This window comes from Mesoplodon bidens (genome assembly GCF_964165515.1).
Source record: "Mesoplodon bidens genome assembly, chromosome: X".
NCBI lineage: Eukaryota > Metazoa > Chordata > Mammalia > Artiodactyla > Ziphiidae > Mesoplodon > Mesoplodon bidens.
Window position 1 is genome coordinate 97925006 of NC_138163.1, and position 144179 is coordinate 98069184.

The window sequence follows — 144179 nt, forward strand, 5'->3', positions numbered from 1 at the left end:
AAGAGATTCACGAGTCACACATCTAAATCTCTGAAGTACTAGCAAACACAGCCACACTCTTGACTTTCTCTCCAGAGCGCACCTTCCTGAGAATGAATCTCTTAACTTAATGTCTTTTGCAATCTCGATAGACTGAGAATTCCCCAAATTATCAAATCCTAGATCCCTTTTGCTTAACCATTTTTCCCTCAATTTACCTCATTCCTTTGACATTTTACTATATTCAGCAAGAATAGATCAGACCACACCTTCAACACTTAGCTTGGAAATCTCCTCAGCTAAATATCCAAGTTCGTTGCTTATAAGCTCTGATTTCCACACAACTGTAGGACACAATTCAGTAAGTTTTCTGCCAGTGTAACAAGGATTGTCTTTCCTTAAGTTTCCAATAACATGTTCCTCATTTGCTTCTGAGCCCTTATCAACAGCACCTTTAATGTTCATATTTCTACGATTTTGCTTATGACAATATATGTATTCTCTAAGATGATGTAGGTTTTCTCTTCCATGTTCCTCACTTCCTTCTGAGATCTCACCAGAATCACCTTCAAAGTTGTTATTTCTACTGACAGTCTTTTCAGTTCAGTCTAGGACATTTCTATCAAGCTTCTCAATATTCTTCTAGCTTCTAGCCATTAGCCGATTCCAAAGCCACTTTCACATTTTTAGGAATTTGTTACAGCAGCATTCTACTTTTAGGTAGCAAAACCAGGTATTAGTTTCTTGTGGCTGCTGTAACAAGTGACCACAAACTTGGTGACATAAAACAATAGAGCTTTATTTTCTCACAGTCTGGAGGTCATAAACCTGAAATCAGCATCACTGGCCTAAATCAAGGGTGTCAGAAGGGCTGTACTCTATCTACAGGTTCTAGGGAGAATCCATTTTTTGCCTTTTTCAGCTTCTGATTGCTTACATCATTCCTTGGCTTCAGGCGGCATTATTCCAATCTTGAAGGCCAGCATCCTCAGATCTCTCTCTATTCCATCTTCACATTGCCTTCTCCTCTGTGTATGTCTTCAGATCTCTCTCCACCTTTCTTCCTTCCTTCCTTCCTTCCCTTCCTTCCTTGCTCCCTCCCTTCCTCCCTCCCTCCCTTCTTTCCTTCCATGTTCAGTTTTTATTTTCTCTAAAAATTGAGCTAAAGGGAACTCTTTAGAAAAAGAAACAATCTGCATGATTGAAAATGGAGGTCCTAACTTACACAGTGTTACATGTCAATTATATCTCAATAAGGCTTGCAGTTTTTTTTAACCTTAAAAAAAGAACTGGAAAAAGAAAATGGGAAGGTCCAGCTTCATACAGTGGCTTCAGGATGCTCAGAGGAAGGAACTAAAGTTGGCCAAGGTTAGCCAAGATTTTCCTGAGTTTTCTAGACTCAAGAGATGCGACTAGTATTCCAAAGAGAAAAGAGATCAGTCAAAAGTTTGAGTCTTACAGTCCCTGGAAATATGTAACCCTGATGCTCCTGTCGCTTCAGCTGAAACTGTTGGCTGGCATTTCTGGTATTGATGAAGAAATTGCCCCCAATTTCCCAGGCTCTTCTGACTTCCCCATGCCCACCTGGGATCTGCCCAGTCCTCCTGCCCCAAGAGAGCACTCTATTCATGAAATTCTTGGAGAAGAATCCTCTGCAGTTGTGAGCATCTCATGCTGTGAGCCAGCTTCACAAGAGCATCGGGTGTGCCAAGGTTTCCGTAAGGGTCAGGAGAATCAGAACAGGGCAGGGTTTGCAACAGCAGTAAACCAGAAGGAAAATCCTTCAGGTTGGTCCTTTTCCTTGGTCCCCTTTCATTATGGCATGGACTTGGCCTGATAAGGCTGTGGCTCTTCCACCAGCTCTACTCCCACTGGATTTCTAGAAGCTCACAGCTGCCGTTCCACAGGCACTCAGCCATTTTGTTACTTCAGGCCCTTGGAGATACCCAGATCTTCTTGTGGTCATTGAAGTAGTTGGCACTCAGGGGTCCAGGCCCTCAGTTATGGCACAGTGCAGTCTGGTCTGTGCCCCCTTCTCCCACACCAATTTGACAAAGAGGGAGAAGAGCTGCCAGAGCAGGCACAGCAGGAATGAGTATTGGACAAGCTCAGAGTGGACCATGCCTGGGTGCACTGCATAGAGGGTGGCCCCCATCCGTTGGAGCCTCTTGGCCAGCTCCCAAGTAAAAAGTATATTGGCCATCTTGCTGTGGCAATATGCAAAGCCCCAGCTGTAGCACTTCTCACTCTCAAGGTCCTGGAAGCGAATCTTGCCAGCATGGTGAGCCACCGATGACAGGTTCACCATCTGTGCAAGAGCAGACTCCTTCAGCTGCTCCAGGAGAGAGCAAGTGAGAAGGAAGTGGCCCAGGCAGTTGATTCCCAGGTGGGTTTCAAAGCTGTTAGCTGTCTTGGAATATGGACACATCATCATTCCTGTATTGTTGATCAGAATATGGAGCTGCTTTTGCACTGCCAGAAGGCTTTCAGCAAAAGCTCAGATGGATTTGGTATTGGATAGTTCCAGTTTCCACACCAGCACCTTGGAGTTCTTTGTATTAGCTCAGATTTCACTAGCAGCAGATTCCCTCTTCAGTACATCTCAGCAGGCAATGCATACTCCTCTGCTAGCGAGCTCTCTGGCCGTCTCCTTACTGATGCCCATGTTGGCTCCGGTGATCACCACTATCTTCCTGGGAAGCTGCACATTTGTTCTCCAAATCCCACCAGCAAAGAACTTCCTAATGGACAGAGCTATCACATACAGGAAAGAAAGGAGGGAGGTGAGTAGTCCTAAGATAACCAGCATCTTTTCAACTTCTTTAGTTGCTGCTGCTTTAGCAAAAGTAGCTTCGACTCCAATCCTGGCTCCAGCCCCTGGTCTGGCTCCAATTCTTGGCTGCTTCTCTCTGCTTCTCCCTCCCACTCCCTTACCTCCTCTCTCTCCTGGACTCTGGGCATCTCTCATGCATCTCTTATGAGGATACACGTAGTTGCATTTAGGACCCACCCAGATAATCCAAGATAATCTCCACATCTCAACAGCCTTAATCATATTTGCAAATAACCATTTTCCAAGTAAGGTAACATTTACAGTGTCCAGGGACTATGACCTAATATCTTTGGGGGCCATTATTCTGCCTACTGCAAGGAGTAAGTCAGATACCTTGTTCTGAAGTTCTGGGGTCACTGGGTTTGGAAAGGAGTGACTGGAGCTCTTTGAGGCCAAATGGGGTGGAAGACAGCGCAGCCTGGTGGGAGGGATGTGGGCTCTGTAGGCAGACAGACCTGAGTTCACTTCCCTGCCCCAACACCTGATGACTGAGTGACCTTGGGCAAGTCACTCAACCTCCCTGACTTTCCATTTCCTCCTCTGTGAAATGAGGTAATAACTGCACCTCCCTCACAGGGCTGTTGTAACTTGTGCCTGTAAAGCACTTAGCATAGGGCTAGGCACATAGTGAGTAATCTACGAACATTAACTGTTGTTATTATTGACTGATGAACATGGTGATAATAATACCATGCATGTATTCTGTGCTAACTCTGTTTTGGGTTCACAAGAAACCCAAACGCTCCCAGGAGCATGTGATATAGATGTCACAGATGTAGATTCAAGAGGCCAGAATTTGCCTAAAGTCAGACAGTCAACAAATAGTAGAGGGAGGAATGAAGACCATGTTTCGCTAATCCTTCACCACAATGCTAGTCTCCACCCCATGAGGAGATTGTAAACCCCAGCAACTGCAGAGAGCACGTGTAAATGATGAATACATCTACAAGCAGGAAAGCCTGTGGCCAGTTGTGTGGGGGGACTTGCTGACTGTCAGGGCTACGGACTATAGTGTGAGAAACCAGGATGGTGGAAGTCTCTGTGCTCAGCACTTTTCCACCAAGGGAACAGGAGAGACTCTCTGTGCTGGTGGTGGTGACAGACCCCTGTGTGAGGGCAAGGCCTGCACCAGGACCCAGGATGCTGTGGACCTTCTGACTCCAGGATGGATGAATGAAAATGCCAGCATTATGTGGCTGTGGGAGTTTCCCATATTGTCTAGAATATTGTTCATTGAGCTGAAGATTCTTTTGCTCTATAGTATATTTCCACTTCTCTTTTAAAAGAGTAAACTTTATATTGAAGTATAACATAAAGATGGAATTTTGCACAAATCATAACTATATCACTTGAGAGAAGCGGGGGAACTCAGAATCTGAGAGTTGGTGTTAAAGATAAATCATTGCTGCCGGGTATGAGATCAGAAAAATATATCTGCCAGTTTTATATCTCAACATCTTAGACTTTCTTGCATGTATTTCTGGCATGACTGATCATACAGATTGCTGCTATCTATGACGTTTTTTAAAAACAGCTTAATTGAGGTATAATTGACATACAGTAAATTGTACATATTAAAAGTACACAATTTGATAAGTTTATATTATATATAAATATATTCACCATAATCAAGTTAGTAAACACATTCATCACTCTCTCATGCCCACTTGCATACACCTAATCAAGCACTGATTTGCTCTCTGTCACTGAAGATTAAGTTGCATTTTATAAGGTTTCGTGTAAATAGAAACATACTCTATGTACCCCTGATTGTCTGGCTTCCTTCACTCAGTATAATTATTTTGAGATTTATCCATGTTGTGTTATATGGACTCCAATTTGTTTATTCAGTCACCTGTTCTTAAAAATATTTATTTATTTATTTATTTGGTTGTGCTGGGTCTTAGTTGCACCAGGCGGGCTCCTTTGTTGCGGTTCGCCGACTCCTTAGTTGTGGCATGCGAACTCTTAGTTGCAGCATGCATGTGGGATCTGGTTCCCTGACCAGGGATCAAACCCAGGCCCCCTGCATTGGGAGCATGGAGTCTTAAACACTGCACCACCAGGGAAGTCCCTCATTCACCTGTTGATGGACATTAAATTGTTTTCAGTTTTTGACTATTAGAAATAAAATTGCCATGCAAATGTTGTACAAGTCTTCATAGGGACATATATTTTCTTTTCTCCTGGGTGAAAACCTAGAAGTGGAATAGCTGTTAAACCCTCCAACTTTGTTTTTATGGTAAGTGTATTGTCAGATTTTAAAGAAACTACCAAACTGTTTTCCAAATTGGTTGTACCATTTTACGTTCCCATCAGCAGTGTATGGGCATTCCAGCTCTTCCACATCTATGCCAACACCTGCTATGGGCAGTCATTTTAATTTTAGCCATTTTAGTAAGTGTGTAGTGGTATGTCTTTATGCTTTAAATTTGTATTCCCCTAATGACAATGGTGCTGATCACCTTTTCATGTAATTGTCATGTGTATATCTTCTGCTCAAATCTTTTGCCCGTTTTTTATTGGGCTATTTTCATATTGATGAGTTTTGTGAGTCTTTTTTATACTTAGATACATGTTTTTGCAAAGACTTTTCCTAGGCTGTGGCTTGTTTTTTGTTTTGTTTTAACTATAACAATTTCTTGAGTACTTTATTTATTTATTTATTTATTTATGGCTGCGTTGGGTCTTCGTTGCTGTGCACAGGCTTTCTCTAGTTGCAGTAAGCAGGGGCTACTCTTCATTGTGGTGTGGGCTTCTCATTGCGGTGGCTTCTCTTGTTGCTGAGCATGGGCTCCAGGCGCTAGGGCTTCAGTAGCCGTGGCCCGCGGGCTCCACAGCGCAGGCTCAGCAGCCGCGGCACATGGGCTTAGCTGCTCCACGGCATGTGGGATACTCCCGGACCAGGGTCCCCTGCATTGGCAGGCGGATTCTTAACCACTGCACCACCAGGGAAGCCCTGTGTCTTGTTTTTTAATGATCTTAACTGTGTCCTTTAAAGACTGGATTTTTCAGTTTTGGTAAAATCTAATTTATCAATTTGTTCTTTTATGAATCGTGTTTTGCTGTCAAAACAAAGAAATATTTGCCTAACAATGTCAAAACTTTTTCCTGTGATTTCTTCTAGAAGTTTTATACTTTTAGGTTGTACATGTAGGTCTATGATCCATTTTGAGTTAATTTTTGAATATATTGCAAGGTATGGATCCAAGTACATTCTTTTGCAATGAATATCCAATTGCTCCAGCACCGTTTGTTGAAAAGACTATCCTTTCTCCACCACAATGCCTTTGTACCTTAAAAAAATCAGTTGTCTATATACATGTGTGGGTTTTTGTCTGGAGTATCTACTGTGCCCTGTGGACTGGTACACTGCTACAACCAATCTGGAAAACAGTTTGGTAGTTTCTTTAAAATCTAACAATGTACTTACCATAAAAACAAAGCTGGAGGGTTTAACAGCTATTCCACTTCTAGGTTTTCACCCAGGAGAAAAGAAAATATATGTCGCTATGAAGACTTGAACGAGATTTGCATGGCAATTTTATTTCACTGCTTCCCAGCAGTGAAACTGATGTGTTAATGGGGTTGTGTAACCTTGGTTCCTACAACAGCAGCCCAAGTCAGCTGGATCACCAAACCCAGTACTCTTGAAGGGATGCAGTGACGCCCAGGCTCAGCATCCCTTCCAGGTGGATGTTGAGATTCACACTGCCTCTGGGTAGCAAAATCCAGATGCTGGTCCTCAAATCCTGAATTATTCACCAGGTGTTCTTTCTCTGTCCCAGAAGTTCCCATGGCCCCATTGGCCCTTGTACCCTCATTCCTTTCAATCTGCAGAACTGCAAAGCAAAGCAGCTTAGGCCATCTGCCAAGAAATCTGGGACACACAACTCTCCCCTTAGGCTTTTGAATCTGCTGGTGTGGCTGGTGTGTCCTGGTACCTGGCTACCTGGAGACAGGGGGTTGGACAAAATCATCTACTGGGGCATAGACAGCCCAGAGAGGAGACACTTTCCGTAGCCCAGGTCCAAGGGTGTCAGACGTGGGTCCCTCACTCCTGCCTTGAGGATACCCCAGCTGCTCCTGGGCAGAGAGGCAGTTTTTCTGCTTCCCTTAGTCCCTCCCAACCCCCTCCCCAGCCCTGTCCGTGGGAGGAAGGCATCAGCCCATATTCTGATCCTTTTCCTTGGGAGTGTTCTCCGTAGGTTTCGCTGGGCATGTGAATTTATTCTGGAGGGGCGATAGTAGGGACTCAGTAGGACAGATGACAGGGCAAGGGCTTCTCCAGAGAGAGGCCAGGGTAGTCCAATCCCTGACTTAGATTCTTATAGATTCCCCTCCAGTTTTGCCTCTGAGTTGAGTGCACGTTCCTTGGGCAGAAGACCCTCCATCCCTGCCTCACCAAGTTGCACACTCTGTCTTTTATCTGCTTATCTCTTTCTGACTCTTTCTCTCTCACAGCCTCTCAGATTCCTCTCTCCCTCCCTCACACTCTCCCTCTTCTTCTGTTTCTCTCTCCTCTTTACCTCTTGTCTAAAGGTGTTTGTGGCACCATCTATAGCCAATGTCCAAACCCTAATACAATCACAAACCAGGGCAGTGACGTTGCCTTTTAGTTGTTGTCATATCTTGGGACCCCAGCAGGACCTGGACACCCTGCTGAGGTCACCAGTGTATCATTTACTTCCAGCCTCGAATGAAACAACTCACTGCAAACCACCCCTGGAGATGTGACATCAACCACCTGGGAGGCAGTGAAGGATGAGGAACTCTCAGCATCATCTTTCCACTTTGGACCAGGCTCCTGAACTGGAAAGGGCCCATCTGCTCAGCCCTGCCCACTCCCCATGCTGCAGGGTTTTGCAATGAAGTTTTTTCTTTCCTGATATCGATAACCTTTCTGCTTTTGCAAAACCAAAAATTTTAAGTTAATTTTGCATAATTAACTAGATTTTATTTACAGGAGAATTTTAATTCATGTTTCTTAGAAAAATAATTTTCTGTAGCCTTTTATTTCCTATGATTGTAGCAAGTACTCTAGAGATAATAACTAAATATTGGCCACACTGGCATACAGGACAAATTTTACCTTTCATTAAACCTAAATTAAATAAAATAGTGAAACTCCTCAGTCCTTAGGCTGAATAAGCCCACAACCAAGAGCTCAGATGTATCCTCTCAACCTTCAACACACCATATCCAGGGAATCCAGTAGGCAGGGATATTTGCAGTCAGGCCTCTAGCGACATTTACTGCAGAAAGGAACTGGAGCATAGACTCACAGGGAACCCCTCTCCCAGGGCCCAACACTTCACTCTGAGCCTGCACATGAGGTAATGAATGAAATTTGTAATCCAAAGGGAGTGGGGTGGGAACGTGGTGGAAAAAAGGGGGAGATGCGGACTAGGACGGAGCAGGAAGCAATATTTCTCTGAGTATACCTTTTTGCAGAGCTTTGAGTCTTAGAACAATAGCCACGTTTCACAGACTCTAGAAAAAAAATAAGGAAAGTAAGAAAGTGGTTGCAAAATAAATAAATTAAAATAAACTAGGATGAGAGAGGAACCCCAAATGGGATGTAAACAGAAATAATGGAACCTAACTGTATTACAGATGAATAATATAGCCACACTGAAGGGCATGGGGGAGAAAATAAATAACCTAAGTAGCTTTGGGAAACAATATTTATTTTGAAGGCTGAAAGCAAAAAGAACTGTACACAAATGTTGTACTTTAGTTAGTAAATTTGTTTTTAAACAGGGGTATGTTTAGGAATTCTGAAACTACCTTATATGAAGATCTGAGCAAACAAATATATTATAGATAACAAGAGTCATGTTTTCCATTGTCAGAGAAGGGCATTTCAGATATGGGAAAGGGATAAGGTTACAATAACCCTGAGGTCTTGGATTGGAATCAGAGATATAAGAATGAATCCAAGGGACAGTCTACAAAACAACCTGCCTATGTTTGACAAAAATGTCAATGTCATAAAAGATGAAGAAAGGCTAGATTTCAAAAAGACTGAAGAAAAAAAAAAGACTGAAAGATGTGACAAGTAAATGCACACACTATCCTGGACTGGATCTGGGAACAGAAAAAAATGTTTTATTTTGCTAGTAAGGGCATTATTGGGACTATTGGCACATTTTGAAAAAGATTTGCAGATTAGATAATAGTGTTGAGTCGATGTTAATTTCCTGGCTTTGTTTTTATACTGTAGTTATACAAAATAATGTCTAGCTTTTTAGGAAAAATACACTAGTATTTAGGGACATTTACTTTCAAATGTTTCAGGAAAAAATGTAATTACTATTCTTGCAACATTTTCTGTAATTCTGAAATCATTTCCAAATAAAAAGTTAAAATAAATGCAGATTATTGGACCTCAACCTTACCTACTGGATCAGAAAATCTGGGTCTAGGGCTGAGGAATATGCATGAAGGGTATTACTCACTGTGTCAAAAAATTCTTGAGAAGAGCTTTGATTTTTTTAAACATCTTTATTGTAGTATAATTGCGTTACAATGGTGTGTTAGCTTCTGCTTTATAACAAAGTGAATCAGCTATACATATACATATATCCCCATATCTCCTCCGTCTTGCGTCTCCCTCCCACCCACCCTATCCCACCCCTCTAGGTGGTCACAAAGCACCGAGCTGATCTCCCTGTGTTATGCGGCTGCTTCCCACTATCTATCTACCTTACGTTTGGTAGTGTATATATGTCCATGCCACTCTCTCACTTTGTCCCAGCTTACCCTTCCCCCTCCCCATATCCTCAAGTCCATTCTCTAGTAGGTCTGTGTCTTTATTCCTGTCTTACCCCTAGGTTCTTCATGACATGTTTTTTTCTTAAATTCCATATATATGTGTTAGCATACGGTATTTGTCTTTCTCTTCAAGAGCCAGATTTTTTTTTTTAAAGTTTATTTATTTATTTTTTTAATTAGTTTCTGCTTTATAACAAAGTGAATCAGTCATACATATACATCTGTTCCCACATCCCTTCCCTCATGCATCTCCCTCCCTCCCACCCTCCCCATCCCACCCCTCCAGGCGGTCACAAAGCACCGAGCTGATCTCCCTGTGCTCTGCGGCTGCTTCCCACTATCTATCTACCTTACGTTTGGTAGTGTATACACGTCCATGCCTCTCTTTCGCCTTGTCACAGCCCACCCTTCCCCCTCCCCATATCCTCAAGTCCATTCTCAAGTAGGTCTGCGTCTTCATTCCCGTTTTGCCCCTAGGTTCTTCATGACATTTTTTTTTAAAATTCCGTATATATGTGTTAGCATACGGTATTTGTCTTTCTCTTTCTGACTAACTTCACTCTGTATGACAGACTCTAGGAAGAGCCAGATTTTTAATCCTTGCTCCCACACTGTCCAGCAGCTGTGTGACCCTGGGCCAGTGCTTCCCCTTCCTTGGACCTCAGTTTCCCGAGCTGTATATTGCAGAGTTTGAATCAAGTGATCTCTAAGGTTCCTTTCAGGTCTGATAGTTGGGGATTCTGGATTATTTATTCTTTTGGAGAATAGAGATGAGAAGTTCAGAAGGGTTTATTCTGGAGGTGCCAAATGAGATTCTAGGATGAGTGGATTGAAATCTTGAGGAAATTTAAAGAGGAGGAATGGCTATGCTAAGGAGCTTGTGGGGCAGCCCCCTGTGCCTTGGAAGGAGAGATGTGCTGGGGTGGGGGGTAGGGGAGTGGGTGGTGTTTGCTCCTGGGATATGGTTTGGCTGAGCTGATTTTGAAAATAAGTCCTGGAGTTAGGTATAAATGGTGAGAAGCTAGTTTCCTTCCTGACCTTCATGTGTTGAGAAGAAGAGGGGGACTCTACCTCAGTCTGAGTTTGAGCAAAAGGCTGTGCAATTAAGGCTGGATTAATGGGGAAGCTGTAGCTTACTAAGGTAACCTCACTGTTTCTGACCTTTGACCTTTTCAGCTTTGTTTTCTGTCCTGAGCTCTCCTCCTATAGTGACAATGTAGTTATATTCTCATTGCTAAGAGGGGTTAGTTTTGTTTGGGGTTACTCCTCTAAGTATATGATAACTGGGGGAGTAACACCCAGTGTCCAGTATGCCCTTGTCTCCCAGTTGAAATGCTTCTCAGGGAGCTTTTGGAAGGCAGAACTGGGCCAAAGCAAGTGAAAGGGGACCCTTGTCTCCCATGCCCTTTGCAGCAGTTGGAGTGATTAAAGAATTACTGCTGACCCATTAAAGGTATGGGTGTGCATGGGGTTGGGTGTGGTCTCCTTTCTAGAACCTACTGGGAAAAAGCACAGGCATAGGAAGGGTTAACCCTAGGCAGGTCTTGCCAGCTGCATTAAGGGTCTGGAAATGGGCAGGAAGAGGTCAGAACAGATAACTGCTTTCCTCCGTGGCTCCGAAGCTCCCCCCCTCCACCACCCTCCATCTTTGCCCATGAAGGGGCTTCCTAGTGTGTGGAAACCTTGCCTCCTTCACAGCTCCCTCCCACGGGTGCAGGTCCTGTCCCTATTCTTTTGTCTCTGTTTATTCTTTTTTCTTTTGCCCTACCCAGGTACGTGGGGAGTTTCTTACCTTTTGGGAGGTCTGAGGTCTTCTGCCAGCGTTCAGTAGGTGTTCTGTAGTAGTTGCTCCACATGTAGATGTATTTCTGATGTATCTGTGGGGAGGAAGGTGATCTCCACATCTTACTCCTCTGCCATCTTGAAGGTCTCCCCCCGAGCTTTGATCTTAACTTCATGAAAATTCTTAATTTCCAGGGGTCCTGTCATACCTAGTTTCCGACATAATTGAGAGAACTCTTAAAGATGTACATAGCTTTGTATTATTCTGCTTGGGCTGTCATAACAAAATACCATAGACTGGGTGGCTCAAACAACAGAAGTTTGTTTTTTCACAATTCTGGAGGCCAGAAAGTCCAAGATCAAGGTTCTGGCAGGATTTGGCTTCTGGTGAGGGCTCTCTTCCTGGCTTTCAGATGGCAATCTCCTCTCTGTGTCCTCACATGGTGTCTCACAGATGTCTCTGGTGACTCTGGTTCTTTTCTAAGGACACCAGTTCTATCAGATCAGGACTCTACCCTCATAACCTTATTTAGTCTTAATCACCTCCTTAAAGGCCCTATGTCCAATACAGTCACATGGGGATTAGGATGTCAACATGTTGGGGGGGGCTCAATTCAGTCCATAGCCACTACTGTATAACACTACTGAAGTCAAGACATGATTGTGGCTTTAGTCAGGACCACACAGAAGATTATGTGTCCCCTGTTGTCCACATTGAATCTGGGTCTTGGGTCAGACTTCTACCATCTATGTCCCTCAGATCTGAACCTTGATCCTGGTCCACTGTTAACTCTTCCTCTCAGGTCTGACTTGCACCTGGTTCTCTGTTCAATTTTCTCTTTACACAGCCTTCTGTTAATACTTCTGCCACTAATGTGCCACTCGTTGGGACATCTAACTTAGGTCTCTGTTAAGTAACTATTTCATCATCAATTCAGTCTGGCGTGAAACCCAAACCCGAGTTCTATTTTTATTTCTTCCTTCATCAATGCCTCTTCTGATCTGTCAGTCAAATCCAAGTTTCTTAACACCATTAGTTCCCCTCTCTGATCTGTATATTAAACCCAGATCACAGTTGTAGATTTTACTACCAATGCCCCTCTTTTCTGACCATGAATCTATCTGTTAAATCTTTAATCATCAGTGACCTTCAGTTTTAATCTCAAACCCAGGGCTCTGTTAAGTATTCCACCATCAGTGTGCCTATGTTTTAGATCTTAAACCTGGGCCTCTGTTAATGTGTCCACCATCAATGCTCCTGTAACCTTGGTCCAGAGTCTCTATTGAGATTTCTATCAATTTCCTTTGTTCTGATCTTGAACCTAGGCCTTTGAAACAATTCTGACATAACAGCTTGAGCCCCTCATTGGTGCCCATCTGGTTTGAATTCAAACCTGATCTACCATCAATTGTCTTCCCCTATTAATACACTGTGTCTGAATCAGATTTTCCACCACCATTGACCCTCTGGTTTGACCTCAAAATTAGGCATTATGGTAGATAGAATAATGGTCTCCCAAATATATCCACGTCCCAATCCTCGAAATCTGTAAATATGTTTTCTTACATGGCAATAGGGACATGGTAGATGTGATTAAGTTAAGAATTTTGGGAGTTCCCTGGTGGTCCAGTGGTTAAGTCTCCTGGATCCCACTGCAGGCAGCACGGTTGGGAAACTGAGATCCCTCATGCTGTGCGGTGTGGCCAAAAAAAAAAAAAATAGAAAAGGAAACTTGAGATGGGAAGATTATTGTGGATTATCCAGATGGGTCTAATGTAATCACAAGGCTCCGCATAAGAGAGAGGGAGAGAGGGAGGAGGGTCAGAGTCAGAGAAGGAGGTGTGATGGTGGAAACAGAAGGTCACAGTCAAAGAGAGAGTTGAAGATGCTACATAGCTTGCTTTGAAGATGGAAGAAGGGGTCATTAGCCAAGGAAGCTGGAAAAAGCAAGGAAATGAATTCTCCCTAGAACCTCCAGAGGGAATACAGCCTTGCCAACACATTGACTTCAGCCCAGTGAAACCCACTTTGGACTTCTGACCTCCAGAACTGTAAAGTAATAAACTTGTGTTGGTTTAAGCCAACACAAGTTTGTGGTCATTTGTTAGAGCAGCAATAGGAAACAAATACAGGCATCTTTGAAATATTCCACCACTGATGCCCATCTGGTCAATACTCAAACTATGTCCTTGTTCACTCTTCCACCATCCATGCCCTCTGTGTGATCTCAAATCCCAGCCACTGTTAGCCATTCCACCATAAGAATTCCTTATCTATGTCCTCCCAACCTGGGTCTCTGTTAACTTTTCCAACCTAAATAAATCTCTGATTTTACCTTGAACTCAGGCAACTGTTATCTATTCCACCATTAATGGGTTCTGATCTAGATGTAGAATCTAGGCTTTTGAGGGTAGATAGTTAACAGTCCCTTGTGTCTGTGTATTGCACCTGGAGGTCTGTTCACTTTTTCACTATCAGGGCAATTTATGCGTGAATCTTTTCTCAAGTCTATTAAGTCTTTCCCTATTGTTGCTCCCCAGGGTCTGTACAACAGGTCTCAGTTAAATCCTCCCCATCTATGCTCCTTTGGTGTGTATGGAAAATCAAACATCTGCTAACTCTTCCATTGTTAGTACCTCTTCTCCTATGTGCATCAACCCCAGCCCTCAGTTAATGCTTGTATCATGAGTGCCCATTACGTGTGACCTTGAAGTCAGGTCTTTGTTAACTCTTCCACCATCATTGCCCCTTTGGTATAGGTTGTGAGTTGTGGGCCACTGTTAATTATACCACTATTAATACTTCTCTGGTCTATTTCAGATTTGGGTCTAAGTTAATATTTCCATTTCCAAAGCCTCTCTGAATGACTTTGGAACTGGGCCACCATTCCACTATCAGGGCCCTCCTAATTTGACCTTGAAAGCAAGATTTTTGTTAAGTTTTCTCCATCCATACACCTTGGCAGAGATCTTGAATCCTAGGACATTCTTAAATACTGCACCATCAGAGATCCTCTATTTTGTAGATATAGAACCTACGCCTTTGTTAACTATTTAATCCCGTTCTGGGCTGACTTCAATCTAGCCCTTTGTTAAGTTTTCTAAAATCAGTGCCCCTTAGGTTTTACCTTGAACCTCTGACTCAACTCTTTGAGCTTTGATATGGGTTGCAAAAGGTCGCTTCTGCCCACTTTAAATGACGCGGGTAGAAAGTCCAGGCTGTGAGTGACAGGAGGGGGCGGGCCCTGACCTGAGGAAGGAGCAATAGGAGGGCAGGAGGGCGGTGACGCTAGGCTCGGAGGAGTGCGCCAGGAGTGTGGTCTGAGCCCCCAAGTGAATACAAACATTATGTCAAGGTACTCTTCACTTTCTCCAGACGCTTTAGAAATGAGGCTTCCACAGAACAGTCTTTCAGGTGGTGCTTCCACTCCCCGCCTCGCCCCCCGGTTCCCACCGAACACCCCAACCAGTCGCATCGCCACGCCTTTGCTCAGGCGGGGCCTCCGCTCAGGGCCTGGAATCTACCCCCCGGGACAGTCGCGGCGCTTCCGAGCTTCACACTGCTTTCGAGTACCCTGCCTCGGAAATACCACGGGGACTCCCCGGGCTCCAAAACGCATATATCTTCTGGCTGGAATGGCAGCCCCCAGAAGCCGTGGGAGGCACTAGCCATTTCCCGGCTGGCAAGTGAGTTGCTGGCGCAGAGCGAGTGACGCCATTTTTGTTACTGGCAGAGCTGGGCTCGGTGGCTGGTTCTGATCGGGCGAAAGATAAGCTAATGCGACATCCAGACCCACCGAGGAGGGCTGGAAGGGGAAGGGATTTTCGAGGGATGTTGAGCCCGTTTGTGCAAGCGGGGAGCCAAGCCTGGCTTGAGAAGGAGCTTTTGGGTCCTGAGAGCAGAGCCAGGGTGAGGGGCCTGGCTGAGTGATGGGAGTCTGTCTGGTCAGTGATGGGGACATGTGGAAGCTCTAATGAGGGGTCCTTTGGACTGAATAATGTGAACAACAGTGATAGGGGAGTCTGGAGGATCAGGTGTGTGGGGTATGTGATGCGTATTTTATGGGGGTGAGTGATGGGGGATCTGTGAGGTGAGCAATGCTGCCTGTAGGGTGAATGATGGATTTCAAGGGGGTGAGTAAAGGGGGTCTATAGAGTGAGTGAAGGGGGTCTGGGGTGAGTGATGGAGGGTCTGTTGGGTGAGTGATGGGGGATTTGTGAAGTGGACAATAGGAGGTCTATAGGATGAGTGACAAGGGCCCATGGAGACAGGAATGGGAATGTGAAGGGTCATGTTGGGATTCTTTGGGGTCCATGATGGGTGGCTCTTTGAGATCAACAATACATCCATGAATAAACAAAAATCCCAGCCCTTGTGGTGTCAACACTCCAATGGAGGATTCAGACATTGAGGTTTTGATTTATAACCCCTGATGACTACCTTTTCATATATGTATTGATCACTTGGAGATCCTGTTTTGTGAGGTGCCTGTTCAGATCTTTTGCTCATTTTTATGCTACATTGTCTGCCTTTTCCTTACTGATTTGTAGGAATTGTTTTCATATATTCAGATACCACTCTTTTATTGGCGATATGTGTTTTGCAACTATCTCCTTAACTTTTGGTTTCTCTTTTCCTTATTGTGGCTTTGAATATTAAGATTTTAAGTTAAACTGTAAAGCACAATGTAAATTTAACATTTTGTTATTCTTGAGTTAAAAACCAAACAATGTTTTCTGTAGTTTAGAAGGAGAATTAATTTTTTAGGGCATCTAGAAGCAGACTGAGGGTTGCATCTCTGAAAACAGTGGTGCCACAACAGCTAGGGAGGAGTTCTCTGCTTTTCATTTTCTCACCACCTCACCCTCTAATCACTGGTTGTGTGATCTCAGACAAGTCACTTTTCCTGTCTAGGCCTCAGTATCCTCTCTAGGAAATGAGGATGATAGCAGGGCCTATCCTGTGAGGCTTGGGATGATAATCAAGTGAGTTAATACCTGATTATTATCCATTCCCCATGGTCTTGTAGCACCGATCATGTATATATTTAATGGATCTTCCATGAACTCTATGTCAGAGCTGCTTCTGTGATACCCAAGAAAATCCAATTAAAGAAATTAAATATCAAGGAATAAGATTGTGTCAGGTAGAGTTGAGCCTTGGAGGGCTGCAAACTATTGTAATGTCTTGGGGGACAGATGTTTGTTTGTTATTAAACAATTGGGAGCATGATCTTGTGGCCTGCCTCTTCTTCACTTCACAGCTATCCTTCCGTGCCATTAACTTTATTTCCATAGTAGTTTATTTCCAAACTTAGTTTATTTCTGTGGACCTTTTCAAACATTGAGAACTGTATAATGAAACCCCATTATGCACATCACCCAGTCTCATCAATCATCAACTCTTGGCCAGTCTTATTTCATCTAGACCAGGAGATGGAAAACTGCAGGCAGTGGGCCAAATCTGGCATGCTTTTATACAGCCATAAGCTTAAGAATGGTTTTCACATTTTTTTAATGGTTGGAAAAAAAGTCAAAAGAAGAATAATATTTTGTGAAACGTGAAAATGATACAAAATTCAAATCATAGTGCTCATAAATGAAATATTATTGGAACACAGTCAAGGAGCGTAATTGTTTTGTGTATTGTCTGTGGCTGCTCTCACCCTGCAATGGCAAAGCTGAGTAGTTGCTACAGGAACCATAGGCTTCACAATTCTAAAATATTTGCTATCTGGCTCTTTACAGAAAAAGTTTGCCAACCCCTAACCTAGACTACCCATTCATTTCTTCCTCCCAGATTGTTTTTTTCTTTGTTTTTAATTGAGGTATAACATAAAATGCACAAATATTAAATGCATTCAATAAATTTTTACATGTCTGTTATTATTTGAAACAAGTCCCAGACATATTGTTTTATCCATAAATACTCCATTATGTATCTGTAAACGATAAGGACTTAAAGGTCCATACCATTATTCAAGGTAAAATAATTAACAATAATATCTTCAGATCATTAGTGGTTAAATTCCTTAATATCAAATATCTAGTCAGGGCTCAAACTTTAATGATTATCTCAAAGGTTTTTTGTCTGTTCAAATTAAGATTCCAGACAAGGTTCATACTTCAAATTTGGTTGCTATGTCTCTTTAGTCTCTTAATCGTCTATAGTGTTACTTTTAATGGTTGCCTGCCTTTCCATCCTTTGGAGGTTCCATAACTTATTCTCTCAGTTCTCAGTGATTGGGCATTCAGGTTATTTTCAATATTATGGTTTTAAAGACAAAGCTGTGATGAAGGTTCCTGCAGTTAAATCTCTGCACACATCCATGATTCTTACCTTAGGACAAAGTTATAGAAATGGAATTGCTGGTCAGATGAGAAACACAAGTTATCAATGAATGAACAAACAACACATTTCACATCCAGCCATTGCAGAGTGGCTAACCCAACTTGGTCTCTGAAGACTCTTCTGTACCCACCCCACCCCCAGTAGCTTTCCAAAGAGGAAAAGAAAATTATTGAGTCTCAGTATGAAGGTTCCTTAAAAAACTACAAATAGAGTCTCAGATAGGTTGTTTGTTTCCCACCTGGTTTTCCCACAGCAAAATGGGAAAGGGCAATTAGTTGAAAATAAGAATTAGAGAAATTTAGAGGGAATAGAAGATCAAAAAGCAGGTAAAGTTTTTGTGAAGAGACACAGATCATCTGACCTTAGTTCAGATAAACTGAGCTGAACATTTTATCTGTGAGCTTCATGGCAGCCACAGTGAAAAGGGCAAACATGATCAGTTAGATGATTTGTGCTCTCCATCAAGAGAAATCAGTTCATCACTCCAGCTCCTCAGCAAGTCAAAATTTCTGGGCCTTTAGCCTAAGAAATTTTATTGTTGAGTTTTCCTAAGGGCCAGTGGTTTTCAGTTCCGTGTGGTGTCATCAGTAGTTGTTCCAAAGAGGCTGTTATTAGTTAAAAATTTCTGGCAGAGCCTTGGAGTGTGAGTGGTTTCCTGGTTTTCCATGGCTCCTTTGCTGTCATCTCAGTTTGTGGGGTCATGCTCTAACTCAAGGCCATCTCCTTTGCTCTTCCATTTTTAGTCTTTTTTTTTACATCTTTATTGGAGTATAATTGCTTAACAATGGTGTGTTAGTTTCTGCTTTATAACAAAATGAATCAGTTATATATATACATCTGTTCCCATATCCCCTCCCTCTTGCGTCTCCCTCCCACCCTCCCTATCCCACCCCTCCAGGCGGTCACAAAGCACCGAGCTGATCCCCCTGTGCTATGCGGCTGCTTCCCACTAGCTATCTACCTTTATTATTTTTTTCTCCTTGAAGGGCAATGCAATGTGGGGCAAAGAATGTAAACAATATAGCAAAGTAAAACAATTAGGAAGTGGAAATATCTCTGTAATCTAACTTCTGCCTTCTTCCCTGGTATAACTAGTATTATGTAATTTGGGGATGATCCTTCCAGACTCTTTTCTTTATACATTTAGCCTCATCCAGGTGTGTAGGTGTGCGTTATAAATATGTGTGAGTGATCTTATTATTTTCATGTATTTTCCTTTACCATACACAAAAAATACACACACGGTATCTTCTGTTCTGCAACTTTCTTTTTTACCTACTGATAAAATATATCCAATAAATGTAGTTTTAGTACATTTTATTACAGAAATTTCAATTTTGAACATCGACAAAAATAGATTTTAGTGAAGCCCTTTGTACTTAACAGCTGCAAATATTATCGACTGGTGGTCAATCTTGCTTTATCTATCATTTATCTCCACACACCCTTATCATCATCATCATCACCATTATCACCATCATCATCACCACCATTATCACCATCATCATCACCTAGCCAGTCCCTTATTGACATTTTATTAATATTAATTAATATTAAAATATATTTTTAAATTAATACTTTATTAATATTTTGTTTAATCATGTCCTTTGATTTTTACTACTATGCTCATGAGACATATTGGCCTGTAATTTTCCTTTCTTGTATTATTCTTGTCATGTTCTGGCATCACAGTTATGCTGGCCTCATATAACAATTTGGGAAGTGTTATCTGGAAGAGTTTGGGAAAATTGGTATTATTTCCTCCTTAAATGTTTGGAAGAATAAGTTATTAGGGTGTGGAATTTTCTTCGTGGGTAGGTTTAAAATTATGAATTCGATTTATTTAAAAGATATAATACCATTCAGGTTATCTGTTTCTTTTTATGTCAGACTTGGTAAGTAGTGATTTTCAAGTAATTTGTCCAGTTTGTCTAAGTTAGGGGTCAGTAAACTTTTTCTGTAGACAACCACATAGAAATATTTTTGGCTCTGTGGGCCATATGGTCTCTGTTGCAATTACTCAAATCTGCTATTGTAGGTTGAAAGCAGCTGTAGATAATATGTAAGTCAATGAGGATGGCTGTGATCCAATAATATTTTATTTATGGACACTTGAAAGTTGAATTTCATATAATTTTCACATACTGCAAAATTTTCTTCTTGTTCACATTTTTTCCCCCAACCATTAAAAGTGTAAAAACCATCCTTAGCTTGTGGGCCAGATTTGGCCTTTGGGCCATACTTTACTGTCCCCAGATCTGCACTGTCAAATTTCTTGTCAAAAAATTGGTCATAGTATCCTTTTATTAGCCTTTTATTGTTTGTAGGATACGAGGCCCTTGTTAATGGACCTTTTTATTGTTTCTAGTTTTTTCTTTGATATATAATAGTGAGAATAATAGTAAAAATATTCACAGCCACTGTTTATTGAATGCTTACTGTGTGCCAGGCACCATTATAATAAATTCTAATGGAATTAACTCATCTAATTTACCCAGAAACACTTTGTGCTAGGTACTATTATTATCCCCATTTTTCAGATGAAGAAACTGAGGCACAGCTAGTACATGTTCTAGCCAGAAATCTAAAGCAGTGAAGTCATAAATAAGGGAACAACCTTATAAATATATCTTTGTGGGACTTCCCTGGTGACACAGTGGTTAAGAATCAGCCTGCCAATGCAGGGGATACGGGTTCGAGCCCTGGTCCAGGAAGACCCCACATGCTGCGGAGCAACTAAGCCCGTGCACCACAACTACTGAGCCTGTGCTCGAGAGCCTGCGAGCCACAACTACTGAAGCCCACACACCTAGAGCCCGTGCTCTGCAACAAGAGAAGCCACCACAATGAGAAGCCTGTGCACCGCAACGAAGAGTAGCCCCCGCTCGCCGCAACCAGAGAAAGCTTGCTCACAGCAATGAAGACCCAACGCAGCCATAAATAAATAAATAAATAAATAAATAAATGTATTAAAAAAGATGTATCTGTATATTTGTCAAGTATTTATATAGGCCAAATTCTTTTAAAAAATTTTTATTTATTTTATGTTTGCCTGCGTTGGGTCTTCAGTAGCTGCTCGTGGGCTTTTCTCTGGTTGTGGTGAGTGGGGCCTACTCTTCGTTGCTGTGTGCGGGCTTCTCATTGCGGTGGCTTCTCTTGTTGTGGAGCACGGGCTCTAGGTGCATGGGCTTCAGTAGTTGCGGCACGTGGGTTCTCGAGCGCAGGCTCAGTAGTTGTGGTGCACGGGCTTAGTTTCTCCACAGCATGTGGGATCTTCCCGGACCAGGGCTCAAACCCATGCCCCCTGCATTGGCAGGCGGATTCTCAACCACTGCGCCACCAGGGAATCCCGTATATGGGCCAAATTCTTAGACATGAGTGTGCTAGGTCAGAGAGCAAGCATGTTTAAAATTTAAAGATTATTTCTCAAATTCTATTTTGATATTGTATAATCAGCTACTACATGTGGCTACAAATCATTTACAAGCAGGACCATTTCCCAATATTTTCCCCACTACCAGATAGCATCAGTGTTTTTCATTCTTGCTGTTTTTATGGTCGAGCATTATATTTTATTTTCATTTGCTTTTCTTTAATGGTTAAACAAGCATCAGCATCTTTTCACATATTTATTTGCCATTTTGTGTTTCTCTGTAAATCTCCCCTTTCCTTCTTTGTCTTTTGCTTATTGCTTTCTAGCAGCTTTTTGTATATGAGTAATATGAATTTTGAAGTACACATTAAACTTTTTTCTTTTGGATAGGTGGTGATTTATCTCTCAACCTTGTTGCCTGTCCTCACTAGAATATAAGATCTTCGAGGGAAGGTATTTTGGCCAGGTTTCTTTCCTGCTGTATCCCCAGTCCTTAGAACAGTGCCTGGTATTCAGCAGGTGCTTAATAACTGCTTGCTGAGTGGATGAATGCTTTTTTTATTTAACAATATCTCTTAGAGATTGTTGCATATCATTGTACGTAGAGCTTACAGGTTGCTTTTTATGGTTCCATATGGTATTTCCTTGTGGGGATTGAAGCATAATTGATTCATCCAGTCCCCCATGAGGCTGTTTACATACTTTTGCTATTATAAACAGTACTATAGTACAGTATCTTCATATGTGCTGTTTTGCTCACATATATGAGTATTTATGTACAATAATTTCTAGAAATGGAATTGCTAGTCAGAGGACATGTACATGTAAAATTTTGATGGATATTGCCAAATTAATTGCTCTTAAAATATATTATACCAGCATATACCCACAATTTGAATGTGCTTGACATCTTCACCAGCTCAGTGACTTATCAAACTCGAATCTTCGATAATATATAAAGGAAATGTGCTGTCTTGTTTTAATTTGCATTTCTCTTCATGTGAATGAAGTTGAACATCATTTTACATGTTTAGAATCCATTTGCATTTCCTTTTCTGTGAATTGATGGTCATGTCCTTTGATTACTATTATTTTTTTAAACATCTTTATTGGAGTGTAATTGCTTTACAATGTTGTGTTAGTTTCTGCTGTATAGCAAAGTGAGTCAGCTGCATGTATACATATATCCCCCATACCCCTCCCTCTTGCATCTCCCTCCCACCCTCCCTATCCCAACCCTCTAGGTGGTCACAAAGCACCGAGCTGATCTCCCTGTGCTATGCAGCTGCTTCCCACTAGCTATCTATTTTACGTTTGGTAGTGTATATATGTCCATGCCACTCTCTCACTTCGTCCCAGCTTACCCTTCCCCCTCCCCGTGTCCTCGAGTCCATTCTCTATGTCTGTGTCTTTATTCCTGTCCTGCCCCTAGGTTCATCAGAACCATTTTTTTTTTAGATTCCATATATATGTGTTAGCATACGGTATTTGTTTTTCTCTTTCTGACTTACTTCACTCTCTATGACAGACTCTAGGTCCATCCACCTCAGTACAAATAGCTCAATTTCGTTTCTTTTTATAGCTGAATAATATTCCATTGTATATATGTGCCACATCTTCTTTATCCATTCATCTGTTGATGGACACTTAGGTTGTTTCCATCTCTGGGCTATTGTAAATAGAGCTGCAATGAACATTTTGGTACATGACTCTTTTAGAATTATGGTTTTCTCAGGGTATATGCCCAGTAGTGGGATTGCTGGGTCATATGGTAGTTCTATTTGTAGCTTTTTCAGGAACCTCCATACTGTTCTCCATAGTGGCTGTACCAATTCACATGCCCACCAGCAGTGCAAGAGTGTTCCCTTTTCTCCACACCCTCTCCAGCATTTATTGTTTCTAGATTTTTTGATGATGGCCATTCTGACCAGTGTGAGATGATACCTCATTGTAGTTTTGATTTGCATTTCTCTAATGATTAGTGATGTTGAGCATCCTTTCATGTGTTTGTTGGCAGTCTGTATATCTTCTTTGGAGAAATGTCTATTTAGGTCTTCTGCCCATTTTTGGATTGGGTTGTTTGTTTTTTGGATATTGAGCTGCATGAGGTGCTCGTATATTTTGGAGATCAATCCTTTGTCAGTTAATTGGTTTGCAAATATTTTCTCCCATTCTGAGGCTTGTCTTGTTTATGGTTTCCTTTGCTGTACAAAACTTTTAAGTTTCATTAGGTCCCATTTGCTTATTTTTGTTTTTATTTCCATTTCTCTAGGAGGTAGGTCAAAAAGGACCTTGCTGTGAGTTATGTCATAGAGTGTTCTGCCTATGTTTTCCTCTAAGAGTTTTATAGTTTCTGGCCTTACATTTAGGTCTTTAATCCATTTTTAGTTTATTTTTGTGTATGGTCTTAGGAAGTGTTCTAATTTCATTCTTTTCCATGTAGCTGTCCAGTTTTCCCAGCACCATTTATTGAAGGGGCTGTCTTTTCTCCATTGTATATTCTTGTCTCCTTTATCAAAGATAAGGTGACCATAGGTGCATGGGTTTATCTCTGGGCTTTCTATCCTGTTCCACTGATCTATATTTCTGTTTTTGTGCCAGTACCATACTGTGTTGATAACTGTAGTTTGTAGTATAGTCTGAAGTCTGGGAGCCTGATTCCTCGAGTTCCGTTTTTCTTTCTCAAGATTGCTTTGGTTATTTGGGGTCTTTTGTGTTTCCATACAAATTGTGAAATTTTTTGTTCTAGTTCTGTGAAAAATGCCATTGGTAGTTTGATAGGGATTGCATTGAATCTGTAGATTGCTTTGGGTAGTATAGTCATTTTCACAATGTTGGTTCTTCCAATCCAAGAACATGGTATATCTCTCCATCTGTTTGTATCACCTTTTTTTTATTTTTTAATTTTTGGCTGTGTTGGGTTTTCGTTATTTCACGTGGGCTTTCTCTAGTTGTGATGAGCGGGGGCTACTCTTCGTCACGGTGCATGGACTTCTCACTGCGGTGGCTTCTCTTGTTGCGGAGCACAGGCTCTAGGTGCGCAGGCTTCAGTAGTTGTGTCACGCAGGCTCAGTAGTTGTGGCTCGTGGGCTCTAGAGCGCAGGCTCAGTAGTTGTGGCACACGGGCTTAGGTGCTCCGCGGCACGTAGGATCTTCCCGGACCAGGGCTCGAACCCGTGTCCCCTGCATTGGCAGGCAGATTCTTAACCACTGTGCCACCAGGGAAGTCCTCTGTGTATCATCTTTAATTTCTTTCATCAGTGTCTTATAGTTTTATGCATACAGGTCTTTTGTCTCTTTAGGTAGGTTTATTCCTAGGTATTTTATTCTTTTTGTTGGAGTGGTAAATGGGAGTGTATCCTTAATTTCTCTTTCAGATTTTTCATTGTTAGTGTATAGGAATGCAAGAGATTTCTGTGCATTAATTTTGTATCTTGCTACTTTACCAAATTCATTGATTAGCTCTAGTAGTTTTCTGGTAGCATCTTTAGGATTCTCTATGTGTAGTATCTTGTCATCTGCAGACAGTGACAATTTTACTTCTTCTTTTCCGATTTGGATTCCTGATTATTTTTTTTTAAGTTACGTTGTTGGTCTTTTTCTTCTTGCTTTGGAGGAGCTCTCTCTCTCTGTTGAGGACATTAACTCTTTTGTCCATCCTATGTGTCACGCATTTATCTTCTTTCCAGTTCGTTGCTTGTCCTTTGAGTTTGTTTATGATATATTTTGCTGTGCAGTACATGAAGTAGTCAAATTTATCAGTTTCCTTCTGTGGCATCTCAGTTTTGCAGCATGCTTTGTTAGAGGAGTCTTCTCTACTCTAAAATTAGCTTTTTTAAAAAACAAATCCATCTCTCCTGTCTTTATTTTATGGCTTCTCTTTTTCTTTGTTTAAAGTTTTGTTAGATCTAAATTTTATTTTTGTGTATAGTATGAAATAGGGAGTCCAACTTTACATTTCTTTCTTTTTTTAAAATAAAGTTATTTATTTTATTTTATTTATTTTTGGCCGTGTTGGGTCTTCGTTGCTGTGTGTGGGGCTTTCTCCAGTTGTGGCGAGTGGGAGCTACTCCTCCTCACGGTGCATGGGCCTCTCATTGCGGTGGCTTCTGTTGTTGCGGAGCATGAGCTCTATGCACGCGGGTTTCAGTAGTTGTGGCACACGGGCTCAGTAGTTGTGGCTTGCAGGCTCTAGAGCGCAGGCTCTGTAGTTGTGTTGCATGGGCTTAGTTGCTCCGTGGCATGTGGGATCTTCCCAGACCAGGGATCAAACGCATGTCCCCTGCATTGGCAGGTGGATTCTTAACCACTGTGCCACCAGGGAAGTCCCTTTTTTAAAAAGTAAATTTATTTATTTTATTTTATTTATTTTTGGCTGCATTGGGTCTTCGTTGCTTCATACATTTCTTTCTCATAATTACCCAGTTTTGAGTAATCTATCTTTTTTGCACTTGTTTGAAGTGCCACCTTTATTATATATTAAATTTCCCACTTTTATTTGCATCCATTTTTAGACTCTCTGCTCTGTTCCACTAACTATTCTTGATAATGGCAGGATTTACATTGTTTTTCTCATTAAGTATGGTACACAAAGTGCAAAGTAGGCATCCTACGGATATTGCTGTGGTAAAAATGATCAGAATGAGCAGATTGTACAGGCATATGCTGTTATAGGAACCAGTGACATTTGAGGATGTGGCTGTGGACTTCACCCAAGAAGAGTGGCAGCATGTGGACCCTGCTCAGAAGACCCTACACAGGGATGTGATGCTGGAAATCTGTAGCCACCTGGTCTCCGTGGGTAAGGGCAAATTCTCTGTCTAACAAAGAATCAGGTCCTCTTCATCTTTCAGAACTGTTAAGACCATGACCTATATGATTTTCTGTTAACAGATGTTTTCCTTTATAGTTCCAGTTTTTTATGTTTATATTTTTGTTATATCTGGAATTAATTTTTGTGAATTAAAGATCCATCTTTGCTGGGAGGTCCCTGAAACTGCTTTTTCTCCTCAAGAGTTTCTGAGCTGCCAAAGCCAAGGCCATTGTAATTTTCCCTTAACAGGGTGTTCAGGTATAAAACCGGACATAATCTCCAAGTTGGAACATGGAGAGGACCCGTGGATCATAAAGAGTGAGTTGTCAAGGTGGATCTACTCAGATACGTGAGAATTGGGGAGATGGCTGACAGGGCATTTTCTTCTTCCCTGATATGAGTGGCCTCCTTTCTTTCTTAAAGTTCATCAGGCCTTCTTCTCTTTTCTTTCTTTTCTTTTTTTTTTTTTTTTGCGGTACGCGGGCCTCTCACTGTTGTGGCCTCTCCCATTGCAGAGCACAGGCTCCGGATGCGCAGGCTCAGCGGCCATGGCTCATGGGCCCAGCTGCTCCGCAGCATGTGGGATCTTCCCGAACAGGGGCACAAACCCGTGTCCCCTGCATCAGCAGGCGGACTCTCAACCACTGAGCCACCAGGGAAGCCCAGGCCTTCTTTTTAACATCCATCTTCCATCAGCCACCTTCTTAGAACTTCTGTTCATTGCTATTTTCTTTTTGGTATCTATTTGATTTTACCTTTTTCTTCTTTTTCAGACATGGAAAAAAGCTCTGACTCTTCCCAGCAGATCATTTCTGGAGAACTTTCATTTCAAAGGGAGATATTGGAAAGAGCCCCAAAGGATAATTCATTGCACTCTGTCTTTAAAGTCTGGCATATTGATGGTCAGATAGATAGATATCAAGGAAACCAAGGCAGAGTTTTGAGGCAGATCACAGTCTTCAGCCATGAAACAATGACCAAGAAGAGAGGCCCTAAATGTAATATATTTAGAAAAATATTTAGTGGATGCGTAGACTTTGATCCTTCAAGTGAAACACTCCATCACTTTGATTCGTGTGAAAAGAGCTTGAAATCTAATTTAGACTCACTGACTTGTAATAGGAGCTATGTAAGAAAGAACCCCACTGAGAGATTTGGATGTGGAAGACCACCTAGCTATAGTTCTTCCTGTTCTGCCCCTGAGAAAATTCACATTGGAATGAAATCCCATGGACATAGTCAATGTGAAAAAGTTCTCAATCATAAGCAAGCCCCTATTCAGTATAAGAAAGTTCAAGCTGGGGAGAAATACAGTGTTTGTAGTGTGTATGAGAAGGGCTTTATTAAGTCACAGCTCATTATACATCAAAGAATTCATACTGGAGAGAAACCGTAGGTATGTGGAGATTGTGGAAATGCCTTCAGTGAGAAATCACACCTCATTGTGCATCAGAGGATTCATACTGGGGAGAAACCCTACGAATGTACTGAGTGTGGGAGGGCCTTCTCCCAGAAGTCACCCTTCATTGTTCATCAGAGAGTCCACACTGGAGAGAAACCTTATGAATGTTTGGAATGTCAAAAAGCCTTTTCCCAGAAGTCACATCTCATTATACATCAGCAAGTTCATGCCAAAGAGAAGCCCTTTGAATGCAGTGAGTGTGGGAAGGCCTTCTGTGAGAAGTCTCACCTTTTTATACACCAGATAACTCATACTGGGGAAAAACCGTACGAATGTACTGAATGTGGGAAGACCTTCCCTCGGAAAACACAGCTTGTCATCCATCAGAGAACGCATACTGGAGAGAAACCCTGTAAGTGTGGTGAATGTGGGAAAACCTTTGGTCAGCAGTCCCACCTCATAGGACATCAAAGAATTCATACAGGAGAGAAACCTTATATGTGTGCTGACTGTGGGAAGGCCTTTTCCCAGAAGTCACACCTCACTGGACACCAAAGGCTTCATACTGGAGAGAAACCTTATATATGTACAGAATGTGGAAAAGCCTTCTCTCAGAAATCACCTCTTATTATACACCAGAGAATTCATACAGGGGAGAAACCGTATGAGTGTAGTGAATGTGGTAAAACGTTTTCTCAGAAATCACCCCTCATTATTCATCAGAGAATTCATACAGGGGAGAAACCGTATGAGTGTAGTGAATGTGGCAAAACGTTTTCTCAGAAATCACCCCTCATTATTCATCAGAGAATTCATACAGGGGAGAAACCCTATGAGTGTACTGAGTGTGGAAGGGCCTTTTCCCTGAAGTCACATCTCATTATACATCACAGAGCTTATACTGGAGAATGAATGTAGTGAATGTGGAAAGGCCTTCTGTGAGAAGTCTCCACTAGTTGTACATCAGAGAATCCATACTAGGGAGAAACCTTCTGAATCTGCTGAGTATGGGATAACCTTTTCCTGGAAATCACAGATGATCACATACCAGAGAATGCACATGGGGGAGAAACACTCCAAATGCAGTGACTGTGGGAAGGTCTTCTGCCAGCATATACACTTCACTGGACATCAGAATCCACATAAGAGAGAAACCTTATATACATACTGATTGTAGGAAGTTTTTTTTTTCCCCAGAAGTCAGACCTCATTGTGCATGGGAAAACTCACATTGAACAGAAATCCTATGGGTATGTTGGACATGAAAAAATGTGGCACCTCCTTAACTGTAGAATAGACTCAAATATTCCTAAGTATATCTGATTATTCCTCCACAGGATGATCTGGCCAGGCCCTCAGAGTGTTTTCAATATTGTAAATAAGAACGGATTTGTTCACCCTCAAATTTCTCAGTCCCCTTAACAGAATAAATGTCGCAAACAGTTAACATTGCTTTGGTGTTATGTGATCCTTAAAGGTTTTGTAGAATTCTCCTATGAATGTATTTCAGCATGATGCATTATTTGAAGGATATCTCTTTGTCATCTTTCTCTATTTCTTCCATCATTTTTTCTCTGTTTAGATTATATATGTATTTATATTGATATGTCTGTTAATATATAGATACAGATATATGTAGTCCTTGTCATTTTCATAAAAATCATCCATTTCCTCAAAGTTCTCAATATATTTGTGAAATTTTGAGTTAAGTGGTCTCTTGTAATTCACTTAGTTTTCTCCATATATGTGGTTATTTCTCTAGTATCATTTCTCATAGAGTGTATTTGTGATTTCTTTTTCTTCAATTAGGTAAGCTAATGTTAATATTTTATTTATTTTATGCCCCTCACCCAAGACTAGTTCTTGCCTTTATATAATTTTCCTGTTTTCTGATTCATTCATTTGTGCTTTTATTTATTTAAAGTCCTTTCACCTGCTTTTCTATTTTTTCTAACTTCTTTAGTTGACTGTGTAAATCAATTAATCTTACCATTTCTGGTTTATTTATAGATGTATTTTGGGCTATGTATTAATCTGAGAATAATTTTAGCTATTTGTGGTCCAATTTGAGAATATTATGTTTTTTGGTAGGTAAATTCTACTGTTTAGCCCAACTTTGTTTGTAGGTATGACAGATCTATTTATTCCTAAGTGTCCCAGCATATTTCCTGTTGTGTATCCTGTTTTCATTGCTTTTATGTCTTTTAATCTTTCATTATGGGACCCTGATGTACTGGGTTGAATTGTACAAGGTGATGTTCCTTTGTACTACTTTGGATGTGTTACTTGTGTCCCAGAGCATAGCAAAGGGAAGGATGCTTCCAAAGGATTTTCAGGAAGCTAGTGTAATCCTGATATCCATAATCTTGATAATCCATAATACTTGGGAGATGGGATTTGAGGCTGAAAAGAAAAGTGATGGTAGGCCTATGGCTATAAATGTTCAGAGGACCTTTTTTTTAACCTTTCCACTTAATGCCAAGATTTTAGATAATTTCCTTTACAGTCTTTTGGGCAGAGGTGGTTTTATTTCTATCTCATTCTTTCAGTGAGAGTGAAGACATTTTGTTCCCAGATTTATGTCAGCAGTCTTTACTCACCTTGGGCAGGACATGTTCTTAAAACCTCAGTGTGAGTAACCTGGGTTTGGCAGATGCACTTGAAGTGAAGAGTAGGCAATAGTGGAGTGTCCATGGTTGCTGAGGTTGCTGTGGCTGAGCTTCTGGGGTCTGGTCTCCTGTGGAGTCAGTAACTTGCAGCAAGCCACAGCAAGAGTGGGGAATATCCTAAAAATGTCCCAGAGTGTGGATAGACATTTCTTCATTTTCAACAAGTCTTTATTGAGCATGTGCTGCATGGCAGGCACTATTTTGAGGATTCTGCAGTGAACAAAGCAGACAAAAACATCTCTGCCTTCATGGAGAGATGGTTAATAAAAAGGCATATATTATATATAAAATATAATACTATTATATAACATATAAATAAATATTTTAATTATAATAAAAATAAAATAGAAAATTTAATGTAATATATGTAACTTTTTTATTATCCATCTCTCCATAAAAGCAGGGACTTTTTTGTCTGCTTTGTTGCTTTACTTTCATCCACAGCACTTAAGCACTTATCAGTGGAGGATAGGAGATAGATAGATGATGGATAGATAGATAGAATATGATATATGTATAAATATATAAAATGTTAAATATAATCCTGTACATATAACATATATATGTGTGTATAACATATATATGTGTGTATATATATATATATATATATATATATATATATATATATATATATAAAACTATAGTCATATAGATATCTTCTCTGTTGATAAATGCTTAAGTGCTGTGGATAAAAGTAAAGCAAGACATACACACACTACTATATATAAAATAGATAACCGGAACTTCCCTGGTGGTGCAGTGGTTAAGAATCCGCCTGCCAATGAGGAGGACACGGGTTCTATCCCTGGTCCGGGAAGATCCCACATGCCGCGGAGCAACTAAGCCTGAGCGCTACAACTACTGAGCCTGCACTCTAGAGCCCGTAAGCCACAACTACTGGAGCCCATGTGCCACAGCTACTGAAGTGTGCATGCCTAAAGCCTGTGCTCCGCAACAAGAGAAGCCACCACAATGAGAATCCCACACACCACAATGAAGAGTAGCCCCTGTTCACCACAACTAGAGGAAGCCCACGCTCAGCAGTGAAGACCCAACGCAGCCAAAAACTAAAAAATAAAAAAATAATTAAAAAAAACCCCAACAAGGACCTACTGTGTAGCACAGGGAACTATACTCAATATCTTGTAGTAACCTATAATGGAAGAGAATGTAAAAAAAAAAAAAGAATATATTCTAATATATTTTTACATTGTAAGTCAACCATATTTCAGTAAAAATTTTAAAAAAAGAAAGTAAAGCAAAGTAAGGAAACAAGGAGTGGCCTGTAGGGTATGGGGTGGGCAGGGAAGGCCTCAATGACAGGGTGCCATTTGAGCAGAGAGATGAAGAAATTGAGGGCATGTGTGAAGGACAGCATGTCAGGCAGAGGGAACAGGAAGTGTAAAGGCCCTGAAGCAGAGGCATACCTTGAAATCACATCTCCAGTGTATTTCAGAAGTACTTCAGGGATTCACCTTAAGTGGTCCCAGATTGTTGTGACCCCAGGTGCCTGAAAGAAGTGAATATAAATCCACTCTGGTGTAAGCCAGCCACCTTTCAACCCACAGATAAAATTCCAGAATATAAGAGCCAACAGTGGAAAAAAGTTATAAAACACATAAGCAAACAAGACACTATTAGCAAGATCCATAAGAAATAACAAACAGAATCTAACCCATAAAACTTCAGATATTATGGGACTTCCCTGGCGGTCCAGTGGTAACAAAAGAAGGTGTTTGCTAGGGCTGCCATAAGAAAGTACCAGGTGGCTTAAACAAAACATTTCTGGAGGCTAGAATCCAAAATCAAGGTGTTGACAAGGTTGGTTCCCTCTGAGGGACTGTTAGGGAAGGATCTGTCCAGGCCTCTTTCCTTGGCTTGTAGATGGCTATCTTCTCCCTGTGTCCTTCACATGATCTTCCCTCTCTGCATGCTTCTGTGTTTAAATTTCCCCTTTTTGTAAGGACACTAGTCATATTGGATTAGAGCTCAACCTAGTGACCCAGTGACCTTATCTTAACTTGATTACTTCTGTAAAGTCCCTATCTCCAAATAATATCACATTCTGGGGTACTGGGGTTAGGACTTCAACATCTGAATTTTGAGGGGAAACAATTCAACCCATAACAGAGGAATGGAACATATAAGTAGAGAGCAAGAGAATCCAAAGTGACTAAGCAGATTTTTAAAAATTGAAGTATATTTGATTTACACTGTTGTGTTAGTTTCAGGTGTACAGCAAAGTGATTCGTATATATATATACAAGTATCAAGAATATATATATATAAAACAAGAATATATACATATATATTCCTGTTTTCCCTTATAGGTTATTACAAAATATTGACACCTTGATTTCAGACTTCTAGCATCCAGAACTGTGAGACAATTTTTTTTGTTGTACCCATTGTTTTTTTTTCTATTCTGTTTAATAGCTTTCTATCCACAAAAACAAGGGCAATATATACCTGTGTATAACACACTGTGCTGCATCAGGCATGCTGCTATTATTTTTTGTCCATTACAACCAGGGACTTGCTTAAGCATTCTATCATCAAGGTTTATAATGACATATAAATCAGTCTGTTGAGAACCGTAGACCACACAGTCTGATGGCCTGGTAGTGAGTAGTTCCCGGAAATTCCTTCTCAAATGATATACTTTATAGTAGACGTATCTTGAAAAAACAAGAAGTAAAAGATACTGGCATGTAGAGTTCCATTTAGACATCAACAATTGGTCCAATTCATCATTATATGGTACGACCAAAATGTAACCCAGAGTGATGCCACTCAGGTGGCAGGCTTCCATTCAAACTTGTCAGGTTCCAAAAGCAGGGGCAGTCTTGGCAAACATATGGCTTCACCTTTTCAAGCATCTGGTATAATTGTGCTAAGAGACCATATCATTCTCTTGCTCTGAGCTTCTCTCAAGGCACCAATGTAATATTGTATTTCCCTCATTGCATAAACCATTTATTCATTCCTTTTCCCTCAGCTACTATTTCTCCTTTTCTCCATTCGTCACTGATTTTAACCCAAGCGTTTCCACTGCTGGAAGGGATATTAAGGTCAGCTGCTGTGCCGGTCCAGATTGCCAACAGCAGTACCAGTCTAGCAATACACCCTCCCTAGTCTATTCCCATTCATACGGGTAGTGTTACATGGGTACAGAACTAGTGAGCTACTTTGACCAATAGGTAATAGAGCTGTATTAACTGTCAGATCCTGCTGTCTTCACCCAGGTATTCATGATGGTTTCTTGGACCCTTTGTGTCCTTTTCTGCTGAAAAAATAGGAATCTACAATGGTGAGTCACACCTCCTAATTTAGTCCAGTGCTCTGGACATTGATTTGTTGTAGCATGGTAGTAAGGAGTTACTTTTCTTTCTGGCTAAGAGATGTTTCTTTGCCCTTCTGTAAGGCCTCTTCTGTTTTTCCTTGGCTCCCCTAAACTGGGGATTGTGCATGGGAGTTTCCTCAACTCCCCAAACCCATGGATTTGGTGTGGATGTTTCGTTAGCTCCCCAGTCCCTAAAGATAGCATGTGGGGGTTCACATGGCTCTTCACCCCAGAAATTGCACATAGGGGTTCCCTTGGTTCTCTGCCCTGGAGACTGCATGAAGGGTTCCCTCAGCTCTCTAATCTCGGTTTAACTATTTGTAAATCCCATGGGTAACTCATTCTGCCAGGGGTCTTCCCTCCTCTTCTTCCCTGCTTACTACATACTTTACCACTACTGCACTTACTTAGCTGAATATCTTTATAAATAGCAAAATTTACCAAATTTTCCAAAGGCAATTTGGAACGTCAGTGACCTCTTTGGGAAACTTGAGGCCTTCCCAAACTGGCTCATCCAGGACTTGCCCCTTCCCATCACTTCCACTCCTTCTTCCTCCTTTTACTACCTTTAGCTCTTCCCTGCAGCTCCCTTAAGTCCTTTGATCTGTCCCCCTTCAACATCCCTGCCCAACTTTTCTCTTCCCACTCCAGCCCCTCAGCTTGAGCTTTAGGCCTCCTGACTCTACTGGGGGACTCTCAGAGGAAACCTCCTGAGGCTGAAAAAGCTAACTGGAAATAGACTGGCTATTTTATCCACTCAGATGTCTCTGGAGACACCCAGATGGCCGCTGGGTATCTCTTTGGTCCCCCTCCCCATATTTATTCCACAGCCTCCATAAGATTACATATCAGGTCAAAGAAGATGGTGGGAAACTCTAAGCCCTCATATGGAACAGATAACCTCAACTTGTTCCATCAGTCAGAATAATCCTGATTAATAATATAAAGTGGGGCAAAGACAAGGACCAAAACTCTGTTATATAAACCAGGGAGTTTTGCATTTCTGTGTTTATGCATGACTCAACTAAAATTTTAGAATAAAAGCTATAAGATCTTTATTTGTATCTGTCTGTATGTTTATGTATGTATGTATGTTATGAATATGTGATATTTTCCAACCTTCAGATGGCGTTACCAAATCGTTCAAGTATCCTGACAACTTTTGACATTTTGCCTTCCCCAAATCTAATCCCAATTGGTATCTTTTATACCCAAAATTGACTTCGGGGTTTCCCCGAGGGCCACTGGAAAATCACAAAGGATTTGTTCTTTCATCTTGTAAAAAGAGGTGCTAAAAATAATTAGGTTTATTTAATATTATATAAATGATTGTATAATTTGCATGGGAAGTGTTGTCAAAAAATACTTAGACTTCCCTAGATTAAAGTTGTTTGAGTAAAATGTTATTCATATAAATATTTCAAAAATTATACAAAGTTCCTAGAGATTTGTCATTGCGCTCACTGTCCATGATATATTTCTATTTGTGTCCTCATGCTGCTTTACCTTATGTTAGGTAGCAATAGTACAATTTTATGAATCATAATTTCAATTATTTAAAAAATATTAACTTGGTCACAATTTTACTTTTCAAAATCCAGTATATTCTAGGCTAACTGGGGATTCCAATTCCAATTGGAAATTTACATCACTCACCTTTAGAGTTTTATTAATAGATAGATATTTAGGACCTTTTCTTCAGCTCCTAAATCTCATGGTTGTAAAATAAACATGTTCTAGATGCAAGAAGGAGGGGATATGGGGATATATATACACACATATAGCTGATTCACTTTGTTATACAGCAGAAACTAACACAACATTGTAAAGCAGTTATACTCCAATAAAGATATTAAATTAAAAAATCAGTTCAAAGAAGAAAAAAAAATTTCTTACTATCATATGTATGTTTTCTCTCTGGCTTAAAACTTTCCCTTGTAAAAGGGCCGCTGCCACTATGGTTGCTAAACTTTTATCAGGACAGGTGTTCCACACATGGAGAATTCCACTGGCTCTTTCAAGAGACTGAGGGGCCCATTTCACCAGTAAAGTCATCCAAGAAATCCAATGAGTTCTTCCTATATCACAAAAATTACACTGTCTATTATTCCCCACTCATCTGGAATGATAGAGCTAATGGACTATTAAAATGAAAGCTTGCTAAACTGATGGAAGAAGTCAATCTCCCATGGCCTAAGGGTTTTACCCTTATCCCTGATTGCCCTCTAGTCCTTTCCTGATGGGTTATACCAGCTGTCCCCATGTAAAATTACTGGCTAGCCCATAGAATTCTCTATTCGGTCTGGTCTCTTGAAGACTCTAACCTGGTCAATTCAGACATTCTAAAATATAGTAAGAAATTTATTCATTATTCCCAAACTTCTCTTCAACAGGTGGAAGCTGCTTTTCCTCCATTTCTCCTATGCAAACCACTATATAACCTAGAAACTGGAGACTTAGTTCTCTCAAGGCAACCAGAAAATTAATCTTGATCCCTATTAAAAGGGCCCTTGCATCATCCTCTTTACATCACTAACACTGCTGCCAAACCCCGGGGGGTCAAACCCTGGACTGGTGTTTCTCAACTGAAAAGATATTGAAATCTACTCTAAATGGAAGTCCATCCCAACTGCAGACTCTAAACTGAGGGTCTCCGAAAGCGGTGAGTAAGATGGAAGATGAGGAAGTCCCTGAGAGCTGGGAGGCGGCAGACAGTGGGGAAATCCAAATCTCCTCCAAAGTGCCCATTGTGATTCAGGACGATAGCCTTCCATGGGGCCTCTCCACAGATCCGCATCCTCAAGAGGCCCACCAGCATTGGTGTGGTCAGCAGCCCCAACTCCACCAGCAGGCCAGCCCTGCCCATCAAGTCCCTAGTGCAGCGTGAGGCAGAGTACGCAGAGGCCTGGAAGTGGATCCTGGGCAGCGCCAGCCCAGAAGAGGAGCAAGAGAAACCCATCCTCGACAGGCCAGCCAGGATCTCCCAACCTGAAGACAGCAGGCAGCCCAACAATGTGATCAGACAGCTGTTGGGTCCTGATGGGTTACAAGGCTTCAAACAGCACAGATAAATGCGGGCAGGAAAGGATGCCACCGCCACTGCCTCCGTCACCACTTCCTGGATCGTCCGCTGTGGGTCGCACTGCTGTGGCAGACAGCTGGACTTGAGCAGAGGGAACAACCTGACTTACTTGCAGTGTGATTCCCTTTGCTCCGCACACTGTGACCTTGAACCCCATGCACTGTGACCTTCCTCCCCCCACTGTGATTGGCATGTCTAGAAGGGCTGTCCCAAGTCAATGGAAAGGGAAAGGGTGGGGTTAGAGGAGGGTTGGGGGGGACCCACCAAGGACTCAGAGAGTCAGACAGTGCCACCTGGCCACTTGGGGTAAAGCCAGTGCCAGCAATAACAGTTTATCATGCTCGTTAATTTGGGATTTTAAAACACAAATGAGAACTCGCATCCACCCACGCTCAAGTGCATGTTTTCATCACTTAAAAGCAAGTTCCATCTGAAAATATCCTTTTTGTTTCTTTGCTTCCTATTTTTGTTTGTTTATACAACATTTGATTTGCAAAAGTAAAAGTGCATGGGAGGGGTTTTAGCAGTTTAATGAATTTTTAATTGAGAAAGAGTAGTTTGGTAGTCTACGTAAAACTGTTTCTGGGCAATTCACTAGAAACATTAACCAATAGGATTTTGGTGAGCTTAACTTCTGTATTCCTACTGCAGCCCAGAAAAGGGGCAGGGCTCTGCAGCCCCCAGGAGAGATGAGCACCCCATGCCTATACCTCCCTCCCCCCAGCTAAGTCCCAGAGCATCTGGGCACTACCTGAAGACTGGGCTAGCTCTATAGGCTCAGAGAGCCTGGGGAGGGTGCCAACCCCTCACCTCTAGTGTATTTTGGGAGATAGGGAAAGTGAACAGACTTCCCCTTCTAAAGCCTCTCAGGAGTGGTTCCCTACCAGCCAGGCTTACTACTTCTAGAAGTGGGCAGGGAGTGAGGCTGCACTTTGGGGCTTTAGGAGTAAGGGCTGCGAGGAACTTCTCTGGTGGTCCAGTGGTTAAGGCTCCGCACTTCCACTGCAGGGGGCACGGGTTGGATCCCTGTTCGGGGAACTAAGATCCCACATGCCACGTGGTGCGGCCAAAAAGTAGAAAGAAAAAAAAAAAGAGTAAGGGCTGCGAGCCTTGCTCAGTGTTTTGCTGTCAGCACAAGGAAAGCCAGGAGAGAATCTTGACTCCAGGACTACGAGCCTTCTGCCGAGTGTGGTCAGAAGGTAGGTAGATCTTCCTGCTCCAGCAAGACTTAGAACTCTCAAGGGTCTGTGGAGTGCCATCCCTGTTGATGGCATCAGCTCCGTAACTCTATCCAGCACATTTCCCTTGTGAAATCACTACCTTGGGAGCAGACCATTCTCAATACATTTGGGAAGAGACAAGCTGTGCATTGCAAAGATTGGTAATGACAGACTGGTTCCCCATCGGCCTAGGCTATCCTCCAGCCCGTCTTCCAGAGCAAGGGCCTGGAATGAAGGCAGTTTCCCCTCTGTCCTTGGAACCTGGAGATTTGCTTTGGTTCTTTGAGGTGGAAGAGACTTAGGGGGCCCTGCCTAGAGCAGCTGTGTGTGTACACTCTGGCCCCTCTCGGGCTTTCTGATCTCTTCCATCGCACTGCACCTTATATCCCTCAGCCAGCCAGATGGCCTCCTCGCTCAGGAGTGGTTGGTGTGACATTTGTGCAAGTCTTGGCCCACTACATCTTCCCCTAGGAGGAAAGTTCAGCTGTCAGTTGAGTCAGCAATTAGTCCACAGGCTTACAACTACACGAAGGCAGGAAATTGTCCGTGAGCAGAGCTGGAACAAAGCTTCAGTCAGTAAGAACCTGCAGGATGTTGAATGGTGCCCACAGGCTGCTCTGAGGGGAAATGACCTCCAGGAGTGGGGACGGAAGAAGGTTGCTGCTGTCTTTACAGTTCCACTGCCAAGACCAAGTTTCTGCATTCTAAGTGGATAGTGTCCATCCCTCATGTAATAGTGGTTCCTGGCCCAAGATGAAACTATCCTTTTCAGTTGGAGAAGGTACAGGCCAGGTGGGAAGGCCAGAAGTGCTGATTGCTCAGCTGTCGGGACCACCTGTTCTTTCTCCCCTTCTCTAGTGAGAGCCAAGGGGAGGCTGGCTGATGGGTGTCTGTGGATCAAGGATGTAGTAGGGACTGATGCTCCCACCTCCCTCTGGCCAAAGATGGGGCTCTGCCTGCTGTGTGCCTGTCACCACCCACCAGCAGTCATATCCTGGCTTCCTAGATGGAGAGGTGGCAGGCAAAATTTTAAAAAGAAAGAAACGAAAACAGGAAACTATGGTGTTGGGGGGAGGTGGGAGGGGAGAGGGGAAGACAGTTTGGATTTTGTGTGTGTGTTTGTGGGTGTTTTTGGTTTTTGTTATTGTTTTTATGCAGTTGTCTGTAACCTTCCTTAAGTGCTTTTTCTTTTTTTTAATTTTCACATTTTATTCAATACATATAACAATGCATATTAAAATATTTAACAATAAGATTTTTAATTTTTTGCTTTTATAAATTGTTTTTCTTTTCTTTAAAAAAAATTTTTTTTAAAAAGTAAGCTGTAGGCTTTGGCTTGCAAAGCACCAGGGGAGTGGGGGGCAGAAACCTGAGGCTGCTGCCCCTTATCTGCCTTCACGGTACTGTCCCCTTCTCCCAGCTCCTCCCTGACTCTGTGAGCCAGCCCTCAGACCTTCCAGCTAACCGCTTCCCATGAGCCACTACTCTGATGTCAGCCTATAACCAAAGGAGCTGGAGGTCTGGACCTGGCGACCAACCCTTCGCCACCCACTCAGTCAGGGTGCCCCCCACCTGCAGGCAGGAGGGAACATGCTATCTGCTACCATCAGCCCCTTCCAGAGCCCACTGCCCCACCCCTCCCTGTCTAGCCCAGCCATATGCAGCTCTGCCCCATCTGGGGATGCTCTGCTCAGAGATGGACTGGCAGGGCCGCCCCAGCCTCCCTGGTAGGCAAAGACTCTGGAAACCTCTGGAGTCCTGTGTTCGGCCATGTGATCCCAGGGGTGCACATGGGCCCCTTGGGTATCTGAACAGAAGGGTATGGGAGGGAGGGCCGCACCCCTGCAGTCCTGCTCTGCTGGTCTCATGGGCAGCTGCCCACCCTACCCCACCCCGCATCGCGGGCTCCTGAGTTGGCAGATTAAGCATTTTATTTTTATTTTTATTTTTTTATTTTTTATTTTTTTTTGCTGTACGTGGGCCTCTCACTGTTGTGTCCTCTCCCGTTGCGGAGCACAGGCTCCGGACGCACAGGCTCAGCGGCCATGGCTCACGGGCCCAGCAGCTCCGCGGCATGCGGGATCCCCCCAGGCCGGGGCACGAACCCGCGTCCCCTGCATTGGCAGGCGGACTCTCAATAAGCATTTTATAAATTGCATTTTAAATACATGTTTTAAACTTGAAAAAAAAATAAACTGAGGATCTCTCGAGAGCTCCCAGAAGCAGATGTTGCCACAAGGTAGACTGCTTTCCTAAGAACTTCAGACCAGGTAAGTAGATGACATCATGAGGTGGTCAGCTTCCACCCAAGATGCCAAACAAGACCCTGTAGGATTCTCTTACATACTTCCTAATCTCACCATTTTTACTGTTCTTCTTGCAGTATCATCCTTTTTCTCTATCCCCTCCAGCATCATCTTTGCTATCCACATAACTCCCCCCATTACAACTGCAGCTTTCCATAATGAGCCTTCATTTGTATTATTTCCTCTTCCCCTTAACCCAAGCTGTTCTCCCCTTTAACAATTCTGCCATCCCTGCAAGGACCCCAGAATCTATAGCGTTCCTTCACTCAACTCATAGTACAGTCTCACAACCTTACTTTAGAATGCTGGTTATGTTCTCCCTCTTCTTCGGAAGCCTCCAGCTTCCCTTAAATTCCTATGCCATCTCATATTTAAGGGCATCCCTTGTGCTATCACTCAGGGTCCCTTTAGCTTTTCCCCCTAGACTTCAAAAGGAATCTCCTTCAACCTCAATACTCTTCAAAAAGGGCCATCTATGCTTAACCAGACTGCCTTCTTTTCTCACCTTAACTACTCTATTACCTCTGATTTAAGTTTTCCAGACACTAGATGAGGCAAGAGGTCTACAAAACATGTTACAACTACAAGCTTAGGCAGAAGCCAAGCCCCAGAAGGAGGCTGTGCTCTTCTTGTCTCATCGGGTTCTTAAGAAGCCTTAGAACAAGAGGCTAAGAGACTGGGAGTAAATCTAAAAAACTTGCTGCAACAAGTCAACTATGGGCAACCTGCATGCCTAGAGCTGCTGCAGTGTGGGCCACTTAGAAGTTCACCCAACCACCTGCATCTTCTATGCTCTGCTACAGAAAATAACCATGACTGTGGATCTTACCACTAACATCTAAAACCACTAACATCATTGCCAGAGAACTACAGGAACTCCAATGAATAGATCTTCATAATTGTCTGGCATTGGACACCAGCCTGGCTTCTCAAGGGGGGCACTTTGTAATGATCAGAAGCCATTGCTGTGCATGTGTTCCCTGAAACCTCTCTGATGGATGTGCCATCACCAAAAACAGCCAGACATTCCAGAAAATTCTTCAGATTTCCATTGTCATCTTCACTCCACTATTTGAATACCCTTCAGGCCCAATGTCTAGGAATCTTCTCTACTTGCTCTCTCTGAACCTCAAATCTTGGTTTTACTCGCTTATTCAACCTTTAATAACTTATTTTATTTTATTCCTGAGTATTTCTCTTGTTAAGTGCTTAATCGCTAAGGCCTTCCAACAGCTGTCAGCCTAACAGCAAAATCAACAGATGATACAGTAGTCAGTTCTTCAGGAACAAGAGGAACGTGAAGGCCAGCACCCCCTTGAAAACTATTTGGACCTAACTCAGCTTCCCAATGATTCTTATTCCATCCCTAATAGTGCTCAAGGACAGATTTTGTCTGACTTAAACAACAAGGGGGGACCGACTAAGTGTTCACAATTACCTGTTGCTTACCCTCTGCTTTGTCTTGACCAAACTTTAGTCAGGCTTCTCCCTTCCTACAGGTTCCTGAACTCTGCTTGCCCCCAAGCCTGAGCAAACACAAAAAAGTGAAATTTGCCTCCCTTCTCAGCTTCTCCTGAGAATTGACTGACAACAGCAGGATACTTTCCTGTCAGACCCCACTGGCCATTTCCCCTTGCTTGTCCAACTTCCCTCGAAAGATTCTGCTTATCTCTGCTTGCCTCCTCCTTACCCTGTGAAAGAAAAGCCTTTTTCTGCTTGATTTTGAGACCCTTGTAGACCTTATGGTCATAGCATTCTCCCTATTGCAACCAGCCTTCCCCCATTACAATAGTCCCTTTTCCTCCCTTCCAATAATCCTTCTGAAAAATAGTTTCTCCTTACTAAGTCCTGATTTGTTTTTCTTTGACAACCAACATGCAACAAGACATGTTAATAAGGGCCCAGGAATAGGTAATCTAGAGCTATGCTGTTATCTAACACCATGGCTGCTAAAGTATGGTGAGATTCAGCCAAGAGTTCCAGTCCTTGGGCAATTTATTTAATTTGTGTGGATAACTCCTAGGACATGACTGGCTGTGTTTCTTTTCATTGTTGTGTGGCGTCCTGCACATACGCTGTTCCTACTGCCCATCCCCTCACCAACTAGTGATCCTAAAGTGATTAGTATCAGGGGAATATTTGGAAAGATTGTGACGTTGGAGAGTTGTGGCTAGTGTGGTTGGTGCAGGGTTCTGCTGCTGAGTAAAAATCTACTGCAATTTTGAGTCAAACCCAGTGTCCAGTGTTGGACAAGGGGAAGCTTATAATAGGGAAAGCCCTTTACCAGGGATTCCCTTACAGGCCCACCAAGGCTCCCATTGTTGCCTATATTCTGTGTTCCTGTGAAGGCAAGTTGTGTGGCTTAGTGCAATTCCAGGTGGTGTTAATAGGAGCTTATAATATTATAGCCAAGTAAATGTGCATGTTATCTACGTCATACTCAGCACCTGAGTCAACTCAATTGGTTATGTGTTCAGCCCATGATTGGCCACATATTTGAGGTTAGTGTTGACCCACAGAATTAGAAGGCACCTGTGAATCACAAGCCACATCTTAGAACCTGGCTTAGTCAGAATGGGTGTTGCTGGTAGCAGTAGAGATGGAAGGAGGAGGAGTGCTAGCCTCAGTGGTGGTGTCTGTGGTCATGTTAGTAGGACTGACCAACCTGAATGGCCAGCAGCGTGCTTCCCGTGGTCCCCATCCTGACCCATGTTGTGTGTCTCCCGCGTTGTGCATGTGGCATGTTGTTTCCAGACCCTGTCAACAGTCGGGTGTAGTTTGCCAGGGGAGGGTGATCCATCAATGGGTGTGTAGTCGACACTGGTGAAGGGAGGAACTTCTCAGGTGTGGAAGGGGCACAGCAACAGAATAGGGGTGAAAGTCAGAGGTCATCTGTGGGCAGCAGTAGGAGTTCTGATTGTCCCTTGGGTATCGTCCAAATGGTGTTACCCTGTCCAGGGGTAATTAGTTCCACCTCCTGAGTATCAGGAGCTGGTCCAAGATTGTTCTATGGTGATTTAGTGGAGTATGTGGGCAGCAGATGAGGACGCCTCTCTCTCCAGATAGTGGTGAGTGGTCTGCTCAGCTTACACTGGATGAGGAGCAGAAGCATGCTCAATGTGGTCCCAGAGTTGGTGGTCCACAGCAGGTCCCTGTTGGGATCAAGGGAGAAGTGGCTGCTAGGCTCCGGAGTTTCTATGAGGGAGAAGGGAAAAAGGTGGAAGTACCAGGTGGATGTTCATTTGCTGTGGGCAGCATGCAAGGCTCCCATGTCCATGAAAACTGGTAATTGGGTTGTGTCCAGTGTGGATGTGTGCACCAGGAGAGGTCACAGCGTCTCTACAGGTGGTCGTTTCATTTGTTGTGAATTTTAATACAGTGCAGTCATGTCTTAGGTCTGCACTTTTGAACTTGATGGACCATCTTCCTCCAGATTCTCTCAGGAGCCCTTGTTTTAAAATACCATTATGCCTTTCTGTGACATCTGCTGCTGTAGGACAACGGAGTAGGTGAAAACTCACACAATGTGATTTTGTAATGCCCGCTGTTGTGTTGCTTTGCAGTGGGAGCCTTGATCTGTTTGTATAACTGGCAGCACTCCCAAGGGCCGTGAGGCTGCGGTGTTAACACTTCAGTAACATTAACAGAGGTTGGGGCCCCACGAGAGCCATCAGTGGAAGGCCTGTGTGGGCACCCACCACTATTAACCATGTGTTAACATATATGTTCCTGCCGCTGCAGGGGGAGGCCCAATGAAATCAATTTGCTGTCTCTGATGTGGCCCTCCTCCTCTGTAAATTGTCCCTCCAGTGAGGTAGGCCCAATGTCTAGACTTCTGGCTTCTGGTACAGCCACTAATGTTTTGTCTCCCTGCTGAGCCGACTCCTCTACTAACAATCCATTTTCATAACCCTGTGATGCCCCAAAGCCCTGACCTCTCATGTGCTCCCTGATAGAAGGGGAGGGTGGCTCCTCCAAAAGGTCTGGAGATCTCCCCCTCCTTCCAGAGCCCTAGCTGCTTTGGTGGTTCAGTTAGCTCATCAGGCTTTGAGTCATAGAGCACTTCCTCTGTGTCTTATTTGGTATGAGCCGAGGTATGGTGCACCCAGATGGGCAGAGTGGGAGCCAGTGTGGCAATTGGCCCCATACCTATTTAGCCCAAATGTCTTGGCTTGTATTTTCCAGCCCTGATTTTGCCAAAGTCCTGACCAAGTAGTTAGCTCATGAACACCAACCAGGAGTCAGTAAAATATGAACCTTGGGAAAATGTTTGTCAAAGGCATACTCTATTGCTAGGACTATTATATGCGGCTCAGCCCATTGGGCACTTTGGTCTGTGCCCCGTATGGATTTGGGGGTGACAGGCTGTGGCTCTCTATTGTCTGGTCCCTTACACCTTGTGCTCAGTCCATCGGTAGGAAGACCGTTGCTTTGCTTGTTTTGAGCGTGCTGACCATCCTCCCTCCAGTCCCCATTGAGCAAGGGGTAGAGGCATTTCTGGGGTTTGGGCGAATTAGCTTCAGTGGCAGGTATGTGGTTACTTCCTCATGGAGTTTGTGACAATCCAGTAGGGCTGGGTTTAGCTCAACCCTGTAGATAGCATTTCCACTTTAATAACAGGGCCTCTGATGCCAATCTGATTTTATGGGGAGTTTTTCTTCCATTATGTAGGGCATACGAGGAATCTCGGTCTGTGGGATAGCTGGCTCTGCCCCAGCAAGGGCCTCAGTTTCCATAAGTGCCCTGTATGCTGCTAGAAATTGCCTCTCCAGTGGCAAATACGTCTGGGCTGAGGCTAGGAGCCCCTTACAGCAAAAGCCCAGGGAGAGGTTTGTCTGTCCATTTGGTCCAAAAGCCCCAGGAAGCAAATTTTGGGGTGGGAGCAGAAACTTCTAAATGTAAGTCCTATCCTTGGGGCACTAGTGGGAGAGCTGAAGTGTTAGCCTCCTTTATTTTATCTAGTGCCTGTTGTAGCTCAGGTCCTCACTCAAAATGGAAGACTTACAGGTGACTTAATACGTAGATAGGATCTAGCAAATAGTAGACGTGAGGAACGTGTTGCCACCGGAATCCAAACTTTTCTACCAAATCTTGGGCCTCCTTGCTGATGTGGGAGGTTGGAGCACTAGGAGCTTTTATTTTATTGGATTGGGAAGAGTTTGCCCTTCTCAGTTCTGAATGTAACCCCCCAATTTAACAGAGTGGTAGAGGCCTTATACCTTATGGAGGGAGGCAGTTTCCCATCCCCTTTCAGTGAGGTGTTCACTCAGGGTTGTGACTGCCTGGCCCTCAGTGCCTTGTCATATCCTGTACTATGGCGTGTTTACCGCCCACACCAATAACAAAATGGTAACTGGTTCCCATTGGTTGGTGCCCACCAATAGAGTAAAAGCCTTGGGTTTGTTCCATGAAGTTAGCTGTTGACTGAGCCGGTCCAGTAATGGGAACAGGGATAGTCTCCAAGGGAACAACCAGGAAAGAAACATCTTTTAGCAAATCTGGGCCAATTTTAATAGTTAAGTGGGTAATTTTCCTTTTAATTAATTGTCCTCTGAAGTCAGTCACCTCCTTTGGGGGGAGGGGGAGTTCCCTTTAAAGCATGAATGCTCCCTGGGATTAGGAAGGTTTGAGCACCTGTGTCCAACAGAGCCAGCCAGTGTGTTTGTGTTCTGGAGCCCAAACTACAGTTAGTGTGATACAAGGGCGATTCTCTTCCAGGCGGGGCCCTACTTCTGTGACTGCTGGATCCCTCTGTGCGGGCTGTCCTGGCCACTGGTGGAGACCAGAGGCAAGTACTAAAGATGAGGCTGCCTCTGAAAGGGAAGCCTGCCGCAGCTCGTAATCTAACCCTAGTAAGTAGTACTGTTGCTGCACTGATTTATCAGAGAACCTCCAATTTGGGACTCTCTTGTCCCTTAACCTGTGATGGTTAAGTTTATGTGTCAACTTGACTGGGTCACAAGTGCCAAGACATTTGGTCAAACATTATTCTGGGCATGTCTGTAAGGTTCTGGATGAGATTAACATTTGAATTGGTGGGCTGAGTAAATCAGATCACCCTCCCCAGTGTTGGCGGGTCTCATCCAATTAGCTGAAGGTCTGAATAGAACAAAAAGGTGACCCTCCCATAAGTAAGAGGGAATTTCTTCCTGCCTGACTCCCTTGAGCTGGTACTTTTTTTCCTGCTTTGGGAATCAAATTGAAACATTGGCTCCTCCTAGACCTCAAGCCAGCAAATCTTTGGACTGGAACTATACCATGGTCTCTCCTAGGGCTCCAGCTTGAGGACTGTAGATCTTGGGACTTGCCAGGATAGCCCTGTGAGCCAATTCCTTATGAAAAAAAAAACCCTCTTTTTATATATACATCCTATTGGTTCTGCTTCACTGCAAAATTCTGACTAATATATAACCTGTCTTGTTTTCTCAGAGTTCACGCTTAAGCAGAGGCCAAGCTGTAAGTTTGTTTGACTTAGGAGGGGGGAGGCTTCACTCTCGATAGTAATTTTGATTTAGGCCAGGTGGCTTAAACACTTGGATCTGAGTTTGTCTTTCAGGGGTTTCTATTAAACCCAAGGGCAGCTGTGACTTTTGAACTGTTTTCGTGTTAACCATCATTGCCCGTAAAGAGGACTTAGCTTTGTCAGGAGCCTCTCTGAGAAACAACGCTGTGGACTCAGGACTCTATTCACCCTCCTCCCACTTGCCCAGTCATCCTGCTGCACACCATCTGTTACCTGATAAGCCCACTCCAGCATCCCTAGCTGATGGAGGAGATCTTTGGCCTCAGCTGGTGTTTTCCATTGACAGTCTGCCCAGGTGATTATGAGGCCTCATGTGGGGTGGGTGGCCCTCCAAGCCATTAAAAAATCCATATCAACAAGGTATATGTGAACTAGGGTCCAAAGCTGCCTCTGGGGGTCCTTCCTCCCTTCCTCACTAATTGTGCAAGATCCCTTACCAGGGGCCCATTTTTCCATCCCATTCTGTGGCTGCCAATTGTTTAATTCCAGACCCTGTTAGGTGGAATTCTCACTCTCTGCCTGATACATTCTATACAGCCAGGCAGCCCCTTTTTCATTTGGTTCCCGGACTCTGTCCTTATGGAGGACTGGGCCTCAGGGAGAAGGGGGATGTGTCGCTTCCCCCAAGTGAGAACCTGCCCTTTTTTTGGACCTTCCCCTCTTGTGGCTTCTGTCTGTTACTTTGTGGGTGGTCCTGGGTGGAGGGTAGGTTCTCCTCACCATGACCATGCTGGCATCGTGCTGCCTGGGCCTCTAGAGGGCACCAGTCCTCTTCTCCAGGGCCCTCCCCTCCATCTGGTCTTCCAACGAGTGTAAGCTCCTGCCTCCTCACCAGGCTGTGGCCTGGTGAGAAGCCACCAAGAGGAAGTTCTGGCTTGCCTCTCTCATTCAACAGGATGGCCCCCTGTTTAGGAGTCCTGGGAGAGGCAGGGAGATAACTTCCTTGTCTTTGTCACTTTAAGTAATGCTTTAGCCGCCTCAGCCCAAGAGTTGGGGTCAAGATAGCCCTCCAGGGAAGGGCTAGAATGATGCCACCCGTGACAGCAGATCCAAGTGCAACAGCGTCAGAGTCAGGCTAGCTGTTTGCAAAGGTGCCTCCCCCAACTGCACTTAGGGGACTAACCTTGGCCTGATGCCTCTGCCTTATAGGCTTGTTTAGCTGCCACAGTGGTCCCCAGTGGCAAGGATGTCCTCTCGTCACAGAGTAACCCTGAATCGCTGGCCATTGTCCGGGAGCTCCTTCCATTATAGCCCATTATGGGCTCAGGGGTATCCACCCCTCAGTTCAGAGGTGTGCACCCCTCCCCCTTTTCTGTTCAGGCCCACAGGTCTTACAGTGTCCACCACCTGCCTAATGGATACCCAGGTGGGCAGGCTGACTTCCTACCGCATGCAGCTGGCCCCCCGCAAAATTAGTTCCAGTGGCATGTGTTCACTCAAATACTGATGCTATCACTTGGCCAGGCTATTGAAGCACAGGAGGATACCCCCCAAAATATAGAGTGTAATACAGTACAGAGCAGTGCCACACCAAACCGAAGCAGTGGCATTCCAAATTTTGAATCCCACCCATTTGAGGCCATCCAGGATTTTTGCTAATTGATTTTCCTGCTGACTGGGTGGCCTCCATATCTATTTCCTAATTATCTCCAGAAGTTCTCCCCTTATTGCCACTTACGGGGTTTGAGGTATTTGGGGATTATCAAGAAAAAAATATGACCACGAGGTGGCAGGAGCACACACGAGTGTTACTGGGCTTGCAGGCTGGGGAAGTGCCTCCCAGCAGGAGCCTGTAGGAGGAGGAGGGCAAAGGAAGTGCTGGGGGCTAAGGGGTTAAGAGAGGGAGCTTTTGTGTCTAGGTGATGTCACTCAGCAGCAAAGTGGGGAGTCTCTGGGTCAGAGAGCCCTGCAGGGCAGCAGCAACATGGGTCTTTTACAGCCCGGGCTTACCTTATCTATTGCCAGCAGATGTAGGGTGAGGTTTCGTTGGGTATGCAAAGCAGGTAGGCTCTAAATGGTGAAAGATCTACTTGTTTGGGCTATTTATAAAATAATTGGATGTGTACACATTTAAGTTGGCATCAGCAGGTTTTGAGCTATTGGGTCTCAGCCTGCAGTGAAGAAATAAACAACCGAAGGACCAATACAGAAAGGCCATCTTTGACCTATCTATATAACAGGTGAAGGCACAACCCATCCCATTAGATCCTTAGGAATTCTGGTGGGATCTTAGTTCCCCGACCAGGGATAGAAACTGTGCTCCCTGCAGTGGAAGCACAGAGCCCTAACCACTGGACTGCCAGGGAATTCCCAGAATTCTGGCATCAAGGTTTAAAGGTAGAGTTACAGTTTCTCATTTAGGGATCATCCCTGCTTCTGGCACCTGCAGTTGTAGCCCTGGTCCCAGGACCACTGCATCAGGTTGGAAAGAAGAAAGTTGAGGTGTTGCACGGAAAGAATTGTGTAGTAATAACAGCATCTTCCTGGCCCTCTCTGCCTCAGACCTCACAGAAAAATGGAGGAATCTATCTAGCAGGGACTCTCCCTTGGCCTGTATCATGTTAAATGTGAGCATACATTCATGGAGGGGTGTAAGCTGGTTCTTCATGCCTTTATCTCCCCCACTTTAGGCATCTACCTGTTCCAATTCTCTATCAAACGAATACTCTGAGCTATATATGCAACATTAGATATTCATTTAAGGCACTATCTCTTTGCTCATTTTTGGACACTATGAGCTGTAAAGTGTGTTCTATGGTTTGAAATAATGTAACTCAGTGGTCCCAATTGCTACAGTAGCTTCTATTCCAGTCCTTTTTCTTTTTTTAATGCATCTTTATTGGAGTATAATTGCTTTACATGGTGTGTTAGTTTCTGCTTTATAACAAAGTGAATCAGCTATACATATACATACATCCCCATATCTCCTCCCTCTTGCGTCTCCCTCCCACCCTCCCTATCCCACCCCTCTAGGTGGTCACAAAGCACCGAGCTGATCTCCCTGTGCTATGCGGCTGCTTCCCACTAGCTATCTATTTTACGTTTGGTAGTGTATATATGTCCATACCAGTCTCTCCCTTCACCCCAGCTTACCCTTCCTCCTCTCCATGTCCTCAAGTCCATTCTCTACGTCTGTGTCTTTATTCCTGGCCTGCCCCTAGGTTCTTCAGAACCTTTTTTTTTTTTTAGATTCCATATATATATGTTAGCATACGGTATTTGTTCTTCTCTTTTTTTTTATTCCAGCTATTAGATAATTTTTTTTACATCTTTATTGGAGTATAATTGCTTTACAATGGTGTGTTAGTTTCTGCTTTATAACAAAGTGAATCAGTTATACATATACGTATGTTCCCATATCTCTTCCCTCTTGTATCTCCCTCCCTCCCACCCTCCCTATCCCACCCCTCTAGGTGGTCACAAAGCACCGAGCTGATCTCCCTGTGCTATGTGGCTGCTTCCCACTAGCTATCCGTTTTATGTTTGGTAGTATATATATGTTCATGCCACTCTCTCACTTTGTCACAGCTTATCCTTCCCCCTCCCCATATCCTCAAGTCCATTCTCTAGTAGGTCTGTGTCTTTATTCCTGTCTTGCCCCTAGGTTCTTCATGACCATTTTTTTCTTAGGTTCCATATATATGTGTTAGCATATGGTATTTGTTTTTCCCTTTCTGACTTACTTCACTCTGTATGACAGACTCTAGGTCCATCCACCTCCCTACAGATAACTCAGTTTCATTTCTTTTTATGGCTGAGTAATATTCCATTGTGTGTATGTGCCACATCTTCTTTATCCATTCATCTGTTGATGGACACTTAAGGTTGCTTCCATGTCCTGGCTATTGTAAATAGAGCTGCAGTGAACATTGTGGTACATGACTCTTTTTGAATTATGGTTTTCTCAGGGTATATGCCCAGTAGTGGGATTGCTGGGTCATATGGTAGTTCTATTTTTAGATTTTTAAGGAACCTCCATACTGTTCTCCATAGTGGCTGTATCAATTCACATTCCCACCAACAGTGCAAGAGGGTTCCCTTTTCTCCACACCCTCTCCAGCATTTATTGTTTGTAGATTTTTTGATGATGAGGCCAGTATTAATTGAACATGGTAAATGGGAACTTACTCACGCGCATTGTTAATTTGAAACCGTATAGAATACCAGGTGGACGAAAAGACATAGACCAGGTTCTAATGAGGTATGAAGTTTTCTGCCTCACTCCCTTAAGGTAGAGCTGCAGGCTATAAAACTTCTTAGCTGCAGCATGGCTATAGGTTTCTCAGTAACAGAGCGTCCTATCCTTCCTGTTGCAGTCATCAGGCCCCTTTGTTTTGGTGCTTCCCTGCACAGGGTCTTAGGGAGCTGTAATCTTTGGTTGATCCTTTTGTTTGCTGTCTAAGTAAGTAATAAACAGTCTGAATCTAGAAGGGGCTCATTGTTGCTTTACAGGCTGAATATGTCAGGCCTTGGCCTGGCCTTGCCTTGTGCTTGACAAGAGGATAGAGAGAATGGGGACAGAAGTAATATTTGTAGAAATATTGAGTATTTTCCAACACTAATGGAAGTCATTAGCCCACAGTTTCAGGAAGCACACCAAACCCTAAGTACTAAACACAAATAAAACTACATCTAAACACATCATACTCAAATTGATGAACCCCAAAGTTATAAAGAAAACCTTAGAAGCTGTCCTTAGAAAAAAGGACAAAGGAAAAACAATAAGATGAATGGCTGGTTTTTTCAAGAGAAATTCTTGTAACCAGAAGAAAATGGAATGATATCATTGAAGTACTGAAAGGAAACAAAACTCTGCCAACTGAGAATTCTATACCCAATTCTATACCAGTAGTCCAAAAAGGCAAGTGAACTAAATACAAATATTTATTACAAAGCTTACTACAAAGCTAAGAGAATTCATCACCAGTAGACCTATACTACTAGAAATACTAAATATTAAAGTTATTTAATCTGATCCCAAATGGAAGCAAGAAACATAGAAAGGAGCGAAGAAGCACAGAAAGGCTGAACATAAAAAAATGAAAAAAAAAAGCAATGCAAACACTAATAGAAAGCTGTTGTAGCTATAATAATAGCAAAGAAAGTAGGCTGTAAGGTAGAAGTAATGCTAAAGATAAAGAGGGAAATTTCATAATGATAAAAGGGTCAGTTCAAGAGAAGATAGAACAATTCTAAAATTTTAATCTACCTGCATTATTAGTTTTTGTTGCTGCTGTAACGAATTACCACAAACTTAGCTGCTTTCATCGGCGCGTAACGGGGCGGGGGGGGGGTGCGTGTGAGGTCATCACGCAGGCGGGCGGGCGGGCGGGGTCAGGCGGTTTGAACAAGACGAAGATGAACCAGAGCCGGGTACAGGCAGTGGACGCGGTCCAGCCGCGGTCCAGCCGAGAGCCGAAGATGGCAGTGAATGTGTACTCAACGTCGGTCACCAGTGATAACCTCAGTCGACATGACATGCTGGCCTGGATCAATGAGTCTCTGCAGTTGAATCTGACAAAGATTGAACAGTTGTGCTCAGGGGCTGCCTACTGTCAGTTTATGGACATGCTGTTCCCTGGCTCCATTGCCTTGAAGAAAGTGAAATTCCAAGCTAAGCTAGAACACGAATACATCCAGAACTTCAAAATACTACAAGCAGGTTTTTAAGAGGATGGGTGTTGACAAAATAATTCCTGTGGACAAATAGTAAAAGGAAAGTTTCAGGACAATTTTGAATTCGTTCAGTGGTTCAAGAAGTTTTTTGATGCAAACTATGTGGGAAAGACTATGACCCTGTAGCTGCCAGACAAGGTCAAGAAACTGCGGTGGCCCCCTCCCTTGTTGCTCCAGCTCTGAACAAACCGAAGAAACCTCTCAGCTCTAGCAGTGCAGCTCCACAGAGGCCCATTGCAACACACAGAACTACTGCAACCCCTAAGGCTGGCCCAGGAGTGGTGCGGAAGAATCCTGGTGTGGGGAACGGGGATGACGAAGCAGCCGAATTGATGCAGCAGGTCAACGTATTGAAACTTACCGTCGAAGACTTGGAAAAAGAGAGAGGTTTCTACTTTGGAAAGCTAAGGAACATTGAATTGATTTGCCAGGAGAACGAGGGGGAAAACAACCCTGTATTGCAGAAGACTGTGGACATTCTCTATGCCACAGATGAAGGCTTTGTGATACCTGATGAAGGGGGCCCGCAGGAGGAACAAGAAGAGTATTAACAGCCTGGACCAGCTGAGCATCATCCGAATTCTTCACTCCAAATCATGTGCTTAACTGTAAAATATTCCCTTTTATTATTCTTAGAGGACTCACTGGTTTCTTTTTATAAGCAAAAAGAACCTCTTCTTAAAGTGCACTTTGCAGAAGTTTCACTCCTTTTCCAATAAGTTTGAGTTAGGAGCTTTTACCTTGTAGCAGAGCAGTATTAACATCTAGTTGGCTCACCCAGGGCACAAAGAGGCTGACCATGGGGCTCACTGTGTGGATGCTGGTAGCACTGATGGCTGGAGAAGGGGGAGACCTCAGTAGAAAAGTGAAAAGACTGGTTTGAATTTTAAGCTAATGTGAAATCTTGACAGAGAACGTTTTAATAAATAAATGCCTTAAGAGTATTTAAAAGATGCTTCCATATTTCAAAATGTAAAATGTAACATGACAGGAGTTTCTGTATGTTTGACATTATGTCTGGGAAAGAAGGGCCAGAACCTGCAACCTTTGGGACCTGTTGTTCCCAGCCCTCACGGGGCTGCCTGATCCTCATAGGCCCAGACCTTGGCCCAAATGGAAAGTTTGAAAAGTTGCTTTGTTAAAGCCATTTAGTGTCCTTGACCAGTTGCATCCCTGATAAGAAGCAAGAGGCATTGTTGCCTGGATGAATAGAGGGTGTGTTTCAGCCCTGAGACGTGTTGAGTGGAAGAGCTTGATTTTCATAGAACATTTCTCTGGTGATTTTTCCAGTTATCCGTGATATTTCTATGTACTGTGTTTTGTTGTTTTTGTTGTTGTTGTTGTTTTGAAATGAGGTGTGTCCAGTTTTTAAATCTAACAACTACTTTTGGGGACTTGCCCGCATCTCTGGGATTTGAATGGGGGTTGTGTCCCATTTTACTGTCTTTTAAGTTTACATTTAACATGTTTCTCTTCTCTGTTCCCCTTGCCCACTGGGGACTCCTCTTTGGCTCCTTAAAGTTTGCTGCTTAGAGTGGAAGTTCAGCAGGCAGGTGATCATGCTGCAAGTTCTTTCTGGACCTCTGGCAAAGGGAGTGATCAGTGAAGGAAGGCCACTGCTACCTTGGAATCTGCAAGGCTGGGTGTTTTCGGTACCTGCTGTCCACAGCCCTCCACTGTTATCGGAATACTTTGCCAGTGCACTAATCTCTTTGGAGATAAAAATGTTAGCGTGTTACTAAATGTTAATTTTCTTTTGCAGAAAATACAGTACCATGTCTGAGTTAATTATTAATATTTAAAATATTTCATTCCTTAACTCCCTCATTTGCTTTGCCCACAGCCTATTCAGTTCCTTTGTTCGGCAGAATTCTGCAGAATGTGTTACCCACTACTGAGATTGTTCTGCCCCGGATGTATTTGCATTGATTTGTTTCTGGTGGTAGCCAGTCCTAAAATGTGTGTAGCAAGCAGGTACTTTATGATAAAATTGTTGTGTAGTGCATGCTCTGTGTGGAATTCAGAGGAAAACCCAGATTCAGTGATTAACAATGCCAAAAAATGCAAGTAACTAGCCATTGTTCAAATAACAGTGGTGCTATTTCTCTTTTGTGGCCTTTTAGACTTTTGTTGCCCTAAAATTCCATTTTATTGGGAACCCATTTTCCACCTGGTCTGTCTTGACAGGGTATTTTTCTACTTTAAACAGTTTCTAAATAAAATTCTGTATTTCAAGAGTGAAAAAAAAAGAAAAAAACTTAGCTGCTTAAAGCAACACCCATTTATTACTTCACAGTTTCCATGGGGCAGAAGTCCAGGCAAAGTGCGGTTCAGCTGGGTTCTCTTCTTAGGGTTTCATAAGGTTGAAATTATGGTGTTGGCAGTGCTGTGTACCTTTCTGGAGGCTCTAGGGAAGAATCTACTTCCAAAGTCATTCAGTTTGTTGTCATAATTCACTTCTTTTTCACATGGTCCCCTCCATCTTTAAGCTGACAATAGCATGGCAACTTCTTTCTGTGCTTTGAATCTCTGACTTTCCCTTCTGCCTTCCTCTTCCACCCGTGCCCCCGGTATCTGCTTTTAAGGGCTCATGTAATTACGCTGGGCCCATATGGGTAATCTGGGATAATCTCTCTAAATTAAGATCAACTGATTAATAATCTTAATTACATCTGTAAAGTCCCTTTTGTCATGTAACAAAACATTCATGTGCACGGCAACTCATCATATTTAGTTTCTGGGGATTAGGACAGGACATCTTTGGGGGTCCATTATTCTGCCTACTACAACACCTAATAACATAGGTTCAAAATATATAAAGTGAAAGCTGATAGAATTACAAGATGAAATAGACAAATCCACAACATAGAGATTTTAACACACCTCTCTCAGTAATAGAATAAACAGAAAAAGAAATCAGACATGTTATAGAAGAGTTGAACATCACAGTTAACCAACTTCATATAATTGGCACAACTTCATATAATTACTACACCCAACAACTGAAGAATTCAGTCTTTTCAGGTGCACAGGGAGCATTTATCCAAATAGAACCCATGCTGGGGACTTCCCTGGTGGCTCAGTGGTTAAGAATCTGCCTGCCATGGGCTTCCCTGGTGGCGCAGTGTTTGAGAGTCCGCCTGCCGATGCAGGGGACACGGGTTCGTGCCCCGGTCCGGGGAGATCCCACATGCCGCGGAGCGGCTGGGCCCATGAGCCATGGCCACTGAGCCTGCGCATCCGGAGCCTCTGCCTGCCAGTGCAGGGGACACAGGTTCGAGCCCTGGTCCGGGAAGATCCCACATGCCACGGAGCAGCTAAGCCCGTGCGCCACAACTACTGAGCCTGTTCTCTAAAGCCCGCGAGCCACAACTACTGAAGCCTGTACACCTACAGCCCATGCTCCGCAACAAGAGAAACCACCGCAATGAGAAGCCTGCGCACCGCAACGAAGAGTAGCCCCCGGTCGCCGCAACCAGAGAAAGCCTGTGTGCAGCAACGAAGACCAAATGCAGCCATAAATAAATAAATAGATAGATAGATAGATAGATAGATAGATAGATAGATAGAAAATAAATTTTAAAAAAGAACCCATGTTGGTCCATAAAGAAAGTCTCAACAAATTTCAAAGGATGAAGTTATACAGTGTATATTCTCTGACCACAATGGAATTAAACTACATGTTTATAACAGATAACTAGAAAATCCTCAGATGTTTGAAAATAAGTCATATACTTGTAAATAACCCATGGATCAAGAACAAATCACAGTAGAAATTAGAAAATATCTTGGACCACATGATACCATCTCACTGATGCAGAAAAACCATTTGACAAAATCCAATATCCTTTCATGATGAAAACACTCAACAAACTAGGAATACAAGGGAACTCCCTCAACCTGATAAAGGGCATTTATAGAAAACCCACAGCTACTGTCATACTCAGTAGTGAGACTGGAAGCATTTCCCTAAGATCAGGAACAAGACAAGGAGGCCCACTTTTGCCACTTTTACTAAACATTGTACTCGAAGGTCTAGCCAGAGCAATTTTCAGTCAAGAAAAAGAAATAAAAGGTACCCAAATTGGAAAGGAAGTAGACCTATTTCTATTCCCAGATGATATGATTATATATATATATATATATATATGTGTGTGTGTGTATGTGTATTCCTAAAGAATTCACAAAAAACTATTAGAGCTCATAACTAAATTCAGCAAAGTGGCAAAATACAAAATCAACATATAATAATCACTTGTATTTCTATACCGTGGCAATGAACAATCTGAAAAGAAAATTAAGAAAAATAATTCTATTTATAATAGGATCATGTGGAGAAATAGGAGGATGTGGAGAAATTGGACACCTACAATGCTGATGTGGAAAGTAAAATAGTGCAGCCACAGCGGAAAACAGTTTGGTTGTTCCTCAAAACGTTAAACATAGAAATACCATATGATCCAGCGATTCAACCCCTAGGTATATGCCCAATAAAACTGAAAACAGGAGTTCAAACAAAAATTTGTAAACAAATGTTCATAGCAGCACTATTCACAACAGCTAAAAGGTGAAAACAACCCAAATAACTGTCAACTGATGAGTAGATAAACCAAATGTGGTATAGCTCTACAATTTATCCATGAAAAGGAATGAACACTGATACCATGCCATCACATGGATGAATCTTGAAGACATTATGCTAAGTGAAGTAAGCCAGAAACAAAAGGCCACATAATGTATGATTCTATTTATATGAAATATCCAGAATAGGCAAATCCATAGAGACAGAAAGTAGATTAGTGGTAACCATGGGCTGGGGGTAGAGGGGAATGGGAAATGAGTGCTTAATGGATATGGTCTTTTCTTTTGGGGTGATGAAGATGGTCTGGAACTAGATAGTGGTAATGGTTGCACAGCATTGTGAATGTACTAAATGACACTGAATTGTATACTTTAAAATGATTAAAATAGTAAATTTCATGTTATGTGTATTTTACCACAATAAAAAAGGTGTTAACTCTCTCTCCCTTTCTCAAACACTGTGGTGTGTGTGTGATTGATTCTGTTCCTTGCCATGTCTTTCTTCTCACAGACTTTCAGGATCAAGTGATTCCTGGCCAAGAAACAGAAGCAGAATAGTCCCATTCCTCAATGGATTCAGATTAAACTGGTAATAAAATCAGGTACAACTTCAAGAGGAGACAGTGGAGAAGAACCAAGCTGGGTTCCTGGCACACATGAGATGGCACACATATTTATGCTATATCAAGGTCACTAGCATCTTATCATATCAAGCTGAGAACATCGCTGCTATCTGGCCATTTGGACATGTTTTATTAGAAAAGTGACTTCTCTTTGTTTCTATATTCTCTTTGGTTCAGTAATAAATATGTGAGAACTTTTGTTTGAAAAAAAAGGTATTAATATGAAATACAGTGTGTGTGAATGGTGGCCATGAAGCAGAGTGAATGGAAGTGAATAAACAATGGGACTGAATGGAGGAAATCTGGGGCACAGTGGGAGGGAGTAGATTTGAATGATTGGTAGAGGAAGGAGGAATGGGAGCCATGAGAGGCAGGGTGAGCTGGAATGGAGGTGACTGACAGTGTTGCACTTTATATCTGAGGGAGGCCTGTGCTTCTGGAAAGCAGTGATAGTGAAGAAATCCCCCTACCCTTTTGTGTTCCAGGAAAGGGAACTACAAAGGTCTCTGTATTAGTCGGTTCAGGCTGCCATAACAAAATACCATAGACTGGGTGGCTTAAACAACAGAAATTTATTTCTCACAGTTCTGGAGGCTGAGAAGTCCAAGATCAAGGGGTGGCTGATTTGCTTCCTGGGGAGAGCTCTCTTCCTGGCTTACAGAGAGCCACCTTCTCACTATGTCCTCACACAGCCTCTTCTTTATGTAGTTTTCTTATAAGGGCGCAAATCCCATTCAACCTGAGCCCCACCCCGGTGAACCATCATGATGGTTCATGCTGCCATCAAACCCTAATTACCTCCCAAAGGCCCATTCCAAATAATATCACATTGGGGGTTAGGGCTTTAACATATGAATTTTAGGAGGGACACAATTCAGTTCATAGCAGTCCCCAATGCTTCTGCATATTCCAAGATAAGACCTGTCCTCATCCTTCCTCATGACTCAACTATGACTCCTTTTTTACCTGCCTCTATAAAGCCCCAGGTCCCCTTCCTTGCCTTTATCCCTATTGCAATAATCTCCTTTAGTATCACATGCATTTTGCCTTTCACATGCCTAAGTGGTAGAGTATGATTAATATGGTGGAGTGTTTAAGGTTCAGAACCTGAGCACTGGTTTGTCCCCTGTTTGTTCCTCTAGGCCTCACAGAGGCCCAGAGCCCCTCCCCTGATACCAGAGCTCTGACCCTGGTATCTTGGTCACCCCTCATCTTTCTGGGGTAGATTCCCAGGAGGAGGATGTAAAGTGGGCCTGGTGGGTCACCATCAGGTCTGGATTCTCACCTAGTCTCCGATTAGGACCCCACCTTGCCCAAATTCCCCCTGGGCTTCTGTCTCTAACTCTCTCTGCACTTATGTTTACTGGTACCACTTTCTTCACATGTCTCTTTCCCTGAGTACAGAATTGTACCCTGCCCCCCCACCTGCCCCAGTGGTATCTCTCACAGAGGAGTGTACCAACCCGGGCCTTCACCTCTCCTAGCCCAATAGTGTCTATCATAAGGACTGCTTTCCTCCATCTCCCTAATGTTATCTTCTGGAGAGGACTACCACCCCATACTTTCTCCCCATCACCCCAGTGGTACCGATCTCTAGAGGAATGTATCATTCCCGGCTTTGCCTCTCTTCTTCCCAGTAATAGTTCCCAGGGAGACCTGTATTATTCCTGGCCTCCCTCCCGCGTTTCTGCAGTGGTATTTCGCCATGGGGGTCTGTGGTCCTCAGCTGTACATTTGTACATACGAGTTCTCATCAACCCCCAAAAACTTGAGTATAACTCGCCCATCACTAGCCTTTAGGGCTCCACTCTTATCGCAAGTTTTCAAATTCTTCCCAAAATCCCATCTCTTCTAAACTTTAAGAGGCACATTTCTCTGCTGTACAGAGTGGTAACATTTGTAAAGATGTCTGCTCCCTTGACGGTTTATTGGTGCGACCATTTTTCTGGCCAGCCACATACGGTCAAGGCCGTTACAGAACACTACTAGCAACAATGCTATGGGCTACTAGCATCAGTGACATTAGGAAGAGCAACTGTGCATGAGCAGGAAGAGTGACAGACTGTACCGATGGTGGGGGTCAAGGACCAAGAAAGTAGTTGTTGGAGGAAGTTGTGACTGATTTTGGAAACACCAGGCGGACCTCGCCAGAATAAGAATTCGGTTCTTAACATCAGAGCAGGGGATGAAGGAGGATAGAGGGTTCACTCAGAATGGAAGTGAGACAGGGCTGGTGGTCTGTGGGCAGAGTGAAACGGGTGAGTGTGGGCTTTGTAAAGATGTGAATTTACTGGGTGATTACTTGGAGGGGTGCTCTGAGATGACTAATAAGAGTCTCCAGGGGTACATGACGAGAGGTCCGTAAGCTGAGTGATGGGGTCTATGGAGTCAGTGACTGGGGTTGTGGTGTGTGTGACGGGGGGCTGTGGGATGAGTGATAGGGTCTGTAAGGTAATTGATGGGTGTGTGTTGGGGGTGTGTGCGATGGTGCATTTGTGGAGTCTGTGATGGGGGAATCTGTAGGGTGAATGATGGGGATATTTGGAGTGATGGGTGGGTTCTGTAGGGTGTGTGATGGGGGTGGGTCTCTGGAGTCAGTATTGGGTGAGAGTGAGTGTTGGGAGGTTTATGAGGTCTGTGATAGGGTGGTGCTGTTGAATGATGGGGATCTGTGGGAAAAACAAATGTTCTTTCCCATTTTTCTTGGCTACAGCACGGCCATTTTACCAGCTGGCATTTATGGATTTCTAGCCTGATGATTTGGTGAACTTTCGATATGGGTTTTCCATGCCATCCCCGACTCTTCTCTTTTCTTCTCCCCCCCTCTCAATAGATCTGCCTTTTTAGGCCACTGCCCCTGCTCCACCAGTCAAACATAACTAAATTCCAGGTAAGTTGTTATTTGCTCCTCTTCCTGCGACCTAGGTTAGGACACTTAGAAGCAAGGAAGCAGCAGTAGTTAAGAGTACAGACTCTGGAGCCAAAATGTCCTTAATAGCTTTGTGAGCTTAGGCAAGTCTCTAACCTCTCTGTGCCTTAGTTTCCCCATCTGTAAAATGGGGATGATGATGGTAATAATAATACCTACACCTTTATCATTGTTGTGAAGATCAATTGCATTAATATTAAGTGTTTAGAATAATGCCTGGCACACACATAATGAGCCTTATATCTTTAGTATATTATTATTTATACCATAAAATGTATCTGTATAAACACATAAAAAGTTAGGACTAGGGAAGTAGAGCAAAACTAAAGCAAAATTGAAATGTGTATATGTAGATCATAGGATCCTTCATAATTATGTTGAGCTACAGTTATTTTTCTGAGCTTTCTGGAAGCCATGACATAAAGGGAAGGAAACACAATCATTTGCTTTATTTATCTCACCCATATAGAGAAAGTGAGCCACTTCTCAGAAGCAAATATTTCCTGATGTTGATGTTTCAAGACATTTCTCTGATGGGTTAGCCATGTCCTCATCAGCGATCCTGTGATAAATACAGGGATAGTATTGCTCTGTGTGTGACTTAACATGTGTCTTCATGTCAGCCAAAGGTGTCCTGCTGAGGCAGAACTAAAGGGATGCAACTCTTCAGGAAACAAAAGCCATGACAGCACAAGGGGCTCTCTTATGTTCTGGCTCAATTCAGGGAGAAAACTGTGATGATCAGGAAGAATCAGTAAGCCCCATGCCTTTCAGATTATTTTCCAATACATTTTTTTCTCATCTGGGACTTCAGCACAGCCTGAGCAGCCCATAGGTCTGTGCTTCTCCTTTTCAAGCTCGGAATTCATGATGCCCCTGACTATACTCAGTTCTTTCCCTTCTGCCCTTTCAAAAAAATCTTTATTATTTTGTCACTTTTTCCCCTCTCATATATATCTCATGATATAGAAGTGGCACCATAACTTCAAATTCTTTTAGGAATGTACAACCTGAAAGGAGAAAATATCTCATGATCTCACTCATCCCAAATAACCAATTCTATGGAATATTTGATTAATTTCCATCTACAACTACCTCTCTCTCTCTCCCTTGTTCTTTATGTTTACATACATATATAGTTAACATACGTCTTCCTTTTGCTAAATTTTGCTCATGATATACAAACTGTCTTGCAACTCCCTGTTTTTACTTTATGTAATAATATGGATAATGGTAGTAATAGTAATTATAATGATAATACAGATGATGATGAGGATGATAATATTAGTGGCAGTAACAGGGGCTAACATGTAAAGAGTCTACATTGCACCAGGCACTGTACTAAGCACTTTATATGCATGACCATCTTAATCCTCACAATCACCCTAAGAAGTGAATACCATTATTAGTCACATCTTACAGATGAGGAAACTGAGTCCCAGAGTGGATAAGCAAATGGCAGTGGGGTTGCAAAAAAAAAAAAAATTGAATGCGTAGTCATTTCCTCACTCTGCTCCACACTACCCACGTTCACTCCACTCTACTGCTCATTCACCTCCCTGCCATCCCCCTTTGTCTCTCCTTGCCCCCATTCATTCCCAATTTGTCCTTCATTCACCATTATTCACCCCCCCCCCGCCCTCACTGGTCCCACATGTCTCTGTTTAGTGACACATCTGCCAAGACAGAAAAGTCTGATGTATTGTTCGGGATTCAGTTTGGCTGCACATACCAATACCACCCTAAATACCAATAGCTTCAAGAGGATGGAAGGAGATTCCTCTCTTGGAGGCAGGGCTAGAGTGGCAGCTCCAAGCTCACCAGAGAGTTGGCTGCTCCTATGCTGTAGCTCTGCCAAACTCACCTGCTACCTCATGGTCCAAAATGATTGCTCACAATTGGCAACACTTCCACAGTTTTGAGAAAATGTATCTTAAGGGCAGTTGTAATGACTCACCAGCGAGGTGGGGGTGGTCTTTGGGTTGGAGTGTCACATCGTGCAGATTCTGTGGTGGGACCAGCTACTTGTCAGCTTTCCACACCCCTTCACCTAGCTACCTGCTGCTTAGGCCACTGAATGAGTTTGTACCTGTAGGGACTGATGGTAGAGGATGCCCAGGACAGAGAGTGGGCATCCTAGTTCCACAGCAGAAAATCTGGTTTCACATAGCTTGTGGATATGCACTGTGAACCCTGGGACAGTTTCTGCAGGGCTGTATCACTGGCTCAGAATATTTTTGGAGCTAGAAATCACTGTACCCCAACACCCACCAACCCTATAGGATTTCCCCCTCCACACAGGGGTGTGTGTATATATATATGTGTGTACAAGGTGGTGGAGAAGTTATATTTACAGGATGGAAGAGGCCAGACTGACAGGGGCCCTAAAGGTCCAGCCCCTCCTATTTTCCACCTCCTAATGCATTAAGAGAGTTGACAAGTTTTGTACCCAGGAGGTACAGATCCTTAAGAGAGCAAGAGACCTGAGTTACTTCCCTGCTTTCTCTCTTTGCTTTGTCTGCTAGGAAGCTCCGTCTATATTCCTGGCCCCCCCCCAAAAAAAATTCCTTGCCTAGTTTTAATGGTTCTGGAATGAGGACCCTCCGTTATTTTCTGGAAGTTCTGTGGGATACTGAATAAACAAAAGAAGAGTATTATTGGGTAGAAGTTAAAGATCCAACCTTGGGAAATTGTGTGACTTTGGGCAAGTTACTTAGTCTCTCTGGGACTCAGTTTCCTCACCTAACAAGATGGGTGGGACCACAGGATTGTTCACAGAAAGTGGGGACTATCTGAGGCAGGTCATGTCATGTGCTTCACACAGTGCCTGGCACACAGGAGATACTGAGCTAGGTCTGAGCCTCCATTATCACTTGCTGGGCCTGTTGGCAGGAGCCTCCTTATTGTTCCTGTTTTCGCCCTTGCCCTCTGCAATCTGTCATCCACAAAGCAGCCTGCAGGTCATCTTTTTATTTTTTTCTTCTTATTAAAAAAAGTTTTATACATACACACGTCTAATTTTATTTTAATCATCATCATCACTTACACAGCACTTGCTGTGTTCCAGGCATTGTTCTAAGCCATTTACAATTATCAGCTCATTTGTCACCACAGCCCTAACGAGGTAGGTGCTGTCATTATCCCCCATTTTATAGATGAGGAAATTTAGCACAGAGGAGTTGAGCCCTGACCTAGATTACACAGCTGGTAGGTGGGAGTTTGCAACCAGGCTGTCTCCATCACGTTTGTTTGTTTGGTTGGTTCTGTTTTCTCTCCTGCAGTATTCCCAATATCTAGAACACTACCTGGCATACGGGAGGTGCTTAAGCAAATTCCTGCGGAGCTCATGTCCTAGCGGTTCAAGACAGGCAATAAACAAGAGTCTAATATATGTGTATTTTTAAAGTTAATATATAATGCTAGATTGCTTCAGACTGGTGTTTTAAAAATCTGATCCTCCTTAATGGCATCCCATTATGTCAGAATGAGACATGAGCTCTGTCCCTGGCAGAGGAGGCCCTACAGCATCTGGCATCCACTCACTTCTCCCTTGCCCACGCCTTCTATATTCCCAACACACTGACACCGTTTCTGTTCCTCCAACGTGCCAAACCAGGTCCTACTTCGGGGCCTTTGTAACAGCCGCACCCTCCACCACAAAGCTCTTTGCTTCAAATATTTGTGTGGCCAGCGCCTTTTGATCAGCGTAACTGTCACCCCCGACAAAAGGAGATCGTCCCTGCCCATCCTGAGACAACAACATTGTCAGCCACTACTTAACACATCCCCTTCATCCCGGTGTGTGTGTGTACTAGGTGGCCATTTATTTATTCTTCAGCTTCTTGTTTGTCTGCACACCGTCCTTCAAACGCTAGACTGTAAACTCCCAGCCTTAGCCACTGGATGGAGCCAGTGACCTCTCCCTACCTCCTAGCCTTTGTGCATGCTGAGCAATTCTACCACGCATCCCGACTTCCTATTCAATTACACCTGCAAACCCGATACTGCCCTCCAGGTTCGAGACATGAAGCTCCTGCCTGCTAGCATTCTCCTTAATTGGGCCCTTCCCCTCCCTCCATAAGGAAACCGATCTTTGGAGTCTTAGGAATGACGGCCTCCGCAAATCAAAGTAAGCACCTGTTCTACACTGCCGCCCTCGAAGGGAAGAGACGCAGTGGGCGCGGCCACCGTTTCAGAGCAGTGACGTCACCGTAGCGGCCATCTCCACTCTGCGCATGCGCTGCAGCCCCGTCGCATTCGCGTCCGGCAGGCGGGAGGGGTCCCCATGTTGACTATTGGTGTACGCGGGCTCAAAGCCCCCACTGAGCGTGCGCACAGCTGGCCTCTACAGCCCTCTGGGCTGCGGAGCCGGAGTTGGTCCCAAAGCGGAAGTGCTTCTCGGGGCCAGTTCTCGTAGCGGTCTTCTCTGCAGCGAGCACAAAATCTGTGTCGAGAGAGAGGTTGAGGGGGCGAGTAGTAGGGGTGATGGGCTGAGTGATGGGGAGTTCTGGGGGACGAATGAAGCGGGTTTTGGGGGTCACTGATGTGGGAGGTTGTGGGGTGGACCGAGAGGTCAGCGAATGAGGGTTTGTGGGCTTAATGGTAGACAAAGTTATGGGGCTAGTCGGGGTTGAATGGGGCATATTAAACGTTGACTTTTACACATTTTCCAGCACAGTGACCTGCGCTAAGGGTTCATACGCACCCCTCAAGCTCCTCCTTAGGCGCCCCCGCCTCTCCCTCTGTTCCTCTCCCCTTGCCCAAGCCCCGAGGTAGGGGCCTTGTGTGAATGCTCCAGCTGAAGTGAATCTGCACCCGAAGGCTTCCTTCTGGCTCCTGGGCAAGACGTCCCCAGTGAGGTGAGGAGAAGCAAGAAGAGGCACCAGAGAGAACTCACCTGATTAGGGGCCTCGCGCAGAGCCTGGGGCTTGGGAGGCGTGGGCAGGGTCTGGTGTTGTGGGGTCTGGCGGGGGTGGGGTAGGTGGTCGGGCTTAAAACGCCTGGGAATAATAGTGTTAAAGTTCAGTGGGGATCTTTTGGCATTTAACACATAAGTAACACATTTGCATTATAGATTGATTAGAAAATAGAGAAGAAAATAAAAAAGAACTAATTTCAGCCCCCTCTGTTTAAATGTTCATTCTTTAGACACTTTTTAGTGTGTATAAGGGATATGCATTTTTAAACATTTAACGTATGGTTTTAAAATGGGTTCCTGAAGTTTGATAACCTGCCTTTTTTTTCATTTAGAAGTTACTGCGATTCAGCTTAAAGATTTATTCTGTAACATTTAAAAAACTTGTAATTTAGATATATGTACAGAAAATACACAGATAATAAGTGTACAGTACCATACAACATTATTTTCAGTAGCTACATAGAATTTAATCCCTTGTATTTCCTTATTAATCCCATATCATGGGTCATAGAGGATCATTTAAGTTTGGCATTGTTCAAGTCAATGCTGAGATGAAGGTACTTAAAGAGAAATTATGCTATATTATTTCATTAAGGAAAATACCTAGAAATACAATTTCTGAGTCAGTACACAAGTATATATAGAAGAAAACCTTTTGTGTTAGATGTTCACATGAGGAAAAGACTCAAGAATACACAAGTGGTTGTTAAAACCACATGGTCGCCCAAACTTCCACAGAGCAGCTTCATGTGAGGGGATTTCTAGGCCGATAATTCTGGGCACTGGAAGCCTGATGGGGTCTCTCATATGCTCTCCACTTCTCCACTCTTTTAGCTCAGGCTTCACACATCTCTGTCTTTTCCCAAGAAGAGCAGGAAATGGCCAAAGCCCAGGTAAGGATATTGTGTGTTCCTTCTTTTATTTTACCATGAATGTGATGAGCGATGTAGGAATCTCAGACATAAAAGAGAAAATTATTTATAAATAAGCATTAGAATCAGGGAAAATGAGACAGCAAGGCCAGGTTAGAATGTAGACAAATGACTTAGGGCAACTGGCAGTTACACAGTACAGTATTAGTTGAGTTGCAAATTTCTCTTTGAGCCTCTGGCAGCCAGAGGTAATCTGGCTCACTTTACTCATCAAGGAGGGAACACATCAAGACCTCAGGGAAGTAAAGTTTTCCTGCAATTGCCTTTCAAGGCATTTCTTTGCTGAATCTTCGTGTGGATGGTGGAATTGTCTTCAATCACAGCCTAAAGATAAATGCAGTCTCTGGTTTCCTGCAGATATTCCTTATAGCATTCTTCAGTGAGCTGGAGACATAATATCTACATGTAATTTGGGAATGAAATATCTTAGGGAATTTGTTTGTCTTCCAAATGATTTTGCTGAAGTAATTTTCTCAGTTGGACTTTTGATTCTCATTTGGCCAGAGACAAAGTCCTGTAGGCATCCACAGCCCACCATCTTTTTTCTTTCACTTAAATTTTTTTATTTTTCAAATTAGTGTACTGTAAAATTGATTTTGTTGTCCAGGTCGATAAATGTTAACACCTATGTAGATTGTTATAACTAATCTATGGGCTAGAGAATACTTTCATCCCGCCAAAATACTGCCTCATGCAACCCCTTTTAGTCATATCCTCCCCTCCCTGTAACCTCAGGCAACCACAGACCTGTTCTGTGTCACTAGAGTTTTATCTCTTCAGGAGTGTCATATAAATGGTATCATACAGTATATAACTTTCCTTTTTTCAAATTAAACTTTCTTTTGCAACAATTGATTGACATGCAGTTGTAAAAATAATACAAAGAGATCTCATGTATCCTTTACCCAGTTTGCATCAATGGTAGCATCTTGCAAAATTATAGCACAATGTCACAACCAGGATATTCACATTGATATGGTTAAGACACAGTTCCATCACCACAAGGATCCCTTATGTTACCCTTTTATAGCCACATCCATCCCTTTCCCCCCTCACCCTATGCCTAGACTTCTAGCAATTACTGATCTGTTCTCCATTTCTAGAATTTTGTCATTTCAAGAATGTGATATAAATCAAATCACATAGTCTGTAACCTTTTGAGATTGGATTTTTTTTCACTCAGTATGATTCCCTGGAGATTCAGCTAAGTTGTGTGTGTCCATAGTTCTTTCCTATGTAGTGCTGAGTGGCATTCCATGATGTAGATATACCACAGCTTATTTATCCATTCTCCTTTTGAAAGACATTTGAATTATTTTCAATTTTTGGCAGTTGTGAGTAGAGCTACTTTAAACATTCATATACAGGTTTTTGTGTGAACATATGTTTTCATTTCTCTAGAGTAAATATTGGATTGCTGGGTCATGTGGTAAGTGTATGGCTTAACTTTTCAGGAATCTGCCAAATTGTTTTCTAGGATGGTTGAATTATTTTTCATTTCCACCAGTAATGTTTAAGAATTCCCATTGCTTCACATTTTTGCCAGCACTTTGTATTGTCAGTACAGTTGACACTTGAATAATGCTGGGGTTAGGGGCACTGACTCCCCCAGTGGTTGAAAATCCACCTACAGTCAGCCCTCTGTATGTGTGTTTCCAACTAACTTGCAGATCATGTAGTACTGTAGTATGCATTTATTGAAAAAAATCCACGTATAAGTGGACCCATGCAGCTCAAACCCATGTTGTTCAAGGGTCAACTGTTTTTAATTTTACTCATTCTAGTGTGTAGTGTTATCTCATAATGGCTTTAATTTGCATTGCCCTAATGACCAATGATGTTGAATATCTTTATATATGCTTATTTACTTTTTACATATCGTCTTTGGTTAAGTGTCCAATCAGGTCTTCTGCCCATTTTTAAATTGGATTGTTTGTTTTATCATTACTGAGTTTTAAAAAAATTAATTTATTTATTTATTTTTGGCTGTGTTGGGTCTTCGTTGCCGTGGGCGGGCTTTCTCTAGTTGTGGCGAGCAGGGGGCTACTCTTCGTTGCGGTGTGCGGGCTTCTCATTGCAGTGGTTCTCTTGTTGCAGAGCACAGGCCCTAGGTGCACGGGCTTCAGTAGTTGTGGCACATGGGCTCAGTAGTTGTGTCTCGAGGGCTGTAGAGCGCAGGCTCAGTAGTTGTGGCGCACGGGCTTAGTTGCTCTGTGGCATGTGGGATCTTCCCGGACCAGGGCTCAAACCCGTGTCCCCTGCATTGGCAGGCAGATTCTTAACCTCTGCACCACCAGGGAAGCCCAATCACTACTGAGTTTTGAGAGTCCTTTATATATTCTGTGTACAAGTCCTGTGTCAGATCCATGGTTTGTAAATATTTTCTCCAAGTGTGTAGCTTGTCTTTTCATTTAATAGTGTCGTTCACAGAGCAAGAATTTTTAACTTTGAAAATGTCCAGTTTATAAACCATTTCCCTTATGGGTTGTGCATTTGGTGTCAGGTCTAAGAACTCTTTGCCTAACACTAGGTGAAATGGAAAAACTCTAGTCTTCTACCTCCTATGTAGAGAAAAACCCAGTTCTTTCGTACTGTGTCACTCCTGTGAATCTTCCTTTATTCTCACACAGAACGCTTCACTTCTTTTTTTTTTTTTTTTAAGAACAGGAATCTTCTTTTATAGTTTTTTTTGTTTGTTTTTAAATTTATTTATTTATTTTTGGCTGTGTTGGGTCTTTGTTTCTGTGCAAGGGCTTTCTCTAGTTGCAGCAAGTGAGGGCCACTCTTCATCGCGGTGCGCGGGCCTCTCACTATTGCGGCCTCTCTTGTTGTGGAGCACAGGCTCCAGACGCGCAGGCTCAGTAATTGTGGCTCACAGGCCTAGTTGCTCTGCGGCATGTGGGATCTTCCCAAACCAGGGTTTGAACCCATGTCCCCTCCATTGGCAGGCAGATTCTCAACCACTGCGCCACCAGGGAAGCCCAACGCTTCACTTCTGATACTTCTGGTCACCAAATGTGTAGAGCTTTCCCCCCAGAACAAGCAATTCTCTGTGACACCAGCTGGGTGTTCTACAACTTAATTCTGACACTATCTACTTGGAGGTTGTGTCAGATCCCACAGGTTAAGGGTTCAGTTCCACAAGACTGCCCCCACCTCCCAACTTAAGATGCCAGTCAAAAGCCCAGTGCTTATCACCTGTGCTTCTGACCAACCAGCTATTGATTGGAACTTCCAACGACCCCCTCTTTGAGTTCGACTAATTTGCTAGAGTGTCTCACAGAACTCAGGGAAACACGTTTCCCAGTTTATTAAGGGATATGATAAAGGATACAGATGATCATGCAGATGGAAGAGATGTGTAAGGGCAAAGTATATGGGAAGAGGCGTGGAGCTTCCATACCCTCTCTAGTTCCAGGTGTGTCACTCTCCTAGCACCTCCATGTGTCTACCAATTCAGAAGCTCTCTGAACCCAGTCCTTTTGGGTTTTTATGGAGGCTTCATTACATAGGCATGATTGATTAACTCATTGGCGTTGTTGTTATTTATTTATTTATTTGGCAATTGGCTTTTGATTCAACTTCCGGCCCCTCTCCCCTTCCCCGAGGTTGGGCGGTGGGACTAAAAGTTCCAACCTTCTAATCACGTGGTTGGTTCTCCTGTCAGCCAGCTCCCCCTCCTTAAGTGGGGGTCCCAAAGTCATCTCATTAACATAACAAAAGACACCTTTATTGCTTTCCTCACTTAAGAAAATCCAAGGGTTTCAGGAGCTCTTTCTGCCAGAAATTGGGAGCTAAGACCAAAAATATATTTCTTATTATAAATCACAATATCACCCTAGGTCATGAAGATTTTCTCCTATTCTATAAGTTTTACAGTTTTAGGTTTACATTTAGACCTAAGATCCATTTTGCATTAATTTTTATGTAAGGTGTAAGGATTAGGTCGTGGTTCATAATTTTGCAAATGGATTTCTATTTGTTCTAACCCCATTTGTTGAAAGGACCATCTTTTCTCCATTGAATTGATTTTATGGTTTGTCAAAAATCAGTTGGCCATATTTGTGGGGTCTATTTCTCCACTCTCTTCTGTTCTATTGATCTGTATATCTAACCCTCTGCCAGTACCACACCGTCTTCATTACTGAAGCTTTATGGTAAGTCTTGAAATCAGGTAGTATGACTTCTCCAACTTTATTCTGCTTTTTCAAAATTTTTTGGCTCTTCTTTTTCCTTTGCCTTTGTCATTATATATCAATTTTAGAATAATTTAATTTTGTTTGGCTGCGTTGGGTCTCCATTGCACGGGCTTTCTCTAGTTGTGGTGAGCAGGGGCTACTCTGTTGTGGTGCGTGGGCTTCTCATTGCGGTGCCTTCTCTTGTTGCAGAGCACAGGCTCTAGGCGTGTAGGCTTCAGTAGTTGCAGCACGTGGGCTCAGTAGCTGCGGTGCACGGGCTCTAGGGTGTGCGGGCTTCAGTAGTTGTGACACACGGGCTCAGTAGTTGTGGCACACAGGCTTAGTTGCTCCGTGGCATGTGGGATCTTCCTGGACCAGGGCTTGAACCCGTGTGCAGGTGGATTCTTAACTTCTGCGCCATCAGGGAAGTCCCCTTGCTAGGATTTTTTTTTTTTTTTTTTTTTTTTTTTTTTTTTGCAGTACGCGGGCCTCTCACTTGTGGCCTCTCCCGTTGCAGAGCACAGGCTCTGGACGCGCAGGCTCAATAGCCATGGCTCACGGGCCCAGCCGCTCCGCGACATGTGGGATCTTCCCAGACCGGGGCACGAACGCGCATCTCCTGCATCGGCAGGCAGACTCCCAACCACTGCGCCACCAGGGAAGCCCCCCCTTGCTAGGATTTTGATAGGAATTGAGTTAAACCTATAGATCAATTTGGGGAGAATTGACATCTTTATCATGTTGTGTCTTCCAGTCCATGAACACAGTATGTCTCTCCATTTATTTCAATCTTTTATTGATTTCATCATCATTTTGTAATTTTCAACATACAGAGCGTATACATTGTGTATTAGTCTGCTCAGGCTGCCATAAAACGCCACAGACTGAGTAGCTTAAACAATAGAAATTTATTTTCTCACAGTTCTGGAGGCTGGAAGTCCCAGATCAGGGTTGGTTTCTGGTGAGAACTTTCTTCCTTGTAGACGGCTGCCTTCTCACTGTCCTCACACAGTCTTTCCTTTGTGCATCTGCAGAGTGAGAGGGAGCTCTGGTGTTTCTTCCTATTTTTAGAAGGACACCAGTCCTCTTGGATTAGGCCCCACTCTTATGGCTTCATTTAACCTTAATTACCTTCTTAAAGGCCCCATCTCCAAATCCAGTCACATTGGGGGTTTGGGCATCAACTTAAGAATTTTAGGGGGGGACACAGTTCACTCCATAACAACATGGCATGTTTCATTTTTAAGCCATTGTAAATGGTTTTGTTTTAAAATTTCAGTTGCGAGTATTCGTTGCCATTATATAGAAATATGATTGATTTTTGTTTGTTGACCTTTGCTATGGTCTAGATGTTTGTGTGCCCCCAAAATTCACATGTTGGTATCCTAATGCCCAAGGTAAGTGATGGTGTTAGCAGGTGGGGCTTCCTCTTCTTATTTATTTATCTATATCAGTAATACAGAATTTTTATGGATTTTAATTTTTTTCAGTGGATTATAATCCATTACTGTCACTGTTTATTTTGCTGCTCACTTGTCCCTGAGTTATCCAGTGGGAGTCCCTTTAAGCTGGCTTTTGTGTCCTTTTGTCACATACCGATAATTTTCTGAGCACTTCCTTAGTTTTGACATAATAAGGTGTTCCAGGCTCCATCTTTTACTTTCCCTACCCCAGGCCTAGAATCAGCCATTTCTTTTTTTTTTTTTTTTTTTGCGGTATGCAGGCCTCTCACTGTTGTGGCCTCTCCCGTTGCAGAGCACAGGCTCCGGACGCACAGGCTCAGCGGCCATGGCTCACGGGCCCAGCCGCTCCGCGGCATGTGGGATCTTCCCGAACCGGGGCACGAACCCGTGTCCCCTGCATCGGCAGGTGGATTCTCAACCACTGTGCCACCAGGGAAGCCCAGAATCAGCCACTTCTTCAAGGAGCACTGTTTCCTGTTAGTAAATAATTATTTATAGAAATCAAAATCTGGGTGCTGGGTGTGCTCATTGCTTCTGGGCGTCATTACTTCTAGGCCCTTTCAGTGAACTCTGTGTGTGTGTCTCTATTTATATGTCTGTGTATGTATGTGTGTGTCTGTATATATACACACACATACCTTGAATTCATACAATATCCCAGGAATCTTCTTAGACCTCTCTCATTCCATATTTGCATCTGCCTTCACCAACAGTGAGAGCACTGGATCCTAGCATCAATATATTGACTCATTTGCTCAGTCTTACAATATACAGAAAGTAGAATCAGAATTCCTGCACCACATCTGTGAAAAATCAACCTATTGAGTACAGTACATGATTTGTTTGCATGCCTTTTATACTGACGATATGTAATCAAAGTACTCTGTTTAGAAGTTACTTGAATTAATTTTTCCTTTTGGTTTTTTTTCTTTTCCTATCTAGTGTGCTTATGTTATTTATTTGGTATACAGTTAGGTTCATTTTTTTCTGTTTGTATTCCATTTTAGATTTTCTTTCTTTCCATTTTTGTTGATTTAATTTTATTCTTTTTTTTTTTTTTTTTTTTTTTTCTTTTTGTGGTATGCGGGCCTCTCACTGTTGTGGCCTCTCCCGTTGCGGAGCACAGGCTCCGGACGCGCAGGCCCAGCGGCCACGGCTCACGGGCCCAGCCGCTCCGCGGCATATGGGATCCTCCCAGACCGGGGCACGAACCCGTATCCCCTGCATCGGCAGGCGGACTCTCAACCACTGCGCCACCAGGGAGGCCCTAATTTTATTCTTTATATGTAAAATGTTAATATGATTTGAAGAGACAAAACTATACAAAAATACATACACATAGTTGTCACCTCTCCCCTGTACCTTCTACCCCATTCTCACTCTACCTTGGAGATAACCAATCTTGTTAGCTTCTGATTTATGTTTATAGTGTTTCTTTTTAAAAGAAACAGATAAAGGTATATTTTAAAAATTTCCCCTTCCTTATTACTCAAAAAGGTAGTATACTTTATTTATAGAGTCTTTTGCACTTTGCTTTTATCCCTTAACAATATAACCTAGAAATTGCTCCATGTATGTTTATAAATATTGTCCTCATTCGTTTTATTTTAATTGAGATATAATTGACATATGACATTATATTAGCTTCAGGTGTACAACACAATGATTTGATATTTGTGTATATTGCAAAATGATCACCACAGTAAGTCTAGTTAACATCCATCATCACAGTTACACGTTTTTTTCTTATGATGAGAACTTTTAAGATTTATTCTGTTAGCAACTTTTATATATACAATACAGTATTATTAACTATAGTCACCATGCTGTGCATTACATCCCCAGGACTTATTTATTTTATAACTGGAAGTTTGTACCTTTTGACCCCCTTTAGCTATTTTGTCTACCCCCCCTCCCCACCACCTGGCTCTGGCAACCACCAATCTGTTCTTGTATTTATGAGGGTTCTTTTGTTTGTTTGTTTAGATTCCACATATAACTGAGATCATATGGTGTTTATCTTTCTCTGACTTACTTCACTTAGCATAATGCTCTAAAGGTCCATCCATGTTGTCACAAATGTAAAGATTTACTTCTTTTTATGACTGAATAATATTCCATTATGTGTGTGTGTGTGTGTGTGTGTGTGTGTGTGTTTGTATGTATCACATTTTCTTTTGTTTTTTTTTGGCGGTACGCGGGCCTCTCACTGTTGTGGCCTCTCCCGTTGCGGAGCACAGGCTCCGGACACGCAGGCTCAGCGGCCATGGCTCACGGGCCCAGCTGCTCCATGGCATGTGGGATCTTCCCGGACCGGGGCACGAACCCGTGTCCCCTGCATCGGCAGTTGGACTCTCAACCACTGCCCCATCAGGGAAGCCCTATTTTTAATTTTTTGAAGAACCTCTATACTGTTTTCCCTAATGGCTGCACCAATTTACATTCTCACTAACAGTGCACAAGGATTCCCTTTTCTCCACATCCTTGCTGACACGTGCTATTGCTTGTCTCTTTGATGATGGCCATTCTGACAGGTGTGAGATGATAGCTCATTGTAGTTTTGATTTGAATTTCTCTGATGATTAGTGCATCTTTTAATGTGCCTGTTGGCCATCTGTATGTATTCTTTGGAAAAATGTCTATTCAGGTCCTCTGCTTTTTGTTTGTTTGTTTGTTTTTGCGGTATGCGGGCCTCTCACTGTTGTTGTGGCCTCTCCCGTTGCAGAGCACAGGCTCTGGATGTGCAGGCTCAGCGGCCATGGCTCACGGGCCCAGCTGCTCCGCGGCATGTGGGATCTTCCCGAACCGGGGCACAAACCCGTGTCCCCTGCATCGGCAGGAGGACTCTCAACCACTGCGCCACCAGGGAAGCCCCCTCTGCTTATTTTTTAATTGGGTTGTTTGTTTTTTTGACACTGAGTTGTGTGAGTTCTTTATATATTTTGGACATTAACCCCTTTTCAGTTATATGATTTGCAAATGTTTTCTCCCATCTGATAGGTTGCCTTTTCATTTTGTTGATGGATTCCTTTGCTGTACTGAAGCTCTTTATTTCTTATGTAGTCCTATTTGTTGAGTTTTGCTTTTGTTGCCTTGCTTTTGGTGTCAAATCCAAAAAAATCATTACCGAGACCAGTGTCAAGGAGCTTACTACCTATGTTTTATTCTAGGAATTTTATGGTTTGGGGTCTTATGTTCAAGTCTTTAATCCATTTTGAGTTAATTTTTGCACGTAGTATAAGATAGTGTTCCAGTTTCATTCTTTTGCATGTGGCTGTCCAGTTTTCCCAACACAGTTTATTTTAGAATTTATTGAAGAGGCTGTCTTTTCCCCATTGTATAGTCTTGGCTCCTTTGTCATAAATTAATTGACCACGTATGCATGGGATTATTTCTGGGCCTTCTATTCTGTTCCCTTGATCTATGTTCTGTTTTTATGCAAGTACCATACTATTTTGATTACTATAGCTTTATAATATAGTTTGAAATTAGGGTGTGTGATGCCACCAGCTTTGTTGTCCTTTCTCAAGATTGCTTTGTCTATTCAGGGTCTTTTGTGATTTCATACGAACTTTGGATTGTTCTGTTTATGTGACTCGTTCATTTTTATAGCTGTATAGTATTCTATTAGTGGATGTACCAGTTTGTTCAACCATTCTCCTATGTACATGTGAATTTTGGTTGTTTCAGTATTTTGCAATTAAGAATAATGCTGAAATGAAATATATTGTGCATATGTTGTTTCCTTTTTGTGCAAGTATATGTTCTATGTAAATTCCTACAAGTGGCATTGGTGGGTCAAAGGGTAAACACAATTTATTAGATATTGTTAACTTCCCTTCCATAAGGGTTGTACTTTTTAACATTCCCACCAACAATGTGTGATAGTACCTGTTTCTCTATGGCTGTACCAACAGAGTATATTGACTGGCTTTTAAGTTTTTCCAATCTGCTAGGTAAGAAATGGTATCTCTGTATAGTTTTAATTAGCATTACTATTATTATGAGTAAAGTTGAATGTAATTTCATATATTTAAGAGCCATTTACGGGAGTTCCCTGGCAATCCAGTGGTTAGGACTCAGCGCTTTCACTGCCATGGCCCCAGGTTCAGTTCCTATTTGGGGAACTAAGATCCTGCAAGCTTGCAGTGCAGCCAATAAATAAATAAAATATGTATAAGAGCCATTTTTATATCTCTTGTTAATTGTCTTATGTTTTTTGTCTAATTTTCTATCACATATTTGTTCTTCTTTTCCCTTTGATTTTTAAGAGTTCTTTATATATTAAGGATATTAATCTTTATCTGTGATATATGTTACAGCAATCTTTATTTGTGATATATGTTGCAACAGATTTCCCCGCCTGGTTTGTCATTTGTCTTTGGACTTATGTCTTTGGACTTGCCAAGATGTTTTTATATTTTTGTGGTTGTATTTATTAATCTTCTATTACATCTGAATTTTTATTCATAGTTAGAAAGTCTTTCCCTCCATTCAGGTTATATGGACATTCACCCATGCTTTCTTCTAGTACTTTGTTTGGTTTCCGTTTTTTACATTTAGCTCCCTGATCCCTTTGGTGTTTGTACTTGTGTATGTAATGAGGTATGGATCCAATTTAGCCTTTCCCAAATTGCTCTCCAGTTGACCCAGCACCATTTATTAAAAAGTGAGTCTTTCACCCTGTGCTTTAAGAGAATGCCTGTATCAGAGTATGTTCTGGTATCTGGTAGGGCTACTCCCTTCCTCACAGTTTTTCTTTTCCAGACTTTTTCTAGCTATTGTTGCACATGTATTTATTGATTTATTTATTTATTTATTTATTTATTTATTTATTTATTTGCGGTACGCAGGCCTCTCACTGTTGTGGCCTCTCCCGTTGCGGAGCACAGGCTCCGGATGCGCAGGCTCAGAGGCCATGGCTCACGGGCCCAGCCGCTCTGTGGCATGTGGGATCCTCCCGGACTGGGGCACGAACCCGTGTCCCCTGCATCAGCAGGCGGACTCTCAACCATTGCGCCACCAGGGTAGCCCGCACATTTATTTTATTTATTTATTTTTTTTCCGGTACGCGGGCCTCTCACTGTTGTGGCCTCTCCCGTTGCGGAGCACAGGCTCCGGATGCACAGGCTCAGCGGCCATGGCTCATGGGCCCAGCCGCTCTGCGGCATATGGGATCTTCCCTGACCGGGGCACGAACCCGTGTCCCCTGCATCGGCAGGCAGACTCTCAACCACTGCACCACCAGGGAGGCCCACATTTATTTTTTGATATGATCTTTAGTACTACTTTGTTTAGTACTATTAAAAAGCTTGTTTTTTAAATTGGGATCACATTAAATTTATAAATTAACTTAGGGATAACTACATGTTTGTGACTTTCTATCATTCTATCTCTGAAGAGTTGGACAACTCTGAAGTTAGAGGGAACTGTCCCAATAAGAGACCACCCTCACTTCTGACACCAATTACAAGTTTGGGGGTCCTCAAGGTCACCCTTAGGTTTGACAGTTCACTGGAGGGACTCACAGAACTCACTGAAAGCTGTTATACTCATGGTTATGGCTTTTTACAGGGAAAGGATACAGATTGGAACCTGCCAAGGGAAGAAGTATATAGGGCAGAGCCCCAGAAAGTGCCAAACATGGAGCTTCCATTTTTCTCTCCCCATGGAGTCAGGGTGCATGACTCTGTGTGGTTGGCATTGATGTGTGATAGCACACATGGAGTTCTGTCAACCAGGGAAGCTCTTGTGAGCCTCGGTGTTCAGAGTTTTTTTTTTTTTTGTAAATATTTACTTATTTATTTATTTTGGCTGCACCGGGTCTTAGTTGTGGTACTCGGGATCTTCACTGCCGCATGCAGGATCTTTTAGTTGCAGCCTGCAGGATCTTTAGTTGTGGCATGTGGGATCTAGTTCCCAGACTAGGGATTGAACCTGGGTCCCCTGCATTTGGAGCGTGGAGTCTTAGCCATTGGACGACCAGGGAAGTCCCCCAGAGTTTTTTTTTTGTGTGTGGTATGCGGGCCTCTCACCGTTGCGGCCTCTCCTGTCGCGGAGCACAGGCTCCGGACATGCAGGCCCAGCGGCCACGGCTCACGGGCCCAGCCGCTCCATGGCACATGGGATCCTCCCAGACTGGGGCACGAACCCATATCTCCTGCATCGGCAGGCGGACTCCCAACCACTGTGCCACCAGGGAGGCCCCCAGAGTTTTTAATTAGGGCTTCATTTTATAGGCATGATTGTCCATGTGGCTGCTGTCTGTCTCCAGCCCCTCTGGGAGTGACCCAAAGCCTCCACCCTAAATCATGTGGTCGATCTTTCTGGTGTGACCAGCCTCCACCTAAAATTGCATCGTTATGCTATTCATGGTGATTCAAGGCCCCTATGTAAAGCATACTTCCTTCCTTCCTTCCTTCCTTCCTCCCTCCCTCCCTTTGTTCCTATCTGGTTATTTTAAGGAAATTACCATTTATTCTAATCTTTACTGTTTTTTTTTTAAATTGGGATTGGGTGTTGAATTCTGTTTCAATATTTTTGTATCAGCATTTCTTATATTAATTATATTAATCATGTAAGTTTTCTCTTTAGGTCTGTTTAATGGTGATTTATGTTAATCTTCTAATATTGAACTATCATTGTATGCCTGGAATAAATTTTAATTGGTCATGATGTATTATTGTCTTAATGTGGATCTATTCTTTTTGCTTATACAGTTGACCCTTGGACAACATGGGTTTGAACTGTTCGGGTCCACTTATATGTGGGTGTTTTTCAATAGTAAATACTGCAGTACTACACAGTCCATGTTTGGTGAATCCACAGATGTGGAAAACCACTGATATGGAGAGCTGACTATAAGTTATACGTAGATTAACCCCCGTGTTGTTCAAGGGTTAACTATTTTATTTAGGATTTTTTGCACTGTTGTTCATAAGTGAGATTAGTCTGCATTTTCCTATTTTGTACAACCTTAAATGAGTTTATGTGTCAAATTTATTCTCAGTTCTTGTACAAATTTGGGAGCTTTTCATTTTTCTATGCTCAGGAAGAATTAGAGCAGTTAGAGTCTTCTAAGGTCTCGTGAGCATGAGTCTTATCCTGGGCATATGTGTGGCTTTCTACATTCCCCTGTACCTTGGTGCTTTTGAATGTCCTAATTTCCCAAAGAATCCCCCCCAGTATTTCCTCTCAGGCCTTAGGCAGTCTGTTGTCTGTCTGGACTGTAATCTTTTGCCCCAGGCATCTCTGGGTTGTTAGTTTGCCTTGCAGCCTTTAAGAGCAATGCCTACTGCTTTCTGGCCTGAGTTCAGAGTTAGGTGAAACAGAGAGGAGCACCTTGCCTCAGTCTTTCTGGTAGCCCCAGACAGGTTAGAACAGACACACACTAATTTGTGAATAAGGTCTGCTCTGCTTCCTTTAGAATTAGGGGTTGGGGGTCCCACATGGGGAACATTGGCTGCTGCTGCTTCAAGACTGCTGTCCCTTAGGAGAGGGGCAAGTAAAGATGCCATGGTGTTTTCCTGATGTCTTTTTTTTTTTTTTTTGCGGTACGCGGGCCTCTCATTGCTGTGGCCTCTCCCGTTGCGGAGCACAGGCTCCGGATGCGCAGCCTCAGTGGCCATGGCTCACGTGCCCAGCCGCTCCGCGGCATGTGGGATCCTCCCGGACCGGGGCACGAACCTGTGTCCCCTACATCAGCAGGTGGACTCTCAACCACTGCGCCACCAGGGAAGCCCTCCTGATGTCTTTTAAGTTACCTTTTCCTTGATTCCATGTGGTTACTGCAAACCTTTGTTTTCCAGAGTTTTGACAAAGTTGGTTCTGACATTTTTCTGCTTGTTTTTTAATTTTTATTTTGGGGTGGTAGTGGGAGAGAAGCTAAGGGCTGGGAGCTGCCTACTCTGTCATTTTGCTAATGCCATTGTGGGGTGAATATTTTCTCATTTTCTATTGTTCTCAAAGAAGCTTTGAATGGATGCATACTGTTTTCATCTATTTAAGGACAGTGTTGGAGGTTGTGGTGACTTGCACGATTCTTGGCTCAAGAGCCCCCTCTTTTGTTAGTGAGGCAAACTGCAGTTCCCTTAATGGAGACTTTCTTTTGGCACTGTGGAGGGGCCACTTGTGTGTGTTCTGACTTGTTTTAGTTTGTTTAGGTCATTTTTTGTCTCACATGACCTTCAATTTCCCCCTCTAGCTTTTCCCCTTTACAACCCAATCTCCACATGGTTCTTCCTCATTCCTTTTTATCATCTGCTCCCTTGGAGGCGATGCTTTTTTGTGACTGCCACCTTGGGTCCCATATACCTTTCTTATTGCTGGTGCTGTGATTGATCTAGCCCATTTTTCAGTGCTTTTATACTTATGGTAGATTTTCTAAGCTTTGATTTCAGCTCATTCTTAGGTTCTCTGCTCCCCTCTCTAGTCTCTTGACTGTTTTCTTCATACCCTTCTCACACTCCAGAAAGGTTTGTGGCAGTAATTTGAAAGCCAGCTGAGCTGGAATTTGGTATTTGTTTTTCAATTATAGGTAATTAGAAATGTGTATAGTACTCTCTATTTTCTATTATAAGTTATACTGAAGGTATAGGCTATGTGTAGTTTTATTCGTTCTTCATATTGATCTGTACAGTTTTTTGGAGGATATGTGAAGAGATTTGGATTTAATTACTTCACCTTTAACAGGTGAAGTTATTCTAAATTACCTGGAGGATCCTCAATTTTTTTAATAAAAAATTAAGGTATAATCTGTATACAGTAAAATAGGCCTTCAGTGTACAGTTCTGCATCTTTTTGCAAACTCTGCAAGTTTTGACACTGCCACAATGAAGATGTAGAACAGTTCTATCACCTCCCAATACAGTTGACCCTGGGACAACTCGGGGGTTAGTGGTTCCAGCTCCCTGCACAGTTGAAAATTTACGTATAACTTTGGACTCCGTCACAATTTAACTGCTAATAGCCTAGTGTTGACCAAAAGCTTTACCAATAACGTAAACTGTCTATTAACACATATTTGGTATGTTATATGTATTAAATACTGTATTCTTACAATAAAGTAAGCTAGAGATAAGGAAATGTCATTAAGAAAATCATAAGGAAGAGAAAATACATGTTCAGCACTGCACTGTATTTGTCGATACTTAAGTTTGTGTCGTCTGTTTACAAGATGAATCACGTCTGCCAGTACCTACATTAATATTGTCTTATATGATACAAAATACTATAGATGTTATACAGATTATTAACACGACATCAACAATGAAAAGATAATATGAAAAAGAAATTCATATTTATTTACAGTTATAATGATTCATACATTGATAATGAAGAAGCAGCAATATGATTGCTTTATGGTAGCACAGTGTAGTCGATATGATTGCTTCATGGTAGCTTAGCCTATACACTAGTGAATGAATTGTTATATAATTTTATGGCATACAGTATTATAGTCATATTCATAATACAGTATTGGAAACATTGTTACATTTTTTAAAAGCCCACTTACCTGCGATGATAGGCTGATAAGCAGTTTCTCCAATTATGAGAGAGAAGGGCATACTGTACAGTAATAAAATTCTTTGAAAGCAAAGTTATAAAATAGTAGGAAAACTAACACATTATTAATTTTATATAAATATCACCATATGCCTATGTAAGGATAGAATAGTATCTACGTGTATTTTATGCTTTCATGACATTCCTAAATTTTTCTTAATATTTTCAATATTTCTAGGCTATGCAATTCATCTGTGAGTTTCTTCAAATTGTTGCAAATCTCCAAAAAATTTTCCAATATATTTACTGAAAGAAATCTGCATATAAGTGGACCCATGTAGTTCAAATCTGTGTTGTCAGATTGTCAATCTGTGTTGTCAAGGGTCAACTGTATTTCCCCTTTGTAGTCAACCCCTTGCCGCACCCTGGCCCCTCGTAATCACTAATATATTTTTGGTCTCTATAGTTTTGCCTTTCCCATGTTATATAAATGGAATAATACAGTATGTAGCTTGTTGAGTCTGGCTTCTTTCACTTAGGGTAATACATTTGAGGCTCACCCATGTTGTTGCATGTATCATTAGTTCTTTCAGTTTTATTGTTGAGTAGTATTACATTGTATAGATTACAGTTGGTTTTTCACTCACTGGTTGAAAAACATTTGGGTTGTTTCCATATTTTGGTGATTACAAATATACCTGCTATATAAATGTTCATGTACAGGTTTTTGGGTTTACATAAGTTTTCTTTCCACTTGGGTAAATATACCTGTGAGTGGGATTGCAGGTCCTATGGGAGTATATGCTTAACTTCATAAGAAACTAGAAAACTGTTCCAAAGCGGCTGTTCCATTTGCATCCCTATCTATGATAAATGAGACTGCCAGTTATTCCACATCACCAGCACTTGGCATTGTCAGTTTCTTTTCCCATTCTAATACGTATTTAGTGGTAGCTCATTGTGGTTTTGATTTGTAGTTTCCTCATGGCTAATGATGTTGAGCATCTTTTTGTATGTGCTTATTTCCCATTTATACATCTTTGGTAAAGTATGTCTCTTTTGCCTTTTTTTTCAGTTTTGAGAGTTATAGTTCTTATGTATTCTCAATACAACTTCTTTGTCGGGTATATGATTTGTAAATATTTTCTCCCGTTCCATGGCTTTTTATTCTTTTAACAGTGTCTTTTGAATTTTGGTGTCACATCAGAGAAATACTTGGCAAACCTAAGGTTAAAAAGATTTTATCTTATATTTTCGGTTTAGATTTTACATCTAGGTTTGTGATCCTTTTTTATTTATTTATTTATTTTTTGCGTTACGCGGGCCTCTCACTGTTGCGGCCTCTCCCGTTGCGGAGCACAGGCTCCAGACGCGCAGGCCCAGTGGCCATGGCTCACGGGCCCAGCCGCTCCGCGGCACGTGGGATCCTCCCGGACTGGGGCACGAACCTGTGTCCCCTGCATCGGCGGGCGGACTCTCCACCACTGCGCCACCAGGGAAGCCCATTTTGAGTTAATTTTTATATATGTTGGAGGTATGGATTGAAATTCTTTTTTTATTTTTTGGCATATGGATATCCAATTTTTCCAACACCATTTGTTGAAATGGGAACTCCCATTTTCCATCAAAGTGCCTTTGCATTTGTCAAAAATAATTTTAAGTATAAAGATATAAAGTACCTTTAATTATAACATACATAAAGTACAGTTTATAAGTGTACAGCTTGATGAATTATTACAAAGTGAACATACTGTGGAGCCACCCCCAGGTCAAGGTGAAGATTATAACATAAATCACGACCTAAATCCCCCTTCATGCCCTCTTTCAATCAATATCAGCCTCAAAGGTAATCAATCTTCTAACTTCTGACATCATGGATTAGGCTTGCCTGTTGTCTTACTGTATATAAATAGAATTATGCAGTATGTGCTGCTTTGTGGCTGGATTCTTTTGCTTATTAGTACAATTGTGACATTCATCTATGTTGGATATGCAGCTGTAGTTCATTCCTTTTCGTTACCACATAGTATTCCTTTGAAAGATTGTGCCACAATTTACCTACTGTATTGTTGAGGGACATTTGGATTTTTCCCACAACTTAGTATTAGAAATAGTGCTTCTGTGAACATTCTTGTACTTGTTTTCTAGAGCACATGTGCATGATTTTCTCTAAAGTGTGCACCTAAGAGTAGAATTTCTGGGTCATAGTGTTTGCAAATCATTAACTTTAGTAAATAATGCCAAACTGTTTTCCCAAGCAGTTACACCAGTTTTTAACATTCCTACTAACAGCGTGTGCGAGTTCCCATTTCAACACAATCTTTTGGCATTTTATTTATTTATTTATTTATTTATTTTTGCGGTGCACGGGCCTCTCACTGTTGTGGCCTCTCCCGTTGTGGAGCACAGGCTCTGGACGCACAGGCTCAGCGGCCATGGCTCACGAGCCTAGCCGCTCTGCGGCATGTGGGATCTTCCCGGACCGGGGCATGAACCCGTGTCCCCTGCATTGGCAGGCGGACTCTCAACCACTGCGCCACCAGGGAAGCCCCATCTTATGGCATTTTAGTCATATAATGTTTCTGGTGGGTGCCAAGTGGTGTCTCAATGTGGCTTAAATTTTCATTTACCTGAGTGCTAACAGGGTTGGGTATATTTTCTTATGTTCATAGAACATATGTCCATATGTTTATTTTCTCTTTTTAGTGAAGTATCTGTTCACATCTCTTGTCTATTTTTCTGCATTGTTTGTATGTTTCTTTTGATTTGTATGGGTTATTTTATATGTTCCAGATCAGAACGCTTTATCACTTATGAAAGCTGCCGATAATCTCCCCATCTATAGCTTGCCTTTACTGCTGTATTTTTAATCTTGTAACATGTGTGTCTTTTCCTTTATGAGTAGTGCTTTTCATGTCTTGTATTTGAATGTTTTCCCTACCCCAAGCTTATGAAAACATTTTCCTATATTATTTTCCAGACACTTCATTGTGTTACCTTTCACATTAGATTTACAAATTACCTGTAGCAGATTTTTGTATATAGTGAGAGTTAGGGGGTTAAATGTCATTTTTGTCCCCATATAGATTTCTGGTAACCCATCTACATTTACTTGAAAATATCATCCTGTCCCCACTGTTTTGCAGTTTCAACTTTATTATAACTCAGGTGGCTGTACATATTTGGATTATCTTTTTAGTTCTACTGGACTATATGTCTATCTGTCTAGCCTTGTGCTAATGCCACATTGTCTTAAATATTCTGTTATTTAATGTAATAGTTTCTCTACCATGACTTGTGATTTTTTTCCCCACAAAGTAAGTCACTAACTTGATAGGCATCCTGTATTAAGTTATCATCATGAACTAGGAACCCAGTCAGAAGTTCCCCTACATTCATTCCATCCTTATCACCCAGTGGTAAGCATATTAGAATAAAAGAATGTGCAATTATAGGGACTCATGACATTTGAGGATGTGGCTGTGGATTTCACCCAGGAGGAGTGGCAGTACCTGAACCCTCCACAGAGGAATCTGTACAGAGATGTGATGCTGGAGACCTACAGCAACCTGGTCTCTGTGGGTAAGAATGGCTTCCTCAGGTAATTTTGCTGTTTATGATTATTCTGTCCGATAGAACGCCTTTCCTTTCTCAAGTTTGGAAACTTCCAAGGCCTCTGAACTGATTGAAGAGTTTGTCGTTATATTCCATGGATCAGAGTTCCTTTTCCCCCTTTGCTTTCCTGACAAGGTGTTTGTGAACTCAAAACTCAGGTGAATTGGTTTGACGACCGTTGTGTCAAGTTATATATCGCTTGTACTGCCCCAAACTCCACCTTCCTTTTTCTCAGAGGCTCTGAAGACCAAGGAGGTATCGCTGTCATTTCTCATTAGCAGGGCAGCAGGTTACCAAACCAGATCTCATCCTCAAATTGGAGGTAGAAGAGCCATGCCTACCAGAAGGAAAAATCCCAATTTGGAGCTTTCCAGGTAAGTGGGATTGACTCAGGCTATAGGGACAGGAGGTCCCAGCTTGTCAGTCAGGGGTGAGGACCTGTGAAAGGACTTTCAGGAATATCTCAGGAATGGTTGTTGGAGGACAGGGACATGAACACCTAAGACACCCCCTCCCCTATCCTACACCCACCAGACCACTCTCCTTAAGTTGGTGCTCACCGATAAGTTTCTGCACAGCTCCATTTCCCTGTATAAAGTTGTCTTGTAAATGACAGTCCCCTGGCCCCACACCCTGCCACTTCTATCGTTCTTACCTCCCACTGCTCATCTGAAGCCAGGCCCACATGAGTCACAGGCCTAGGCCCTAATGCTCTAATTCCAGATTGGGTTACCTGATTCCATCCAGTTTAGACATTCCTGTCAGATTTGTTCTCCTAAAGCATCTTGATTCTCTCTTTAACAATAGCTTTATTAAGATATAATTAACATACAATAAAATTCACTCTTTTGAAGTGAAACTCAAAAACTCAGGATGTTTAGTATATTCACAGAATATACTGTCTAACCATCACCACTATCTATTCTAGAACATTATCATCACCTTCCAAAGAAACTCCTATCCCTTATCAGTCACTCTCCATTCCCCAACCCTCATCCCCTGACAAGCACTAATCTATTTTCTATCTCTATAGTTTTGCCTATTCTGGACATTTCATCTAAATGGAACCATACAAAATGTGGAATTTTATGTCTGGTTTCTTTCATTTGGTATGTTTTCAAGGTTTGTCCATATTGTAGCATGTGTCATCCCTTTTTATGGCAGAATGATATTTCATTGTATGGATATTCCACATTTTGTTTATCCATTCATCTGTTGATGGACATTTAGGTTATTTCCACTTTTGGGGTATTATAGATAATGCTGCTATGAACACTCATGTAGAAGTTTTGAAATGTACATTTTCATTTCTTTTGAGAACATACATAGGAGTGGAGTTGTTAGACCATGTGATAGCTGTTTGTGTTAACATTTTGTGGAACTGCCAAACTGTGTGAATATCCTGTTCCTCCAAAATTTTTACCTGGTGGTTTTAATGTTCACTGATGATTCTTGCCTGAATCAATTATTACTAAGATGGTTGGGAAAATGGTGCATTTTCTATCATTCCTTCTACATTTGTAAGTTGGCATTTTTCTGTAAAGAACTTTCCTTCTTTGTTGATTAGCTGGAATACTTCAATAAAGAGGGATTGCCCTCCATCTATTACAGTTGACCCTTGAAAAACACAGGTTTGAACTGTGCAAGTCCACTTATATGCGTTTTTCAATAGTAATGGTACAGTGCTAGATGACCTGCAGTTGGTTAAATCCACAGATGTGGGACCGCAGACTAGGAGGAGAAACTACCTATATGGAGGGCCAACTATAAGTTACAATTGGATTTTCAACTGTGCAGAGGGTCAGTGCCCCTAACCCCTGCATTGTTCAAGGGTCAACTGTATTTGGTTATATATGAGTTACATGTATTTTTCCATTTCTTTGTCAGTTTTCAAAATGAGTTGGTTTTGTAGCATCATTCAAAGCCTAGTATGTCTTTTGGAGTATCATTTATGGACTTATGGATTTAAACACTTTTATGTTTTGATCCATTGCCTTATCCTTATTATAAATCAAACTGCTCTACCTCTGGCCAGTGGAAACCCCTTCAAGTTGGGTCCCTAGTCTTTGGTAGCTTCCTTGCTTTCTGTTGTTACAAGATGTTCCAGGCTCATATTATACAGTTCCTTTCTCTGCCTTGGAATCAGCCATTTCTCCAAGGAGCCTTGGGTTTTTTTAGTGGTAAATAATGTTTTGTGACCACAATTTGGATGTTAGGGAATTGTTTCTAGGCCTTTTCATTGACATATCTAGGAACCATGTAAACAAAGATTTTTAAGAGAAAGACATATCATGTATTCAAATGTATATTTCCAAATCAAATTCTGGACTTAAAGGTTTTTAATTTATTAATCTTACATCTGATGGTAATATTGTAAATATTATTCTGAGACTGCTGAATGTGTATAGTGGGTTGAATCAATTGAGGTAATCATGTTGGTGCCATTGAGAATCAAGACTTTTTAGCGTGGTTATTAGGAAATACAGATGAGGGGATATTTATTACTATTAGGGAATCCTTTTATTTTCAATTTTGCTTTATGAGTATATAAAATATTTGCAAAATATTAACTTGGTTCCAAAATCAAACCTAGAAAATAAAATCGAATCTAGAAAACAAGGTATATTCAAAGAAGTCCAGCCTCTTTCCCTCTCCATCCTATTCTCTCTCTTCCTTCCCCCATAGGTAACCATTTATTAAAATTTAAAGATTTATCCTTCCATTGTTTTTTATAGCATGAGCCTATATTATTTTAAATATATACTTATATATTTGTTTCCTCCTTAGAAAAATGGTAGGCTACTGTGCTTATTTTTATACACCTTCTTTTTTCAGTTAATTCAAAAACATGTTAAATATACTGAGATAGTCCTTACTTCTTTTTATAGTAATGTAGTGACTTAATCATAATAGTAGTAGCTGTATTGCAGTAGTGGTAGTTGTTGTTCTAGTAAACATTTGAAGTGCTGTACATAAACATTACATTTCAGTGGGCACTGTTATAATTCCTGTTTTCCAGGTGTGAAAGTAAGATGCAAATGGATTAGCTAATATGCCTAAGGTCACAGAACATGTAAAAGTCTGATCCAGGATTTGATCCTGGCCTAGAGAACTTATGACCCTAGCCACATGTGCTATGTTGCTTCTTAACCACCTAAGGAGGTCCAGATTCAGTAGATCCTTGGTGGAGCTTGGGTCCCATCAAATGTATTTTGTAAAAGCTTTTCTTATGATTATGATATTCACTCTCAGTTAAGAACTAGTGCTTTACTATGGAAAGAAAGGAAGTCATAGGAAGAGAAGCCACAGCTGCATGATCCCTTTTAAAATTCAGTATTACTCTCAAATGTTGTTATTAAATCTAAGTGGTAATATGAGTAGTTATTGTACTCTTCTTTCAACTTTTCTGTATGTTTGAAATTTTTCATATAAAATTTTAGGAAAAGGTGAGAAGAAAAATTAAACTACAAAAAATAAAAATTCAGTTTATGTGCAAAAAGTATTTACTGTCCAGGATACCATTGGTTTTAAGACACACCACTGAGAAATAAAATTTGCCACCAATTTATAACATGTCATTGATTGTAAGGTGAATCTGGATTCAGAGGTTTTAAAATGTGGAATAATATGCATCTTATAATTGATGAAGTATGGTATATTTAAGACAAGGCCTTGCAATTTTAACTGTCTAAATGAGTGGTACAGATAACTGACTACTTTAGAAGTTAATGAAAGTTAAAGTTATTGAGGAAGATCAGATTAAGCTTTTTTGAAAAGACTGAACTGCTTCTTGCAAGTTATCTAGATTCTGAATATAGCAAAATATGGAGGACTGGGCTATGTGAGTGACGGAACATGAGGAAGGGTTTGGAGTTAATAATAGATGGAGTTTTTAGTGGAATTAGTGTAGACAGAGGCAGAAGGTGGTGTTGAAGAACTGAATGCAAACTTGGATGAATACAAAGGTGAATCAAATTGGGCAAAGATATTTAGGTTTCTTTGTTTTTGTAAGGCTAATTATTCTAGATATTTCTCTCATTTACTGAGAATGTGGGTTTCAGGATTGTTGTAAGATTTGAGTCCACAAGTCACAGTGTTGTATTTCTGTCTAGGTGGAAATATTGTAAGTCAGGAACAGTTAAGAGTATATGATAAATAAAGGGTGATAATATCCCCAGAGTGATGTAAAAGTAGAGGTAAGAAAGACTGAGATGTTAGGGTAAGATTTTTTTTGCTAACAAAAAGGCTAGCAGGTGGGAGTTTAGTAAAAGAACAGGATTTGACGGCTGTGATTCTCTCTCCAGGAACTCATAAAATGAGATATCAGTATCAGCTTTCATATGGCAGGGCATTTCTAAAGAAGGTCCATTCCATAAAGTATAAAGGTGGTTTATTGTACTTCTTTCTAGAAGAAGCCTGCCAGGTTGATGAACAGTTTGAGAGACAGCATCAGGATGACCAAGATAAATATCTGATGCAAGTTGGATTCCCTGACAGGAAAACAGTTACCACCAAGAGTGGCCTTGACTATAATGAATTTGGAAACATACTTCATCTGAGTACAAACCTTGTTGCTTCAATACAAAGGCCCCATAAATATGAGTCATTTGGATATAATATGGTAGATAATTTAGACTTATTTAGTAGAAGCTCTGCAGGAAAGAAGCATGATAATGAATGTGCAAAATTATTCTTCCATACTGAGTATGAGAAAACAACTCCTGGAGTAAAACCCTATGGATATAAAGAGTGTGGGAAGACCCTCAGGCAAAAGAAAGGTCTTAGTCTACATCAGAGAATTAAAAATGGAGAGAAACCCTTTGAATGTACTGCATGTAGGAAAACCTTCAGCAAGAAGTCACACCTCATTGTACATTGGAGGACTCATACAGGAGAGAAACCCTTTGGATGTACAGAATGTGGAAAAGCCTTTAGCCAAAAATCTCAGCTCATTATACACCTGAGAACTCATACAGGAGAGCGACCCTTTGAGTGTCCAGAATGTGGAAAAGCCTTCAGAGAAAAGTCAACTGTCATTATACATTACAGGACTCATACGGGAGAGAAACCTTATGAATGTAACGAATGTGGAAAAGCCTTCACTCAGAAGTCAAACCTCATTGTCCATCAGAAAACCCACACAGGAGAAAAAACTTATGAATGCACCAAATGTGGGGAATCTTTCATACAGAAGCTTGATCTAATTATACATCATAGTACTCATACAGGAAAGAAACCCCATGAATGTAATGAGTGTAAGAAGACTTTCAGTGATAAGTCAACTCTCATTATACATCAAAGAACTCATACGGGAGAGAAACCTCATAAATGTACGGAATGTGGGAAGTCTTTCAACGAGAAGTCAACCCTCATTGTGCATCAGCGAACTCATACAGGAGAGAAACCCTATGAATGTGATGTGTGTGGGAAAACCTTCACCCAAAAGTCAAACCTTGGTGTACATCAAAGGACTCATTCAGGAGAGAAACCCTTTGAATGTAATGAATGTGAGAAAGCATTCTCTCAGAAATCCTATCTCATGCTACACCAGAGAGGTCATACAGGAGAGAAGCCCTATGAATGCAATGAATGTGAAAAAGCATTTTCCCAGAAATCATATCTCATTATACATCAAAGAACGCATACAGAAGAAAAACCCTATAAATGTAATGAATGTGGCAAAGCCTTCAGAGAAAAGTCGAAGCTCATTATACATCAGAGAATCCATACAGGAGAGAAGCCCTATGAATGTCCTGTATGTTGGAAAGCTTTCAGCCAGAAGTCACAGCTCATAATACATCAGCGAACACACACAGGAGAGAAACCCTATGCGTGCACTGAGTGTGGCAAAGCCTTCAGAGAAAAATCAACATTCACTGTACATCAGAGAACTCATACTGGAGAGAAACCCTATAAGTGTACAGAATGTGGGAAAGCCTTTACTCAAAAGTCAAATCTTATTGTACATCAGAGAACACATACAGGAAAGAAAGCCCATGGGAAAGGCCATACCCGGAAGTCTAAGCTCATTGCACATTAGAGAGTCAACAATGCAGTTATCTTCACTGAAGGAAAGTTTTGTCAGTTTAAGTAAACATTTTAAAAGTATGTTCTGACTTCTGGTTTAAATATGGGGAGTAAAGTCAGCTTTTTTTTCTTTCCATCTCAGTCTTCGCCCAAAACTACTAGGAGAAAAAGAAGTGGACGTGTAATCTCTGTATCTGACAAAATTAGGAGATCACTTTAACCCTGATGAGAGGGCTGCCAGAGGCAGAGGAAATCAAGCACCAGTGCAGGGAGATTTCAAAGGCTAGAGAGGAGTGGTCAAGGCTGCAGATGTGAGATAGCACTGGTAAGGACTCTTAGCCGAGTTTTAGGCTGAGTGCAAGACCAAATAGATACATAACAATGGTAACAGAGAGCATGGGCAGGTGGGACGTTTCCTAGACCCATTTGGAGTCTCAGGAGAGACAGGCAGGGGCCTCAACAAGGAATTGCTCAGACAAGCCATATTTGCAGAAAGTAGTCTATACTCATGAGAGGAGCAGTTGGCAGGGGCTGGGGAAAGAGAAGGGAGTGTTCTTGTGAAGAACCCAACAGCTGCCCCTATTTACTGACTCTGGAAAGTCAAGTCTGAAAAACCTACCAAATGCAAAAGTAATCCCAGTTAGAAAAACTCTGATCTGCCTAGAATGTGGCCCCATTTCTTCCCTTACATGATCTTCCAGCAAAAAACAAGTCCAGGAAAAACTCTTATTCAATGAGGAATGATTCCAAGGCAATCAAAACCATAAATGTACATGGCTTTTGAGCCAGCAATTCCACTTCTAGGAATGTATATATTCATGCATGTACAAAATGATGAACACACAGAGGTATTCAGTGATGCACTGTTTGTGAAAACAAAAGATTGGAAGCTTTCCACATGGCTCCTGAAATCATGGAATGTTCGCACAGCAACCTTTTAGGTAGACAAAAAAAAAATGGATAAAGAGAACTTGGACACCATTTGTGTAGTGATGTGGGATGACCTCCAATACACATTATTAGAAAAGCAAGGTGCAGGATACTGAGGATAATATGCTACCATTTGTAAGTAAAAAGGAGAACAAATGGTGAATACATAATTGAGTGTATATGCATAAACTATCTCTGGAAAGATATACGAGAAGCTGGGAACCCTTATTACCTCTGGGAAAGGGAAGGGGAAGTGGGTGGCTGGAGGGAAGGAATTGGGAGGGAGACAACTGTATATCCTTTCAGAACTTTTGAAAATTGTACTATGTGGATGTACTACCTTTTCAAAAAATAAAACTTTTTAAAAAGCATATTTTCTATTACTATTCTAATGAAGTCAGATTCTAGATGCAGGATTTCATAACATTTAGTATAGATATGCTCAATGTGGAGTTTAATTTTCTTAGAGTGAGTAAATTGAGTTATCAGTCAGACAAAACATATATCCAGCCAGTTCCAAAGGCACACAAGCATTGCTTTCTTGAGGTTGCCAAATAAAGTGATTCTAAGGTCAGCTGGGACTGCATTATGTAAATCTACAATAATTGAGACTGGAACACATTTCTTCTTTAGTATGCACAGTGACATCTGTGAAAATATCCTGTACTAAAGCCTGCCAATGCCTTTCTGTATCTTAAAATGATTTAAATTACTTCATTCATGCATGTGTATGTATTCTTTTTACAAGAGATATAAAGCATAAATCCACAGAAAGGTTGAATAACTTGCCCCCCCAAATCACACCTCTGCTGGTGACAACATTTTCCAAGGTGAGAGACAGATTGAAAGCCATGATCTTAATGGATACAGCCAAAGTCCATGTAATAGCACTTTTGCTCCAGAAGGAGAGGTCCCACTGTATGAATGACCATATTTGTGGCCCTCACCCTATTGTGGTTTTTCACTGAGGCCATCTCTGTGGTGGAATCAAGCTTAGTAGATGCAAACTATTACATTGAGAATGGATAAACAACAAGGTCTTACTGTATAGCACAGGGAACTATATTCAATATCCTGTGATACACCATAATGGAAAAGAATATGAAAAAGAATGTATATATGTATAACTGAATCACTTTGCTGTATAGCAGAAATTAACATGACATTGTACATCAACTGTACTTCAATAAAATTAAAAAACAAAAGAAACAGTTCATCCTCCTGCTGATAGAGAATATTCCTGGGGTTTCAGGCCCATCAAAGGTCATGGGATGGGTGGTCAGATCTGCCATTTCAGGTTGATCTTGGACTCCTGCTTCCTGGGGCCCAGATGGCAGTCTGATGTGATGGGCCATGTGTGTAAGCAGAGGTGAGTGAGGCAGGGACCCAGAGGGGAAGGGGTGGAAATCTCCAGCAATAGATGGGAATAGCAAAGTGGATCTGGGGGTCATCATTGATAAGAAAGTAGTAGTTAGAGAAAAAATGTGTCTTTGTGGCATTTTACAGCTGCTGTATGAATTTAGGAGAAATAGTATTTCCTGTTAACTTGCACTTGTCTTTATCTGTACCTGGCTGCCTTTTTCTTTCTCACTCTGAGCTGATTTTCACTCTTTGCGTCCCAAAGGAGTTTTTACTCTTCACTACCCCATTTGGCCAAGGGCAGGTGAGGTCAACTATAGAATATTATTCTGGAAAATTCACATCTTCACCATTGTCTGGGTTACATTGATCTAAAGACGGTTTGGAGAACATAATCTGTAGTTGGACAAATGTCCATTCTTCACATTCCTTCAAAAGCACCTTAGTGTTGCATCATCAGAAAGGACAGTGGCTGCACAGTAGCATTTAGGACTCTGGAGGTCCCACATTTAAACACTGTAACACAAATACTAGGGGAATGATTATACTAAGAATGTGTAGTACACTCCTAAGTCAAGAGCCAAGTTTACCCAAGTAAAGGAAAAGAGCAGATCCCATTCCTAATCTGAAGAGTATGCAGAAGCAGATATTGGTGCACTAGCAAAAATATCAAGATACATTGATTTGCTTGTTTGTTTCTCTGATATTTTTAGTAATGTTAAAGATCCCAGAGAACCTATTGGAATATAGGTACAACATTCTTCCACCTTGAGAGGCCAATATTATATCTAGAGTGGCTGTATGCTCAACCACTGCTTGTCTGATTTCATGAACCTCTCCTGCAAGGAGTTCTATAGCCTTAGTGACCTTGTCTAGTTTTCCTGCTGTTCTCTAAACAATAGTATGTAGAATTTCACCCACTTTTCTGGCCTCTTACAAAGTGTGGAAAGATGAGACTTGGTGACAGAAAAAGGCAGCCCAAAATTCCTCCTGAGTAAAGTCTTTGGACTCAAATCAAGGTCCAGTCTCTCTCCTTCTGGAATCAAATTATCTAAAGACTTCTTTATCTGAAAAGGAAACTTATTGAAGCAAAAGAAACCCTGGGTGATATTAGGGGCTCTTCTGAAGGTAGGCATTAATTTACCAAGATAACAGATGTTGTGCAATTTGCAGTTAATAGTCAGTAGGCATTTATGTCACAAATCCAATACAGTTCCATCAGGGGCCACCAACTGATCTGTCTTTGATCAAGATAACCCCTACGGGGTTGTCAAATGGTATTGTATTGCAGCATTTGACAAGAGTGGTCCCATGCCAAGCATTGACAATTTTAGTAATAGAGACTATTGAGTAGATCTAAGTCAAAAGAACTGGGGCTGCACCTATATAATATGCTTTTTGGTAAGTTGTGTATATGTAAGACAGCCTCATTGCTGTGGCTAGGACATATGGCTCAATGGAACATAATAGAGAACCCAGAAATAAACCCACACACCTACCTCCTCTTCGACAAAGGAGACAAGAATATACAGTGGAGAAAAGACAGTCTCTTCAGCAAGTAGTGTTGGGAAAGCTGGGCAGCTGCATATAAATCAGTGAAGTCAGAACGCTCCCTCACGCCATATACAAAAATAAACTCAAAATGGCTTAAAGACTTATAAGACATGACACCATAAAACTCCTAGAAGAGAAAATAGGCAAAGCATTCTATGAGATAAATCGTAGCAATATTTTCTTAGGTCAGTCTCCCAAGGCAAAAGAAATCAAAGCAAAAATAAACAAATGGGACCTAATCAAACTTGTAAGATTTTGCACATCAAAGGAAACCATAAAGAAAATGAAAAGACAACCTATGGACTGGGAGAAAATATTTTGCAAACAATGCTATCTTTAAAAAAATTTAAAATATAGTGATTCACATTTTTAAAGGTTATGCTCCATTTATAATTATTATTAAATATTGGCTATATTCCCTGTGTTGTACAATATATCCTTGTAGCTTATTTTATACCTAATAGTTTGTACCTTTTAATCCCCTACCCCTATATTGCCCTTCCTCAGATCTGTACTATTTTTATTTTGCACTTAAAACATCACGGTATGAGAGTGACTGTGTCCCCACTCCCTCATCAACCTCTTTTTTTTTGCCATTGTCATAGGTAAAGGATAATAACTCGATGTGGTTTAAATATGTTTGAGTTATCTATAGCTGAGTAACAAATTATTCACAATTTAGTGGCTTAAAACAGCAAATAGTTATTATATCACAGTTTCTGTGGGCCATGAATCTGGGATTGGCACAGCCGGGTGCTTCTGACTCAAGATCTCTCAAGAGGGTGCAGTCAGGATGTCACCTTGGGATACAGTCATCTGAAGGATCCACTTTTAAACTAATTCACATGGCTGCTGGACTGAGGGCCTCAGTTCCTTGTGGGCTGATGGACTATGGACCTCAGTCTGCCACACCACGTGGGCCTCACAATAGGGCTGCTCAAAACGTGGAATTTTTTTTTTGCCAATGTAAGTTATCCAAGATAGAGTGCCCAACATAGAAGCCACAGTCTTTTCGTATTGGAAGTTATATCCCATCACTTTTGCTGTATTCTCATTAGAAGTGAATCAATACATCTAGCCTCACTCAGGGGGAAGGGATTACACAAGGGAGTGAACAGAATGTGGCTATCGTTGTGGCCATTTAGAAGCTGACGACCACAGTACATATTGGTCTACCTAGTGCTGGTGAAGATGTGGAGCAATTGGAACTCCCATAAATTCCTGGTGGAAGTGTGAAATGGTATAACTACCTTGGAAAACAGTTCAACAGTTTCTTATAAAGCATATACTTACTATGTGACCAACAGTTCTAAATTCTACACCTAAGATGTTTTTGATCATGATCATTCAACTTTTATTTAGCCATTTATGCTGAAATAATTTTAGACACAGAAAAGTTGAAAAAATAGCACAAAGTTCTTATATTCCCTTTGTCCAGTTTCTTCTCATGTTAACATAACCATGATATAATTATGAAAACTAAAAACTAACCTTAGAACAATATGATTAACTGACCTACAGACTTCATTCATCAGATTTTACCAGTTTTTCCACTAATGTCCTTTTTTAGTTCCAGAATCCAATCCAAGATACCACATGGCATTTAGTTTTCATGTCTTTTTAGCCTCCTCCAATCTTTGGAAGTCCCTTAGTCTTTTTTTGTCTTTCATGACCTTGACACTTTTTTTTTTTTTTTTTTTTTTTTTTTTTTTTTTGCGGTACGTGGGCCTCTCACTGTTGTGGCCTCTCCCGTTGCGGAGCACAGGCTCCGGATGCGCAGGCTCAGCGGCCATGGCTCACGGGCCCAGCTGCTCCGCGGCATATGGGATCCTCCCGGACCGGGGCACGAACCCGTATCCCCTGCATCGGCAGGCGGACTCTCAACCACTGCGCCACCAGGGAGGCCCTACCTTGACACTTTTAAAGAGTACTAATCAGTTATTTTGTAGAATGTTCCTAAATCTGAGTTTGTCTTGTGTTTTCTTATTATTAGGTCGAAGTTACACATTTTTGACAAGAGTACTACAGAAGTGATGTACCCTTCCCAGGGCTATATATCAGGGGGCACATAATGACTATGTTATTTTCCTGGTGATGTTAAACATTTTTTTTCAGATTTCATAGCTTGTATATTTAGCTCTTATGAAAACAATGGAAACACTGCACAAAATGAACTGTTTTTATTTCCCTTCTTGATACATGCACATTCTCTACCTTAGGCTTACTGATGAGCAAGGAAGGACTGAAAGGAAGAGGAATTCTGTGTTGCCTGATCTTTCTTTCCTTCTATATCATTCTCAGTGTAAAGAGCTGGCTCACACAGGGAAGTAATACAAGTGAAAAAGGACATGCCAGAGTTCTTTGGGGTTTTGAGTTTCTTAGAACGCTATTGCAAGCTTTCTTCATTTAGAGCAAGTTCTGGTTCAAATGGAAAGTGTGGACTCTTGGGTAGGGTTTCCAGAGTTAGCAAATAAAAATAGACAAATCTGGATCTCAGACAAACAATAAGTCATTTCTTAGTATAAGTCTGTCCCAAGTATTTCATAGGACATATCCTATCTTGGGGCTGTCAGTGCCCCCTTCTTCCTCAGTTATAGACGTAAGATTACTTTTTTAAAAATTGTGGCAAAATACATGTAACATAAAATTTACCATGTTAATCCTCCATTTTTTTTGGCTGTGCTGTGCACTTGAGGGATCTTAGTTCCTGGACTGGGGATTGAACCCACACCCTCAGCAGTGAAAGCACAGAGTCCTAACCACTGGACCACGAGGAAATTCCCAATATTAACCCAATTTTTTTTGCCAGTCTGCCTGCTTTTATTTTTTATTTTATTTTTTATTGGAGTATAGTTGCTTTACACTGCTATGTCAGTTTCTGCTGTACAGCCAATATTAACCCATTTTTAAGCATACAGTTCAGTGGCATTAACTACATTCACATTCTTGTGCCACCATGGTGATGTTAACCTTGATTGGTTAACCCAGTGGTGTCTGCCAGGTTTCTCCACTCTAAGTTTACTATTTTCCCTTTGTAATTAACAAATATCTTGGGAAAAATATGTTGAGACTATGCAAATACATTGTTTCCTATCAAACTTTCACCTACTAATTTTAGCACCCGTGGATGGATCTTGTCTGCAACATTTTTTACTGTGGTGTTCTAAAAAAAATAGTGCTTTTATACTCCCCTCATTCCTTTTGCCTTTATTAATTAGAATTATTCTGTAAGTAAGAGTTGTCCCTTTCCCCCATCTATTTATTTATTTATATCAACTTGTACTCATTTATTTTATTCTATGGGTTATAATCTAATAATATGGTTATTTATCTTCTGTCTCAAATTGTTCCACCTTTGGCCATTGCAAGCAGACTCAGGTTGGCTATGGTGCCCTTTTGGTATGCCCGTATCTTTTTCTTTTTTTGAGCACTTCCTTACTTCCTGGAACTACAAGTTGCTCCACCTCATTTTGTATTTTCCCTGCCCCAGTTCAACTATTTCAAGGAACTCTGGTTCCTTTTATTAGAAAATCATATTTAGAAACCTAGATCTGGTTGCAGTGTATGCTCATTGGTACTCATTGGGTTATTATTTCTTCTAGGCCCTCTTAGCTAACTTGGAGGCTTGGAAATACAGTCAGCCCTCCATATCTGTGGGTTCTGCATCGGCAGATACAGAGGGCCAACTGTAAGGGACCTGAGCATCCTCAGATTTTGGTACCTGCAGGAGTCCTGTAACCAATCCCTATGGTTACCCAGGGAGGACTGTATATGAATGTATATTAACTCAAACTACACACATTTTCTTTTTCTTCTTCCCTCTCTCCCTCCCCCCTTCCCTCCCTTCCTCCCTCCCTTCCTCCCTCCCTCCCTTCCTTCCTTCCTTGCTCCTTCCTCCTTCCGTTCCTGTCTCTCTCTCTCAGATTTTTTTTGGCATTTAGTATATTCACAATGTTGAGCAACCATCACCACTATAGTTCCACAATATTTTTGTCACCTCAAAAAGAAACCTCCTGGGGCTTCCCCGATGGCTCAGTGGTTAAGAATCTGCCTGCCAATGCAGGGGACACGGGTCTGAGCCTTGGTCTGGGAAGATCCCACATGCCGCGGAGCAACTAAGCCCATGCACCACAACTACTGAGCCTGCGCTCTAGAGCTGTTGAGTCACAACTACTGAAGCCCGCGCCTAGAGCCTGTGCTCTGCAACAGAAGAAGCCACCACAATGGGAAGCCCACCCACCACAATGAAGGGTAGTCCACACTCGCCACAACTAGAGAAAGCCCGCACACAGCAACGAAGACCCAATGCAGCCAAAAATAAATAAATTTAAAATAAATTTAAAAATTAAAAAAAAACTTCTTAAAAAAAAAAGGTCCTACCCATTAAGAATCACCCCTCATCCCACTCTCCCACAACCCCTGGCAACCACTACCGCTTTCTGTTTCTACAGATATGCCTTTTATGGATAGTTCCTTTAAATGGAATCATATAATATGTGGCCTTTTTTGTCTGTCTTCTTTCACTTAGCATAATGTTTTTGTTTTTGGTTTTTTTTGTGTGGTATGCGGGCCTCTCACTGTTGTGGCCTCTCCCGTTGCAGAGCACAGGCTCCGGACGCGCAGGCTCAGTGGCCATGGCTCACGGGCCCAGCTGCTCCACGGCATGTGGGATCCTCCCGGACCGGGACACAAACCCGTGTCCCCTGCATCGGCAGGCGGACTCTCAACCACTGCACCACCAGGGAAGCCCCTAGCATAATGTTTTCAAAGATTATCCATGTTGTGGCATGAATCCATGCTTCATTCCTTTTTATGGCTGAATAATATTCCATTTTATGGATATACCATGTTTTGTTTATCCATTCATCAGCTGATGGACACTTGGGTTGTTTCCACCTTTTGGCTATTGTGAATAGTGCTTCTATGAATGTTCATGTACAAGTTTTTGTTTGAACACTTGTTTTCAACTATTTTGGGTATATACCTAGAAGTGGAATTGATGGGTCATTTGGTAATTCTACGTTTAACTTATTGAGGAACTGCCAAACTACTTTCCACAGAGGTGGTACCACATTATATTCCCAAAAGCAATTCATGAAAGTTCCAATTTCTCCATACCCTTGCCAATATTTCAGAAAACATAACTTCTTTCAGAAAAAAAGAGGAGGGAACACTTCCCAACTCATTTTATTAGGCAACATTACCCAAATACTAAAACCAGAAAATGATATGACAGAAAAAACTGAAGACCAATATCCTTCATGAACATGACACAAAAATCTTCATTAAAATATTAGGTATATGTATAAATATATAAATATATTTTATATATTTATATTTGTAAAGATAAAAATATACAATTTATAGAAGAGATTTATAAAAAATATACAATTTATAAAAGAGATACATATACACATATGTATATGTATACACGTGCATACAAACACATGTATCTCACATATCACAGCAATGAGGGGTTCATGCCAGGAGTGCAAGGCTGTTTCAACATTTGAAAATCATTTTAATTCACCATATTAATGGACTAAATAAGACAAGCCATATAATCATCTCAGTAGATGCAGAGAAAGCATTTGATAAATACCCACTTGTGATAAAAACTCAAAGCAAATTAGGAACAGAATGGAAATTCCTTAACCTAATAAATGGAATCTACAAAAACCCTACAATTTACATCATACTGAATGGTGAGAAATTGCATGCTCTCGTTCTAAGATTAGAAACAAGGCAAGGATGTCTTATCTGATCACTCCTATTCAATATTCTGCTGGAAGTCCTAGACAGTGCTATATTAGATAAGGAAATAAAAGACATTCAGATTGGAGAGAAAGAAAGACAACTGTATTTTCAGACAACATTATTGTCTATGTAGATAAAAATTTGAAGTCTAGAAAAAAGCTCCTAGAACTAGCAAGTTTAGCAAGATTTCAGGATACACTCAAATACACGAGTCAATTATATCCTACATACCAGCTATGAACAATTGGAATTTGAAATTTAAAAATATAACACGTTAAAAAAACACAAAAAACAAAAATATAACACACATAATATGACCACAAAGACAAACTAATTAGGTATATATCTAACAAAATATGTACAGGATCTGTATACTGAAAATTTAAAACATCAATGAAAGAAATAAAATATCATGTAAATAAATGGAAAGATAGGCCATGCTCATGGATTGTAAGACCCAATATAATTAAAATGCCAGTTCTTCCCCAGTTTGATCTATAGATACAATGTAATTCCAATCAAATTCCCAGAAAGCCTTTTAAAGTTATTTTTTAGCTAATTCTGCAGTCAAATGCTCTACCCCTGAGCTGTACCCCACCACCCTTGACAAGCTAATTCTAAAATTGTTATGGTAAAATAGAGGAGCAAGAATAGCCAAAACAATTATGAAAAAACAAAATTGGAGGATTTGCACTACCCAATTTCAAGACTCACTGTAGAGCTACAGTTATCAAGACAATGTGGTAATGACAAAAATCCAGAAACACAGATCAGTGGAACTGAAGAGAGAATAGGGAACCCCAAAATTGGCCCACAGAAATGGAGTTAACTGTTTTTCTTTCCTGTCAAGAGAAAGAAGTGCAAATAAGCAAGGGCCAGGAGAAGGCTAAAGGAACCCTGTATTACTGGGTTCAAGTCAGGAATATCAGCATGAACTCATGTTTCTTTTAAAATATATACAGATAGATAGCTAAAGAAATAAAAATAAATATGTGTATACATGGGTAGGATACATACTTGTATTTCCTAGCTCTTTGACACTCCTAGCAGTGACACACTAGTAGCAATAAACATACATAATGCCAAGAGCTTGGTTTCTAAATGCCACTTTCCAACAAAAGAAACCAGATCTCCTTGGAGAAATTAATAGCTGATTCTAGGTCTGGATCAGGGAAATTACAAGATGAGCCTGGACCATCTTATAGTTACAGTAAGTAAGGAAGTACCCTCCTCCACAATAAAATGATGGGGGCATGTTAAAGGGACTCAGGAGGCAAGCTGAAAGACCTAACAATGGCCAAGCCTGTAACAATTTGTGCCACATAATACATAATGTAGTACTGGATTATAATACAAAGAATAGAAAAGACAAATATTCCTTATAGAGGAATGCCAGTCAATAAATGTAGAAGCAATGAGGGAAAGAAAATCACTATTAGAACAAAACAAGAGCCATTGATGAATGCTAAAATTAATGGATGCAACTTTAAGGAGAAACAGGATATTTGCATAACCTCAAAATAATTCCCTTGTGGTAGTTTTAACAGATGACTACAAACTCTTTGATGCCCCTCCATCCAGAAGGTAGAGCTTAATCGCCCTTTCCTTCAGTATGAGGACTTTGAGTCAGTGAAGAGTATGGAAAGAGGAAAAACAGTAACTTTACAACAGAGAAACTTGGGAGACACCACCATAACAAAGTGACCAAGGTTAATATCACTTAGTAATATCACTTAGTAATAAGTCATGTTCATATAATCTGTCCCCTGAAATGATGCAATGAGAAGGGCACATCATCTCTGTGATATCTATCCCCCAAATCCATAACCTCAATATGTTCATGATAAAACAGACAAATGCAAATTGAGGAACATTTCTACAAGAGTACTTATCATGTCTACAAGACTAATCTTCAAAACTGTCAAGATCATGAAAGATAAAGACCAAAGAAGCTGTCACAGGTTGGAGGAGACTAAGGAAACATGACAACTCAAAGCAATGTGATAAACTGCATTGGATCCTGGAACAGAAAAAAGGTCGGTGTTCAGTAAAGGATAAACCTTGCCCAAAGAAGGGCTTGGCCCCTTGACCCAGCTCCTAGGAGGTAACCTCTAAGCCCTTGGAGTGTCCTGCCTGATAAGAGTGTCTGTTACCTGGGAGCCTGGAGCCATGCTGGGTAGTCTATGCCAACAATGGGATTTATGGTAAGGGTTTTGGGCCATGTGGTATCAGTTCAGCCTCTGGAAGGGCTGGAGACTATATATAAGTATGTGTGATGGGAAAATACATACTTGCTAAAACAGATCAAAAGAAAAAAAGAAGTGGCTATTAATATAAGAATTTTACCATGATAGAGTCATTTCATAATGAAAAATGGGCGTACTCAACAAATGGACATAATAGTCCTAAATGCTGTATACCTAATAACAGAGCTTCAAAATAGATAAAGCATCAACTGTATAACTGAAAGGAGAAATAGAAAGAAGCACAATGTTAATTGGAGATTTCAATAGCTCTCCCTCAATAACTGATAGAATGGACATAAAATCAGTAAGGCTACAGAAGACTTGAATCATACTATCAAAAATCTTAATTCATATTTATAGATCAGGCCACATAACAAGAGCAAAATACATTCTTTACAAGTGTGCATGAAACTTTTACCAAGATAGACCATATTCTGTACCATAACAGAAGTCTCAATTAATTTATAAGTATTCAAGTCATACAAAGTATATTCTCTGGTCACAATGGAATCAAGTTATAAATCATAACAGAAAGTGGAAAATTCTAAAATATCTGGATACTGTAACACACATCTAAATAACACATGGGACAAAGAAGACATCCCAAGGTAAGTTAGGAAATATTTTGAACTGAATGAATATGTAAAGACAACATATCAGTATATATTAGATGCTACTAAATGAGTGCTCAAAGGGTTATTTATATCACTAAAGCTTTATACTACAAAAGAAGAAACGTCTCAAATTAGTGACTCAGCTTCAACCATAAGAAACTAGAAAAAGAAGAGCAAATTTAACTCAAAGTAAGCAGAGAAAGGAAATAATAAACAAGGGAACATAAATAAAATTGAAGACAGAAAAACAATAGAGAAAAATCAATCACACCAAAAGCTGGATATTTGAGAAAAATCAGTAAAATTGATAAATCTCTAGCAAACTGCCCAGAAGAAAAATGAGACACAAATTACCAATGTCAAGAATGGGAGAAGGGAACATCACTTCAGATCCTCCAGATTTTATTAAAAGGATAAAAAAGGAATATGATGAACAACACTTTGCTCCTAAATTAGACAACTTATGTGAAATAGACAAATTCTTTGAAAAATACAAACTACTAAAGCTCAGTGAAGAAAATGATAACCTGAATAGCCTTATAACCGTTAAATTGAATTTTTAGTTAAAAACTTTTTAAAAAAATGAGACATAATTGACATTTAATGTTGTGTAAGTTTAAGGTGTACAACCTGTTGATTTGATACACTTATATACTGAAGCATGATTACCACCATAGCATTAGCTAATACCCCTATGATGTCACATAATTATCATTTCTTTTTGTGGTGAGAACATTAAAGATCCAGTCTCTTAGCAACTTTCAAGTATATAATACAGTATTGTTAACTATAGTCACAATGCCATTCATTAGATCCCCAGAACTTATTCATCTTCTAAGTGCAAGTTTGTACCCTTTAACATCTCCCCATTGCCTCACCCCTCCCAGTCCCTTGTAAACACCATTTTGTTCTGTTTCTATGAGTTTGGCTTTCTAAGTTTCCACATATAAGTGATATCGTACAGTACTTGTCTTTCTCTGTCTGACTTCCTCACTTAGCATAATGCTCTTAAGGTCCATCCATGTTGTCACAAATGGCAGGATTTTCTTCTTTTTCATGAATAATATTCCATGAAATATACACCACAACTTTTATAAAAGAATACCAGTACCAGATGGCTTCACTGGCAAATTCTACCAAACATTAAAGGAAGACATAACACCATTTCTACACCAACTCTTCCAGGGGAGGGACCACTTCCCAACTCATTCTATGAAGTCAGCATTATCCTGATACCAAAAGCAGACAAAGAAAATATAAGAAAACTAAAAACCAACATCCTGAATAAGAATACATGCAAAAATTCCTAACAAAAACTTTAGCAAATTGAGTCCAGTGATATATAAAAATGATAATACATCATGACTAAGAGGGGTTTAATTCCAGAAATGCTAGATATATTTAACTATCAAAAATCAATATAATCAATGTAATTTGACAGATTAACAAATTAAAAAAGAAAAGCTATAAACATTTGACAAAATCCAACATCTATTCTTGATAAAAAAACTATCAACAAATTGTAATAGAGGTAACTTCCTCAACCTGATAAAGAGCATATATGAAAAACCCACGGCTAACATACTCAAAGGTGAAAGACTAAATGTTTTCTTCCTAAGATCAAGAAAAAGGCAAAGATATCCACTCTGATCACTTCTATTCAACATTGTACTGTAGCCAGTACAATAAGACAAGAAAATAAATAAAAGGCACCTATAATGGAAAGGAAGAAGCAAAACTACCATTTCTCACAGATGACATGATTGTCTATGTAGAAAAGCTTAACAGGATCAACAATAGCTACTAGAACTAATAAGTGAGCTTAGCAAGGTTATGGGATACAAGATAAACATGTGAAAGTCAATTGTATTTCTCTATCCTAGCAAATAACTATTGGAAATTTTAAAATAATTAATACCATTTAAAATAATATAGACATATGAAATACTTAGGGATAAATTTGACAAAATGTGTAAAATTTGCATACTAAAAAACTACAAAGCACTTCTGAGAGAAATTAAAGAAGACCTAAATAAATGGAAATATATACCCTGTTCATGGATCTGAAAACTCAATATTATTAAAATGTCAGTTATTTCCAAATAGATCTATAGATTCAATTAAATCCCAATCAAAACCCAAGCAGGCTTTTTATAGTAACCAACAAGCTGATTCTAAAATTCATACGGAAATTTAAAAGACCTAGAATAGCCAAAACAATTGTGGAAAAGTAAAGTTGGAGGACTTAACACTATCTGACTTCGACTTATTATGAAACTACAGTAATCACTAATGCTAGAGTAATACAGAAGTTACAACAATGCCAATACTGGTATTGGCAGTAAGATAGGCAAATGGAAAAATAGAACTGAAGTACTTCCAGAAATACAACCAATCAACGGACATTTTTACAGAAATGACAAGGCAAGTCAATCGAGGGAGGATAATTTTTTTTTAAACAAATGGTTCTGGAAAAATTGGACAGCCATATGCAAAACAAAGTGAATCTAAACCTTTTTCTAAGACCATATACAAAATTAAATCAAAATGGATAGGACTAAATGTAAGAACCAATATTATAAAATGTCTAGAAGAAAGCATAGGATAAAGTCTTAGTGACCCTGAGTTTTGCAAAAATTTCTTAACCATGACTCAAAGAGCATGAACTATAAGGAAAGTATAAATGAACTGAACTTATTAAAATTAAAAACTTTTGCTCTTCTGTTATTCAAATGAAAAGGCAAACGGGAGAAAATGTTTGCAAAATATATATCCAACAAAGGACTTATATCTAGGATATATAAAGAACTCTTACAACTGGGCAAAATATTTTAAAAGATATATCAACCAAGATGATATATAGATTGTAAATAAGCACAAGATGATCTATAGCATTAGTTATTAGGAAAGTGTAAGTTAAAACCACAGTGAGACACCACATCCTACAAAAATGGCTAAAATTAAAAGGAACGATCATTCCTAGTGAGGGCAAAGATGTGAAGCAAATGGAACACTTATATGCTGCTGGTGGAAATGTAAAATAGTACAGCACTTTGGAACACAGTTTGCAAATTTCTTAAATAGCTAAATATACACTCAGTATATGACCAAACTATTCAATCCCAGGTATTCACACAAGAGAAATGAAAGCTACATCCACACAGACTTGTATTCAAATGTTCATATCAGTTTTATTTGTAATAGCCAAAAGCTAGAAACAACACAGATTTCTATCAACACATGAATGGATAAACAAATTTGGTACATCTATACAATGAAATACCATTTAGCAGTAAAAAGTAATTACTATAGATACATGTAACAACAAAAACGAATCACAAAATAATTTTGCTGAATGAAAGAAGCAAAACAAAACAAGAATGCCTACAGTACGATTCCATTTATATAAAATTGTAGAAAATTCAAACTAATTTATAATGACAAAAAACAGATAAGTGGTTGCCTGTGGATGGGGGGAAGGGTGTGGGGAGGGAGGGTTGGATGACAAACGGGCATAAGGAAACTTTTATGGGTAATGGATATGTTATTTTTATTGTAGTGATGGTTTTAAAGGTACACACATATGTCAAAACTCATCAAATTGTACACTTTAAACAAGTTCCATTTACTATATGTTATTATACCTCAATAAAGTTGTAAAATATATTTTGGAGACAATGAGAGAAATTTGAAAATGGACTGGATATATCGTATTAGATATCATATGAGAATTAGATTGATAATGATCTAGTTATGGGGGAGAATGTTCTTATTTTTAGGATATGGATGCTCAAATATTTGAGTGTAATGCTATAATGTCTATAACTTACCATCAATTATTCAGGAAAAAATTTACATATACATTGTTGAATCTAGATGAAAGTTGTATGTGTGTTCATTGTACTGTTCTTTCAGTAATTCTACATGATTGAAAATTGACATAATTAAAATGTGGAGAAAACACAATATTGTTATATTGATTTATTGCCCATCCTCGTCTTAGGAAGAGAGACATTACCTTTATTGTCCTAGAATGTAAGTAAATCTTCTCTGGGAATGTCTCCAGGGAGGGAGACATTCTCTATCGTTACTGTTCTGGAATGTAAATAAACCTGAGCACACTGGCTGTTAATGTCTAGACATTAAGAATTCATGGAGAGTTATCTCTGAACAGGAGGCTAGAGCCAATCACAAACAACCAAAAAGAATAATGTTATGAAACGAATGTAGAGTGGTAAAAAATGGACGGAGAAGATGACAAAGACACATTACATATGCATACTTGATGTCCCTGAAGAAGAGAAGAGATGGACCAGATAAAAAAGTTAAACAAAATAAAACTTCCCTGAAATAAAAGGCTTGAATCATGATTGGAACAGCTCACTATAACCCAGTTAAAATTAGCTCACAAAAATCAAGACTAAGGCATATGCTTGTAAAGATCCTTAACTTCCAGCATAAAAAAAGAATCACGTGGCAGAAACATACAAGAAAAATAGAGAGCAGGTTAATCTAAGACTTCTCAATGGTACCACTCAATTTTAGAAGAGCAATGTTTACCAAGTTCTCAGGAAAAGAAAGTGTAACTTTAACAATCAGGGTTCAATCAGGGAAGTGGATTCATTATGAGTATTATGGAATAAGGAATTTTTATATGAATTAGATCATGCACAATTGTGGGAGTAGCTGGGGAAGTAAAGGTATGGAAGGGGAAGCTGGAAGATTAGAGAAGTCACTAAACCAGCCCTTTTGAAACACTGGCATGGGTGGATAAGTCAGTGCTTGCAAGAAAATCTGAGAAGCCAGGCACATCCAGCTGCTTAAGTGAGACTGTGAAAGGGGAGCTGATGGAGAAATGTTTGAAGAGCTGTTGCCTTTGTGTGTTGCAGCCAGGCATCTGGTGGCAGGCCTGGGGCCACTGTAGGTAAGCAGGGCTGGGAGATAGAAAGGGCTGAATACAGAGTGGAAGAGAGTGAGGAAAAATTAAGACCTTCCGGGTATCTCTGCATCTGTCCTTCCCTGTATCTAATCTCAAACTTTTGGAGTAATGGTTGCTCCTTCACTTTGACCTCCCAAATCTCATGCAATTTCTACTTTAGGCCGACTCTAACCTGGAGTCACACAGGATTCTTGAAAACACATTTCTCAGCATAACCCAGACAAAAGTAGAACAATACAGCCCAATAACCAAACTTTTTTTTTCTACTGGAAAAGTTTTGTGGTGAAGTAACACCACCTGAGTTCAGAAACTCCTTCAAATTTGCTCAACTGTTTTCCTTAAATTTACTTCTAAAATAACACTCACCAAAGTTAATAATGACCTCCTTGTCACAAAATCCAAGCACTGGTTTTCTTTGCTCATGTGAATTGACCTCTAGTCTGGACAGTTCCTCCACTGAAACACTCCTTGGAAACACTCTGTTCTCTCTGAACCCCTTGCTCACCTGGTATGTTTTCACCTCTCCAGCTGCTCCTTCACATTATCCTCTGTAGATGAATCTTTCTTGGCCTGGTCCTCAAATGCTGATAGCACAAGCCTTGGTCCTCGGCCTGCTTTCCCTGTCACTCTAAACATTTTCTTTAGGTAGTTGGATGAGACTAAGATACCACACACAAACTCTCAAATCCTGCCCAAGCGTAGAGAATGGTACGGGGGCCTTGGCAGGCTCAGGAAGTGGGGTGTATCTAGTATTCATCAAGAACTTCTCCCCACACATAGTTCTAAGTGCTTTACACAGACAAGTGCATCAACTTCTTGTTATGAGTAATTGTGTACCCCCCAAAGATATGCTGAAGTCCTAACCTCCAGTACCTCAGAATGTGACCTTACTTGAAAACAGAGTCTTTACAGAAGTAATCAAGTTAAAATGAGGCCAGTAGGGTGGGCCTAATCCAATATGACTGGTATTCTTTTTTTTTTTTTTTTTTTTTGCTGTACGCGGGCCTCTCACTGCTGTGGCCTCTCCCGTTGCGGAGCACAGGCTCCGGACACACAGGCTCCGCGGCCATGGCTCGCGGGCCCAGCCGCTGCGCGGCATGTGGGATCTTCCGGGATAGGGGCACGAACCCGTGTCCCCTGCATCGGCAGGCGGACTCTCAACCACTGCGCCACCAGGGAAGCCCATGACTGGTATTCTTATAAAAAAAAAGGGAAAATTAGACACAGAGACAGACTAGCAGAAGGAACACGACATGAAGACACACGGGAAGAAAATGGCTGTGTGACTGGAGTGATGGATCCACAAGCCAAGGAATGACTGAGACTACCAAAAACTAGGTGAGAGGCACAAAACAATTCCTTCTCTAGTGCCTTCAGAGGGAGTGTGGCCCTGCTGACACCTTAATTTCAGACTTGTCCCCTCACAATACATTTCTGTTGTTTTAAGCCACTCAGTTTGTGGTACTTTATTACAGCAGCCCTAGGAAGTTTATACACATCTCATGTCAAATCTATGAGATAGGTACTACTGTGAACATCCATCCTTTACAGCTGAAGAAATCAGGACAGAGAGGTTAACTAACCTGTCCAAGGTCACATAGCTAGTAACTGGTAGAGTAAGGATTGAAACCCTAGCTGACTGGTTCCTGAGCCTATCTACCCAACCACTATGCAAATTGCCTCAATATTTTGAACAGCATTGCTCCTAAGTTGAAAAGGGGGTGTACAAACAAATCTTAATATGCAAATGGTTGAATAAATTATTGCATATCCACCCCAAGAACTATCATGCAATCATTCAAAAGAGTTATTATTATTATTATTATTATTATTTTTGCGGTACGCAGGCCTCTCACTGTTGTAGCCTCTCCCGTTGCGGAGCACAGGCTCCAGACGCGCAGGCTCAGCAGCCATGGCTCATGGGCCCAGCTGCTCTGCGGCATGTGGGATCTTCCCGGACCGGGGCACGAACCTGTGTCCCCTGCATCAGCAGGCGGACTCTCAACCACTGCGCCACCAGTGAAGCCCCAAAAGAGTTACTGATGAGTAATAAAGCAAGCAGAGATAGTTGTGTGACATGATCCCACATTTGAAAATCAAGGAAGAAAACAATCCTTATACAGCTTCTGTCTGATTATAAGCACGTAACATATGTATGTCTATATACAATTATGAGCACAGATTAAAACATGAAAGTGTTCATAGTAGTTAATTAGTACTGGTTATCTATTGGGGTTAAACAGTGGAGGAGGAAATTCAGTAAATAATAAATGTATTAGTTAGCTTTTTCTCGGTAATAAGCCACCCAAAACTTAGTGGCTTCAAACAATCAACATTTTAATCCACGATTCTGTGAGCTGTCTGGGAGGGGTGGGGTGGATGGCAGTGCTTTTCTAGTCTAGGTCAGTGTATTACTATTGTAATCTATTACTATCTAACAAATTACCCTAAAATTTAGCAGCTTAAAACAACATCTATTATCTCACGGTTTCTGTGGGTCAGGAATTCAGGTGAGGCTCAGAAGGGTACCTTTGGCTGAAGCTCTCTCATAAGGTTGCAGTCAAGCTGTAAGCTGAGGCTATGGTCTCATGTGAAGGCTAGACTGGAAAAATATGCTCCCAAACTCATTCATGTGGGTCTCTCCATAGGGCTGCCTCATGCTTCCCCTAGAGTAAGCCCTCTGAGAGTGACAGCATCCAAAATGGAAGCCCCCATCTTTCTGTAACCTAATCTTGGACGTGACATCCCATTGCCTCTGCCTCATTCTATTCACCAGAACCAAGTCACTAATCCAGCCCAAACTCAAGGGAACAGAATTACACGAGGGTGTAGATACCAGGAGGTGGGGATAATCCAGGGTCATCTCAGAGGCTGCCAACCACAGTGGGCTTGACCATGGCTAGATGGATAGAATGGCTTCATTCACACATCTGGCAGATGAAATATGGTTGGTCTAGGACACCTCAACTGGGATGGCTCATCTCTGCTCCGTCACTGCTCCGTAAGGTCTCTCATCCTCTAATAGCATAACCCAGGCTTTTTCACACTTGGGCTCAGGATTTCAAAGAGCAGCAAGAGTGGGCAAACCTCAGTGTGCAAGTACTTCTCAAGCCTCTGCTTGTGTCATATTTGCTAATGTCCTATTGGCCAAAGAAGTGGCCAAATCCAGTTTCAAGGGCTGGAGAAACAGACTCTACCTCTTGGGTGAAGTGGCAAAGTCATATTGAAAGGTGGCATATATTCTGATGGTAGTGGCTAAAGGAGACCATCCAGACTTCTGGATTCTGGCTAGAATGTAGACACCTGAAAAGAGCTCCCATTCTTATAATTAGAAAAAGTTCAGGTAATCTACAAAATCATAACTTTTCTTGAACTCGTCATAGAGCAACGAACTAGCTTGATATATGAGACAAATGCCTCAAAGGAGACAGGAAGTTATCACTGGTCACCTATGGCAGAGCAGGAAGGAAGATGGGTCTACCACACCAGCAGTAAGAATTCAGCAAGAATTTTAAATAAACTTCTAAAGGCTGAGTGTGGGATAGTGTGAGAATATAGGACCTCTGAGAGCTGGAGACCTAGGGGTAGTTAGCCCCCATTTGCAGGTTCTTCTCCACAGACCTCCACTGGGTGCTCACAAGAAACACTGGGGATAGGGTGGGACTGGAGAAAGCCTCTATCTGTGGTGTAGGCCTGCAAGGGGACAACTGCTGATACAGAAATGGCACAAAGCCCCAATGGGACCCTATTCCCTTATAAACAAAAGCCTTAAGCCACTGGGGGAAGTGCAGCAAACCTTGTTGCCCACAGGACATAGGTGAAGATCCACTGTGGCTAGAGGAAAGGAAAAGGGAAAAAACCTTCCACTCACAGGGGAAGGGCAGGAAACCATCCTAGGCCCAGACCATTTAAGGCTTTATACTAATGGGGAGGGCAGGATCACTGGAAAAGCCTCACCCTCCAAGATCTAGGGATACAGGGCCTGCCTAAGACTGAGGCTGGCCCAGGACAACTCCTGTCCCCCCACTCATCAGGTCACCAAGACCCAGGTAATAATAGAAGCCTACTACTAAGGGAGAAGCAAGAGCATAGAGAGGGAGCCTCTCTGAGATGCAGGCACATAGGAAACACCTAAAGGCAAGGGTGGTTCAGGAATATTGAGAAAAATTATCTGGAAAACCAGTGCCTACTCTAAGCACAAGGTAACACTAGAGAAATTTGAAGTCATTGACACACTGCAGGTAAAGAGAGCAACAAAACCTAAACCCAGCCTAAATCCTGACTAGATGGACTCAATTCCCCTATGCTAATGACCTATAAGGAAAGCAGCCATTATCTACTCCCAGGAATAAATACTTACCTCAGTTTCTACTCTCCTACATACAACATCAGACATTCAGCCAAAAATTACATGCAAAACAGCAAGAGAAAACAATCCACTGTCAAGAGACAAAGCAATCAACAGATCCAGAATCAGTTGATCCAGTTGTTGGAACTGTGAAACAGGGAATTTAAAATAACAATGATTAATTAATATGTTAAAGAGGGTAGTGGAAAAGGTAAACAACAGGTTATGAACAGATGGGGAATTTCAGCAGAGAGAATGGAAATACTAGAAATAAAAAGAAAACATAACTGAGATGAAGAATGCCTTCAATGGGTTCAACAGTGGATCTAACAGAGCCAGGTTAGGGGTTAAAAATCAGTGAACTTGAAGATAGGTTAATAGAAATTATCCCAACTGAAACACAAAGCAAAATAATGACTGAAAACAGGCATACATATAGGGATGGAAATTTGTAGCATTTTCTATCTAACAGTCTCTCCTCTGGTCATAAATTATTTACATTATCATACCATGCAAAATATGTTCACCTCCATTCCAAGACCTCTAAACATTTATCCCAAATTATAGCATCAGGCTCAAATCTAAGACCTTAAGTCTTCTGCTTCAGGTTCAGATATGGCTGAGGCTCCTTGGGTGCAGTTTCTCAGTTTCTTGATCCAGAGACCTGTGAGTTAAATGACAAGTTATATGACCACCACCCCCAACCCAACACACACACACACACACACACACACACACACACACACACACACACACACACACACACACACACACACACACACACATAAATATAAATACAATAGTGGGATAGGGACAGGATAACTGCAACAGATACTCCCATTCAAAAAGGGGAGGAACAAGAGGCATATATGTCACTGTTCCATAATAATTCTGAAATCCCACAGAGCAAATATTGTCAGGTATCCCTGCCCCAGGGGCAAATAATGTTTCTTGCTTAGGTCACAGTTCTACCTGGGAATGGCTTCCCAGTCCATTTTAGTACATTGTTCTTGGGTCTTCTCTCTGAGACAGCCTTCTTTTCCCATAAGAAATGGCCCATGTTTACAGCTGAGTAACTTTCTCAGCTTGCTTCCTGTTCACAGAAGTTAGAGAGGGGAGTCCAGAGGCCACTTTTCATTTTGGACTGTTTCAGTCCCTTTAAGTCCAACCTAGAGGTAGTTTTGCTAGTAAAACTCTATTAAAAATGTTACAAGTTTCTATGAATCTGGTTTGTATTTACTCCATGACCCAAATGCGACATCAACAATTCTTTTTACCCTCCCTACTTTGAGCAGTGTGTCAGGCTACTGGGAAAATGTTGTGAAGTCTTTAGAAGCTGTTTGATTTAGCTGAGAGAGTCTCCCAAACTCCAACTTAAATATTTCACACATTTTAACAAAGGGTCTTAGAGCCACATCTACTATTTGATCTCTACCTTTGGGCCATTTTTTCACCTTGAGAATATTTTGGTGGCTGGAGAGACTGGAGATGTGAAGCAGTTATTTTCAACCCAGCCAAGTCCTGGCTTTTCTGTTATTTCTTCTGAATTCTGCTCGCAAATGGAACAGTTATTTGCTTAGTTCATACTTTTCTTTCTGTATCTTATCATATGCAGCTAAAAGAAGCAAACTGATACTTCCAACATTCTGTTGAAAATCTCTTTAGCCAGATCCACAAGTTCATTTGGTACCTTCTCTATCTTTCCACAGAGGATGGTGACTGTTTTGCTATTTTTTTCCCTTACTAAACAACACAGACTGCCATCTTTTCCAGCCTTTCTTAACAGTTTTCCTCATTGTTTTTCCAGTCTCTGCCTGCTGCCCAGGCCCAAAGCTAATGTCACGTCTTATGTTTTGATACAATACCCCCAGTAGGCGTACACTTTTAGGTATTACTTAGCATTTGCTGTGCAACAGACTACCCCAAACTTAGTAGCTTAAAACAATAATCATTTTATTTATCTCATAATTCTCCAGGTTGGCTGGGATAACTGGTGTGGCTCTTCTGGTGTGGGCTGGCATGGCTGGGGCTGGAGGTTGATGAAAGCCTCACTCCCATGTCTGGCATTTGGTCTAAGGGGCTTCAGCTGGCCTGGTTCTTCTCTGTTCCATGTGGCTTCTCATCCCTCAGTAATCTTGAGTTTCTTCACACGAAGGTCTTGGAATTCCAAAGAGCAGCAAGAGAGGGTAAGACTTGAGGCAGGCTTTACACACTTCCCCAGCATCTTCTTGAATCTCTTTGTTAATGTACATTGGCCAAAACAAGTCACATGGCCAAGCTCAGAGTCAAGGAGTAGAGAGAGAGAGCTCTACCTCTTAATAAGAAAAACAACAGAGTAATATTAAAAAGGGGAGTGCATAAAAGGATGGGCGAGATCTGTGGCTATTTTGCATTGTACCACAATGAAGGAAGATAAAAATACGATGTCATGGAAACCAGTATGAATGATAGGATTATATGTATGTGTTTGTGTAAAATTATATCAGCAGATGTGTGTATATATAAAACCATAATGACTTTAAAACTGTGGATTCACATGAGCAAAATATTCAATAGGAAACATATTTGATAGACAATTACATTAAATCCAAAAAAAATTTCAATTCAATTATTCCTCCCATTGTGAAATGTGTTCTGCTACAAATACTCTACAGAACTGAGAGCAGGCCTACACATTAAATATATCATTTTGTTGTCCTACCTTTTGTTTTGTTGCCACTTTAAATTGCTTAATATAACACAGTAAACATTACATTTATATAATTTTGCATACTCCATCTATAAAGAATTTGGTAATAACTTGCCTTATATAGTACTTTGTACAGGAAGGCTTTTCCTAATGCCTCAAACTGACAGCATTTTCCCCGGTATGAATTCTATTATATTTTGTGAGGCTGTGAAAATATGGAAGTTCCCCTTCATTCAGTGCATTCTTAGAGGGTCTCTTCCGAATAATTTTTCTCATCTCAGGTGAAAGAGCCTGATGAATTCTTTTCATTATACAATGTATTCATATATGATCGGTCTTGGTTGAATTTTATAATACACACTTAGACCTGATTTCTGTGATAAGGTTTTCTCATTTTCAGGAAACAGGGTTACTTTCATGTATGAATATTGCGATGCATACTCAGAACTGATTTCTGAGTGAAGCCCTTTCCACAGTCACTACATTTATAGGGTTTCTCTCCAGTATGAATTGTCTGGTGTTTATTGAAATTTGACCTGTCAGTGAAGGCTTTCCCACATTCTGCACATATATATGGTTTCTCTCCTGTGTGAATTCGCTGATGTACTTTGAGATGTGGTTTCTTGGAGAAGGATTTCTCACAGTCAGAACATTTGTAAGGCTTCTCTGTAGTATGGATTCTCTGATGTGTAATTAACTCTGACTTCTGGATGAAGGCCCTCCCACAATCAGCACAGACATAGGGTTTCTCTCCAGTATGAATTGTCTGGTGTTTATTGAAATTTGACCTGTCTGTGAAGGCTTTTCCACATTCTGCACATATATAAGACTTCTCTCCAGTATGAGATTTCTGGTGAGTATTGAGATTTGACCTGTTGGTAAAGGCCTTCCCACAGTCAGTGCATATATAGGGTTTCTCTCCTGTGTGAATTCGCTTATGCATCTGGAGTTGTGACTTAGAAGGGAAAGATTTCCCACAGTCACTGCATTCATAAGGCTTCTCTCCAGTATGAATTCTTTGATGTGCAATCAAGTGTGCCTTTTGGATGAAGGCCTGCCCACATTCAGTACATATGTAGGATCTCTCTCCTGTATGAATTCTCTGATGCATTCTGAGCGTTGATTTTTGGGTAAAGGCTTTCCCACACTCACTGCACTTGTGGTGTCTCTCTCCAGTATGAATTTTCTGATGTACATTGAGGGCTGAGTTCAGGGAGAAGCCTTTTCCACATTCACTGCATTCATAAAGTTTTTCTCCAGTATGGGTTGTCTGATGCCTAAGTAGGGATGACACTTGGAAAAATGATTTTCCACATTCACTACATTTATAGGGTTTTTCTCTAGTATGAATTTTCTCATGCATAATTAATTCTGAATTTTGGATGAACGCCTTCCCACACTCAGAACATATATATAGTTTTTCATCTCTATGAACCCTCAAATATATACTGAGTACTGGCTTCTGTGTAAAAACATTCACACATTTGCTAAGTTCATGAGGTTTTTCCATAGTATGAATTCTTTGAGGTGCAAAGAGGTGTGACCTCTGGGTGAAGATCTTCCCAAGTTCAGTACACATATTTGCTTTCTCCCCAACAGGAAATTTCAGATTGTGACTGAGTGCTTGTTTGAGGCTGAAGGCTTTTCCACAATGATTGCTGTCACAGAATTTCACGCCTGTATGTGTATTTTCATGGTTAGTATAAGAAGAGCTCTGGGTGAAAACTTGACCATGTCCAATAATTTTATCAAAGTTCTTTGTTGCATTGTTTTTATTATGAATAGGTACATCTAAATTATACTTTAAACTCTTTCCAAATGAGTCACGTTTATGGGATCTTTTCTGTGAAGGAATACGATTTGGGCCTGGATGAACAAATTTTCCACTGTCTTTATATTCATAATCCCATTCTGTATTCAATATTTTCTTATTGATGAAAGCAGCATGACTCAGAGGCTTGTTCTGTTTTTCCTGATAGCTTTTTATCTGTTCAGCACCATGCCACAGTTCTTCTAAAATGGAATACAATGAATTATCTCTTGTATCTTCACCCTCCATTTCACTATGAAATGAAACTTTTCCAGAAATTCTTTTTTGTGAGGTCTTAATCCCAAACTTTCCATCTAAAAAGAGAATGAAAAAGTAAAATTGACACAAAGAATAGATGGCAGAAGATTAAAAGGTACACATAAATTAATCCAAATTGAACACAGGGAAACCAGTAAATTTGATGATGATGATGACGACAATGAGAGAAAATACATATATAGCACTTATTGTGTGCCAAGCTCTTATATGACACAATGTTCCAGGCATTGTTCTAAGAAATATATACATATGAACTCATTTAATCCTTTCAAAAGCCCTATGAGGTATTTTCTATTATTATCCACCATTGTAGATAAGGAAAGTGAAGTTCAGAATGATTATATATATATATATATATATATATATATATATATATATATATATATATATATATATTCAGTATTGGAGACTGGAGTTCAGCTAAGCAATCTAGCTCTATTTTGGTAGGGGATATCAAGTAGGGTGAAGTGAAGATTAAACAGACAAGGGTTTTAAGGGGAAATTTCTGTGGAGAGCCTAGGCTTGAAGGGGTGACTCACAGTCTAAGTCCTCATTAGCTTGGCTTGAAGGGGTGACTCAGAGTCTAAGTCCTCATTAGCTTTCAATTCTAAATCCTCAGTTATCTCACTGATTCTTGCTTATTAGCAACAATATCAAATTAAGGTGATAAAAAACAGTTAAATTTGCTAAGACAGTAGATCCTAACAGTTCTCATCACGAGGAAAAATTTTTTTTCTTTTTTTTTTTTTGTGGTACACGGGCCTCTCACTGCTGTGGCCTCTCCCACCATGGAGCACAGGCTCTGGATGCGCAGGCTCAGCGGCCATGGCTCACGGGCCCAGCCGCTCTGCGGCACGTGGGATCCTCCCAGATCGGGGCAAGAACCCATGTCTCCTGCATTGGCAGGCGGACTCTCAACCACTGCGCCACCAGGGAAGCCCTCTTTCTCTTTTTTGTATCTATATGATATGGACGTTAACTAAAACTCTGGCAATCATTTCACAATATATATATGTCCAGTCATTATGGTGTACACTTTAAGTTTATACAATGCTGTATGTCAATTATATCTCAATAAAACTGAAAAAATTAATTTATTCATGCCTATAGGAAAAATATTGTGATCACAGCCATCTTGACCTATACAAACAATAAATGGATGTCTATACTCCAACTCTCCATCCAGGTGTTATTGTTTTCTTGGAACAAAAATTATATATATTTAACAAGAAGTACAAAATCAGAGAGATGACACACCAACTGTGGTAGACTGAAAGTTATCCACTAGAATCTGTTTCATCATTCTTTTGCAATAACAGAGTAGTAGCCAGGCATATGGCTGCCCAGTCATGTAACATTTCTCAACCTCCTTTGAAAATTGGTGTGGCCATGTGACAATGTTCTAAACAGAATGTGAGAGAAAATAACGGGTGCTACCTTCAAACCAGAGCATTGAAACAGTAGGCATGTTTTCTCTATACCTTCTTCTACCCTCTTGCTTACTAAAACCTGGACTTGACAGCAACATGGATTCAAACATGCAGATGCCACAAAGAATCCAAGAGACAGTGGAGTTGAGTAAAGGAAGGAACCTGGATTCATGAATAAGCAGGAGCAACTAGGTTTTCCAATGGCCTGTGATATTAGACTTTACATAAGAGAGAAATAAAATTCTGTATTTAAGGCACTGTATCTAATGCTCTCTTTACTACTGTGAATTACCTTTAACAAAATTAATATACTATTCTCGCCCAGAGTGGGAATCACAGATTGTTCCATTACCAGTACAGTTCATGAGACATATGCCAATCTCAATAATAATTGTAAAAGGAAGAATTACACACTATCTCACCAGCAAGAGTTTTTAGGTACTGAGAATGCTCTGAATCATCAAATCCAGTTTTCCCCTGTTAGTCATTTTGATACTTTACTCTGAACACATGTCCAATAAAAAATCTCATCCTCTTATTCTTTTTTTTTATTTTTTAACATCTTTATTGGAGTATAATTGCTTTACAAGGGTGTGTTTGTTTCTGCTTTATAACAAAGTGAATCAGCTATACATATACATATATCCCCATATCTCCTCCCTCTTGCGTCTCCCTCCCACCCTCCCTATCCCACCCCTCTATGTGGTCACAAAGCACCCAGCTGATCTCCCTGTGCTATGCGGCTGCTTCCCAGTAGCTATCTGTTTTACATTTGGCAGTGTATATATGTCCATGCCACTCTCTCACTTCATCCCAGCTTACCCTTCCCCCTACCCGTGTCCTAAAGTCCATTCTCTACGTCTGCGTCTTTATTCCTGTCCTGTCCCTAGGTTCGTCAGAACCATTTTTTTGATTCCATATATATGTGTTAGCATACGGTATTTGTTTTTCTCTTTCTGACTCGCTTCATTCTGTATGACACACTCTAGGTCCATCCACCTCACTACAAGTAACTCAATTTTGTTTCTTTTTATGTCTGAGTAATATTCCATTGTATATACCTGCCACATGTTCTTTAACCATTCACCTGTCGATGGACACTCAGGTTGCTTCCATGTCCTGGCTATTGTAAATACAGCTGCAATGAACATTTTGGTACATGACTCTTTTTGAATTATGGTTTTCTCAGGGTATATGCCCAGTAGTGGGATTGCTGGGTCATATGGTAGTACTATTTTTAGATTTTTAAGGAAACTCCATACTGTTCTGCATACTGGCTGTATCAATTTACATTCCCACCAACAGTGCAAGAGGGTTCCCTTTTCTCCACACCCTCTCTAGCATTTATTGTTTCTAGATTTTTTGATGATGGCCATACTGACCAGTGTGAGATGATATCTCATTGCAGTTTTGATTTCCATTTCTCTAATGATTGATGATGTTGAGTATTCTTTCATGTGTTTGTTGGCAATCTGTATATCTTCTTTGGAGAAAGGTCTACTTAGGTCTTCTGCCCATTTTTGGATTGGGTTGTTTGCTTTTTTGATATTGAGCTGCATGAGCTGCTTGTAAATTTTGGAGATTAATTGTGTGTCAGTGGCTTCATTTGCAAATATTTTCTCCAATTCTGAGGGTTGTCTTTTGGTCTTGTTTATGGTTTCCTTTGCTGTGAAAAAGCTTTGAAGTTTCATTAGGTGCCACTTGTTTATTTTGTTTTTATTTCCATTTCTCTAGGAGGTGGGTCAAAAAGGATCTTGCTGTGATTTATGTCATAGTGTTCTGCCTATGTTTTCCTCTAAGAGTTTTAGAGTGTCTGGCCTTACATTTGGGTCTTTATTCCATTTTGAGTTTATTTTTGTGTATGGTGTTAGGGAGTGTTCTAATTTCATTCTTTTGCATGTAGCTGTCCAGTTTTCCCAGCACCACTTATTGAAGAGGCTGTCTTTTCTCCATTGTATATCATTGCCTCCTTTATCAAAGATAAGGTGACCCTATATGTGCGTGGGTTTATCTCTGGGCTTTCTATCCTGTTCCATTGATCTATATTTCTGTTTTTGTGCCAGTACCATACTGTCTTGATTACTGTAGCTTTTTAGTATAGACTGAAGTCAGGGAGCCTGATTTCTCCAGCTCCGTTTTTCTTTCTCAAGACTGCTTTGGCTATTTGGGGTCTTTTGTGTTTCCATACACATTGTGAACTTTTTTCTTCTAGTTCTGTGAAAAATGCCATTGGTAGTTTGATAGGGATTGCATTGATTGCTTTGGGTTATATAGTCATTTTCACAATGTTGATTCTTCCAATCTGAGAACATGGTATATCTCTCCATCTGTTTGTATCATCTTTAATTTCTTCCATCAGTGTCTTATAGTTTACTGCATGCAGGTCTTTTGTCTCCTTAGGTAGGTTTATTCCTAAGTATTTTATTCTTTTTGTTGCAATGGTAAATGGGAGTGTTTCCTTAATTTCTCTTTCAGATTTTTCATCATTAGTGTATAGGAATGCAAGAGATTTCTGTGCATTAATTTTGCATCCTGCTACTTTACCAAATTCATTGATTAGCTCTAGTAGTTTTCTGGTAGAGTCTTTAGGATGCTCTATGTATAGTATCATGTTAACTGCAAACAGTGAGAGCTTTACTTCTTCTTTTCCAGTTTGGATTCCTTTTATTTCTATTTCTTCTCTGATTGATGTGGCTAAAATTTCCAAAACTATGTTGAATAACAGTGGTGAGAGTGGGCAACCTTGTCTTGTTCCTGATCTTCGTGGAGATGGTTTCAGTTTTCACCATTGAGGACGATGTTGGCTGTGGGTTTGTCATATATGGGCTTTATTATGTTGAGGAAAGTTCCCTCTGTGTCTACTTTCTGGGGAGTTTTTATCATAAATGGGTGATGAATTTTGTCAAAAGCTTTTACTGCATCTATTGAGATGATCATATAGTTTTTCTCCTTCAATTTGTTCACGTTTTATCATATTGATTGATTTGCATATACTGAAGAATCCTTGCATTCCTGGGATAAACCCCACTTGATCATGGTGTATGATTCTTTTAATGTGGTGTTGGATTCTGTTTGCTAGTATTTTGTTGAGGATTTTTGCATCTGTGTTCATCAGTGATATTGGCCTGTAGTTTTCTTTCTTTGTGACATCTTTGTCTGGTTTTGGTATCAGGGTGATGGTGGCCTCGCAGAATGATTTTGGGAGTGTTCCTCCCTCTGCTATATTTTGGAAGAGTTTGAGAAGGATAGGTGTTAGCTCTTCTCTACGTGTTTGATAGAATTTGCCTGTGAAGCCATCTGGTCCTGGGCTTTTGTTTGTTGGAAGATTTTTAATTACAGTCTCAATTTCAGTGCTTGTGATTGGTCTGTTTACATTTTCTATTTCTTCCTGCTTCAGTCTCAGAAGGTTGTGCTTTTCTAAGAATTTGTCCATTTCTTCCAGGTTGTCCATTTTATTGGCATAGAGTTGCTTGTAGTAATCTCTCATGATCCTTTGTATTTCTGCAGTGTCAGTTGTTACTTCTCCTTTTTCAAGACTATTGCTTTGAGTCTTCTCCCTTTTTTTCTTGATGAGTCTGGCTAACGGTTTATCAATTTTCTTTATCTTCTCAAAGAACCAGCTTTTACTTTTATTGATCTTTGCTATTGTTTCCTTCATTTCTTTTTCATTTATTTCTGATCTGATCTTTATGATTTCTTTCCTTCTGCTAACTTTGGGGGGTTTTTGTTCTTCTTTCTCTAATTGCTTTAGGTGTAAGGTTAGGTTGTTTATTTGAGATGTTTTTTGCTTCTTGAGTTAGGATTGCATTGCTCTAAATTTCCCTCTTAGAACTGCTTTTGCTGCATTCCATAGGTTTTGGGTTGTCATGTTTTCATTGTCATTTGTTTCTAGGTATTTTTTTTTGATTTCCTCTTTGATTTCTTCAGTGATCTCTTGGTTATTTAGTAATGTATTGTTTAGCCTCCATGTGTTTGTAATTCTTACAGATTTTTTTCCTTGTAATTGATATGTAATCTCATAGTGTTGTGGTCAGAAAAGATACTTGTTACGATATCAATTTTCTTAAATTTACCAAGGCTTGGCTTGGGACTCAAGGCATGATATACCCTGGAGAATGTTCCATGTGCACTTGAGAAGAAAGTGTATTGTTGTTTTTGGACGGAATGTCCTATAAATATCAATTAAGTCCATCTTGTTTAATGTATCACTTAAAGCTTGTGTTTCCTTATTTATTTTCATTTTGGATGATCTGTCCATTGGTGAAAGTGGGGTGTTAAAGTCCCCTAGTATGATTGTGTTACTGTCGATTTCTCCTTTTATGGCTGTTAGCATTTGCCTTCTGTACTGAGGTGCTCGTATGTTGGGTGCATAAATATTTACGATTGTTCTATCTTCTTGGTTTGATCCCTTGATCATTATGTAGTGTCCTTCTTTATCTCTTGTAATAGTCTTTATTTTAAAGTTTATTTTGTCTGATATGAGAATTGCTACTCCAGCTTTCTTTTGATTTCCATTTGCATGGAATATCTTTTTCCATCCCCTTACTTTCAGTGTGTATGTGTCCCTAGGTCTGAAGTGGGTCTCTTGTAGACAGCATATATATGGGTCTTGTTTTTGTATCCATTCAGCCAATCTGTGTCTTTTGGTTGGAGCATTTAATCCATTTACATTTAAGGTAGTTATTGATATGTATGTTCCTATTACCATTTTCTTAATTGTTTTGGGTTTGTTATTGTAGGTCTTTTCCTTCTCTTGTGTTTCCTGCCTAGAGAAGTTCCTTTAGCATTTGTTGTAAAGCTGGTTTGGTGCTGCTGAATTCTCTTAACTTTTGCTTGTGTGTAAAGGTTTTAATTTCTCCATCGAATCTGAATGAGATCCTTGCTGGGTAGAGTAATCTTGGTTGTAATTTTTTCCCTTTCATCACTTTAAATATGTTCTGACACTCCCTTCTGGCTTGCAGAGTTTCTGCTGAAAGATCTGCTGTTAACCTTATGGGGATTCCTTTGTCTGTTACTTGTTTTACCCTTGCTGCTTTTAATATTTTTTCTTTGTATTTAATTTTTGGTAGTTTGATTAATATGTGTCTTGGCATGTTTCTCCTTGGATTTATCCTCTATGGGACTCTCTGTGCTTCCTGAAATTGATTGACTATTTCCTTTCCTGTATTAGGGAATTTTTCAACTATAATCTCTTCAAATATTTTCTCAGTCCCTTTCTTTTTCTCTTCTTCTTCTGGGACCCCTATAATTCGAATGTTGGTGGGTTTAATGTTGTCCCAGAGGTCTCTGAGACTGTCCTCAATTCTTTTCATTCTTTTTTCTTTATTCTGCTGTGTGGTAGTTATTTCCATTATTTTATCTTCCCAGTCACTTATCCGTTCTTCTGCCTCAGTTATTCTGGTATTGATTCCTTCTAGAGAAATTTTAATTTCATTTATTGTGTTGGTCATCATTGTTTGTTTGCTCTTTAGTTCTTCTAGGTCCTTGTTAAACGTTTCTTGTATTTTCTCCATTCTATTTCCAAGATTTTGGATCACTGTGACTATCATTACTCTGAATTCTTTTTCAGGTAGACTGCCTATTTCCTGTTCATTTGTTTGGTCTGGTGGGTTTTTACTTTGCTCCTTCATCTGCTGTGTGTTTCTCTTCTTATTTTGCTTAACTTACTGTGTTTGGCGTCTCCTTTTCACAGGCTGCAGGTTCGTAGTTCCCGTTGTTTTTGGTGTGTGCCCCCAGTGGCTAAGGTTGTTTCAGTGGGTTGTGTAGGCTTCCTGGTGGAGGGGACTGGTGCTTGTGTTCTGGTGGATGAGCCTGGATCTTGTCTTTCTGGTGGGCAGGACCCTGTCCAGTGGTGTGTTTTGGGGTGTCTGTGACCTTATTATGATTTTAGGCAGCCTCTGTGCTAATGGGTGCTGTTGTGTTCCTGTGTTGCTAGTTTTTGGCATAGGGTGTCCAGCAGTGTAGCTTGCTTGTCGTTGAGTGGAGCTGGGTCTTGGCGTTGAGATGGAGATCTCTGGGAGAGCTTACGCCATTTGATATTACGTGGAGCTGGGAGGTCTCTGGTGGACCAATGTCCTGAACTCGGCTCTCCCACCACAGCGGCACAGGACTGACACCCGGCCAGAGCACCAAGACCCTGTCAGCCAAATGGCTCGGAAGAAAAGAGAGAAAAAAAGGAAGAACGAAAGAAAAAAATAAAATAAAATAAAGTTATTAAAATAAAAAAATTTAAAAAGTATTAAAAATTTAAAAACAGTAAAAAGTAATAAAAAAAGAAAGAAAGAAGAGAGCAACGAAACCAAAAAACAAATCCACCGATGATAACAAGTGCTAAAAACTATAGTTAAAAAACAAACAAACAAAAAAACCCAGACAGAACCCTAGGACAAATGGAAAAGCAAAGCTATACAGCCAAAATCACACAAAGAAGCATACACATACACACTCGCAAGGGAATTTTCACAAGGGAAAAAGGAAAAAATAAAATATCTTTTGGGAAGTCTGAGGTCTTCTGGCAGCATTCAGTAGGTGTTCTGTAGGAGTTGTTCCACATGTAGATGTATTTCTGATGTATTTGTGGGGAGGAAGGTGATCTCCACGTCTTACTCCTTCACCATCTTGAAGGCCTCTCCCTCCTCTTATTCTTTTTTTCTTTTTTTTTTTTTTTTTTGCGGTATGCGGGCCTCTCACTGTTGTGGTCTCTCCCATTGTGGAGCACAGGCTCCGGATGCGCAGGCTCAGCGGCCATGGCTCACGGGCCCAGCCGCTCCGTGGCATGTGGGATCTTCCCGGACTGGGGCACGAACCCGTGTCCCCTGCATCGGCAGGCAGACTCTCAACCACTGCACCACCACGGAAGCGCCCTCCTCTTATTCTTAAGTTGCATTTTATTCTCACACATTTGGCTTTACTTTATTTGGAAGTTATTAAGCCCTGGATTCCTAGGCTTGGTTTTAGTGGTGGCTTCACTTCTCACTTTACTTAACACTTAAATGTATATATAATGTCTAACATAAATAGAACTTAACTCCTAACCCCCTGCTGTATTGGACAGTATTTAGATCACCAGCACCAATATTCATCATAAAAAATTTGCTCCTGCAATAAAAAGCTTCTCTACACCTTTCTGAGCCCACATATTCAATGAACAGTACATAAATGGAGAGTCATCAGTCTAGAAAGAACTGTACATGCAAGCTGGCATTCTCTTTGCCACTCAAAAAGATGCCTCACAAAAGTTCAGTTTATTCCCAAATAAAAGGACATGTTCATATCCTCTTCCTCCATTCCTGCTTAGCATCTTCTTTTGTGCCATTTAAAAATGTATGTATGCTTCATCAAATAGTTTGAGTCTTTTATTTTGAAAATTAATCTAATCATATTGCTAGTGAGACTTTTTTCTGAACCTCAGAAGCAGACACCCTATGTGCTATTCATTTTGCTAATCATTTTAATAGACTTCTAATAGCAGCCAAAATAAATAAATGTTTTAAAAATAGAAACACAATGCATAGACGGTAAACTTTTAAATATTTGATTCCATTATCTTTACTTTCCAATGACAGTCTATGTTCCATTGAATTCCTCTCAGTAGAACTTTTAAAAACCCTTCTGAAATAGAGCAAAGTACTCATATTCTTGTCCCCCACAAATTTGATTAGTTAATATTGGTATTTTCTTTGTGCTTAGCATTTGGATAATGAAAATAAGATACAGGCTCTTATTTTCAGAGACTTTCAAAATTACTAGGGGCAGGAGCATCTGAGTGATGGGGGAACAGAAATGGAAAAGAGCAATTACTTTGGAGTAGGTAAGGGGAGTTTCATGGAATAGACGATAACCTGAGATGAAACAAAACGAAAGTGCCTATTGCCTAGATAGGCAAAGCACAAAATAATAGTGAGTCTAGATGCAGAGACGAGCTTCATATTTGGTAGGCATTAAAGACAAGGTGAAAATCTGAGGAAAGCATGAATTAAGGAAACTGCACAGATACAACTTTTATTGGAAATAAATGGCCATGTTGTAGGTGGCACTGAGAGAAGAGCTATTGGTCGTGTATTATATAACATGGAGTAACTGACACAGGGAACTATATTCAATGTCCTGTGATAAACTATAACAGAAAAGAATATGAAAAAGTATATATGTATAACTGAATCACTGTTTTGTATAGCATAAATTAACACAATGTTGTAATCAACTATGCTTCAATAAAATAAATTTTAAAAATAAAATCACTTGGACTGCAAAAAGTTAATATTTAATATTAATAGCTTTACTTCATAAAGCTAATGGCAAAGAGAAATGCAGTGTCTCAGGTAATGAAATCTATCAGTGGCATTTAAGATGAACTAGAAACAAGAATGGAAGCTGCAAATCCCATTAGGAACAGAGTAATCCAAGCATAAGAAGATACAGACTTGCTCTAGGTGATGATACTAGGAGTTAAGATGAGAGGATATCTAAATAGTATTCTTTTAAAGAGAAAAAAAAGGAATTGCAGAGTAATGAGTAGGAGAAGATAGCTAAGAGGGAAGAAACAAGAAACAGCAGAATCTGACAAAGTTTGGAATGTTGAAGATTCCTGATTTGGGCAATGATAATGCCAATTCCTCACATACTAAGTAAGGATGAATAAAGTAGAATATTTTGTGGGAATTGTCTAATATGTAGGTAAGTGTGGTACTAAAGCCCAGTTATAATATAGCAACTAGTGGTGCCAATATGGAAGTCATAAGAATACAAATAAAAAGCTTAAGTGTTCAGAATGGAAGGATCTTTTGAATTAATTACTACGGGAACAAATATCCAGAAGACAGTAAACAACATCCATAGCCAGTGGCATCTCAGTGGGGGGAAAAGGCTCGATGGAAAAGGAAGTGAGCAAATTAGGTACAAGTCAAAAATAGAAAAAACTATATGGTTAGACAAGATAAAATAATAGGAACAAGAAATTCACAGGAGAGGAAACCCAAATGGATAACAGATATTAAAAAGGGGAAAAAAACCCCACAATACCACTTTACATCCATTAGATTGGCCACAAAATAAGAAATCTGGATAATGCCATGTACTGGCATAGATGTGGTGAAATGGGCACACTTGTGTACAGCATGTATACTCCAATGATCAAGCAATACCATTCCTATATAAATATCCCCAAGGAATAGTCTCACAGGCTCATAAGATGATCTGCATAAGAAATTCTTCATTTATTGAGGTATAATTTCTATACAGTAAAGTGCAGATGTTAAATGTAGAACTCATGAGTTTTTTCATATTATACCCCATGTAACCACCACCTAGATGAAAATATATTTTAATTATCCCAGGAAGTTTCCTTGTGGTCCTTCCCAGTCAATTACTGACCTCCAGAGGTGACCACCATTCTGACCATGATGATACCTTTGGAAGAAGAGTAATTTTTTATTCTAATATAGTTCAATTTACTATCAAATGAGGTGGAAAATGTTATTTTTTGTTTTTGTTGTTCTCCAAAGGAACTTGTACGATACTGGTATTATTTCTTTAAACGACAGGAAGAACTCACCAATGGAGAGAGGTTTTAAATTCTAGGTTAAACTTCTTTAATAGATAAAAAGACTACTAAAATTTTTCTCTTTCTGTTTGTGACATTTCTTATAACTTGTGTTTTTCTAGGACTGTGTCCATTTCATCTCAGTTATCAAATTTGTTAGCATAAAGTTCATCATAATATCTTCTTAATATCCAGTGGTACAATCCCCCCTGGTCACCAGAACCAGGTGCTCCAGGGGTATCCTCTGTGTGGGCTGCATGTACTCACCTGTTGTGGTTGGGCCATGATTGCTGTGAGCATGCTGGAGGGTGGAATGGCCCCCTGGAGCAGGAGCCACTTTGGCGGGGGGGGCACTGGGGCCAGCTGAGGCTCCCCACTGGGTGGAGTGGGGTGGGTCCTTAGAGGAACACTGGGTGCATGGTGTTAGTGAGGCTAATGGAGAGTGGGAGAGTGACAGAAATGGTACCTGCCAGCACCAGGCAGCTAGGTGGAAGGAGAGTAAAAAAAACGCATTAGCACTTCTGTCCCTAGAGAAAGTTCCACTAGATCCCTGCCCCTCTGGCACATGCTCTAAAATTAGTCAATGAATCTCATTCTCGTATAACCCAGGTACTTTCAAGCTGCTGCCTCTGCAATGGGACTCAGAGAGAGTAAGTCTGTATGTGAGCCCTTCAAGAGCGGAGTCTTAGTTTCTGACAGCCCTCCAGCTTTCCCAGATGTAAGCCCCACTGGTTTTCAAAACCAGATGTTGGGGGACTTGTCTTCCTAGTGCAGGTATCCTGGGCTGGCGAGTGCAATGTGGGGCTTGGACCCCTCACTTTTCAAGGGGGACCTCTGCAGTTATGATACCTTCTTGCTTGTGGGTCATCACACTGGGTGTGTGGGTTCTGAATAGAATGTGTCTCTGCCCCTCCTACATATCTCAATGTGGCCTTTTCTTTATATCCTTAGTTGTGGAAAATCTGTTCTGCTAGTCTTCATGTCATTCTCAGAGATAGTTAGTTGTTCTCTGTGTAGCTGTAATTTAAGTGTGTTTGTGGGAGGAGATGAGCTCAGGATTTTCCTACTCTGCCATCCTGATATAAAGCAATAAATTTCTATCTGGGTGGTACTTCAGCTTCATCCCACAAGTTCTGATGTGTCATATCTTTTTTTTTTTTTTTTTTTTTTTTGCGGTACGCGGGCCTCTCACTGTTGTGGCCTCTCCCGTTGCGGAGCACAGGCTCCGGACGCGCAGGCTCAGCGGCCATGGCTCACGGGCCCAGCCGTTCCGTGGCATGTGGGATCTTCCTGGACCGGGGCACGAACCCGTGTCCCCTGCATCGGCAGGCGGACTCTCAACCACTGCGCCACCAGGGAAGCCCTGATGCGTCATATCTTCATTATCATTCTGCTCAAAATATTTTCTAATTCCACTGTGGTTTTTTCTTTGACTTATGAGCTATGTGTATATATGCTGCTTACTTTCTAAACATTTGGATATGTTCTAATTGTCTCTCTGTTCAGAGTTTTGATTTATTTCAATGGTAACTAGAGAACATATAATATATGATTTCAATCCTTTGAAATTTGTTGCAATTAGCTTTATGTCCCAAAATAGGGTCTATTTTGGTCAGTGTGCCACATGCACTTGAAAAGAATGTGTAATCTACAGTTGTGGGATGGAGTGACCTATGTATGTCAGTTAGGTCATACTGGTTTATCATGTTCAAATCCTCTACATCTTTACAGATTCTTTTGTCTGTAAACAGACAAAAATCAATTACTGAGATAGGTATGTCAAAATCTCCAACTATGATCGTGTATTTTATCTTTCCTTTTAGTATAATCCATATTTTCTTTATATATTTTGAGGCTATGTTATTAAGTGCATACAAATTTATATTTTTGTAATCCTGTAGAATTGAAATTTTATCAATTTCAGAGAAAGAGGGCACATTACTGAAGATACAACAGACATTAAAATGGTAATACAGGAATATTATGAAACAACTGAATGTCAAATATTGACAACTTAGATAAAATGCACAAACTCCTTGAAAGAAAAATTATCAAAATAAGAAGAAATAGAAAATGTGAACATCCCTATATCTATTAAAGAAACTGAATTTGAAATTAAAGATAATCCCACAAAGAAAACTTCAGACCCAGATGAGTTCACTGGTAAATTTTATCATATATTTAAGGAAAAATTATAAAATTTAAAGCAATCTTATACAAAATCACCAAACAGAGGAGTGAACATTGAAAAATCCTAGCAAATACAGCAATTTTACACAAACTCTTCCAGAAGACAGAGCAGGCATGGAATTTCAACTCATTTTATGAGGTTAGCATTAACATGATACTGAAATCAAAGATGCTATAAGTGAAAAAATTCCCCCCAAACTAAAGATTAATATCTCTCAGAAACATAGAGATAAAAATCCTTACCAAATACTAGCAAATTGAATCAAGAAATACATGAAAGAAGATAATACATCATGATCAAGTAAGTTTTATCCTGGGAATGCAAGGTCAGTTTAACATCTGAAAATCAGTGGAATTCATCACATTACCAGAATAAAAAGTTCATCTCAATAAATGCAGAAAAAGCATTTGGAAAATCTCATATCCATTCATGTTAAAAACTCTTCAAACTGGGAATAAAAATAAATTACCACAAATTAATTAAGGAAAACCACAGCTAATACACTTAATGCTGAAAGACTGAAAGCCTTTGCCTTCAGATTGGGAACAAGATAAAATAAAAATAAAGGGCATGCAGACTAAAAAGGAAATGATAAAAAGACATGATAATGGATACAGAAAATTTTAAGGAATTTACAAAAAGACTCACTAGAATTAATGAGTGAATTTATTAGCAAGGTCTCAGAATACAGGGTAAATGTACAAGGATCAATTGTAAGAGTTCCACTTCTAGTATGGAGAAGTAACCTCCTAAACAAAAATTCTTCTACAGACAGTAACTGTAAGCTCTAGAAAAACAAAACAAAACATGTATTGGTAGAGTGAATAAAAGCAAGCAGATTTTGGAGAGAAGTCAGAAGTTAGAGGAAGTCTGAACAGAGATCTGAGTTGCTATCCACCTTAGGTGAAACAGCAACTCCGATTTGAGTATAACCTGGTTAATTGCCTACTATGAAAAAACACAGAACAGTGTAACAGAATATAGTGTTACTATAACATAACACTGATAATGTTCAAGATACAATCCAAAATTACTCAATATATGATGACCTAGAAAAATGTTCTTTTGGTCACTCTCCAGTGTCTTCAGTAGTTTTTAAAATATATTTGCCAGAATTAACAGTTTTGATCTGTTAGATGGGTTGGTCCAATAGAAACAATTCAGTCCTACTATGGCTCGTGTTAATTTTTGTATATGGTGTGAGGTTTGGGTCAAGGTTTTTTCCTTCCATTTGATACTAATATCCATTTGTTCAAGTGCAATTTGTTCAAAAGATGTTCCTTTCTCCCACTGAATTGTATTTGCACCTTTCTCAAAACTCAGTTGTCCACATACGTGTGGGTCTATTTTTGGACTCTCTTTGGTTCCATTTATATATCTATTTGTCCTGACATCAATACTACACTGTCTGAATTACTGTAGCTTTATAGTAAATCTGAACATTAGGTAGTGTAAATCTTTCATACTTTTTCTTCTTTCTCAAGACTGTGTTGGCTATTCTAGGTCCTTTGTATATCCATATAAACTTTAAAATCTCCTTGTCAGTTTTTATCCCCTATAATTACAAATAATTGATTGAACAAGTAGAATATAATTCCATAAAGCAACAGATCTCAACAACACACACAACCAACTTTAAATCTATATATAGAGAGATTATATATATATATATATAATATTAGTACACAACACCCATCAACAGCTAAATATATTCTTTTCTCAGACCACGACAGAATTAAATTAGACAACATAAAGGAAACAGACAAATTCCTTAAAAAATACAACTTACTATGTATGACAAAAGATGAAACAGAAAATCTGAATAGCCCTATGTCTATTAAAGAAATTGAATTTGTTATTAAAACTTTCTCATCAAGAAAATTCCAAGCCCGATGGTTTCACTGGTGAATTCCATGAAACAGTAAAAAAAGAAGTAACAATCTTACACAAACTATTTCAGAAAATAGAGAAGGGAAAACTTCACAACTCATTTTTTTTTGTGTGGCCAGCATAACCCTAACACTGAAACCTGACAAAGATATTGCAAAAAAAGAGAAAACTAGAAACCAATTTCACTCATGAAAAATGCCAATATTTTTTTTAAAAATCAGTAAATAGAATCCAACAATGCCTTGATATAATAAGGGTAATAAATCAAAATCAACTAGTATTTATCTCAAAAATGCAAGGTCAATTTAACATTTGAAAATCAATAAATAAATTCACATATTAACAAAATAAAAGTGATCATATGATCACTCTAATAAGATGAAGAAAAGGACTTGACAAAATACTACATGTAACCATGATAAGAGAAAACCTCTTCAATAAGCTAGGATTAGAAAGAACTTACATAACCTGATAAAGGGCAGCTTCAAAACACCTACAGCTAACATCATACTTCATGGTACGAACTTTCTGCCCCAAATGTCAGAACAAGGCAAGCATGCCCATGCTCAACACTTCTATTCAACATCGAACTAAAGGTCTTAGACTGTGAAATAAAGAAAGGAAAAGAAATAAAAATCATGAGATTGGAAAGGAAGAAGTAAAAGTGCCCTTAAAGTGATGATGATTACTTACATGAAAAACCCCAAGGAACCTACAAGAAAACTAAGAGGTGGATTTAGAAATGCCTCAGGATACAAAGTCAACGTACAAAAATAAATCACTAGCAATTTATACTAGCAATGAACAACCTGAAAATAAAAAAAAAAACAATGTCATTTATAATAGTATCAAAAAACATTAAATACTTAGGGATAAATTTAATGGAGGATACATAAAACGTCTAAACAGAAAGCTATAAAACATTGCTGAAAGAAATCAAAGATCTAAATAGATGTAGAAAGTTGCCATATTCATGGATTAGAAGGCTCAATATTATTAAGATGTCAGTTCTCCTAAAATTGATCTACAGAATTAATACCAAAATCCCAGCAAGCTTTTTCAAAAAAATTACAAACTGATTATAAAATTTATATGGCAATGCAAACGACCTAGAAGAGCCAAAGTAATTTTTTTTAAAAGCCAAGCTGGAGAACTTACCCTACCTGACTTCAAGACTCATTATAAAAGCTACAGTAATTAAGTATGGGTCTGGCAAAAGGACAGGGTATTAACTATATTTTCTTATTTTCTGTGTTCTTGATGCTCTGGCATCTGATGCCTTGCTGATCCTGGAGAGACTGCCCCTCCCAGGGCTAGTTATTTCCTAGAGGCAGTAAATGACTTCCCTGTAACGATACCTTTCATATGCAAAACAACCAATCCAGAGCCCATATCCACCAATTATCTCCTTCATCACCATCTCACAGGTTGAGCCACTAGCCCCATGACCAAATCACCTCAGGGCTGGGTACCAGGCAACTAAGGACAGTCCCTACACCCCAGAGCCCGCTGAAATTACTCAAACTAGCTAATTCTAAACCTCCCCAGCCTGATTACTCTGGCTCACCCATTATTTCCATGAAAATCACAATAAAGTCTCTTGCCCATGCTTCCTCCTCACAACTTCTACCTCCTGATGGACCCTGGTGCTCCCTGGTGTGACCCTACGTGGTGTGGCATGCCTCCTCCTCTTGAGAACTGTGAGTTACAAACTATTTTCAATGGCAGTTGTCTCTGGATCTGTTGACCTCACCATACCTAAATAATAATAAAACCTTCATTTTAAAACAGAAAGACATATAGATCAATTGAACAGAATAGAGAATCCAGAAATAGGTTCACATATATGAAATCAATTGATCTTAATAAATGTGCCTAGGAAATTCAGTGGGAAAAAAGTCTCTTCAACAAGTGGTTCTAGAACAACTGAATATCGTATTGAAAAAAATGAACATCAATCCTTACATTAAACACACAAAATGGATCATAGACCTAAACTGAAAAAGCTAAAATAATAAAACTTATAGAAGAAAATATGAGAAAATCTTTGTGACCTTGTAGTAGGCAAAGATTTCTTAAACAGATCACAAAAAATACTAAAAGTTTGAAAAAGATGATAAATTAGACTCCATCAAAATTAAAACATTTGCCTTTTGATAGGCACAAGTAAGAAAATAAAATTGCAAGGCACAAACGGACTCACAGACTTAGAGAATGAACTTATGGTTACCAGTGGGGGGAAGGGTGGTGGGAAGGGATAGTTAGGGAATTTGGGATTGACATGTATACGCTGCTATATTTAAAAAGGATAACCAACAGGGACCTACTGTATAGTACAAGGAACTTGCTCAATGTCATGTGGCAGCCTGGATGGGAGGGGAGTTTGGGGGAGAATGGGTACATGCATATGTATGGCTGAGTCACTTTGCTGTGCACCTGACACTATCACAGCATTGTTAATCGGCTATACTCCAATGTAAAATAAAAGTTTAAAAAAATATTTTAAAAAATTGCAAGGCACAGATTGGATCAAAGTATCAGTGATACATATATCTGGTTTAGGAGTTGTATCGAGCAAATATAAACAACTCTTAAAACTCAGTAAAAAGAAGACAAACAACCCAATAAAAAATGGAAAAGATATTTGAATAGACAACTCACAAAAAATGTACAAATGGTCAATAAGCATATGAAAAGATACTTAACATCACTACTCATCAGAGGAATGCAACTTAAACTCATAATGATGTACCATTACACATCCACTATAATAGCAAAGATTAAAGACACTGACGATAGCAAGTGTTGGTGAGGATTTGGAGCAACAGAAATTCTCATGTATTGCTGTTAGGAAGGTAAAATAATACAGCCACTTTGGAAGACAGTTTGGTAATTATAAGAAATTATAAGAAAGGTAAGCAAACACTGATTATATTATACCAGCAACTCCACTCCTAGGTATTTACCCAAGAGAAATGTAAACATATGTTCACACAAAGACATATCAGAATGTTCACTGCAGCTTTATTCATAATAACCAAACAATGACCACCTGTCATCAACAGGTATAGAGATAAACAAATTACAGTATAGTCATACCACGGAATAGTATTCCAAACTAGTGGTACACTCAATAACATGAATGAATTGCGAAATCATCATGCTGAACAAATAAAGTCAGACCCCAAAGGGTATATACAGTATGATTCCATTTATATGAAACCCTAATAAAGACAAATCTAATCTATAATAACAAAAAGCATGCCAATGATTGCCTGGGGCCGAAGTGGTGTTGAGTACTAACTTCAAGGGGCATGAAGGTGCATTCTGTGTGATGGAATGTAATATGTCATAATTGGGGTGGTGCTTATATCAGTGTGTACCTTTGTCAAAACTCAGCAAACCGTACTCCTAAAATGGATACATTTTATGGTATGTAAATTATACCTTAATAAAGCTGATTTTAAAAGAAAAAAATGCTAGGTGACAGTGATCATAAAGTCAGAAGATGGGAGAGAGGCGTGAGATAGGGAAGGTGGAGAGACGTGAGGAATCTAAAGGCAATACCTACAAAGAGAAAAGAAGGTGAGGCTGGTTGAGGTGATGACAGTTTATTGGTATCTTAGAGTGAGAAGATGAAAATGAGATGGAGAAGAAGGTGAAAGGGCACCAGGGAGAACAGGAGTGAGGCAACCAACTGATCTTCAAAGATGGAAAATCCATTAAAACCTGAATGTATATGATAAGGATCTAAGACCCTGGGAGTGGGGTTTCGGTACTAAAGCATAAAAATGTGATGGAAGGAGAGAATATCCAAGAAAACCAGATCCATACTGAGGAAGCCTGTCATATGATCGAGACTATACATATTGCAGCAATTCTCCTGGAGGAAAGCCAAGCCAAGAAGACAGTTGATAACAGTAAGGGAAATAAAGGGAGAGAGCAATTTGGTACCAGAGAGGCCAATGTTATCTATTTTCAAGAAGTTTCTAAAGTTTTGAACCTTCAGTGGGAAGCAGCCACATAGCACAGGGAGATCAGCTCGGTGCTTTGTGACCACCTAGAGGGGTGGGATAGGGAGGGTGGGAGGGAGGGAGACTCAAGAGGGAAGAGATATGGGAACATATGTATATGTATAGCTGATTCACTGTGTTATAAAGCAGAAACTAACACACCATTGTAAAGCAATTGGAGTATACTCCAATAAAGATGTTAAAAAAAAGAAGGGTAGCAATCATAGCCTTTTAAAAGTATCAGCCTCAAGTATTTCCATGTCTCCCTTCTGCTCGGATCACACTCGCTCACCTGAGCAGCTCTGATGTGGGGTTTCCTCCTCCAACGTCCAAGGCTCCTCTCCTTGCTCCAACTTGAAGATGACCTCTGGCTTGGGAATTTCACACCCTGTTAACAGGAAATGATAGAAAATGGGGTCCAGCTAATTGCTTTCCATTTGTTCTTTGGAAAAGTGACCACGTTTCATTGGGAAAAGGGTAATAAGTGCAAAGGTGCAAAGGGACTGAAGAATCTCAGACCAATCAAGGATGACACCATCACACACTTCAGATGCCCCAGAGCACTCAGCAGCTGAGGATGGAAGCAGCCTCTCTGAGGTTCTGTGTTAGTTCCCTAGGGCTGCTCTAACAAAGTACTGAAAACTGGGTGGCTTAAAACAATAGGAAGGTATTGTCTCATATTTCTGGAGGCTAGAAATCTCAAATCAAGGTGTTAGCAGGGTCATGTTCTCTCTGGCAGATATAGGGGAGAATCCTTCCTTGCATCTTCTAGCACTTGTGCTTGCCAAAAATCTTTAGCACTCCTTGGCTTGTAAATGCATTTTACTCCAGTCCCATGGCTGTCTTCTCCCTGTGCGTCTCTTCTCATTGTCTTCCCTCTGTGTGTGCCTATTTCAGTGCCCAAATTTCCCTTTTTTGTAAGGATACCACTCAATTAGGGCCCACACCAATGACCTCATCTTAACTTGATCCCCTCTGTAAAGATTACTACTTGCAAATAAGGGCACATTCTGAGGTACTGGGGGTTAAGATTTCAACATATCTTTTTTTTGAGGGGACACAATTCAACCCATAAGAGCCGGCCCTCTGATGCCCCCAAATTCATGTCCTTCCCATATGCAAAATACACTAACCCCATCCCAGTATCCCCCAAAGTCTTAATCATCCCAGCATCAACTCTTATGTCTAAAATCTCATCTAAACGCCAACTCAAAGTCTCAAATCACATCATCTAAATCATCCAAATCTTACAGGTGAGACTTGAGTATGAGTCATTCTGGGACAACATTCCTCTCCATGCAAACCTGTGGAAACACATGAGTTATCTGCTTCCAAAATACAGTGGTAGAACAGGCAGAGGATAGATACTCCCATTCCAAAAGGGAGAAATTAGAATTTAAAAAGGGATGGGAGGGCTTCCCTGGTGGTGCAGTGGTTGAGAGTCCGCCTGCCAATGCAGGGGACATGGTTTCATGCCCCGGTCCGGGAAGATCCCACATGCCGCGGAGCGGCTAGGCCCGTGAGCCATGGCCGCTGAGGCTGCACGTCCGGGGCCTGTGCTCCACAACAGGAGAGGCCACAACAGTGAGGGGCCCGCGTACGGCAAAAAAAAAAAAAAAAAAAAAAAAAAAGGGGATGGGAGGTCTCAAGCAAGTCTGAAACTTAGCAGGGCAAATTCCATTAGATTTTAAGGCTTCACAATAATTCTCATGGGTACAACACTCTGTCCTCCAAGCCCACCAGGGTGGTAGCCCCACCCACTCGGCCCCAGGCCAGGAGTGGCACCACTTACTATTACCACTAGTGACCCATTTGCAAAAATTTTGCTTCCTGTACCGGCAAACTTATGCTCTGCTGTTCTATACGTTTTAGTTCCAAAGGGAGGAACACTTCCACCGAGAGACACAACAATGATTCCATTGAACTGGAAGTTAAGTCTGCCACCTGGACATCTTGGTCTTTTCATGCCTCTGAATCAACAGACAAAGAAGGGAGTAACTGTGCTGGCTGTGGTGGTTGATCTTGACTACCAAGGGGAAATTGGATTGCTATATCATGATGGAGGTAAAGAAGAGTATGTCTAGAATACAGGAGACCCCATAAGGCATACTATCAAGCCCTGTGATTAAAGTCAATGGAAAACTACAACAGTTCAACTCAGGCAGCACTACTAATGGGCCAGACCCTTCAGGAATAAAGTTTTGGGTCATCCCACTTGGTAAAAAACCACAACCAGCTGAGGTGCTTGCTGAGAGCAAAGGGAGCAAAGAACGGGGTAGTGGAAAAAGGAATTCTGCTTCAGGACTGCGACATAAGAAATCTGCCTAGATTGCAGTCCGTGGCCTGCCCTGTGGATTTCAGATTCAAAAGTTCGACATCAACTCACCTGAATTTCCAGCCTGTTGGCCTGCCCTTCAGGCTTGCCAGTCCCCACAACTGGGTGAGCTGGTTCCTTAAAATAAATCTCTCCCCCCTACTCTGTATTTATGTACACACGTGCGCATGCACGTATGTGTATACTCTCTATATGTATATACCCGTATCCTATTGGTTCTATTTCTCTGCAGAACCATAATACAGAGTTTGGTACTGAGAGGGGCTCTAGAGGAACAGAATCTCAAGGATGGGTTTTCTGAATTAGTTATGGGATTTCTGGAATTGGTTCCTTATTCTGATTAGATTCAAAAGCACTAATGACTCTATTTCAGTAGTAAGGAGGGCACTAATAGTCCCTGGTGTGACATGGCAATAGAGATATCCAAAATATCAACACTGGATACTCCTAATCAAATGCTTATAAGAAGTGAGGTTCTGGATAACCTTGTATTTGATACCTTGGAAATTTTTGTCAAACTTCCAAGTATAATAAGATTGCCTGGTTGCTCCTAATTGTGCTGGATGAAGTGGGGAAAGAAAAGGATGAGCTCAGGGATTTGATTTTCCAGATCACGCATCGTGTAAGTGACCTGAAAATTTCTCTGTCTGTCCTGAAAGTAACCCTTAGCTCCTGTAGCTGCAGAGCTGAGATGGCTGAAAACCAAACCCGGAGTCTCATCCTGTGAGTGGCTAAATTACAACACAAATTGAATTCCCAACCTCACAGAGTGTCTGCTGTTAAAGGAGAGCATTGATGAGGAAGGAACAGGATCCTGAAAACTGGAATGGAGACATATGAGGACACTGAACTTCTAAATTCAGATGAGCCTTTGCCAGTAGAAGCAGCCCTTTTACCCTCAACTGAGAAGTTTAACCCTCCTCTGCCAGAGGAGCCTGCAGTGGGCTCCCCTGAGGGACTTGCCTTGTAAGGTACTGCTGGTTCCCCTCAGGACCTATGCCTACCACCCTTCTTTGCTTCCAGACCTATAACTAGACTTAAGTCTCATCAAGGCCCAAGGGTGAGGTACAGAGTGTGACCCATGAGGAGGTGTGAGATACTCCAAAAGAACAGCATGATTTGTTCAATCTATACGGACAGAAATCGGGGGAATATGTGTGGAAATGGATATTAAGAGTGTGGGATAATGGAAAGAACATAAAGTTGGATCAGGCCAAAATTATTGATATGTGTACACTAAGCAGATTCTGAATGTAATGTTGCCACTTGAGGGGTTAGGAAGGGCTGAAACAGTGTGTTTGGCTGGTTGGTTGAAACATGGACCAAAACATGGCCCACACTAAATGCAGCTGAATTGCCAGGACTACTTTGGTGTACTACAGAGGAAGGCATCCAAAGGCTTAGGGAGATTGGAATGTTAGAGTGGATTTATCGTGGAAGGTCTGCTCACTCACACTGGGAGGGTCCAGAGGCACACCTGTCAGGATGACTGTGACTAATAAATTTGTGAAGGGGCCCCGGGTAATCTGTGATTGCTCTTTGCTGTAGGTCAGAAATTTCAGTGGGAACTTCTGCCAGTGAACTGGGAAACCTAAATGCAATGGGAGTAATTGGATCCTGGGGTGGCAGGGGCCAAACGGAGGCACTGAGTTGTCAAAGGCAAGGTGGATGCGGTTACCACAGGGTCAAAGCAGTAATCAGAAAAGTCCGATTCACACATAAGAGTAGAAGTTTTTATAATACTGTTTTAATTCATTCTCCTACTCATTAGACTTCAGACATCTTTCAAAACAAACCTTTATCTTAGTGTTCCATTATTTAAGAGATAACCTTCTTTCAAGGCAGCAGAGTTAGGACAGTCTAAGAAAAGCAGGACAAAACCAGTATACGAACATTTAGCAAAGAACAGTTTTCAGATATTTATGAAACTATGCTACATACTCATATATTTATGTGTTATATGTCTATACCTCTCTATCCTTCTCTCTAACACTATATGAGAATAGGGGGAATAGCATTAAATATAACACCTGTTACAGAGTGGTTCATCTGCTCACAGACAGACATATCAACAAATTAAGAGCAAGGAAAGGGGAAATAAAAGAATACTGAGTATTCATTATGTACCAGACACTGCCCTAGGCACTTTAGATAAATTCATTCATTTCATCTTCAAAATAACTCTCCTCTTAGTCCCTTTAGATAAGGCAACTGAGGCTCAGAGAGGTAAAATTCCAAAATCACATAGCCAGTAAGAGGCTTAGTTATTCACTCAACAAGTGGCTGGGTGAAGATTTAGACTTCTTTCTCATATACCATACTACTGTCAAATAGGAAAAAATGCATACATATCTTTAATATACATTAGAAATAAACCAAACTTTCTGCGCTGCCAAAAAAACAAACAAACAAACAAAATACCCAGTCCAATTCACAGAGATCTATGGGGTTGGCTAGTTGATCCTGACATCCCTAGAAAAGAAACAGGTGGGCAATCTACTAAATTCTTACTTGATCTGTATGAGGAGAAGAGTCCTAGGTCAAGTGAACAGAAGTCTAACTTGAAACATCAAAACACAGAGTCCTGGCTCCTCAATCAATTCTCAGACTTGAGTCAGTTTATATACCCGGAATGAACACTTTTGAGTGAAGGGGAGGCTGGGTCCCTGAAGGAAGGAACCCATGACGCTGCCAAAAATTTATACTACTAACCTTTCTCCCAATCTCCCCTAAAGGGACCTATAGCCCTTTACAGGGTACCTGTGCGTTGGGGAAAAAAACAATGAGGCTTACCAGATATCACTGGACCCTGGCACTGAACTGACACTAATTCCAAAAGACCCAAAACATCACTGTGGCCCAGCAGACAGCGTAGGGGCTTATAAAAGTGAAGTGATCAATGGAGTTTTCGCTCAGGTCCATCACACACAGTGGGCTCAGTGGATCCCCAAACCCATCTTGTGGTTATTTCTCTGGTCCAGGAATGCATAATTGGAATACACATACTCAGCAACAGGCAGTATCCCCATATTGGTTTCCTGACCTATGGAGTGAGGTGTTTTATGGTGTGAAATGCCAAGTGGAAGCCACTAGAACTGCCTCAAACTTGGAAAATGGTAAACCGAAAGCAGTACCGCATTCCTGAAGGACTGCAGAGATTACTGCCCCCATCAAGGACCTGGAGGATGCAGGGTAATGGTTGCACTACATCCCTATTCACCGTGCCTATTTGGCCTGTGCAGAAGATAGTAGATTATCACAAACTCAACCTGGTAGTGACTCCAACAGAAGCTGCTGTACCAGATATGGTTTTGTTGCTTGAGCAAATGAACGCACTCCTTGATACCGGGTATGTAGCTATTTATCTGGCAAATGCTTTTTTTAAAAAACAATACCTGTTAGTCAAGACCAGCAGAAGCAGTTTTCTCTCCATTAGCAAGGCCAGCTATACACCTTCACTATCCTACCTCAGAGGCAGATCAACTCTCCAGTCCTATGTCATAATTTAGTCTGCAGGGATCTTGATCAACTTTCCCTTCCACAGGACATCACATCGGTCCATTATATGGATGATACTATGCTCATTAGACCTAGTGAGCAAGGAGGAGCAACTACTCTAGACTTATGGATAAGACATTTGTGTGGCAGAAGGTGGGAAATAAATCTGACAAAAATTTAGGGGCCTTCTATCGCAGTGAAATTTCTAGGGGTCCAGTGGTGTGGGATATGTTGAGATATCCCTTCTAAGGTCTTGAAGAGTAAGTGTTTGTGTCTGGCTCTTCCATAAACAAAAGGAGGGGCAACATCTGCCTCTCAGTGCTGCTCGTAAGGGGCCCAAGTCCTTATGATGGAGGCCCAGCCTGTGGATGGTGTGAGGCCAGGAGCCGCCCTTGGAGCACTGAGACTGGGTCCTCCCAGAGTCGTGTTGCTTGAGAATGTGCCCAAAGTGGGTGGTAAGCTCCGTCTAAGGCTAAATACTGGCTCAAAATTGATAGTCAACAAGTACCATAAGGGACAGTTGAAGAGTGTTCAAGAGAGCATGTTAAGAGGTGTGACCTCAGATCAGATGTGGCGACCTCACACCTGGGTGGTGGCCCTGCCCTCTTAGCTCTGGAACCAATTAGGTGGCTTACCTTCTGGAAACAAAGAGATGACAGTCAGTCACCCTGCATCTTCCCAGTCTGTGCCCTCTGGGTGTGTGATGGCAGTGACAGCCCTGCTGGCTTCTGAACCATCTGGGGGTCATTCATCCCTTTTCTTGAAGGGTGTTCACAGCCAAATAGCTTTACTGGACTGTTTCCTGTCTGTAGAATCCCAGAACCCCAGCCTTCCTTCCTTTTTCCCTGCCTCCGTCCTCTTCAGCCCAAGCTGGCAGCATTTCTCCTGAGATAGTTAACTGGATCCACAAATCATATACCTAATCTTTTTAGCAACTGGTTGTCCAGCCACACCCTTGGTGCTCTTTTCAGAGTACACCTTCTTATATTTTGCAGTAATGGATAGGCTAAGAATTTTCCAAATCTTCATATTCTAGTTCCTTTTTACTAACAATTTCTTCTTCAATTTCTCTCTTTCCTCTAGCATTTTACTGTAAGTATGAAGCAGAAACCAAGCCCTGCCTTTAACACTTTGCTTAGAAATCTCCTCAGCTAAATATCCAAATTCATCACTCACGACTTCTGTTTTCTACCCAAGAGAACACAATTCAGCCAAATTCTCTGCCACTTTATAATAAGAATCACCTTTCCACCAGTTTCCAATTATATGTTCCTCACTTCCATCTGAGACCTCACCAAAAACACCTTTAACACTCCTATTTCTACCAACAGTTTCTCTGAGGCAATCTAGACATTTTCTGTCAAGCACCCGAAAATCTTGCCAGCCTCTACCCATTGCCCAATTCCAAAGCCACCTCCATGGTTTTTGTAGGTATTTGTTACGGCAGCACCCCACTTCCCAGTACAGAAAGCTGTGCTAGTTTCCTAGGGCTGTTGTAACAAAGTACCACGAACTGGGTGGCTCAGAACAACAGAAATTTATTGTCTTGAAGTTTTGAAGGCCAGAAGTCTGAAATCAAGGTGTAAGCAGGGCCATGCTCTTTTTGAAGGTGCTAGGGAGGGAACTGTTCCATGCCTCACTCCTGGCTTCTCGTGGCCTCAGGCATTTCTTGTCCTATAGATGCATCACTCCAGTCACATGGTCATCTTTTCCTTGTATGTCTTCACATTGCCTTCCCTCTGTGTTTCTGTGTCTCTGTGTCTAGATGTCCCTTTTTTATAAGGATGCGAGGCATATTGGATTAGGGCCCATCTAATGACCCTGTTTTTGCTTGATTACTTCTGGAAAGACCCTAT

General features: G+C 41.0%; 2 protein-coding genes and 3 pseudogenes across 13 annotated transcripts in view; 3 read left to right on the plus strand and 2 right to left on the minus strand.

The window, feature by feature from the left end:
* Positions 1-1841: 1841 nt before the first annotated feature.
* On the minus strand, positions 1842-2788 carry LOC308608941 (retinol dehydrogenase 12-like; annotated as a pseudogene). Its single transcript has one exon. The product of its transcript is annotated as a retinol dehydrogenase 12-like (transcript).
* Positions 2789-35907: 33119 nt separating this feature from the next.
* On the plus strand, positions 35908-36693 carry LOC308609056 (SUZ RNA-binding domain-containing-like; annotated as a pseudogene). Its single transcript has one exon. The product of its transcript is annotated as an SUZ RNA-binding domain-containing-like (transcript).
* A 15165-nt stretch (positions 36694-51858) lies between these two features.
* LOC308608942 (microtubule-associated protein RP/EB family member 1-like) lies at positions 51859-52787 on the plus strand (annotated as a pseudogene). Its single transcript has one exon. The product of its transcript is annotated as a microtubule-associated protein RP/EB family member 1-like (transcript).
* Positions 52788-64645: 11858 nt separating this feature from the next.
* Positions 64646-92203, plus strand: ZNF182 (zinc finger protein 182). 8 transcript variants are annotated; one of them, XM_081222923.1, is made up of 6 exons: positions 64646-64723; positions 64937-65122; positions 66016-66074; positions 84714-84840; positions 85152-85247; positions 89259-92203. In XM_081222923.1, the coding sequence occupies exons 3-6, from the start codon at positions 66060-66062 to the stop codon at positions 90911-90913; spliced, it is 1893 nt and encodes a 630-aa protein (XP_081079049.1). In that variant the 5' UTR covers positions 64646-64723; positions 64937-65122; positions 66016-66059; the 3' UTR covers positions 90914-92203. The 8 variants fall into 8 exon arrangements, with proteins under 8 accessions (XP_081079049.1, XP_081079052.1, XP_081079053.1 ...); XM_081222926.1 differs by having other exon boundaries at positions 89283-92203; XM_081222927.1 differs by having other exon boundaries at positions 89286-92203.
* Positions 92204-115234: 23031 nt separating this feature from the next.
* ZNF81 (zinc finger protein 81) overlaps positions 115235-144179 on the minus strand; it is a 72940-nt gene continuing 43995 nt past the window's right edge. For both annotated transcript variants that reach the window (XM_081221454.1, XM_081221455.1), the window contains exons 4-5: positions 136783-136878; positions 115235-117460 (exon numbers count right to left, since the gene is read on the minus strand). In XM_081221454.1, the coding sequence (XP_081077580.1) occupies positions 115752-117460; positions 136783-136878 (1805 nt within the window). In that variant the 3' untranslated portion in view covers positions 115235-115751. The remainder of the gene's footprint in view (positions 117461-136782; positions 136879-144179) is intronic.

Excerpts from the sequence above, each read along its gene's own strand:
- ZNF182 (XM_081222923.1), top strand. Across the intron at positions 84,841-85,151 it reads CAGCAACCTGGTCTCTGTGG|CAGGGCAGCAGGTTACCAAA; the intron begins GTAAGAATGGCT and ends ATTTCTCATTAG. Across the intron at positions 85,248-89,258 it reads CCCAATTTGGAGCTTTCCAG|GTGGTTTATTGTACTTCTTT; the intron begins GTAAGTGGGATT and ends TAAAGTATAAAG.